This window comes from Lates calcarifer, linkage group LG6 (genome assembly GCF_001640805.2).
Source record: "Lates calcarifer isolate ASB-BC8 linkage group LG6, TLL_Latcal_v3, whole genome shotgun sequence".
Lineage (NCBI taxonomy): Eukaryota > Metazoa > Chordata > Actinopteri > Centropomidae > Lates > Lates calcarifer.
Window position 1 is genome coordinate 10669948 of NC_066838.1, and position 144179 is coordinate 10814126.

General features: G+C 39.6%; 2 protein-coding genes across 3 annotated transcripts; one reads left to right on the plus strand and one right to left on the minus strand.

Annotated features, from left to right (window-relative positions):
- Positions 1 to 5091: 5091 nt before the first annotated feature.
- si:dkey-178k16.1 (band 4.1-like protein 1) lies at positions 5092 to 45490 on the plus strand. Its single transcript, XM_018666105.2, is given in 24 exon segments — positions 5092 to 5360; positions 20850 to 20938; positions 21275 to 21424; positions 27009 to 27113; positions 27991 to 28033; positions 28135 to 28210; positions 28814 to 29032; positions 29152 to 29239; positions 29427 to 29579; positions 30749 to 30846; positions 31953 to 32128; positions 32503 to 32747; positions 33405 to 33443; positions 34610 to 34639; positions 35252 to 35407; positions 35687 to 36820; positions 37968 to 38023; positions 38449 to 38848; positions 39923 to 40144; positions 40272 to 40331; positions 40576 to 40665; positions 41121 to 41201; positions 41947 to 42063; positions 42178 to 45490. Coding segments are annotated over 23 exon segments (3816 nt in total). The 5' UTR covers positions 5092 to 5360; positions 20850 to 20866; the 3' UTR covers positions 42184 to 45490.
- Positions 45491 to 47040: 1550 nt separating this feature from the next.
- cntn3a.1 (contactin 3a, tandem duplicate 1) lies at positions 47041 to 120541 on the minus strand. Of its 2 annotated transcripts, none has more exons than XM_018666176.2 (23): positions 119997 to 120541; positions 112167 to 112310; positions 104397 to 104529; positions 101181 to 101356; positions 93310 to 93405; positions 84584 to 84787; positions 83648 to 83750; positions 83112 to 83296; positions 80307 to 80446; positions 75134 to 75263; positions 72035 to 72185; positions 63017 to 63144; positions 59694 to 59869; positions 56355 to 56472; positions 54720 to 54878; positions 54361 to 54510; positions 54125 to 54195; positions 53474 to 53708; positions 52163 to 52278; positions 51731 to 51917; positions 50610 to 50722; positions 49419 to 49587; positions 47041 to 48604 (listed from the first exon to the last, which is right to left on the minus strand). In XM_018666176.2, the coding sequence occupies exons 2-23, from the start codon at positions 112219 to 112221 to the stop codon at positions 48513 to 48515; spliced, it is 3087 nt and encodes a 1028-aa protein (XP_018521692.1). In that variant the 5' UTR covers positions 112222 to 112310; positions 119997 to 120541; the 3' UTR covers positions 47041 to 48512. The 2 variants fall into 2 exon arrangements, with proteins under 2 accessions (XP_018521692.1, XP_018521691.1); XM_018666175.2 differs by having other exon boundaries at positions 75134 to 75266.
- Positions 120542 to 144179: the final 23638 nt, after the last annotated feature.

The following is a 144179-nucleotide window of genomic DNA, read 5'->3' on the forward strand; positions in this document are numbered from 1 at the left end:
CTTTAAACCATTCCTTTCTTGCTGGTACCCTTCTGTTGCAAATCACTCTTGACACTCTACTCCACCCACTCCAACCTCCTTACATACTCTTCTTCACCTCTCTTCCACACTCCCTGTTGCTTTGAACATTTGACCCTAGTGTTTAAACTCATCCATCTTCACAACCTGTACTCCTTGCATCCACACCATCCCGCAAGCTTCCCTTTCATTCGCATGCATTCTGTCTTGCTCCTACTCTTCTCTCCAGTGCATACCTAAACCTCTACCCCCTACTCTTACTACAGATCAAAGTGTCATGCTTGAACATCATAGTCCATGGAGACTTCTGCCTGACCTTGTCCATCAACCTGCCCATCACTGCAAACAAGAAAGGGCCCAGAGGCGACCCTTGATGTAATCCTACCAACACCTTGAACCCATCTGTCGCACATACCTTACCATACATAATATATAACCATACATAATCACAGAGCACAACACCTCCTCTCTGCACCCTGTCATGTGCTTTCCCTAAATCCATAACATGCAGCACATCACATTTACTCTTTCCTGGCATGAAACAATACTGCTGCTCACTAATCATCACCTCTCCTTTTAACCTAGTTTCTAAACTGCTCAGTACCAGTATACTTCTTCTCTATTCCCAGGCATCCTCTCATTTTCCAACATTGTATTGTAAAATCTGGTTAAACTTAACATATTCATGCCTCCACAGGTATTTCATCTGGACCATCTGCCTTACCACTACATCTGGTCACCCCTCACCTCATCCTTGCTAATCCACCACACTCCTGATTCATTATCCCCACACCATCTGACCTTCTCTCTTTCTCTCTCATTTTATTTCAGTCATCAGCCCCTTAGAGTACTCCTTTCATCTCCTCAATACATTCTCCTCAGTACATTTCCATCTCCATCCTTCATGAGTAAGCAAGTACATTTTATTTGTAAAGCACCTTTCAAGAGCAGATGGCAGATGCCTCACAATATCCATCCATCATCCATACCACTTATCTGTTAGGGGATGGGAGGTCCAACCAGGGTGAACCAGGGCTTGAACCCGGAACCTTCTTGCTGCATGTCGACAGTGCTAACCACCGTGCCACCCTGCTTCACAACACGAATGAAAAAGTCTTGAACCAATATGCTGATCAAAGGACCATAGATTTCAGGGTGCATACCATGTGGGCTCATGTGCCCTGAGCAGCTGGTCCCCAGTTTGACTTCCATTTGAATGTGATGCAAAGTCTGTGTAAAAGGACTTGGTCAGAAACTTGGTCACAGTGTTTTGGGCCATTTTATTTAGTTACAATGGGTGGAAAGGTGACTATAGTAATCAAGTCTGGAGGAAATAAATACAAGTATAATCATCTCTGTCTCAGCTACAGACTCAGTGAGATTAAGTTTAGCAATGTTTCTCGGCTGGTAAAAGCAGGAGTGAGCCAAACAATTTACAAGCTGGTCAAGACTCAGAGCATGGCCCAGAGAAACACTTAGATTACAGAAAGTAGGTTTGACAGAGGTCAAGACTTTCCTCCAACCAAGTCTCTTTGTCTTACCTCCTCTGTTCAGATGTCTCACCAGGTATCTTCCTAGCAGTTTCCCTCACCTGTAATTTCCCAGCCATCGAGCAACTCTTCGCTACCACCCAGTGCATTTCTTAACTCGTCAATGAACTCTGCACAACAGTCTTCCTTCGTCAGCTTCTGCCATTTGATCCTTGGCTCTGTTTTCACTCCCTTCCTCTTCTTGTCCCCCAAAGTCAACCTACAGACCACCATCCAATGTTGTCTAGCTATCACCACCTTGCAGTTTCCAGTCTCTTTCAGATTGAACCTTCTGCATAAGATATACTCTTACACCTATGTGCTCCTTCCTCCACTCTCATATGTCACCTTGTGTTTCTCCCTCTTCCACATATTTCCACATATACACAGACAAAATTCATCATCATACCTTCAATTTCCAGCTTCATACTCATTACTCTGTCCGACACTCTCTTCCTTACTTTTCCTTCAGTATTATCCCTACTTATTTCTCTGCCCATCCACACCATTGTAGAATAGTTCCAACCCACCTCCAGTGCTTCTAGCCTCACTCCCGTTCCACCTGATCTCTTGTACACACAGTACACCTACCTTCCCTCTGCCCTCATATCAGCCAGCTCTCTCCCTTTCAATAGTCATAGTGCCAACAATTAAATTCCAACTCTCACCTCCACAGTCCTACCCATAGTCATCTCCCAGTGTCTCCGGACATGCCCCTCCCCTCTTTTTCTCCTTTGCCCAACAGTAGCATAGTTTCCACTGCCAGGTTTTTCACCGGATATCCTTCCTGACGCAGCCCTCCTCACTTATCCAGGCTTGGGACCAGCACTAAGAATGCACTGGCTTGTGCATTCCTGCTGGCTGGGTTTTAACTCCCAAACAACACATTCAGCTTTTCAACTTTTACATTTTATTGTCCCCCAAGGGGAAAGCCGTCCTGCAGCCAGCAAGCACAAAACACATAGTTGGAAATAAAACACAATAAATACATAACACATAGAACATAAATATGTAAAAACAGATGCTTACCTGTCTGAATCTCCATCCAGAGGTGAAGCTCAAACTCTCCACACAGAGGATGAGGATGGCTCTCTAAAATGACTTGAGTCTTTGAGTCTCTCTCTCTCTGAAGATGTTATACAGATCAGCCAGTTAGACGCCAATGATCTTACTGGCCACCTTAACTATGTGGTGCAGCCTGTTCTTGTCCCCCATCGAGACAGTGCCAAACCAAGTAATAACACGAAAGTTGATAACTTACTCCATTATGGAATTAAAGAAAAGTTTTCCACACACCAATTTAGCCTCTGAAGAAAGTACAGTCAATGCTGGGCTTGTTTACAGATTGTGGTGCTGTCACTGAATGTCAGCTGATTATCAGTTACAGTATCCAGATATTTGTACCACTGAACCCGTTCAATGAGCTGTCTCTTAGTGACTGAATGAGGGTGTTGGGCTTCCATCTAAAATCAATAAACATCTTCAGTTTTGATTACACACTGGGGAGTCTGGTAATATTAAATGAACACTCAGAAGAACATTAATTTAAACCATTATTTTAAGTGACCAACTGCAAATCAGAGGAACTTCTATTTATCACTAGAAATTGTCTGAAAAGGAAGAGCAGAAAATTTATGTTGAATGACTTCAGACTAGTAAAACTAATACATTTACATTAAATTTGGATAACATATCTATGTTCATGTATGCGGTTTTGCAGTGCCGCAGCTGAGATTTCTCACTTTTCAACAAAGCAGAGGTTTCGAATTATCTTTAAAAATGCAGCAAATATAAATCATGTGTAAGGGAACATGGTGATGCCATGACTTCATCTCCAGTTCCATTCTTTTCTTTTTTCAGAGAAATATTTAATGTCTGTGTCTGCAGCCAGGAAATACCATATGGCAATGTAAATTATGTACGGTGAGTCGTCTTAGTAGTAAAGAGATTAATGGCTGTATTCAGTCTCAGTGTGAAGAGGTATTTACTGCAAAGATGATAATGCTTCACGTATGACACAGAGCTTGAAGCAACATGATTCATGTATGGAAGTCTGGTGAGAGCTTCTTCTCATGAAAGTGCTAGCAGATATGTGCAATTACGTGTTCAAATGCAGGTGCAGAGCTGATAAAATGGTTTCATGAGGCTAACTGAAAATTGATATGCACTCGATCATATGGGTGAAGCATATACTGGCTTTACAATACATTGTATACTGTCCTTATAGTTGTGATGTGTTTGATGATGGTATATGATCGCCACCATGTGGATGATCATATACAACTACTTGTGACTTTAGTTTTGGCTTATGTTCACAATAAATGTTATTGATATTTGATAAATTATTTTAATATGGGTAGGCCTATGTGACCATATATTCAATACATGTAAAATCTTACTCCATTTATTACTGAGAAAATACTTGAAGACATATCCTACAGAATCATTTTACACTCCTAAAACCCTCCCCATATTGCAATGAAGTCATTCCACTGCTCATTTTGGCATATCCTGTAAGCAACTGAAGGAGACCCACTGAAGCGTGAAAGGAACTGATTTTCCTGTATGCATATTTGCATTTGAACAGAACACTTGTGCATGAAAGCCATAGAGGGCGTTCAGCACATAAGGTTCCGGTGAGTCATCAATGCAATACATCACCCACTTAGCCTTCATTCATTCAACACTCTTCATGCTATGCAGGGAACAGTGGGACATTTTTTTCTTATGCCTCTGAATGTAAAACATGTCTGGTGTTAAAGCTTGTTGGATAAGTGATCAAATAGAAATTGGCTAAGGGGCCTCTTTTCTAGGACAATAAAACTGAAAGCAGGAATTTGTCATAATACCATAACTGACCTTATACAGGTCCAATACAATATGCATCCCTTTAACAGTCCGTCTTTTTCTCAGTTATGATCAAAGCAAGACATTAACAACAATCAATAACTCTTTCCATTAGTCTTATGCAAAGTCAAGACCATTAATTAGCATTTAATGTACTGTCCAATGCACTTTGCATATGGGCATTTAGTAGCTGACAGGTGCATTTAAATAACATTTGAGGGCGCTCTGACACAGATAGGTTGCAGTATTGTTCCTTGGTAAGAGCTCTGGAGCAGCAGCTCAGCAGGTGTCCTCCCCTCTCTATGGATTTGGGGTACTTGAATCGTAATATAGATCTATGATTAGACATGAAAGTTACGATCAAGAATCAATAAGATTTAAGTAATTCGGATTTATTATTCATTATATATATCATATAGATATCATTATTAATGATTTAATACATTGTATTTATTCATTTTTAATCAAATTCTGTATCAGATAAATTACAATAAGCCTCATCACAAATTGGTTTGAATTTGCTCAGCTCACAGTGAAACTAGGCTATAAGACTGCATATGTGCTTGAGCATCTTTTTTTTTTTCTGGTCGCGATGGCAAAAGTCTTCAACATTGTGCTCAACGGTGGGGAAAGATGACCCGAAAATCAGTAAAGTGGGTAGGAGACGCTGCGTGTCATAAGCGGAGCGGTCCTCACATATCACGCACGACGTTAGGAGTTCCCTCGCTTACACCGTGAAAACGCCCCTCTACTCTCCTCCTAGCCCTTCCCCGACCGTAAGCCATCCTTGCCGGCTTGTGCCTGTCTGCTATCCCAGCCTGCAGGGTTACATTCTCCTGTGGTAGAGGCAAAAAAAAAAAAAAAAAAAGGCGCTCTGGGGCGGTGGCGGCGTCCGTCTACCAATTTCCTGCAATCTCAATGATCAGAATCTGGACTGAAGCTTGACACCCGGACTTGACAGGACAGGTATGCGTTTTATTTGTTTGGTCTGGTAGGGCGCTGATGACAGCGGAACAGGTGCATGCTGCATTTGCCGGTTGTTACGAAATGACATTGTAGGTGCGGGATGGGGGAAGAAGCATCTTCATACCGGTGACAAGCTTTGCACAATACCGCGCTCTGCATGCTCCGCAAAAGACACCGCTTTGTGCCTCAAGTGTCATGGACGGATGGAGAGGGTGTTGCCACAGAGCCTTAATCCGACCAATATGGTCGGCGGGCTGGTTTAATAAGCTGCACAGAATCAGGACATCCTTTATTTCATGGATATCAAGGCCCAGCATAGGCAGAAGGAGTCAGCAGGTGCACCTTTCTTATCATCTCACTGAATCACATATCTACTGTACACATCCAAACCACGTACAATTGTTAGACCTATTCTTGGACACGCCAGTGTGTGTGTGTGTGTGTGTAAAGATTGTGATTTCTCTATGTGGAGCTATAGGCTAACAGCTGATGCTCGAGATAATGAGCTAATTGAAGACGTAGTGTATTGTCGCGGGTGTGGCAGAGGGGGCAGGCGTGGGCGCCTCGACAATCGGAACGTTCGTAGATGTGTGTGAACTGCACTGAGAGAAAGTGGGCCATTAACTAATGTCCCAAAACTAACTGTACAAGAATTTATTTAAGACCTTATTTATTATCTCAATAGAAAAAGAGAGGGGCAAACTGGCTTCAGTCCAGTTTATCAGATTGCTTTATAATTGGAACATATTTTTTTTTCCAAGAAAATGAATAATTAGGCAATAGCTGGAGGAAATTGCCTGCATTACTTTGAACGTGCCTGCAATGACGAAATGTCAGTTTTAAAAGCTGCAGCCCAAAACTGTAGTCCAGCTGTGAACCAGTGATCAAAAATGATCACCAATTTAAGGATGTATTTCCTCAATGAATTCTACTGACATGCATTCCTCAAATGACAGTTAAGGTACCATTTAGATTGGCTTGTGAAAACTATAAAGAATAGAATACATTTTGACAGAACAGATACAGCAATCTGCAAGAAACATAAAAATATGAAGCTTACGTCCACATTTCTGGGGACTACTAGAGTGAAAGCTCTGCATAGAATGAGAGAGTTAACAAATAATGTGCAAAATATAAAAAATCTACATAATTGCACTATTCAGCAAGTTTTATTTCAACACCTCCAGACAAGTTAGGCTGTAGAGGTTACCATTATAAGTAATGCATCCTTCTGTTTGCCCTCTTCCTACTCACACAGATTGTCACTCCTTGTATATTTGGCTCCTATGCAACCGCGCCACAGGCTACAGTAACTCCCAGGCTCTGAATTTGTGGAGGCAGAGTCAGGGAGGGGGCAAATTAGATCTAAAATCCATCCATCTGTCTATCCATGCCTCTGTCCCTCCATGCATCCTCCAGTCTCATTTTCTTTTCTTTCACCTGCTCCACTTTCAGCCTCCCTGGTGTGCATTACAATGGTGCAACTATAAGCAGTGTGGTGGTCCTCTGTTATGCCCATTTGCTTGTTCATATTAAAGGGCAAGGGTCTTTGTGGGGATGCGTGTTGTGTTAAACAGGAAAAAAAAGACTGAATACCTGTTTTCAAGGCCATTGAAGGAGTTCAAGGAGTCTCACTGCAGGTAATACAATAATGGAATTACACGCTAAATTTCCCACTGAGCAGTTTCCTCTTATCTATGACAGGTAAGATGTAACAGATGCTCAAGCAAACTCCTCAGTTAAAACAGGGAGGTACTAGCAAGGGTGCATGGAGGGTGCACACAAGCAGTAATTGTGTAGTCTTCAATGCACACACCATAAGGGTAAAGGTCAGGTCTTGTGTTTGTGTATGTGTGTGTTTTGTGCATGTAAAATGCACGCTTGTTTAAGGTAGCACAGTTTGATACAATTTAGCCTTGAATCCCGTTTCAAGTCATTGTTTAATTGAATTGTAATACCTCACTGAAGCAGGGCTAGTGGTCTGTTCATGGCCAAATTGGAATTCTGCACAAGATAAAATCACGTCACTCAGAAGTGAGAGGAGCTTTCAAAGGGATATCAAAGATAACAGCATGTTCTTAACTGGCACTTTTTTCATTATCATCACAAATGATATGTTGTAGGATACAATGCCCAATCCAGTTTTTGGCAAATTCGTCTCTAACATCACATTAAAGATTTGACTGGTTACACAGGTATTAATCTTTAGGTATCATTAAATGCTAAACCAGCAATCAAACACAATCAAACAAAATAAAGTGATTTTTCTGAGGAAAATGTGTGATTGCTTAGAGTGGTAGTGTAGAACTTGAGAACACTGTAAATGTGTAAATGTATTTAGTTTGCCTAATATTGAAAAAAAAAAAAAAAGAAGTTTGAGATGTACTGTAGTTTGAATGTTCAGTTGTGTAAATACTGAGTATAAATAATTAAATCTCAAAGATGAGTGGGTTTGAATAATTGTAACAAATCTTATATAGTCTCCCATTGTACAAAAATGTGAGTGCTACACTAAAGTACAAGTAGAGTTGTGCAAGGTCGTATTCTCCTGCTCCTTTTCCACAAGACCAGTAAGGACAGACTCTTATTTTAAGCTATGAGCTGATAAGAAAGTGATAATATTGGGGAATTTTCTGACTTCAAGCTATACATTCGAAGATTTTTGGCTTAATCTCATGTTATGTGCCCAAATTGAGACTATATATTTGTGTAATCTTTTACAGTGTATTAAAGGTTGTAAGATTGATCTCTGTCATAAAAGAGAATCCCCCCAGCTAGTTTTACTTTGACAGCTGTATTGCATATTTGATTTGAATGGTCTGACCACATTTTTACGCAACAAATTATCCTGGCCAAAGTGTGTAAAACTAATATGCTTAAACCCTAATCTCCCATAGTGTATACTGTATGATCCTAGATATTCTTGTCCCTCCACAGTGACACATATACTGTACCATAGATATACATCTTGTTGTACTGACCTTTTGTGTTCATGGCAAACCATTTTAATGCAAACTAGAAGATGGCCTCCCTCTTGAAACCGTTGGTCATCCTCTCCCACCCACAGCCACTGTCTCCACAGTGTCACTTCAGCGTGCCTACCTCTACATGAGCTGTCACATTCTTCAGCACAGTGCCGTGCGATGGTTCACCTCTTCCTCCATCTCACAAATGTGTCAACCAGCAAAATAGTGCCCACAGGCTCTTTTTGTTCTTTTTCTTTATCTTATTTTGATATGCTTGACAGACGATGTTAGGCTAGGGTTCCCATGGTAACTGCATTTTAAACAGGCACGCCTGATGTCTCTGTGTTAACTATCGTTAGTGGCGACACTCTCCTCTGTGGTCAAATAGAAAAAGATTGCGCTGTAGGCACAGCATGGTGCCTGTCATTTTCCTGTCATTGTGGAGTGAAAATTTGTGTTGTTTTTTTCTACTTGACTCTGCACGTAAAGGTCTACAGGGAAGAAATCATCATCTTGTGCTCTGAGAGTGGAGATGTTTTTACTGTAGGAGTGGGAGAGAGGCAATTGTCTGCTGTTTACAGACCGTGGTTATAAAGTGGAATATAATCTTGGAATTTGTAGCACCATACAGTATGTTCATGAATAAATTGCACTTGATAGATTTCTTTTTCTAGGTAATTAATCATCACACAATTTACAAAACAACAATGAGAAACCTGGACAATGTAGATTTACTTTCCTCTTACTTTGTCAAGCTGAGGTCATGATGTTTACGAGGCTGCTTAAATAACACAGGAGGCGCACACAATAACAGCAATTGCTGTATGATGTAATTCAATCAGTTAAACAGCTCTGCAGGAAATATTAACTTTGAGAAGCTCATAATGTTCACTTTCTGTCAAGGCTGTGTTGAGGAGGGGGAGGAGAGAGTAAATAGTGATAAATTGCACTACTTCACATTCTGTAGTATGTCTACAGAATGTAAAAAGAAAGACATGTATAGTCTACAGTCTGCAGTCTACCTTGCTCTGTGTTGCTGTGTATGTGAAGTCCTGCACCTTGTCTGTCTGTCTGACAGTGTAGTGTATCAATATGTGTCAACATGTCTCACAATCAGTGTCATCCAGTATGATTTGTTCAATCCTTAAAATAATCACATTTTGTGATTGAAATACCTAAATAGATTATGCGGTCTGCAAATGCCAATCATGTCCCAGGAATTCAAATTGCTTTTGACCTTTAATGTAATATTCCCATGCCTTGTTACATATCCTGACATGACCCCCCTTCACTAAATGGATGTAAGATTACTTTGTGACGTAGAATAGGAAGAGTCTGGCTCTTCCACTCGTGTAAACTGATTAATATTTAAGATATTCATCTCATAAATCAAACGATGCATTTTGACAGCTCATTTTGAGAAATTTTACAGCCTGATATGTTTTAATCAGTGAGGATTAACTTTACAATGACCCAGCCCCCTGCTCTAATAATTTTGATATGCACATTTGCCACCTTCTTTGGCTCCAAGTGATAATGAAGCAGACACAGATAAGTTTGCAATCACACGATCTGTCTTTTCATATCAGTTCAAAAGGTGGAACTTAGTACTTCAGATGTTTAAGTGTAGAAACTGCACAAACCCTTGTAATTCCCACTGCTGTTGTGCAGACCCTTTCCGTGAGAGAGTGCTTATGCTACAGTATGTCGACATAGGTAGCACAGCTCTCTCTGGGCTTGCTTTCTCTTGAGGAGGATGAACTTGCAGCCTCATTGGTTCAGAAGCCGTATCATTTATCTCGGTTGTGGTGTGACATGATTTGCAGCAGACTTAACAGTCGTGCTACGCAATCTGCTTCCAAGATTGCTGAGTGCCAAAGGTTTGGGCAATGTGTGTATATGGCTTCCCCTGAACAAGGACATCTCGCCACTCCCTCTTCCCCAACCCCCACTGCCCTGTACCTGGTTTCCCAGAGCCAGCCTCTGCCCGGCCAGGATTGATGGACTGGCTGTGTATGCCATTAGAAGGGAAGCACTGATTATAAACCCAAGATGTGGGGGGGAGCTGCATGATGAAAAGGAATGTTCAGTGATTGGCTAATGCAGTGGGTGGCTTCTGTGGATGTTAGTGTAGATACAGTAACTTAGCATATACTATATAATGCAATTGCCTTTTAGCAACAACAGCCACTTTAGATATGTCAGGGTACACATTAATAACATGAAAATCATAGCTGTGTATTCCAGTTCTCCCGGTAATCGTTTGGCAAGTCTTGGAACAATGTGCTCATTATATTGTATATGTAGAGTGTTTCAAAATGTGGGTAATTTTAACAGTAACAACAGCACACAAAAAGTAAAAGATATTGAATTGTTAACATGACTAACAACCATCCTAGTCATTCCATGAGGTTGTATTTTTTTTCAGTGATTTTTGTGCTAACATCACCAAGCTAACATGCTTACAGTGACAATGCTAACATGCCAATATTTAGCAGGTTTAATGTTTACTATTTTCACCATCTTAGTCAAGTGTGTTAGCATGCTGGGAATGTCAGTTGTTTTGCAGGTAGTATGTCATAAAGTCAAAGTACTAGACAAATTAAAAGTCTAACCTGACAGTGGTTTAGGATAAAAACTCTGGGGATCATCAAAGTTATTAGGATTCATGCTCTGGACACCATGGGTGTATGTTCCAAATTTTATGACAATCCATCCAGATGTTTAGACATTTCACTAAAAGATAAAGATGTCAGCTTCATGGTGAGGTTAGAAGCAAGAAGAAACAGAGTATTTTGCCCTTAAATCACATTTAGCTATGCTAGCTTAAGTCTACCTTTTATGCAGACATTTTCTCCTTGCTAGTGGATACTATATTTCACTGAATGATGTTTTTCATTTACAAATGAAAAATAACACATCCTAATGTCTAGATGTCTGCTTTCTCATGACCAGACATTATAAGTTCCTGAAAAACAGACAGATTTGTTTTCAATATTAACTTGAAATAATACAATGGGCTATGTTTTCCCCCAAGTGTCCTCATGTTATTAGATATGGGTGTGTTGCCTAGTATCCCTCTGCACTGGTGACATCAAATGATAAACACTGAAATTGCTGTTTGTGCTAGTCAAAGGCACCATGGAGCAGGATTAACCTCCAAGAAGTGCCAAAAATCCATTAGGGCAGCCAACCTGTCCAGTTTACTCCCTGGAAAGCAACAAGAGTACATTTACAGTTTGGACAAAAAGAACTAGATCCATAATTATAGTCGATTAGAATTAAAACGTCCTGAAATAGACAGATGGTCTGCTTGGAGCAAACTGCCTTTGTTTCGGAGCAAAAGTAATATCCCCTTAAATCTCCAAATTAATGAATAGCCTAATTAACAGGAGTACAGTTTGGGGCATGCTTTGTTCATTTTTGTAAATGATGTAGTCACAAAAGACATTCTGGCAAAGGAAGAACACTGCCTGAAGATCACAGTAAGCATATTATCTACACTGGGTGCTCCTCTCTACAGCAAAATACTGTAGACACACATAACTGCTGCCACTACAACTACTATTGCTACTTCCACTACTGCTTTATTACCTTTGTAACACGATTAATTATGTATTGTATTTTACTGTGTGGTTGTTAAATCAGTTTTTATAAAAGCCTGTCTGTAAAAATAAGCATTAAAGTATTGACCTTATTATAACCCAAATCCTAACCTTGTGTGTGAGTTAGTGGCACCCTCATGTCAAAAGTTCTGATGGCCAGCTTCTTTGGTCAGAACAAAGAGCGAGAGAGCCATGGGATTTGTTGGGTCTCTCTCTGTAAATACCTATTTTAAAGAGTATGGTCTAGACCTGCTCTATATGAAAAGTGCCTTGAGATGGCTTTTGTTGTGATATGGCACTATATAAATAAAATTGAATTGAATTGAATTGCTGGATGATAATAACTTTAAATCGTACAAGCTGAACAAGCATCATTATAAAAGGTCAGTTGGTTAATCACAAAAAAAATAAATAAACAAAACATGACAAAAACCATGTCTTACATTTTTCTCATCTAAGCCATGCAGATAGGCCTTGAGCACCACAAATGAAATTCTGTTCACATCAAGATTCTGTGTAGCCAGTAAGCGTACCTCTAGGCTCTGAGCAGGGGAATTTTTTCCTTTCTTTCTTTCTTTCTTTTTTTTTTATGTGAACTGACCCTTTATGCACCTGGTTATTTTTATAAATAAATTATAAAAGCACTTTAACAATGGGAGATGCTGCCAGAATCACTGGTTTGTATGGAAGCACATATTGCTTTTGCAAATGAGGTGGACCAATTGGAAAAAAGTAATAATGAAATGAGGTATGTGGTCTAAATCTCCTGAGGGTGGGTGGGGTGGGTTGAGGGGGATGTTGTGAGAAATGCTTATGGGGATGATGCTTTTTCCTCCAACAACAGCAGCAGAGGATTTGTCAAAAATGATCAGTGCAAATATGCCTCTTCACTCGTTCAAGCTTCAGGTCTGATCTATGGAGTTAAATGCTGCACTTTGATCTAAAAGCTGTAATCAGACACATCCACAGTGAGGGGGAGGTAGCTCTGCTGTGCTGATGAGGGCTCTAAAACCTAAAACAATAAATGTTGAAAGATGTTTCTCAGTCTCGGGATTATTATAATGTGGTTTTTTTTTTTTTTTTTTTTTTTTTTTTAGAAATAACGTGTTATAGTGTTTTTTTTGTTGTTGTTTTTTGTACCTAAATGTAGTTGGGGTTAAAAGGAGGTTTTCTTATGATTTATTGTTTTGTAGCATAGCATCATTTCATCCAACAAGTCCTCCAACTTAAGCAACCATTTAGGTTGTTTGTCTCTAATCTCTAATATTTGTTGTCATGGTTACAATAATTAACACACACAATGTTCTGGCAATGTCATAGTGGACCTTTGTCATCATGGTTACAGTAATAAACGCATGGTTAGGTTTGTTTATTGGTTAGGAGTACAATAATAAACATTCAGTTAAGGTTGTGGAATGGTCAATCCATCCATCCAGCCCAACCTCCTCCAACACTGACTGGTCTCTCTCTATATATATATATATATCTACTAGAAACTAACTAGATGACCCTGGGCTTGTTTTTACAGGACAGTCTTGTGTCCTCAGTTAGCAGAATGATTTAGAAACCTGGAGCCTGAGACTTTCCTGACTTTCTTCTTCTTCCCAAAACTCCACACATTTTTCCCACAAAGCTTCAATATTTTGATCAGAAGAGGTGTTGATAGCACTCTCTCTTGCTTTCGTCACTGTTTTGCTCTCACACATACCAGACATCTTTTTTTTTTTCCTCCAACATACTCTGGAGGGAGGCAAACACTTGATGCAGTTAGCACATGCACAATTTCTTGACAGCATACTGTGTTTGAGGAGCTAGAGGAATCCGCAAGCTGTCGCCCGTGTGTTTCCCCTGCTCTGCTGTGACATATTTTTGAGATGCTATATTTGACAGACTTCTCCTGCCCACCTGCTGATGAAGGATGGGCCTGTGGGCAACTGAAGCGTGCCTGAAGACACATCAGTTTCCTGGGCCTCTAAATTGACAGAGTCTTTGTTTGAAAGACGGCATGAAGACAAATGGGCGCGGGTAGGCTGTGTTGAATGGTGCATCATGGACATCATTCTGCCTGAGATGATCACCCATTACATCCGTTACTATCTGGCAATTTATCTGAGCTGTCCCGCTGCAGACGGGGTGAGTGTTTTGTTTGGGGGTGGGAGTTGTTTGTTGCTTCTGTGTTGGAGAAGAGTTGTTGACATTCTACAGTTTGAGACTTCTTTCCACTTACGTGAGTTCAGTTTGAAGGTCTCTCAGTTTATCCGAGCTTACATCAGGGCCGCCGCAATGCTCAGTAATGATTACCATGTATCTGGACTGACTCAGAAATGTAGAGCGCGGAGGAGGTCATCTCCAGAGATAGACTGACATGGCAAAGCTGATAGAGTCTTGAATGAGAAGACTCAAAGATAAGGAAGTCTCTGTGCACATGTACGTGTGCTTAGAATGGTATGTGTGTGTGTGTGTGTGTGTGTGTCACTGAATTTTGCTTATCTATGTTGTGTCTTAAAAAGATTTTCAATAACTGTGACTGATCATCTAAAAAAACACAGCTTATCTTATTAATGCCTGCAGTGTTTTGTAACATACTTGAACAGGCATCACATCTTGTGGCAACAAAGCACATTAATTTGATTCGAAGATACGATCTGTTCCTTTTTGACAGTCAGAGATACCGTACATCACAGACGTTAGATTTATCATCTTTACTTTTTAGCCAAAGAGACAGCAAATATGTGAAACAAAGTGCAGCGTGATAAAAATGTTTAAAATGTGGAGGCAAGTACTTTTATACAGAAAAATTCAAGTTTACAGATGTCTCATATTTTAACACAGTGTTGGACCATCTGTACTTTTGGCTTGTGTTGTGACAGTCAGCCTGGGAGGTGTAAATGAATCATGGCTTCCTCCAGTCCTGAATGAATTATAGGATTTGCACTGGTAAATCTGCTGTTGTTGGTGCATGTTTTGTGCCACCAGCAGCTGAGACGATCTACATAGGCAGGCTGTTGCTACAACTGAGGTCATGTCTTCTGTATTCTTGAGGGAGTTCGAAGGCATTAAGGGATAGCATTCTACAACAGAACATTAAACATGGAGAGATTTTAACTATAATTCCAGTATTTGTGCAGCAAGTATCCTTAAGCCAGCAAAAATGAAAGCAAAATAATAAAATTAAGTTTTTCCTTTCCGCAAAATTATTATTGGCAGTGTGGGGGAAGGTTTCAAAAAGAATATAAGCCTTCATGAAGGGAACTCATATTTACAGAAAATATGATTGAACAGTGCACTGATAAAATAAATTGTGAAAACATCCAAATATTTAGAGAGAATTAGACATTTTTATGTTTGATCAAAATTCAGGAGGACTTTGTGTTTCTAAAATCTTGGCTACATCACTGTACGAACAGACTGAAACACTGCCAAAGCTTTCTGGATGGAATTCTCACTTTTTAATTTGAGCTGAGCACATGCATATGTAGACTCTAGTTAGACATTCTAAGATTAATAAGAAGAATTATGTAGATCACAGCGCATACTGAACTGAAACATCTTACATTCCAGAGGGAATATCTTAGACCTACTGGTTCTGAAAGAATACACTCCATTTTCATCCATCCATTATGTATCAAGTCATGGGGGCAATCCCAGCTGACATTGGGTGAGAGGCGGGGTACACCCTTGAGGTTGCTATCTATGACAGGGCTGACATATTATATAGTGATGTTTGTGGTGAAATACAGTATAACAGCACCAAAAACCTCCATCTAAAAAATAACCCTGAAGAAGCAACACCTGACAAAACCTTTGAGGCTTCACAAAAAGTATTCATTGCATGAGTATTGCACTTGATTGCATTACATTTTACAGGAACGGCATTAGATGTTGCTTTGTCCATCTCCTCTAAGCTTTAAATTAAGGTGTTAAGATTATCATGATATTTTTCTCATTTTTACAAGAGTCAAGGAGATGCTCACTAGTGCCCCTGTCGGTCTCAAACCAGCTCTTTAAGATAGCGTAGCACCCTAAAAACTAAAAGTGTCTACAGTCAATATTTTTAGAATAACAATAACTCAAGTGACTGTGAGTAATGTAAAGTGGGTCACTCATTGCGACGAACCAAAAGAGAATTATCATTTGACTCTGCAGTTCTCCTCAGCCTCACGGCGCCTCATAAGCAGCTCATTGTTTTATCTTTCTGGGCCCTCAGTTTTACTCACTTTCAGCGCCCTCGTAGTGTCATTTTTAGCTCACCTGGCAGTAGCTGAAGAGCCAGATGTTTTCTTCAGGATAGGGACTTTGATTCGTCAGGTGGCCAGAAACAGGACTTAAGAATAGAAAGAATACAAATGTTGCTCTATTTCGACTAGATGTGTATATAGGTAACTGCTTGCTAATAACTTTTCCATATCAACTTAAAATGTGATAATATGTCACTTGTTGCTTATTTCTGTTGCCCCCATATAGTCAAAAAAATGTTGACTGTTGGGTGTGGTTTTTATCAGGTTTGATTCATGGTGGCAACCCATTCTGATTCCGGGTCTTGAATTGCACATTCCTGATTGGTGTGCACAAATGCCTGACATCACCAACAGTGCACAGCCCACTTTCATACAGCAAGAAAGGTGCAGACAGAAAAACACAAAGATGGAAAAATATGCAGAATAACCAATTTTGTATTACATTAAAATGTAATAGGGCCTTTAAGGGAAATACCTCTCAGTGTTCATTCAGCAGTGTGGATTAACATTGAGAGTGACCTGCAAAGCTTCCCCAGATTTTCTGTTCCATATATCACATCTGTCACTTGATACAGTTACTAGCAGTTGTAGTTTTGTATTGTTGCAGCCTGTGTTAGTTGTAGATCAGTTTTCATCAAGACAGAAGCACATTTAGAACTTATATACACATACACACAGACACCCCAGTGCCCACACAGTTTGACATTAATAGACAAGAATGGAAGTGGAGTGGAAACTGTCTGGGATTATTTTGGTTGTCTATGACTCAAGCAAATGTTACAACCTGTGGTTTAGTATCACAGTGCTATCTGAGAGTAAAGGGAATTTAGTTAGATAACCATACCAATTTAAGCTCATTCCCATGCACTGTTTTAATTTGGTCCATAAACTTCTGAAGTATAAATAAAAATAAGTATTTCTGTCTTATTTAAGTAAATAAAAGCCAACTCACCAAATGCAACTATTTTTGGAGGACTTCAGTCCTGCACATTGTTTTCAGAGCATCACCTCCTCCGACGCAGTCATATTTCACAGAGACTTTCCTTGACGCTTGTTCTTTGAAGTTCAAGAACCAAAGAGAGACCTTTAATGGGAGTCTGTTTGAAGACAATGACTGTTACTGGGATTTTGAGTCTAAGCAGCCATAGCACCTCACACATCTCAGTCTCCATCATCTCCCTCGCACAGATGATTAGGTGTGCGGGGACCATAGCTGATGTGAAGCCAGAGTGATTGAATCACAAAGTGACCCAAATGAAAGAATTGATTGGCCTCGCGATCATGATGTGTGTGAAATGAGTGGCCTATGGTCTCTGACACTGATCTGTTAGGATTCTTCTCAAGTTTGCTTGTGATTCGCTGACACATTGTTCTGACAGCTGCTTCACGGAGTTGATATTCATGCTGAGTGGGAGTAATACAGTGGACAGATCTGCTCGGCTCATATGATTGGGTGTTCTGGAGAACTGATATTTATCAGATAAATGAGGTCTGATAAGAGATGGATGTCAAGGTAAAGAATGGAATTTGAATCATCTTTACTGTACTCCTCAGTATATAACAACAATTATATGAATTTCTAAGATGTTAAAACAGAAGGGCATTATTGTGGCCAATGCACAATGCCCCATTTGAGCAATGCACTAATTGTTGCATCCCAGTTAAAGTAAAGAAAATTAAAAAAGCTAAATGTTGTGCTCTGTGATGTGAATTAATATTATATTGATTAATAAAAATATATTTCTCTACCATCAATATACTGCAAATATATTCAAAATTACATATAAAATAATTAAACTGACTTTTTGATTGATATGATATACTGATTTATCTTTTTACATCACTACATAACAGAAAGAATGGAGCTAGGTGCTGTACTTAGGCACACTGGTGCTTATGCTGCGTATGCTGGCTAAATGCTAACATGCTAACCTTGTTTACTATTTTAGCTTAGTGTCCTGGCATGCTAACATTTGATAATTAGAGCTAAAGTATCAGAAAAAAATCAATATTTGGCCTGATGATGGGGCTTGTAAACGGATGACCAAAGTCAATTATTACAATCCATTGTATGTAAGTCAGTAAGATTTAAAATGTCTGTACAATACTTCATGGATATGGATCCAATAGTTGTTGAGCTGTCTATTCTGTGTGAGTGAATCAGAAAAAAACATTTCACACATGTAAAAACAAATACAACTGTGTTAATGTCTAATCATGAATCATTAATTAATTCTTTAATTAAAAACATATCATCATATCATTAGTAGCCTATTCCACCAAAATAAGAATCATTTCCAGACCTCAATGAGATGTACTTCATGAATACATTTTTATTGTTAGTGCTGAACTTGTGAATCTACTGCATGACTTTGAAATGCAGTATTTATAGACGAGCGGGCGGATGTTTTTGGAGAGACACTTGTATTGATAAAACTGCTTCACTAATCAGTAAGGTCCATGCAGTGCTAAAGTTTTGTTTGACAGCCATTCTGCTTCTGCACAGGGTACTGTATGCATTCATGTAAATGGGCTGCTGCCCTTGTCTGACTTTGACATCGTCTCATTGCATAAACATGAGTCGTATCAGGCAAATTTACACAAGAAAATCTTTTGGAAAATATATAAATCTCACTATGTTTTCACCACTTTAACCTGAAACACGACAAAATGTCATTAATGCATACAATATCCAGTTATAATGAGAGGATCTCTTTAATCAATTATATTATTACTCATTAATTAGAATAATTAAACAACTCACAGCCTCTTCAAAGTTGTGGAGGAACACTGTGTGGTGTGAGTGTGTGACATCTGCAGCCTTCCCAGAGCCAGACTGCACTCCTTTTTGATCTGGCTTCATTATGCAGAGGAAGGCCGACCTATCATGAAAGCTGAGACGTGCTGTGTTCCAGCCTCCCAAATTGTAAACACAGAGATGTCTTCAGACAAGTGGTTGAGGAAAAAGATGTTAATTAGGGCCTCTTCTTTGGGAGAAAATACTACCATATCTTTTCCTGGTTTACAAACACTTTCTTGGTCGTTATTAGACCAAATTAAGCTTCTGCTTTGCACCTCCCTAATGACAGTTTTCCCTGGAAGCTTTGTACTTTTTTTTTTTTTTTTTATCAGAGCTTCCCATGTCCCCTCCTTACTAATCCCTTCCTCTCATTAATCTCATGCCTTATTTTATGCTTTTTCACATACAGCCTCCAAGGTTTACATTACCAATGTCTTCACAAACGTGATAATTAGAGAAGCTGACAAATCGTTTTCTCATGTTGAAATCAACAACTAGTCTAGACTACTTCCTAATGACACTTTACTTTAAAGCAAAAAGCAAATTCTCTTTATGGCTTTATGGTTGTTAGACTTTAGGTAGTCATTAATGAAGTTCTCTCCAGTTCTAAAACAATCTTACACACGCCGCAGGCTCACACATTTCCTGGAGTTTCTTAAGAAGAAAGTGATACATTATACAGTAGAGTATGCTTTTCTTGCACACAACCTTTCTCCTGAGACTGAAAAATGGGAATATTTTAAGATAAACAATATATTCAAGGAAAGAGGGAAGCTAATAATTTAGCAGTTGCCACCTTGTATTATTTCCAGATTGGAAAAAGGGAAGCGCCTACTTAAAACTCCAATACTGCCCCATCACAATTCAATCTTTCTCAAAAATGGCTTAAGTACAGAATTTAAACAGCTTTTAATTCTGAGGAAAATTTCTCATGTTATCTTGGGAAATTTCAGCTGACATACAAGGAATGTTAAACTCATGACCCTGCGCTCACTTTTCATAATAAAGCCACAGATTGACTCTGGGTTTTATCTCGGTCAATTCGTTTCTCTCAGCTGTAACACCTAATCTGAATATCAGCTATTTTACTGTGCAAGAGTCCAGCTCGGTTATAGCAGTGGTCACCTTCAAATGACAAGCCTCATCTGTCTCCAGGTCACCTGAATATTGTATCAGAGTTGCTATATGTCTCACTCTCCAGCCCCTCTCTTTTCCTCTCCCTGGTGTCTCTCTCCTCCTCGTAACCTCTGCCTTTTATTCCGTGCTACTCTTTCCTCCCTCCTGTCTCATCCTCAGATTGTTGTCACGTTCCCGGTGCCCTCTCCTTTCTCGTCGTCTCCCTCCATCCCTCCCTCCCTCTCCCCCATTCTCTATCTCGGTGTGTCTGCTGTCTTGCGCGGTGCTGCAGGGCTCTTTGGCTGATGTAATTTATGCTATCTCCTTTGCTAGTGTGAGAGGAGAGCGTCCTGAAGCCAACACTCTTCATGCAGAGTGCTCCTGTGGGAGGCTGTGAGCCAGCACTGACTGAGCTATACTCTCTTTCTCCCTTTCACCATCCTCCTATGCACAATGACCATGCATGTGAAAAAGACACTCAATCTGCATGGTGGTAGAGGATAATTAAAATTACCATAGTGGCTTTCAGCTCCGCTGCAAAGGAAATTGGATCTGACGTCACCGCAGGTATCAGTTCTGCGGCCAGTCACTATACCACTGTGTGGAGATTCGGTGTGCTGTGTGTACAGATGGGAAAGTGTTTTGCTTACATCTCAGGAGTCAAATCCATCAGGAGTCCATAGGCGGATTTGCAGCCGTAAACACTGGTTTTTGGAACAGGAAAAGATTTGATGTTGACTGAATATGTTTATGTGTGGTTGCAGGACTGCAATCCATTTCTATGACAACAGAGAGGACTTCGGCTGGGGAAATGAAGAGCGCAATGGAGGGTGACGCCAGGAGGACCAATCAGGTGGGAGCGCTGTGGAACTTGCAGCAGCTGTAGATCATTTTGCTCAGGCCTTTCAATCACTCAGGGGCCTTCCGGCTTTCTGTTTGATATGCAAGGCAACTAGCTGCGTCTGCGTCTGCCAGCAACTTAACATCTTAACATCTTAGAGTGGCAGCTCACACTACATCATGCATTTGATGATTGCTTTACATGATCAAAGATTTTGAATTTAAATCACTTTGCAAGACAAATACATAATGGCCCCTTGAGACGCAGAATTCAGATGTTGACAAATGAAGGACAAAGTACAGTGATTTGAAGCTCACTTGCTTAAAGGAAGGATTTTCTCTCTCCCAGGTTCCCGAGGATCACGGGGACATGGATGATAGCTCAGAGAAGACCCCCAGCAAAGCCTCCAAATCCCCCCAGAAAAGCACCAAGAGGCCCAAGACCGTCCCTGTCAAAGTCACTCTCCTGGACGGCTCAGACTACGAGACTGCAGTTGAGGTACACTACTCACTTTCTGTCATCAAGCATTTATAGTTTTGGCTGTCAATTATATCAAAAATAATAATATTGTATTTGCCAGTATCTGGGACAGCACTAAAAAGAGGCCCAGCAACTTTGGCAACAGTTAAGCCAAGTGGCAGAAAAGTTGGTGAATTAGTCAAAACAAAATGGAGACTTAATAAAGGAAACAAAATGACTTGCACGAAGCATGTGACCTGCATGTCAGTCAGGTTTTTTCTTTACTGAGGAGATGAAAAACATCAGAACTGTGTTGATTGACTGTAACCTTCTTCAAACTGATAACCTGAAACAAACGTAAATGCCATATTACCATCATGTTTTCTGCATAGTGTTTGTTTGGTTGAGATTTCACTGGTGCTCTTAAATTATGTGATTGTCCCTCTTCCTCTGCAAAAATTAAATGCCACATGAATGGAGATTTAATGCAATCTTGATTGCATCTGTTTGTTCCAATGCATTCATCTTCTAATATTCAAATAACAGTAGTCGATATTTGCAGTTTTCCTAGTAATGCTCTATAAAAAAGGAAACCTGACTACTTTCAGTTTTACCTCCAAATAAAATAGTATTGCATATTTTGGTTAAACTGTTTGCTTGTTCACAGCTAGCCTTTCACAATCTGTCTGATTCAACAGGTTGTTTTTGCTCTGTCAGGCTTTGCTGTAGGGATAGTTCCCAGTGTTCCCAGATCTCAGTTTGGTGCTTACAGAGTTATCATAACTGATAAAAATGATGGCCGTAACTGAAAAAGTCAGAGCTTTCCTTTAAAGTTGCTTCCAGCTTCACAGCTTTCTTTGCAGAGAGTTATCCTTGGGTAATTGTTTCACCATTTGCAATTCTGCAAACACGCAGGAACATAATTAGAAAAAATGACTTCAAAAGGTTGTTTTTGTGTGGCTGTTTCGCTACGGTAAAGTGCCCACATGCTTAGAATTCCAATCTTGCTGCGCAGGTGACAAAAAATACAGCATTTTAAGAAGCTGGTGTACTTCTCCCCCGTTTGAATGGAGCCCTTGACTCAGCACAGTCCACCACAGTACACCTCAGTGGGATTTAGCCTCCCTCTGTAATACATGCTACTGAGTCAGGAAATGTAGCTCTGTTGCTATTCTCGCTGAGAGGGGGAGTGACGGGTAGAGGGAGGTGAGACAAGCTCTGCATTGTGGGGGATGGAAGGCTCAGATGAGCAATCCCCGGCTTCCATGAATCGTGACTCTGTAGCCTTTTGTGTTTGTAAACAGACGGGTGTAGCTCAGCGAATTCCCTCCGCTCTTTGGTTTATTTGAATTTCACAGTAACCTACACGCTCATCATGATCGAGTACTGCTGAAAATTAATTTGCTCCTGGACATTAAATGACTTCTGAGGATAGAGCAAGGGGTGTCGAATGAGGTCTTCCTGGGCAGGGCTTGCAGAGCTGCCGTGAAGCACATTAAAGACGCCGCCGGGAAAGCCCATTGGCTGCTGCCGCTGATGGAGTGTGATGGGAATGATCTTGTTGCCTGCTCGACCTTATTCGTGTCAACTATATTCCTTTTATGGCTTACCGCCTCCCACGTGACCTCACATATTTTACTTACAAGAGGCAGCGAGTGGAGAAATATGTCAGGAGTCCTGACTGAGGCGTCACACACACATTTTCTCCACCCAATCTCTCCTTCTGTTCTTGGTTACGTGCATGCACATACACACACACACGTACACATGCAAACGCATTTCTTCATGTCACCTGGGCAGCGACACAAGAAGTATTGGGGTTTGACAGGAAATCCATACAGCTGACAGATGAGTGCTCTTATGTTTGACCGGGGAGAAAATAGAATGGGAGAAGGAAAGAGGGGGAGGAAAAGATGAAAAGAGTGGGGGAGGAGATGAGAGAATAAGACAGAGAGGCAGTAGATACCAGGAGTGCTTGTTTGTGTACTGTAGTATACTCGAGAGTGTGTTTATCAATGTGTCTGGAAATGAAAAAGGCAAGTGGGGACACAATGATGAATGCAGTGAAATCATTAGTTTAATTACAGTCATGATGTCCATTGAACAAACAGGCTCTGATGATAAAAACACAAGGAAGCAGCCTGAGCCTCCTATCGATGTTTGGCTCACGACATTATAGATATTGATTGAGCGCAGTGCATTTACATGGTTTACTCCTTAACCTAAAGCCATACTATTAAACCAAGAATTCCATCACCTGCTGAAAACACTAACACAGAAAACTCTAGTTATTATTTCTTCTTCTTCTTTTTTTTTTTTTTATAGTGTTTTGAATGAAACATCTGGCTTTTTATATAAAATCCTGAGGAGGCCATTGTATTTGCAACTACTTAAACTTTGGCTGAACAGAATTTTCTCTGCAGGCCCAGCTCGTAAAATGCAACTGTTCATTTTCACGGTTTATTCATTTTTGCTGGTTAACCACAGGACCGTGCGAGTTTCGACTTCATTAAAGAGACAGAGCTGTTTGGGGTCTGCTTTCATGAATTCAGTGCATTCTGCACTAGTGATATTTCAGTGCTCAGCAGCTGATGTTAACCAATTACACTATTTAAGAGGTGCTTTATTCACATGGTAACAGAAATAATAACAAAGGAGTAGCTTTTGTGCATTCATCCTCTGCACTGGCACTTCTGAAATGTGTTTCTTTTCCACATTAATAGCCTGAATTGTGCTATAAAACTTATAATACCTCTGACCCAAACCAAATTATTTCTGTAACTTGTTTCTCTGTGGGAGATTAATGCAGCAGTAGCAGCAAGCATATAGGAAAACGTGGGACAGCAGATACATCCACGTATGAACAGGATTAAATCTACTGCCTAGAGTGCTGAACATTCTTACAGTCCTCAAAGAAAACCACCAGCTCCATTAATGAGAGGTGCATGTGATCATTGTTAATGAGTCAAAACCAAATAAAAGATTCATGACACTGTGACCAAGCTCGGCCTCCTTCGAAAAAGCTTAAAGGATGGTGAATCGGTTGTTGTCTTTCCTCTGTTACACAGCACCAATCTATGATGCATCCCTACACAACTCCTCTCTGCTTCCTCACCTCTCAGGAGGTCAGAGTGCACAGTCAGTGCACACAGTCAGGGTTCAGCATTTTGCTCCAGGGAACTTCAGAATGTATATTTGCCAACACTGTAGCTCAGCCTGTGATAAAGGGGTAATTTATCTATGTTCTACACTTCTCGACATCCTATACTGTGCTTCAAGCTGCCACAGGGACATTTTACACATTGAAAATCTGGGGTTTCTTCCACTTAAATCCAAGATAATTTTATCATCAGTAGAATTGTTTAGGAACTTGAGCAAATTTAAGATATTTTTGAAGCTTTTGGGGCAGCTGTGGCTCAGGAGGTAAAGCAGATCATCCACCAGTCACAGGGCTGGTGGTTCAATCCCCAGCTTCTCCCATATGTTGATGTGTCCTTGGGCAAGACACTGGACCCCACACTGTTCCTCATGTCAGACCAGCACCTTGCATGGTAGCTTACTGCACTAGGTGTGTGTGTGTGTGTAAATTTGTGAATTAGAGGCAAATTGTTACATGATTTGGTTAAAGCCACTATTATATAACAGCCATTTACTTTTATCCCCCTCAAGTGGCCATGAGTTAAAGTTTGTAAACTACAGCTATTAATGAAATGACTCTGGAACTCAAGGACTTTTGGTCTATCTACATTCAAGTATTACAATTTAAATGATTACTACATTCATATTTCCTGCCACTTTCCCTTGCTGAACCTGCTGCCACCATGATCCAACAATAAGTGGTAGAAAATGGATGGATGTCAAGTCAACTCAATTTTATTATAATTTTATCATTATATAGTGCCGAATCACAACAAAAGTTATCTCAAGAAAGCTCTAGTGACATTAAGCGGAGGGAGTTGGATGGATGTCATTCTTTCATTTAATTTATTTCAGATGAACTAAAAAACAAGTGTCACGACTATCTGAGTGGCTCTGTGGTGAGCCTTCTAACGTCTTTCTGAAGAAAAAATTCCCTGGTGAATCAATGGGCATTTATTTGCATTTATTGCAAATATCATGTAAGATTTTTAGGTTCACCCATAATAGAGACTAAAATCTGTCTCTTGACACTAAAGATTGAACACTGTAGCTATGAAGAAAGCCATGCTAATACATTGCATAACAGAGGCTACACTGCATTATGGCACGTTCTCCTTCTCCTATCCTCTCCTCTCCCTTCCTTTCCCTTCCCATTGATTTGACAGTGCTGTCTTTCCACTTGGGTTAGTTAAAGTGACTAAGTTTAATAGATTTACTTTCTCCTTGGCAAACCATTAACCAATTCACTTACACACACTGTCTCTCCTCATCTTGTTTGCATGGTTGAGGCTATCAGCAAAATGGATTTCTAGGATTACACCAAATGGCTGCTAACACAATCAGCCCACAGAACTAGTTACAGAAATGTGATTGGAGCCAATTGGAGCGACAACAAAATCTCATCAGCAGCCCCTGAATTGGTTGCCATGCTTGGGGGGCCACCTGAGATGTGTGTTGCAAATTCATTTTGTTGGAAAATGGAATATATGCGCCTCTCCCCAAAAAAATCTCTGACTGCAGCCTCAGCTTGTTAATCAGCAATATTCTCTCAATACTTTGCCAATGGCAGCCTCAGTGCAGCAGGATATAAATTATTATTTATTTGATTGAGAGGCAGATTGCTTTGTAATGGTTAATTAATTAGCCTTTCTTAAATTTTTAAAAGGTATGCTGACTGTACTGCCAGCTTTTCTTACAAGGGCTGAACAAAGCTGTGTGATGGCCTCGTAGTAACCAGAGATAGAGAAAGTGAGGTGGCACACGCACACACAGAAGGGACCTATTACTTCTGTTTCCATGGTAACAGTTGCTTGGTTGCCTTGTCGCCATAGGAGCCAGGTTTCCCTTGGAGATGAAGCTGGCGTGTGTGTGTGTGCCTGTGTGTGTCTGTGCATGTGAGTGTGTGTGTGTGTGGAAACAGCATTTTGCCAAGGCTGTCTGTGCAACCCACAGAGGTCCTGTTTTCAGCCCTGAAGGGCTGGATAGAAAATAGGTGTGGTCTGCTGAAACGCCACTGATGCAAAAAGCAATTCCTCCCCTTATATAGGCATTGAGAGTGAAGCTCCTCCCACTCAGCAGGGGAGAGGACAGACTGGAAGCATCTCTCAGACCACAGTTTGGGTGGATTTTTGTGTTACTGATATTATTGGTCAACCAACCACTGACATTGTGTTCATGCCAGCTAATAGTGTAGATATAGACAGAACATATGATTAGAGAAAAGTGTATAACATGTAACAAAGGGTCCTGACTGGAATCGAACCAGGGACATTGCAGTTATATGGTATCCTAAACATTAGACTAGCTGATGACAGCCTCACACATCTTTATTAAAGTGCATTATTACACTTACGTGTATTGTCATCTACTGTTTTGCTACAATACACTTTACAACCTGAACCTGCAACGTGTCATCTGCCCACTTGCTGTGTGTTCTTATGCTGTATGTTTTGTATGCATGTGTGTGTGTGTGTGTGTGTAACAGAAATTTGCCAAGGGCCAGACCTTGCTGGACATGGTGTGTGGCCATCTGAACCTGCTGGAGAGGGACTACTTTGGCCTGACTTTCCAGGACACAGACAACTCCAAGGTCAGACACACAAAAACACAAACACACACACATTAGGATGGCTTACTTGGGGATGCTAAATTTACTTTTACTCATTCTTAGATCTGTAACTGACTAATCTGCAGCAAATGCACTGACAAAATGCAGTCACAGTTAAAGCTAACAGAGGACACCAATTTTGTCCCCTGGTAGAAACTATCCTGATTCAGCTGGTATGAAGTCCAAAATGTATCTCCACATCAGAGATGTCTCACATACACACAGGTTCATGTGTGCGCTGGGTTTGTTTCTCATCTTGATTTGCATTATTTGAAAAACAGTCAAGTAATTTTCCATAAAACAAATTAAAGGCCAAATATATGTGTGTGATGAATTTAGCGCAAAAAAAGGCTAATTACTGTTTTGATTGGATTATGTCACTGATTTCAGAGAAAATGCCACCCAGTAGCCAACCAGCCCATTTAACCAACTTGTTTTTCCAGGTGTTATAAAGCAGCAAGCCCTTTGTTGCCCTTTAAACTGTGCTTAACTACTCACAGCTTGAGAGTGGCACACATGGCCTTTAACCTTTTAAAATGTGATTAGACAGTATGGCCTTTTAAAAATGGTGCACGGGGTCCACAGTGCACCATGAAAGCTGGAGTGACATTAAGTGGAGGAAGTTGGATTCAACCGGCATTTATAGCCCCAATATTGATGCTGTCAGTGTTCATATTAGCTTTCATCCATTTTCTTGTAGCATGAATGTATTTGGCTCTCAAATTGAGAATAGATTTTAGAAAGGGAAGAGCAGTCAGCGAGCTACAGTAGTTAAAAGGGTCTTCTTAAAACGTGAATATGGATGATTTTGCTGAGGTCAAATTTCTCAAAAGGGATTGTCTCTGCCTTTCTTTATCAGAACTGGTTGGATCCCTCCAAAGAGATTAAGAAGCAAATTCGAGGTAAGTGCAGCAGACACACATACACAGACCAACAAATCACACAGTATTTTAATGAACAGGCAGCTCTTCACAAAACAACCTTGCTGGTTGTTTGTCCACAGTTGGTTCCTGGATTTTTGGATTTTCTGTCAAGTTCTACCCTCCAGACCCATCTGTTCTCATCGAAGACATCACTAGGTAAGTCTGAATACAACAACGAGGGGCTTTTTAACTTACAGTTAAATAACACTGACTTGTTTTGGTTGTCTAAAGCTAATGTACTGAGTTGTCCAGAGGATGTTTTCATTTTGGCAGGATTTATAGAGAGAACATAATAAGATCAGTACAAAGTACCCAGGCTAACTGAATACACTTCCAATAAAGGTTGAAGACAAGGAATTACCTTTAGTAGTTTTTGGAGTAGGGCAAACAGGCTAGCATCTAGAGTGTCTAGCATGTTTGTACCATATATACTCCATGCAGACATGGGGGATATGCTATATGGGGGGGGCGGGTGTATTAAGATTTGTGTATTAAGATTTGTCCTCTGAGCACTACAAATGTCTGTAGAAAATTTCATAACAATCCATCCGGTAATGGTGGAGATATTTCAGATTGGTGGACTGGCTCACAGACATGTGAACAGATCAATGCTGCTAGCATGATGCAAAACTTGAGTCAGCACCAAATAAGCATTGAGACTGAGAACAATTCCAACAGTGGTTCTTCCAGGTGTTTCCTGATAATGTAGACTCATAACTCTTGAAGACAAGTGTTAGCAGAATTTCTGTGTCTCTTCAGGTACTACCTGTGCCTGCAGCTGAGGGACGACATCCTGTCTGGTCGTCTACCCTGCTCGTTTGTCACCCATGCTCTCCTGGGCTCCTACACCGTCCAGGCCGAACTAGGAGACTACGAGCCCGAAGACCACGGCCCTGACTATGTTAGCGATTTCCGCTTTGCCCCCAACCAAACACGAGAGCTGGAGGAGAGAGTGATGGAGCTCCACCGTAACTACAGGTCAGAGAAAATACAGCTTCATTAATTAAATTGAATCCCATGAGGATAATTGAAGATGCTGGTCCTTTTGATTTGAAAATGAAAGAAGTGATGAATTATGTGTGACATTTGCGTCGTAGGGGAATGAGTCCGGCAGAGGCTGAGGTGAACTTTCTAGAAAATGCCAAGAAGCTCTCGATGTATGGTGTGGACTTGCATCATGCTAAGGTATAGAATTAATACTGCTAGACCTTTCAACTGTCAAAGTTTTGTGAGGGTTTTTTGTCTCTCTATACCTGTTTTTTTATGTTTTATGCCCATTTTTAATCTGTTTTTAATCTATTGTTTGTTGTGTAGCACTTTGGGATTTGCTTTATAAATAAAATGAATTATTATTATTATTATTGTTTATCAGGATTCAGAGGGAATTGACATAATGCTTGGGGTGAGCGCCAACGGCCTTCTCATCTACCGAGACCGCCTCAGGATCAACCGGTTCGCCTGGCCAAAAATTCTCAAGATCTCCTATAAAAGAAGCAACTTCTACATCAAGATCCGCCCCGGAGAGGTAAATAAAAACTGATAATTATCTTGTCTTTTGCATCTTGCTTGACGCAGTAGGAGTTCACTGCGCAATTACTGCATGCACAGCCACACTGGAACAGCTCATGACAGTCGCTCCGGCAAAGCCGAGGCAAGTGGAATGAAGGATCATTTGGTAAAGAGCCAACTCCACATTTCTATTTCATGGTTTCACAGTTGTTAAAATTACATCATTGTCTCTCTTGACTTGTCCCAAGCAGCATAAATAGTCATTTCATGGTTTGATAAAAGAGTTATTTCTGAGATTTATCTGCTGCAAACCATGTGACAACTGACGAGGAGTATTTTTTCCATCATTATTTATAGACCTCAGAGTTACTGTTCTTAAATATTATGATGATAGGTCATGTTTTTGTTCTTCTCCTCTTCCTCTGAGCCTCTGTGGTGACTTTAAAGCCTGATTAGCCAGTCTTGAGGATTTGCACTTTCATCAAGGATTTTACTTTGCAAGTGTTAGAGCCACATTATGCTCGCTCTGGTTTTCAACTCCCTAAAATTATTATGATTTTGCTGTTTTTTTTTTTCCTTCATTCTTTGGCCTTCAGGGTATGTGGAATGTGTTTTATATCCACTGTTAAACTGGCATTGACATCTTCATAGTGAATACCAAGGCCATTCTGTGCATATACTTTGTTCTGCATATCTATCCTCTTAAGTCAGCTGTCACTTCAAATTTGCCTGCAGGATCGTCATTGTGTTTTAAAGCCCTTTTATTCTAAACTGTCCCCACAGAATTTTTGCGTGGAACAAAAGTTGGCTTCTTCTTGTGAACAGACTAGTCCTAATATTTAAAGGCCTGTTATATTGCTAATAACCTATTGATTTGAAAGCGTCTTCTTCTGCTCGCAACGCTGAACATCTGACGGAGTGAGTGCACGAACTGGCTAATTTGTAGGTCGGTTAGAGATGGAAAATCTACCTGACATGGCAGACGCAAGAATATATTTCTACAAGTAAACAGAAAAACTGCTTCGATTTTTCCATTGCTGCGGAGTAAACACAATTCACCTTGCCACCACCCCTCCGTCTTTACCCACACTCACTCCCTTCACTCTCCTTTTCTTCTTCACCGCCCTCCCTCTTCCTCCCCCTCCTCCTCCGCCACCACCGCCACTCCTTCCCCTCACCACTCAGTATGAACAGTTTGAGAGCACCATAGGCTTCAAGCTGCCCAACCACCGGGCCTCAAAACGATTGTGGAAGGTCTGCATTGAGCACCATACCTTCTTCAGGTAGGACTTACACAGACAGACACACCTTTCCTGCACTGTAGTTGTTGAACCCTGCATGTACTGTCGGCACAGTAGAGCTATCCTGCTATCTTTATGAGAAACTCATTATACAGATGTGTCAATTCCCAACTTCTCACGATAACACTTTTTTACAGGCCCCATAGTTCTATTTTAATTTCCTTGAGAGGAACTGACATGTAACTGTAAATTTATGGGAAGGTTGCTGAAGAGGACAAGGTAATTTGTTACTAATTACAGGGAAAATGGAGGAAGTAATCAGTTGGTACACTTCTAATTAAATAATTAATTCTAATTAATTAGAGAGCCTTTTAGTCAGGACGCAGCTGGTTAGCTGAACTTGCACAAATATGAAATTTGTCTACAGGCAAACATATAATTCAACATCTGTGTAATATAAAATTTGCAATAATAAGTTGGGTTCAAATGAGGTTTGTCATTCTGCCAACAACCTCATATCTTTGTACAAAAGTGTTAAACTGACATACTGTGGTTTTACAAGGCCAGACTATTTCTTGGCTGGGCACAGTGAATTCCTTTGGTTTCCGCTGGCTGCCATGGCAACCTCACAGTGACAAAAATCGCATGACATGACTTGAGGTGCTAGCTGGTAGGGTTTGTTACCTTTGGAGAGAGGTAACTCTTTCCAGTCTTTGTGCTAAGATAAGCTAATCAGCTCCTGGTACTGGCAATGTCATATTTGGCGTACAGACATGAGAGTGGTGTCATTCTCATCGAATTCTCTGCAAGAAAGCAAATAAGCAAAATGTCAAAGAATAATATTTCAGCTGTTCTTTCAAGGAAATTCCTCTGGAAATCAGCTCATAAAGTAAACACAACTAACTAAATGGAAATAGCTGTCTTATTGTGTTGTGCTGTTTACTTTCCCTATAATTAGCGCCAAATCATCAATGTAATTCTTTTCATTAAACCTCACATGGAATTATTAAGAAATTAGGGTCCAGGAAAATAAAGCAGCACCCCTTTCTCTCTTTACCAAATTTAAACTGTGTAATTAAGTAAACGATATCAACAAGGTGCAGAATCTAAGTATTTGTGGCTTTTACACAACCTGAACCTTCTTGCAGGCTAGTTTCTCCAGAGCCACCTCCTAAGGGTTTCCTGGTGATTGGTTCCAAGTTCCGCTACAGCGGGCGAACCCAAGCCCAGACCAGACAGGCCAGCGCTCTGATTGACAGGCCTGCCCCACAGTTTGATCGGTCCGTAAGCAAGAGGTACATGCTGCCTCGAAGCATTGATGGAGGTGAGTACCCTGACTTTGTCTACCCCGAGATTCACTCATGTTTCCTGGATTATGTTATGTGGAGCAATAACCAGGCTCCAGCCCCACAGGTTGGATTGATGGATGGGTAGCAATATAGGCATGAAAACATTGTCCTCCCCTCTCACACAGTGTAAATATTTCAGCAACAGGACTTATTGATTTTGTGTTATGGCCTTCAAAATGAAGAGAGTTCCTATCAAATCCCCAGGAACTGAAATTAAGGAAGTTTTTGACTTGCTGTCTCCTATACACAGCTTATTGAGAACTGTGGCCTTATTAAATACTTCATAGTATAACATCCGATGTAGAAGTCCATGCTGTTGATTGTCACCCTCCCCTTATCACTTCACCAGCCTCGGCTCTTGGCGATAGCATGGACCAGCTCTCTCAGCGGAGCTCCAGCGAACGCACGCAGTTCATGTCCAGGGAAGACCTAGACCAAGAGGGTAGCCTGGATCTGGACCATGATCAGTACCACTATCAGGACCAAGACCAGGACCAGTACACAGATCAAGAGCTGGAGCAGCATGAAGGTCAAGATCAGAAGCAGACACGGGGCGCCAACATCTCAACGCCCACCAAGACTTTAGAGCTCAAGGTACAGGATGAAAGGATACAACGCTGTTCATATATACAGAAACCTGCTTTCAGTGCAGCTCTTGTTGCCTTGGTTGGTTTACAACTGAAACATTTTAGTGCACACAGTATGCACTAATTACATGTCATTAGTTTTAATTGAGCCACAGCCTTGTCAGTCAATAATGTAAATGAAATCAATGTAAAAATTTGGCAAGTGTGAAAACCAAACCGCAGTTTTGAGGAAAGCATGGAGAAACACTCAAGAGCAGTTCCTTTGGATCATTTGAAAAACTACATAGCACTTGCTGTGCCCCAAGTAAGAAAAATCCCTCATTGAACCTTTTACTAACACTCTTCATCCTTCTCTCTCACATTCCTTTTCATTTAAGACTGTAATCAACATCCTGATTTTTTCTCTCCGTGGCCTAATTTCCCCTTTTTTCTGCTCCTCTTCCTAGTCTTATAAGACCTCTTAGTATGAGTCCTCTCCTCTCACTATTTCTTAAATCAACTTGCAAAATCTGATTTGACCTTTTTGCTACATATATTATTTCTTTAACCCAGCATCCTGCCTCTAACAGTTATTCTCTCCTCACTGCTGTAACGTTAACCCTCTTTGCTAACCTCTGCTCTGTTTCTCTGACCTCTCTTTTCTCTGCCACGTCCTCTCCTGCAGAGCGAGGAGGCAGGCTCGCCTGTAGACTCAAAGCCAGAGGTATTTTGGCCTTGGACATTAGTGTCTGTCTTTGTGGTTTTGGTTGACGTAGGTCATGCACCCATAGTCTGTGTATGTTAAGCATGACCTGTCCTTTTTGATTGTTTGTCCCTGGAGGGGATGTTATTTCTTTCCATGTCATGATTTCCAGGATTCCTCTGAGAATAATCCATGGAAACTGCATGAATCGATCTTCAGATGAATAGACATAAAATGTTTAATATACATTTATTCAGGCTCGTCCTTTTCTTTTTCTCTGTCTGCCCACTGGGAAATAGTTTCAGAGGAAATTCATATTAGATTTTCTTCATAGGCACTTAGCTCGCATCCAGAGTGGCTTAAACAGTTCAACCCCAGTGGGAAAAGCTTCTTTTTTTTTTCAATTGTCAACACATGCTCACGAGCGTGCATCTTAAACAGTGTCCCTGTGTGAAATTAGAGGGATTGATTGATATTAGTAAACAGATGGCCATTAAGCGCTGTGCATGATTCAGTGAATCAGTGTTGTAAAAAAAAACTCCTAGTACTCCCGCTGAGATGTGTAAGAATCTCATTATTTTATCATTATTTGATTTAATTAATAATTATTTTTGAATTATTCCTTTGTTGTGTTCGTTGTAATGATACACAAATTCATTTTATTTTTTATTTATACTGTGAAGATTATTCCAGTGTATTTAGTCCATATTTTTCCTATGCAGGCGTGTGCAGTAGTATTATAAAGTACTGCAGGAAATATTGGTGCTGCATTTGTCACAAGAGGATCTGTTCATTTGTGGTTTTGTAATGTGTTCTCACCAAATCTTTAAATGAAGAAGTATGGGAATAATCCCCCTTGCCAAGCACTTAAGTTCAGTCAATACATGACTGCATTAATTATCAGTTGGCTGATGCCGAAATGGATTGTCCCTGCCTTCTTGGCAGAACATTAAATGGCTTAACAGTCTTAGTCCGAAGCCCCAATGGTGTCAACTGTTTCTGTTTGTTTGTCCATCTGGCTGCCTGCCTTTTTGACTCACATGCAGCACTTTACCTCTTTGTCTCTGCACGCATCTGTTCTCCCACCCCAACCCTCCACCCCCCAATTCTTCAAACTCCTGCTTTGCTCGAAACCCTTCCCTTCATCTCACTTGCCCCACCTCGGGCTCCCTCATCTGTTGGACAAGGATCTGGCTACCCCTCGGCCCAAACAGGAGGTACTGCTTGTCCTCTCTTTTTGGCATGTGCTGTGAGTGACCCCCACCAGGTGTGCTGTGTTTCTTATTCATACCTGTGCCCATCACTTACTGTTAGAGCGCAGTAAGCAGCAACAGTAATATAGGTCATGTTAAAGCATTCTGCTTATTTTCTACAGCACACATAATCATTTGGTGCACCGGTTTGGGGCTTAAGCTCCATCTTCCAAAGATTGGTGCCCATTAAGGCAGAGTGCAAATGGTTATTTATGATGATGTTTAAGGTGTATTTTTGGAAACAAAATAGGGCAGCAGTTAAGTACTTTGGGGAAATATACTGTTGAATAGCTTGCCCCTGTAATTTATAAGGTAAAAGAAAAATGTTGATAATACTTACAGTCTGATTGAACTACATTGGGGTCATCATTGGGACCTTTATTGTCCAACCATGTGGTGCAGCATAGTAACAAAACAGAAAACAAGCAATCATGGACCATTCCCTCATCAGATTTATAAGAAAGAGTTTTTTTTTGTTTGTTTGTTTTTTGTAGAAATGACCATAACTGTATAATAGATTTAGAACTAATATTTTAACCAATGTTAATTAGTGTCTCTGATGTACTTTTTGAGCAGCAGTTCCTGGATAAGCCAGAAGATGTTATACAAAAGCACCAGGCCAGCATCAATGAGCTGAAGAGGGCTTTGAGGCAGCCTAACAGCAAAATGGCCCAGAGGGAGAAACGCCTCTCCTCAGCTACTCCTCCCGGAGGAACCCCTGAGCGGAAATCAGTAAGACTAAAATCCTGTTCCCAAGTCATTGTGCACACTGAACTGACTACCGTAAGTTAGCATTTAAAAAAAAAAAAAAAAAGTTATATTGGTCAGCATTTTCCCATCCTGTCTACTTTTAACATTCTCTATCAAAATTGTGATCCCACTGAGCCAAAACACAGAAAATTAGGAAATGGCACTCATTACAGTATTCATATGGGGTAACTATGATTTCACAAATGGAAGAGCAGTGTACCTAGCTAGGCTAATGCAACTGTCTACTCTATGTCAACATAGGCGACCGGTGATGGCAAATTGATTGACAAGCAGGATGCTTATGAAGGAGCACTGGATACTTACTCTAAAGTGGAAAAGAGTAAGACCTCCTCTATGGTTAGAAACACATTTGCGTCTTGGACTGAAGCGAATATGAACGATTGTCAAACACCCTGGGACTCTTTGAGGACTAGACCCGGAGCATCTCCGAAACAGGAAACAGACTTTACAACAACAGGACTAACAGATTCAAGCCCCATGGATGACACCATAGCAACTAACAGGCATCAGGATTCCGTATTAGCAAGGAATGCCATTCAAGAAAATGGATATGGATCTCCACCGGACAAACAGAGGAGTGCAACAAACTATACAGATGTGAGGCATCGTCAGTATGAGCACGAAATTCGCCGAGAGAGACCAAAGAACTTTGAAAGTCCGGTCGCTGTGGATTCTCTCCCACAGGACAACAGAGCCAGAATTGAGAGTGACGCGAGGCACTGTGAGACTTGGAAAATAAAAGACCGGAGCCCCATGGGAACGAAGGATTGGAACAAAACTGGCAACTCACACTCAGAAGTCACCAAAATAGTCCCTCTCAAGCCACAGCGATCAAAGAAGTCTTTGAATAAAGAGAACAAAGGTGTTGTAAACCCTCAAACTCAAAGCCAGTCTGACAGAGGCATCTCTGCTGCAGCCGGGGATGTACAGATGACAAAATCAAAAGACGGATCCTGTGAGGCAGGAAGGAGACTGGATGATGATAATACTGTACTGCAGTCTACCACAGATGTTTTCAAGGAAAACACAACAGTCACCAAATACCACAGTGAGGCCGCAATGTCGTATCAGCAGCAAACTCAGCTACATCAACAGATAAAGAATGAGTTGTTTGGACAACAGGAGCTAAGAGACTGCAGAGATGCAACAGGGCAAAGTCAGTGGACAAGAGGAGGAGGCATGCTATATGAAGATAATTTTCAAAACAACTCTGAGTTTAAAGAGAATGTCTTTTCAGGATCCAAATTTCCAACAGCTCCCCCCCGAAGTCTCCCTCTGAAAACGCAGTGGTCCCGAGACAGACAGAGCAACATGGACAACAGCCACATCCACTACAGGACGCCCAGTCAAGAAACAGCAAAAAGGAAGCAAGCGGTAAAACCATCTGCCCCCCCCCAACCTGTTTGTCAATCATCGGAAAATAAAACATTGCATGAGCTTCAGGCGATGTCGTGCAAATCTTGTTTTTAACCATCTAAAAACAAAACAAAAAAAATCACACACATAACTTCAGAACTCATGTGGCTGTGTATGAGAAAGCAAAAGTCCACGTTCCTTCGCATCGCATCATTGATCGACTCAATTCACGTCCATGGCTCAGGGAGCTCTTTTGCTTTCCCTGGTTCCCCTCAGCAAAGCTTGACATCTGCTTGGCCATTTCAGAACCCTGCGGGCCTTTAAGCAAAGTTCCCATTGCTTAAGCTTCAGGCGTCCCCTTTTTATCCCACCTTTAACTTGTCACGTTAATACCAGGTCTCTCCTTCCAACATCCTCACAGAATAAAGGTGGCTGCTGTTGCAAGGAGTGCAAGACCTTTCCACCATCTTTTTTTCTTTTTTAATTTAAATCCTCTTTATAAATGGCTGAGAAGGGCATTTGAACCAAATGTTCTGCCTTGGCACCTCTGTAGCAATAGCAGAAAATGAAAAAGGCGATTAGATGCAATCATAGGCTGCAGAGCTGCCAAACCTCTTCAGGGCTTAGGCATTCATATGCCACATTTACAAATATGAATACCTTTTTCCTGAAAGGGATTTTGAAAAAGCTAACCTTCCAGTGCATGGCATTACCATTGCACTTGCAGTCATTTTTAATGATGTCAGCCTGTAAAATATACCCTGTGTGCATGCTCCTGACAGTAGCCTTAAGCTTTAGACTCTAGGAATTCTCAAATGTGTTTATTGTGCAAGTATGTAACCTTTAAAGTTGATGGATGAATGAAGTGTTTACTTTGTGTTAATAACAATGCAGTGAAAGCCAGAACATAGCAACTTATATGTATTTTCTAAATACAACAGTCAATGCTTTAATCAGCTGTGTGTTGCTGATGCAAACTAAACATGTCAATCCAGTGACAGAGAAAACCTCTTAACAAATCTGGTTCTGCTCCTCTCTGATACAATTACATGCATTAGCTATGCTATAGACTACACTACCATTTGTGGCTGTCATGTCTATGAACTGACACATGATTTATTAGTTTCCCATTTACCTTTTCTTGTCATTTGTTTCTCCTCTATAGGAGACACCCCCTACACCTGCTATTCACGAAGAGCCTCTCAACTGAAGCCTCAGTGAGTCATCGCTCAGTCTCTTATTCTGTTTTTCTCCTCCTCTTCTATTTTGAAAATGAGTAAACAAGGAGCACGTAGTTATTTATCATTCGTTTTCGTTTTCGTTTTTTATGTGCACAATGTATCTAGCCTGGTTTCCTTAAAGGTCTGTAAATGAATAGCTAATCAAAGAGAGACCCTACGACCAAAGCTCCAAATGCAGGATTTTAAACTATTAACATTAAACAATTACTAAATCTGATTTAAAATGTTTTGTTTATATCAGTATTTACTGGAAAGCAGGCCTAAATTTATAATTCTGATTAGTAGAGAAACACTAAAATAAATGAAAAACTGTAGCTTACACTTTGATTATGTAAGTAAATGTCCCTGTAGTATGAAATTCTGGTTGGGTGTAAAATTGCATTGTTATCTGTCTTTTCTGCAGAGGGAACCATGGGAGAGACGTCTGGGTTCTGTATCAGAGGACGATCAGGACCATGAGATCCTGTACTTAAAGGAAACCCACCTAGGCATTGAACGCAAATGCTCCAGCATCACTGTCAGCTCTACATCCAGCCTGGAGGCCGAAGTCGATTTCACCGTCCTCACAGACCTGCACACGGGCATGGAGGAGTTCTCCAGGGGCATGTCGGAGCTGGGAGAAAGGGATCTGTCACCAGATGGGGGTCTGTGCCTGGGCATCGACTTAGTTCAGCAGCAGGGCCCCTCCGAGCCGTCTCCTCCATTAGTGTCGGCTCCTCTGTCCAGAGGAGCCAGCAGCAGCCCTCCTGCCAAGCATATCCAGACTGAAGAAGTCAGAGCAGAGGTCAAACGGCCCGATGTTCAGGTAGACCAAAGTTTTAATATCAATATCAAGTGTGTTTGTAGCACTTAGAGGCTTCTGCTCCCTTCATTTGATTTGTTCTGGCATGTGAGAAGAACTATGCTATCTTTAGGCGACCTAAAAATAAGCACCTTGGTCCTTTCTCAATCAAAGTGCAGTGCAGGTTAACATGGGTGTGAACAGAATCTGAATGTACCACAAAATGGCTAGAATTCATGTGTCATGTTGTATACCCTATCTCGCTTTTCTAAAATTAGGAGCACATGGGAAATAAATAAGAAGTGAAGACAAATCTTTACTAAAAACAACACAAAGTGGGACTAAATTTCCATCCTCCTCAGGGCCCCCTCCTGTAACACCACCATATCACCCTCTTAGTGTTACCCAAGTTTCCAGCAAAGTATGATAACGGGCTACCCAAAGTCAGCTGTTGATGAGTTCAAGTTTTGTTTACAAGCTCTAGTTTCTTGTGCTGTTGTTGGTCAATGTGAATGTTAATGAAACACAAAAATAGAGCAGTGACAATAATCCCACTGTGGGGAAATAAAAATGCTGTTAAATTTTCTTCTTTCTGTCTGTTGCTGGTTAATTGTCCAAAAGTTGCACAATGTAAAAGTCTAGATCTAAAAGATATGCATTGAATATACAGAATATTGATGCTTCTGATGCACTGAAATGATCAAAATATGGTTCACCGTAATGAAATATGCAGACAGGCAACATGTTTCCAGTTTAATACTCTTTATTAAGCAGCTCTGAAGGGTAATGAAGAAAGAACCCTCCATCTTTTCTCTTTCCTGTTTTTGTTTCTTTATCTTGCATCAAAGATAAAAACATCTCTCTTGAGCACAAAGCTTGAAACACAGTGCCAATCTGTATGTCACATTACAGGCACTTATGTTTGTCTTTCTCTTTGTGCGCTCCCTTGATTACATCTATGCATTAGAAGCATCAGTGAATATCCTCATTTTTGCCAGCAAAGTGCTTCCAACTCTTTCATTTTGAAGCCCTGTTTTCCCACTGAATTTAAGTAAAAGCCAAAGCATGTTTTAAAACTAACTTTTTTTCTCTCTCTAGCCTGTAGTTCCCAAAAAACCAAAGAGGTCGGTGCCAGTGTCGTCAGCGGTGGACAGAGAGCAGACGCACAGAGAAGCCGGTCGTGCTCCTGCCGTCACACCGCTGAGCAGGGAGGCCAGCGATGTCATGCCAACGCCGGCAGTGAGGAAGACGGACGTCAGGACGGAGACCCAGCCCAATGGGTCAGAGGTCACCACAACAATCGTGGAATTCGCAGATCAGGTTAAATACATATTCAGTTAGAAGAAGAATATCTGTAGAGCACTGGAACTGAACGCAGTTATCGTGTTATTTTATTATCCCGCTATCCTGTTCACATTAAGTCACATTATGAATTTGTCTGTTTTAGGATCACGGCATTGCTGGCCTGAGCGAAGTTTCATATTCTACGAGACAGAGTGTTTCCCCTGTGAGTACAAAACAGAAGGACCTTTCCAATTTTAACTAAACCTGCAGCACGCTCAGTCCTGCTCTCCAGGGTTTAAACCTACTTACAAAGACCAAAGACATAAATTTGTGAATACGTGCCTGACTGGATGTTATAAAATATCAAATAAGCATTACTGTTACTATGCATGTGTGTGTGTGTGTGTGTGTGTGTGTGTGTGTGTGTGTGCAGAATTGCCTAATGCTACTGGCTGTTGCTTTCTCAGGTGCACATGGGCAGTCTTGGAAGAGAGGCATCAGGATCACCTATTCTGGTCACTGAAAATGTTACCTCGGCAACCACTCATGTCACCAAGGTAGAGAAGCCTAAATAAAACTTAAAATATACAATTCCAGAGGAGATGCAGCTCATCTCCTCTGTCTGAATAAATGTAGGCTATTTACCTTGTAAAATACTTGGTAGTGCTGCATCAGGTGTGTTTTGGGCTGTACTAACCTTCTACCATATTTGTGCCTCTCTAACTTTGGTTCAGTGACTTTTTGTCTCATTCTAACTTTTTGGTTATAAAATTTAAAGAGTTAAATCTCAAAGACCAGGGATATGACTGTAAAAAAAGGGTTCAAGAACTGCAACCTTTTTGTTTTTGGTACATTATTCTCAGGCTTGTGCACTTGGTAACAGGTTACCTAACAGGTTACTTTACTATCACTGTTCTTTAGCACCGATATACCAAGACAGATTCCTTTTATGTGCAAACTTAAAGTCTGATTTTGATTCTGATTCTGAAAGAAAGGCCACTGTGTGTTGCAGACGGTGAAAGGAGGATATTCAGAGACCAGGATTGAGAAGAGGATCATAATCACTGGAGATGATGATGTAGACCAAGAACAGGTGAGCTGAATGCACAAATGAAATATGGATGGAACAGTGAAGTCAAAAGAACCATGTGCACAGTTGTTTACAGTTGTTGATGTGGTATGTTGTATTTTTGGAACATTTTCAATTGTTGGATCGTTGTAGATAAGAAATATGTTTCTAAGAATGATTGTGTGTTCTGATTATTTATTATTTTGGGACTGGAAGTATATATATATATATATATATATATATATATATATATAACAGTTATTTCAGACATTGAGCAACTGTGCTTTGCAAGCAGCCCTCCAGCTAGTCATTATTTTCATTATCAGTTAATCTTAATTTTTACTTTTTTGATTAATTGTTACATTTTGTTACATTTTGCATGTCAGTAGTGGAAAAAATGTCCATTGCAACTTCCAAGAGTCCAAGGTAACTATAACCAACAGAGCAAAACTCAAAGATAATTAATTCAGAATAATATCTGACAAAGAAGAAAAAAATTGAGAGGCTAGAACTAGAGAGTATTTGGTATTTATTCACTATTTCTCTTTGAAAAATGATTGAAATGGCTAATTGATTATCAAAATGGTTGCTGATTATTTTTCTGCCAGTAGACTAATCATTTTAGCTCTCTTTACAAACATGTCTCAAATTTTGACTGGAATTCAGTCTGGAGCTGTAAAACAATCTAGAAAAGAAGGAGAAAGAAGAAAAGAAGAAAAGTTGTTTTAATATTCAAGGTTTAAACACACAGTTCACTCTTTCTTTTCAGGCTTTGGCTATTGCAATACAGGAGGCCAAGCAGCAGCATCCAGACATGCAGGTGACCAAGGCAGTTGTTGTCAGGGAAACTGAATCATCCACTGAGGATCGACACGGTGCATCAGAGGTACAGGTGCCATCTTGACTCCAAAAGATAATATCTGGCCAAGATTTAGCCTCACAACCTCCTTTGAGGTTCAGGGAATTAAGGTCATCTATCTCCCTTTTCTTTAATCTGCAGTCCTGATTTCCTGAGACGAGAGTGCCCCCCTTTGGACCAGAAGTGTCAGTGCCCGACCTGAAATTGCCACCCACCATCCCTACTGATAGACTACTACTGCCAGTGGTGCTCAAATGGAGCCTCTTGTACATGTTCACTGAACCAGGACTCCTTTCAGATCCTTATTTTTACTCAAGCATTTCACTGTTGAAATTGATTACATTCAGGAGTGGTTTGGTGGCCATGCTGCAAACAAACATCATTCATGGTTTATGATTGGTCGAACAGTATGCCACCAGAATCCTAAACATCTGGAACAATTAAAGAGAAAATCCAACTAAATTCCCTGCAAAGCTCTCAGGGCCTCTACATTCAGAACACTTGCTTCAGTAGGCTTCTCCTCAAAGGTCAAAGGGAATTAGCAAAGAAGGGGTTTGTTTAGATAATCTGCGCACTCATTCACACTGTGGAGTAATCCAAAGTAACGAGTTATGTTGGTACCCATCCTATGTGGACAGTATCACTTGGAAAATTAGGAAATATGTGAAAAAAAATGGCCATTAACAGAGAAGTGTCTTTTACATGTCTGTCCTGCTGTTCTCAATAACAAGAAATCATCTGACTTCTGCTGTGTGTGTTGAAGAAACCTACTGTGTGTGCGTAAACTTTGTTAAGAAATAAGAAAGAATCCATTACATGTAGCTCACATACTGTTAAAGTATCCAGTGAAGCAGGGTTTAGTGAGAGAAGAAATTCAATGTTTAGTTCCCACTCCTGCTCAGCCAGTCAAATGAACAAATGAGCGCTGGCCCACCCCCCATCACACTGACTGATGAGGATGCACTGATTAGAAAGGATTGTGCTGTGAGTTTGTTAAGAACCAAAGTCGGAGTTAGTCTGATCTCCATACTTCCCTCCATCTATCTCACTTTGAAGATTTGACTTCTGTAAAATGTATTTCACCATGATGTGTGGGTGGCAAGTGTGGAAGGACGAGAATCAAGCCGCTGCATCATGATGGACTCTGATTGGACTTTTCGAGTATTTCTGCATATGTTTCTGGACATTAGGAGCTGTGAATACACACAGTGTACCTGTTGTATTTATTCAGATGGTGGCAATGTAGTTTCTGAGCATGCTGATGTTTCAGAGTGAGCCCAGTTTCCTCTCCTTTCCCAGCCTTTTAGACGTGCTTTCAGAATTCAGCTGGATATAATACCACTATGGCCATTTTGTGTAGTAAATACATAGAGTAGGCTCACACCCTTGTTCAAGTCGCAGAACGGGCTGCTGCATCAGTAAAACTAGTATTTGAGATAATATTTGCATGATAATTTCTTGCATTATTGGATTGATATGGACGTGAGCTGATAAGAAGGATGGATCGCGATATTCAGGATCATCACGAAGGAAATGGCATGAAAAATTACAAAGATGTAAAGGCAGAATTATTCACAATCTGACATTAAATCTGAGCTCTGACATGTAAAAAAAGGAAATTAAGCTTCCTGACAGGAAATGAAGAATATTCATCAGAAAAAGTGGGAAATATCAAGCACACAATGCGTCAGGTTGTTTGTTAATCCCCACATCCAATGACCTTTTTAACAATTTCATCTCATTTCCAGCCTCTGGTGCTGTTTAATATATCTTTACATATCAGTTTGCTTTTAATTAAATGTCCCCATAAAGGAACACAGAGTAGGTCTGTTGTGCCTATATTCAGTTGTGGTGACTGATGTTTTTCATAGCTGTTTATTCTACAACAAATTGTCCTCATTTTTTTAAGATTCTCTGCTGAAATAGTATTATGCATCAGAGCCCTTCCAATACTCTTTCAGACAAACTACAGTGTTATGAATACATAAAATATACAGTAGGGGCAGCATCTTTGAACTTTTAGTTGTGTGTGATTTGGTATATGAATGTTAGAAGGATTGCCATAGACATGTAGTGTGCCAATTAAGGTAGCAGTCAAATTGTACAAACTCTGATTTTGTATGAAATAACTTTATATGAACAAGCTACTTTTAATTACACAAGTGCCAGAAAGTCAAAAGCATAAACACGACATGGCAAAGTTTTCCTTTAATTATGGTATCCTTAATATTACCTGCAAAATTTCTGTCTCCTTGCAAAAGTCTTTTTTTAAACGCACAAGTCATGTATTTAAATCAAATACAGGCAGCAGCTAAATCATTCAATTGAGAAAACACAACATTAAAAAACTGTCATGTCAGGTTTATGAAAATATTACCGAGGTGTAACTTTGGCTTTCAGACACTAAACTTTACACTTTTCACATGCGTAGTGTAACTCCTGTTGTGTTTCATATTTTGGTTATCTCATGGACTTGGGTGTCAAACTGGAAGGTGCGAAAAAAAAATAATGCAGCCATGCATACCTCGTACTGTATATTTCGGTGGCGTTTGGTGGATTGTGAAGATGTCAAGTAGTTAATGGCCATGGGTTTCATGTACACTAGGGGGCATCAGTTACCTATAAGAAGAGAGCTTTGCAACAACATCAAGCATACACAACTGAAATCTTCCTCACTATCGCTCGCTAGAGGCAAAATTATCCAAATCATCCTCGGATCAACCTGAAAGGTTAAACTTACCTCCCTCTGTCCAGAAAAGGCCTGCTCATGGAAGTCTGACAAGTAATAACCAGACCGCAATTAATGGCAGACACCTGGTGCCGAAGTCTGATTGGACGACCTCTGGCTGACCCTTAAACTCTAGCCCACTCCTCTTTGTACAGAGCCCTCCTGCTCCTCCTCCTCCTCCTCCACAGCAGCTTCATCTCCTCTGCTCTGCTGCTCTCCATTGCTTGGTGCTGTGTCTTTGCTGTACATTGTACTTGCGTTCCTTCGAAATGAATAAAAGGAGAGAGAGGGAAAAAAAAGAAGATGAGAGGGGAATCTCTCTGTTTGATCTCTACCACGAATCTATGTTTGTCTTATTACAGCTGGTATGTGCATATTTGTCCTCTAGACCCAATAATGAAGTACGGCTACTGTATTTTTCAATATTGAAAAAGCAACAATGTAGTATAAAGTGAGGTTTTAGGTTACTCACTTCATAGTAGTTGTGTGTTTTGTATCGTGTGCAGATGGTTTTAGGGAAGAAAAATAATTTATCAATAGATTTTAGATGACTGCCAAAAGTTGATTAATAAATAAGCAAATAAAAGGTTGATTGTAGTGTTGTAAAATATGGTGCTTGTTTAAGTACTACTTATTCCAAGTAAGCAGTAGTTCAGATGCTGTAAATGCATCCTACAGCCGATATAAAGCGTGTAACCCAATTTGCAATAAAACTAACACAAGCAAGGTCGTTCATTGGTATTTGAACCGCTAGGAAAACAGTTTCTGCAAACCTGGGTAAGTCATGTAATCTATTTAGTGGAGATATTCAGATGTGGGTCATTGATATCCTGCCCTATCATGTTTCTGCTCTTCACAGCAGATACTTTTTAAGTTCAGTGCGACCCAATTCCCTCTGAGGTACGATTGCTAATCGTTATAGCTCACAGTCATGCAGACACAGCATCTAGTATGGAACAAACTGATACTCTCCTCAGTGTGAGGGCAGTGAGTGTAAAGATCACTGCAAGAGCACCAAACAAATCTCAAGCAGGTGACAAACTCACCATTACCAGTTATAGATCTGCAGATATTGATTGCACTTATGAGTATCTGTTTTCAGACTGTTGATGAGGCGCCTGCAAGGAGGGATAAAAGAAAAAAACAAAACAATGCTCTTTCTCAAAGTCAAGTCAATTGTGATTTGAAAGGGGCGATGGGCGCTACACAGTGTGACAATGACCCTAAGTACATAAAATTTACAATCTGCAACAGAAGGGCTTAAATAAATCAAAATTTACATTCTGAAATGATCAACTCAAGCCCTGATAGTTAATTGAGTGTAGTTCTGGTGCAGCATGATCTGAAGTGAGTGCTTCAGGCAAGATACTCTAAACTTAACAATGAATTTAAAGTGTTCTTGTAAAGAGAAATGAGCTGGAAGGCTTTTGACACACAGCTACAGGATACGTGTAGTTAAACTGCAACCTGTGGTGCAGAGTTTCCAACAGTTCATAAAGTATCTCCAACCAAAACAATTGATTCTTTAACAATTTTCAATGTCTTACACAAAGGCATGGAAACATTATCTACTTGTTCACACTGTACTTAACTATTATCATGCTGACTTAAATAAAAAAAAAAAGCATAAAATAATTGACTTACAACCGTGAGTCAGGTTAGTAGTAGTGGTTCAGGTTCATGTAAGTTAATAGAAAATGGTAGTTCATGTTCTTTTCAGCTGAACTCTATGTACCCCCACCAAAGAGGTTATGTTATCACCTGTGTTGGTTTGTTAGTTTGTTAGTTTGTCTATGTATCAGTGGGATTACATAGAAGCTACTGAATGATTTGTACCAAGCTTAGTTGAGGGACGGGGCATGAGTCAAGGAAGAACCCAAATGAAATTTGATGTGGATTTAGTTGAAAGGCCTGATCAAGGAATCACTTTCCTTCACATTATGAGAAACAGTATAAGAGCTAGACAGATATGTATAACACTGCACCCCTAGTGCAGAGGTATTTATACAGAGTTCCATTCTAGTTTTGACCTTGATGTCAAGTTGATAAAAATGTAAAAGTTTATTCATGTCCTTGGAAACAGCAGGTATACAAAAAAAAAAACAACAAAAAAACAAACAAACAAACCATAACTTACCTCTAGTTCTACTTACAAGCTTTTTCCAGAGCAAACTTTTCCAGACCACACAGAGAGTGATTTACTTCAAAGGGCATGGCCTGATGAGGAAGTCTGAAACACATAACCTTTTGGCCTCTTCTGATGTCAAGGAAGGAAATGAGGAAAATGGCATTACGTTTATTAAAAGCAGGTTGATCCATTCAGACATCCTAAGCAACATAGGTACGTACACTGACCTATCTCATGCCAAACAGCAGCTGACAGTAAAATACCATCCCCATAGCTATGTTAGAAAAGTTAGTAATCACTGCACTTGTACTGTATTACAGTGCTCATCATGAAAGACATAGGAGAAAGGCATGTTGTTTCTGAGCCCAAAAACGCCCAAAAAATATGATCTACAAAATAACAAAATTGAAAAATCTCAATGTAGCAGTAAGATCAGCTATTCATAAATTATATCAAGGGTGAGCCGAAACACAATACGGATAAACAGAGGAGGAAAATAAATAAAACGTCTCTCGAATAAAAACAACATGGATAATAATCATAAGACTTAAGGCTCATTTGGGACCTGAGGATTTCATACATACAGTGCACAACAATGCGTCTCACACTGCTCAGTGTGCCTTTTTTACACGCTTATCATGGATGGGGGAGGAAGGTAAGACATCGATTAATCAACACAAGTCTGCTGTTTACGATGGTAGCAATACTGGGGTGTACACGCTGCATTTACTCACAATGATACAAGAGGTGGAACTGAACCTTGTTGGCTCAATACCTTTGGTTCCAGTCAGTTTCATGGCAACTCTGAGGTTCTGATGTAACATGGTACAACGTAAAAGCATGAGTAAAATCCAGGCAAAGTTACAAAGATCCCAAATTCTGGTTTGTCATTAAGCAATGAGGCTTAGGTCCCTGTTTTTTTTTTTATCTATTATGTTTTTTTTTTGTTTTTTTGTTTTTGTTTTTGTTTTGTTTTTTTGGGCAGGGATTAGTAACAGTTTCCTTCTGAGAAGAAGGTAGTTCAGGTACTTTCTCAAAGACAGTCCACATAGAGGAGAAGGAAATTGAGGAGGAAAATGTCATAACCCATTTTTTGTGTGTCTTAAACCAGGCTTAAATATAACTCTCAGAATGAGCTATGCACTATAAGTGCTTTATATCTCCTCCATCCCCAGTTAACATACAATCCCATCATCCGTGAAAAGTCCAGTACATACATATCTGCTTAACAAAGCCTTCACAGAGAGAACATATAGACATCCAATTGTGCATCACACAACAGTGGGCCTCCAAGGTGAAAGCTGTATGAGAATATCCATTGGTTAGAAGGGAGCAGAGAAGAAAAAAAAACATCTTCAAAGAGACTGCAGTCAAGTCACGGTGTCCTTTCAGTTCCATAAACACAACTTCTGAAAGAGCCAGGTCCTTTCAGTAAATCCTTTAGAAAGGTAGAGAAAAAGAATCTTCCACACAAAGAGATCTTTGTAGAAAGAAGAGGAAAGAAAAAGTAGGGTAAGGTAGGGAGCAGGTGGAAATGCGGCTGTCAGCCTCTTGTTGTCTTTGACCTGCTGTTTCTCCTCTTAATAAGCAGCTGTGGTGCCTGGTTCCTGCAGATGTTTGTCATAGCACAGTCCTTGCTGTGAGGATTAGGGATGCAAGGTTAACCAAGGGAAATGCAGAGGCCTGTGGCGCTGCTCCCGTGGCTATGGAGCCTGAAATGCACAAACAAATCAAAATCCAACTGGTCTTGTAACCTTTATGGCTGGTGTGATCTAACACATCTTTAAACATGCCTAAAGTATGAACCCTGACATGAGCGTTTCATACATATCATCACAGTATGAAAACTGCATTCAGTACAAGGTCTGTGGTGTGAGTACATCCCTACATCAATAGGTGGCACTAGTATGCTGCACTTAATTTTGGGACAACCCGACTTTCAAAGAGCTAGAATATTGAGGCCGGCACAGCAACAGCCACATTTTGATTAAAAGGAAAAAAAAATCCACTTTTAAACAACCAGCTACTGGCAATATTCTTTGTGTGTCTGTTTTGTGATATATACTCCTCAGTCTGCGGATAAGAGACTGTATTTAACCGCTAAAGATAAAAAAGAGAAATGGATTATTTGAAGACTCACTATTTTGCACCAACATTTAATGGGATAAAAATACCTCAGAAATACCTGAGATACCAATTTATACACAGACAGCGGCCTCAAAAGACCATAATACAAGGCAGCTGCAGTATGTGTTATGTTAAGAGTACTAGAGAACACTTTTACATTTGCACATTTGTCTTAGATGAATACCAAAAATGCCACAGCCTTTCTCTGGGAGTTCTTGGAAATCTTCTCGGAAGTCTTGGACAGAAGAAATCTAAAAATAACTCCTTATATGCTGTTACCACCAGTGTATTGGTATTTTTTAAGACTAAATGCTACTTCAGCTGAATTCATATGTTTTTGCAGTCTTACAAATGGAGACAGGCAATATTTTCATGCTTTACGTGTCAGGATTGTCCCACCTGCTATCTTGGGGATAGTTATCTGGCCGCTGCTGCTGCCTTCCCCTCCCTCACTGAAGGGTTTAATCTGGATGACGTAGTCCTGGTTGACTGGCAGTGACAACTCCAGAGAGGTGGTGTTGGTCTCTACCACACTGGGACGGCTGTGTTTGTCTTGACTGTACATCACCTACAGGAAATCAGAGAGAGAGATATTGACAATATGAGGCACGGCATGAAGACACTCCAAACACAATAGACCATACAAGTGGTTTCACAGTGTCCTTGTTGATACACTGAGAAGAAAGACTGAGTTCTAGCTTTTTTCTTTCAGACAGCTCTATGAGATGTAATGTGCTGCCGCTGAAACTAACAAGGATGAATCTAAGTAAGTATGACTGCATTAGATCACCAGGGGAGCAGGTGCAGGAGAGATAAGGTTGGAGTAGAGATGCATGTGGATGCACTAAGGCCCAATTTCAGATAAACCCCCTCATTGTGAATGTGAATAATATGCAGTGACTGCAGGTGAGTACCCAGACCCACAGTTTCACATTCTAGATGTACGAAGCTGCAAATTGATCTTTTCTTTTCTTTTCTTTTGATTGATAAGCCAATTGGCACAGCAAAATTCATAACAACCTGAAATACAATCCCAGTAATTATCAAGACATTTTTTGTAAATGATGCTTCTATGACAAGTCAAATGTCACAATGTGGGAAGATCAGCCAACTGTTAATATGAGTAAAAACTCTGCTTCCTGTGATGACTTCACCTTGAGCAACAATTTAAAAAGTTATCAGTTTTGAGTATGGTTGAAATGATGTGGCTAATAATAAAAAGGATGTAGGCAGTGGGGTTAGTAATGGGTTGTTATTCTAAGGGAAGGAGGTAATTTGTGGAGGACTTTGAAAATTAAATCAATATACAGCTAAATATTACATCAGAACAACTTCACTGTGAAATAGGGCTGGGGTGTACTTCTAAATTAACTGCAATTAACAATACTGTGAGAAGAGTGCAGTCAAACTGGCCAAAAAAAGAAAGAAAAAAACCAGTGTGCTCATATGGAGTAAATACACCAAGTGACAGTCTGTCAGTCTCTGTTATGTTGCAATCTATAAAACCATTCACTTGTCAGAGCTGCAGCCGGTTCATTTCAAGCACTCTCTTACTGGAGAAGTGTAAAACTGCCCACTTTAGTTTTTTACCTTATATCCTGTGACTTCTGACTCGTTTTCCAGAGCATGTACTTGGTCCCACCTCAGGATGACCTTGGAGTTGGAAGTGTTCCACATTATTTTGACCGGGGCTTGACTGGGCGCTGGAGAAAAGATGATGGGGAAAGGTGGAGGAGAGAGAAGAGGATGGAGAAAAACAACAAGCCACCCAGTCAATAATATATAGTAACAGTAAAGTGCAGAACCAACTCAGCATGAAGGAGATTTCTCATTATCAGTTTACCATCCCACTGTCAGGAATGAGCAGTGACTCTAGGAATATACAGTGTGTGGGAGAGAGTACAGTCTTATGTGTAGCTGTTTGTGAGGGGGATGGCTAGGGACACAAGAAGAGACAGCTGTTCTGACAATTTATTAATTAATTATTTTCCAATATAAACATAAGAGGCTACACATCGATGTATAAGTTAAAGGCACCCTGTGAAGTTTTTAACCACTAGTGACTCCACAGAGTACTGTCCTGGTTAGTGAGCCCCTGTTTTGTTTGCATCTCATTTTACTGAAGTGGGTGAAGTGCATACAAGCCACAAAATCACAAGAAGACGAACAGCTGAACCGAGATGCAGGGGAGAGTTGGCTGATGTTTTAAGGGAATTGTTCCTCAGCTGGAAACATCTCATCATTTGCCAGCTTGGCCTGCATGTCAAATCACCTATTGTTACCCTGTTCACATTGGTGCAGTGCCAAGAGACAAAGCAGTGTACCCGCAGAAAGGAAAGGAGGTAAGAAGACGACTGCTAACCCATGCAAATTAAAACAAAATATTTTTAAAAAATGTCTCTCTGAATGATTTTTGAGAGAGTAAATGCCTTTAACACCCTTTTTAGGCCTCAGCTGTACACAGTGTATTTTGGTGTGAAACACTGAATGTAAATATTAGCAGTTGGTTCAGATGAAAATGCCACATGGTATCCTTAAGGTGGTCTTCTTCAGTGAATATTTCCTTCCTTCACTCTAATTTGTGAAACATTAATGGTGAAATTATATATACCCAATGGACTATTAACCTATAATCAGAGATTTAAAAACGAGTGAAAATGATGCACAAAACCACACACAGTCAGTCCCAGCAATATCCTGCGAGTCCTTACGTGGTTTCTTGGTTGTGACATTGACTATGATGCTCTGCGGACCCACTCCAGCGCTGTTATAGGCCCGGAGGGACATGTAATAGGTACTGCTACCCTCCAGATCCTTGATGAGTACTGAAGTTTTATTCCCCACTGTCCTGATCACACTGGCTGTGTCCTGCTTTTCCTTCTTACCCCAGTATCGCAACTAAAAAAAAAGATGTAAAAAGAAATACACAGGTTATTCTATATAAGCCTGTGCCCAATGTATAATTTAATAATCCTTCTGCAACTGTACAACTGTGGGCATGAATTCTGGAGGGCTTTATCATGCTCATATACTGTAGTTTACTTCATGAATGAATAAGCATATAGACACTAATACAAAAAGGCTGTTGGCACAATCCACTACTATTGTGCAAGTCCTATTGTGTGGGCATGTGTTGGTTTGACCTCATAGCCCAGGATGCGTCTGCGGTTGTTACTCCAGGCCAGCGGCTTCCACGTGACCTCTACCTCGGACGCTGATACACTCCTCGCCCGCACCCTCCCTGGAGCTCTGCTGGGCTCTGACAGGCACACAGGAAGACATGGATTCAGTACACCCACATCCGCAATATGATTTATTGAATGTACTGTTTCTCTGCGAAATGTATCCATACTAGTGTGTAAAGAGGAGTGAGTGCTCCACCATTAAGCATAAAAATGTTAAAAATGTTTCGCTCAGAAGTGTGTATACATATATATATACATATACACACACACACACACACACACACATATATATATATACACACACACATACACACATGTATGGTTGTTGTCTAGTAAATACCTGAAGGAGCTTTAAACTCTTCTAAATTATCTCACAGCCCCAAAAACTCCTTAAATTAAACAGCCAGAAACAAGACTTTCTTGTACATGTAAATGTTTACAAGACACTTAAGGGTTAGATAAGTATATTTGGAGAACATCTCTCAGGTTTGGTGGCCATTGTTTTTTAATAGTAAACAAACCTTGGGCAGAAAAGAAATAATTACCTTTCAGTTTTTGTGGCCAGCTTTTCCTGATAAGTAGACTTGTTTATGTGTAAGTGACAAACCAAAACCTGCCAACACCACCGCTGCCTGCAAGTGACTGCAAAGCTTTAGTCTATCTACTGAACACAACATCACAGCTCCTGAAAGCTTGTATTCATGTAAGTCCTCTACTGCCTTGAATATTAATAATGATTAAATGAACCATCAAAGAAACATAACTCAGCTGACCTGGTTCATCAGGACTGTGTAGATCTAGTTTGATCTAATGAGATTGACAGTAGTCTTTCAACATGAGCAGACCACTCACCAGCTGTCACCATTGATTCATATATTGTTAAAACAAACTTGGTTCGCCACAGAGTGTGTGACACCACCTTTTCCTGACTGAGACCAAACAAAATGGTGAGACAAGAACAGACAAATAAACACACATACAGAAATCTCTCATGAGAAACAGTCAAAACTGTTCTAACTCTGGCAGTAGTTTTGTTTTCCTGTAGGACAACATCAGTCTTAGTGAGAAGCTGAGGAAATATGTTTCCATGGCCTTAAAGGTAACTGGAATCATGATTTTAGATCCAATTAATGCAACATAGAACATTTTGATCATCAAATCAAAAATAAAAACTGACAGAAATAAGACTGAGACTAATTGGATGCTGCATTGTTACAGTGTTAGAGTTATTGTACATATAGTTGTACATATAGTTGTAATAGTACCCACCTTCCTCCGCTGAGTGGATGGTGGTCACTGGGCTGAAAGGGCCCTCTCCTTTATTGTTGTAAACCCCGACTTTGACTTGGTACGGGGAGAAGGGAGGGATGCTCTCATTCTTGAAGACATATCTAGAGGCATCTGGGGACGTAACAGCAGCCTGCATCCAGCCTTGTGCCCCAAGTGGGCGGAAAGCCACCACATAGCCAAAGCCTGGGCCGCTCTGCAGCTCCTCAGGAACAGGCTAAGGAGGTATGAGATGACTCAGAGGGATGACTCAAGATGACTGATATTAAAGATATTAATACCTAAAAGAAATGCAGCTATGCATGGATCAGGGCACTCAGGGGAACAATGCTGAGAATGATATTGTATTTGCAAGCCTTTCAAGAACTTCCTGTTCTTTCTGTCTGGTTAAGTGGCTTTATACTGAAGAGAAATATGATAAAACCAGACAAACAAAACTGGAGAGTTCTTCTTTGTATATTCTAGTTTCACTTTAAAATAACCATGACTTATATAATATATAGGCATACATATTTATATATTTAAGTATAGAACATGAATAAAAACACATTCACATGTGCACAACCAAATATGCTAAAAACACAGACACATACACGCACATGGACACACACACAGACGTGCATGCATGTTTACCTCCCAAGTGATGACCAGCTCTGAACGCCCACCACCACCACCGTTCACCCTGGCTGGAGTCACCCTGGGGACTAACAGATGAGTCTTTATTAAAACCATAAAGTAGCGAGACATCAACGTTTAAACGTATGTGTATTTTACACACACAATCACACACACACTAGTGGAGATGGCTGATTGAAGCTGCTTGGCACCAATACATTTGTTGTCAGCAGACAAAATGTAAGGATACATACGCATTTCTTTGGTACGGGCCTTTTTGGAGGGTTTGCTGGGCTCTCCTGTTCCTATGCTGTTAGTTGCCAGGACTCTGAACTCATACTCCACCCAGGGACTCAAGTCAGTGACAGTGGCTGACAGCTGCTTCCCCCCGAGCAGCTCAGGAACTGAGAGACATCACAGAAATAACCTTTCATCAAAGCCCTGCAAGATCTGCCACTGAAAGTAAGCCAAGCTGGTGATGTGTTATTTACTGTCATTTCTTGTGTGGCATTTGAAAAGGATACCAGTTACGCCCCCCACACTCTTTTTTATCTGCTCAGTTAACTTAACATTCGCATAACCCACACCAGACTATCAGTTGAAACTAGCCTACCGGTGGTAACTGCTTGCCACCCAAGGGAGAAAGGCGTTCTGGCCTGGATGGTGTAGCTGAGAATGGGGCTGTGGTTATCCATGCCGGGTCCCCAGGACAGTGAGGCAGTGGTCTCTGTCATCTCAGTCACCTGACAGTCCACAGGAGGTCCAGGGGGACCTGGAAGGATAATTTGTCACCGTTCACTCACAAAGGATGATATGTACTGTCAATATTAATGAAGACAAGAGGCAGCAGAACAGAGCCACAGAGTGGGTGGTAGTTGCTAAGACTTGCTGAAGTTCGAGTGCAACGCTGAACTACAACCAGTCCAAACTCAATGTTTGTTATATTAACGGTGACGTAGCAAAAAATCTAAATTGGGGACAAAATCTGCAGCTTGAGCTGTACAAACAAATGTTATGTTTCTAATCTCATATTCTGTATTTCTTAAGTGCAGTACATGAACATGTTTTTTTTTTTTTTAAATGTTAAAGGTTCACAAGCCAAAATGTTGGGAACTACTGCCATACAGGGGTTTATGTGGAAAGGTAAATGTGGAATTAATTGTCTGCAACATGCGCCTCCCACATAGATATTACATAGATGTGGTGAACACTGTCAGGCCATCTTTCTTTTAATTATTCACCCCACAAAAATTTGTTCACATGCTTTCATTCTCATTGTGACATAGAGTGGAAATGAGAAGGCACTATTGAATAGCAGAGTGTTGTGCAATCAGCTATAATGCTCATATGGTACTGTATCAATATTCATTGACTGTGACTATTCATTGAGAGAGTGTATGAATGGCTCGCAGAATGTTTGTTTTAGAAACAGCTTAATGTGTTACTGCAAAAGCTGAAAGGCAGTGGATAATTGCACTTTTCTCTGGTATTTCCATAGCTGCCATAGCCCTGAGGTATAGTTAGTATAGGTGCATGTCAGGTATGGCATAGTAACAGCAGCAATATGTGTGCACACTGTTGCTACGCCATAACCTCTTAACTACAGATTTAATACAAAGCTTCTGCATATCTGTCTTCATATCTATATATGGCTTTCTTACTGGAGCTGGCTGTGATGAATAGAGGAAGTTGTTAGAAATTACTTTGTCTGCTTCATTTTCTACAATAAACTGATTCCCACCACCATGTATACTCATATACATACTGTGCAAGTTAAGCAGCCAACAGAATAACATATTTTAATCATGTACCTGAACTAATCAAATAACAAAACATGATCTATATTTGAAACCCTAAGTCTAACGTGAGTCTAAAAAAGCTGTGTAACTATATGGTCCAGGTGGCAATTAATAGTGGCAATAGAATAAAATATAAGTCAAAATGGCAATGCATACTGCCTGATTTTCACTATAAGCTGGCGGTTGCTTAAATAATGGGAGAAAGCCCAGGTGAAAACACATTTGGTTTAACATGTCTGAAAAAATAAGAAAGGTACTGACAAAAAACTGGCCATAACAGCTCCAATGGCTATTCTGCATTTTTTTTTTTTTTTTTTAAAGGACATTGTGCAATGGGAGAAGGTCCAGATGAAAATCATGCAGGGTCAGTTCATGAAACAGAAATATTACTGCAAAAATTCAGACATTGAAGTCTTTTTTACTTTTATATGTGGTGTGAAGGTACTTACCTCTGACTACCACATCTGTGGCAATAGACACACTGTCCACCTTGGTCTGAACGGCACACGTATATTTCCCAGCATGCCTTAGCTGAATGTTCCGAATCATGATGTCACCGGCCGAACGCTGTCGTTGAAGAGAACAGCAAAATAAGTGAAAATGCAAAAATTTTAAATTGCAAAATAAACTGAAAGGACTGCAGAAACAAGTGCAGTGTCAGAGTGATTCCTTATGGCATTGAGTTTATTATATTATGGAAGAAAAAGGTACAACACAAACCCAGGGACACACCAAATGACTGAGTGCAGGTTTTCATAAGCATTTATGAGGACGGTTCTTTGTGGGGAATTAAAAAGCTTCTTTCAGCTCTATCCATTTTATTCACTCTGATTCCATTTACTCTGCAGACATCCATTCAAAGCCAAAAGCATTATTAGCTTTGAACTTTAAAGTTAGCACTAATGTTAAGTTGATGTCTTATCTATGAAAGTAAGGGACTGTGAAACAGGATGAGACTCATTAATTACTTTGATGTATAATCAGGGACATTTTATTGAGATAAAAATTCAGTTGCTTTGAGTCAGTCACTCTTTGAAACTCCCCACCATCATTAAAATTATATAACTGAGAATGGAATAGGTCACAGATCTTTCACTTTTGCAAATTTTATGTACAGCACAAAAAAAAGTACTTTCTTGCTTTTTTATTAAATCAAGCGTAACCGTAAGAGGTCCTAAAAAATACAGAAATCACGTGTTATGTGCCTTTTAGACATAGAATAAAAGGCAAATGACATTCTCTGTCCACTGCACATAACATCTGTATGTACAGGGGATTGCAATTACTTTATGTTAAGGCTGACTTGCCATGACTTACTGGGTGATGAGTTATGTGAAAAAACTGAGCAATATACTAACTGATAATATAATACCAAGATGCACAGTCTTATTATGGTATTTGACATTTTCTATTCATTCCACTGAAAACGCTGACTGTATTTTACTGAGGTTTGGCAATGCATCCTTCACTCTGCCTTTTCATCTCTCCTTTCATCTTAAGCAATATATAGTAAGCATACTGTATATTAGACCTATTCAGCATCTTATTTTCGATAGAAAGTTAATTTTAGTTTGTTCTATATTGAGATGTTTTTTGTTTTTTTCCAAGATAGACATCACAGTTTTATCAGTCACAGTCCTTACAGTAGTACTGTAACAATTAGACCTGTAAAATGAGCATTCCCCTACTTAGAGCTGTACAGGAGAGAAGTGTTGTAGCCAATAGTGAGGCTGGTGCAAATCATGTTGGAGGCACACAGTTTTCATATTGTTCAACATTTGCAGGAAACTTTATATTCTCTACCAGCCAACTTCAAAGATGCTGCCGCTGCAGGGTTTTTCGCCATTACTACCCTGTGACATCATTTCCATATTAAATGTGAAAATAAACACAGCTCTCAGTTTATAATTGAACCAAATCAGTCTGTTATTTCCTCCCATTTCTATGCTGTAACACAGTGCTCAAGGGGCTTGCTGCTTCATGTTTACTCAAAGTGTAATATTACAACCTTAAGGTATTACAGTCCTTACAATTTTCACATGGCTCACTCAGCTACTTCAACATTAATATTCTTCAGTTTACTTTGGGTATTGGATTGAGGAGACATACTTCATCTCTATCTGTAACAAAGATCTTAACATTTAGGGAATATCACTGAATGTGTAAAAAGTAGAAATCAAATACAGGGATTCAGGGGAGTAGCTACATTGATAATGTCTACATCTTACATTCAAACCATGTCAATGAGTTCACAGCAGACCATCAATAGTGAAAAGCATGTCATAGTCTGCTCTTACAGAAAAAAATACTCTTTGCACATAAATCAGGAAAGTTTAAGAAATGTGACCATCCACCATTTTCATGATTTTGAGATTCAGCATTTTCATTTATCCTTTCATTCATTCAGTCCAGTTGTTTGTTTGTGTACATGTTCTAATTCTGCTGTCATTTTGGACCCTGCCACTACAACCTGCCTGCTTTACCCACCAGTGGAATCACCTGATCCACTCCTCCTCTCCGCTCGCCTGTTCACCTGCGCCGTATTCCCTCATTAGCTGCCCAGGATACATACTGGTCTGTTTGCTCTTACTCTCTGCCAGATTGTCTTTGTGCCATGTGCTTTAGCTTTCAAGCACTCTGTTCCTTGCCTGTCTGTGTTGCTCCTGTTGCCCCTTTGTACTTTGTTTGCTTGCTTGGATTTTTGTTCCCATGTTTTCGGGGTTTTTTTTTATATGTGCAGACTTTACTTCAACATCTGCCTCCTGAGTTGGGTCCCTTTTCTGAGAATTGTGACACCATTAATGTGACACTAGTCTCTCTGCCACAACATGCATGGGTGTGGGAGGTATAGGAGTCAAGTTTATAGGGAACTGCAGGGCTACATACAATTGTTATTGTTCATGATCATGTTGAATAAAAAAAACAACAACAAAAAATAAAGAATAAAAGAATAAAGAATAAAGGAGCCAAAACCTGATAATTGCTTTTCTTAATTAAAAGACAAATATATTTGGTGTTAGATGATCAAATGTAATGCATGGTTGAGCACTGCATAATGAACTCCTTAGTTGATGTTCTTGTCAATGGAGGAGGTGTTATTAACAAGCAGAGCAGGCAAACATAGAGCCCTCTTGTTCAGTCTAAAAAAAACAAAAAATCCCATCTGTGTGATTCATCATGACCAAGCATACTTTGCTCCTTAAAAGATGAAGTTGAAATTAAGCTTTCAAGAAATGAGACGTAAATGTGTTAATGATCATTTTAATGGAGTTCAAATAACTCTCTTCCTTATGAGTCACTTTAAACTACTGCACAGGTATATAATGTCATCTAGAGTATACCAAAAAGTGAGAATGTACAGAAAGACATTCTGAGTATTATGTATTATGGCGAGTGGAACTATTCACATCTGGCTTTTCTTTAAGCCTATCTTCAGATCCAGCAAGCTCTTCAAAGTGGTAAAGTCATGAGTACACAGTCACCACGTTCAAGTGGGAACATAAAGGATGTCAATATATAAAGGCTCCTGGTTTTCATCTAAGGATATGTCACATGGCCAACACAAGAATTCAGTGCTTCATATATATGCCGTAGTTCCGCCATAATGAAGAAAGTTCAAAGGTCATTCAAAGAATCTAACTCAGACATTCTCCAACATTCTGAAGCACACAGTGGCAATGGTGACCTCAAGGGGATGTTCATGTGCAGCTTCTGGGCCACAACATATCCTATTCCCTTAACCTGTAGAAATACAAATATGGATGATCTAAATATGCAGATGCACTTACCCCACCAACTTTTTCAAAATAAGCACCATGGCTTCCAAAGTGGATGAGTTGCTCATTGAAGAACCAGGTAAACTTGAGGTCCAGCGTGGGGTCATGAGATACCTGGCAGGGCAGCACAATGCTCTCACCTACGGTAACATCAAGATGGCCAGCTGGACTGGTGATCACAGTTTGCTCTGGAAACAGGAAGCACCAAGTTTGAAAGGGCAGGTGTGTTAACATAGTGGTGTTACTCTGTAAGAGTAGATGTACCATTTTCCATACTGTCCAGATTGTCTGCTATATAGGTAGTTATACACTTCATTCAGCTCTATTTGTTTAGATTCTTTGTGTATTGCAAAAATATGCCATGCTCAAAAACAAATCCTATCCTTTAAATCCTGTCCCAGATTTCACCAAACAAGATAAATTACTTTTGAGTCTCTTTCTTTGGGTTTCATAAATCAGAGCATGGTCTTCCATACCACTAAACAAGAGCAGAGAGAAAGAAAAATAAACAAACAAAAGGAAAACCTCAGCCATTACTGCAGGTCAGATCTGACTCTATAATTTGGCTCTGTTTGTGCAGAGACAAAAAGCCATCCTATTTCATCCTCAGCGTGGTGTGCATCAACATAATCTTTGGTCTGTCTCAGCTGGGTGTCTCATTCAACAGCAATGCAGTGCAGAGAATATAGCACAGGCTGAGAGGCCCATACACCAGTCCACTGTGAATTATGCATGCATGTCATAAGCGCCTAATGGACAGGCAAGCCAATGCAGCATGTCAGGGGGAGTAAAGGTCTATATTCAGCTCTGTCAAAACAAGCCAACTTGTTTATCTCACACCCCCTAAGGAGAACCGACTGGTCATGGCAGTGCATTCCAGGTGAGACTTAGGAAAGTTTGGCACCAGATGCACAAGCAAAACTTTCTGCTTCCGATTGCAAAGCTGTCATGCTTGATGCTGATTTCCTGTTATGGACTGGAAGGAAAATCTCAAATTGGCTCCCTCATTCCCTACAGTTTGCAGTGTATGGTAATTGTCATTCTGTAAACCTATGAAATGACAACATATTTCAAACAACCACAATGAACAGTTTTTATTGTATAGATCTGGAACAGAATAGACTGGATTTTAATGTTTCCATCTGAATTAGCATAGGAATTGCTGAGATGTGTTGTTCTATCCACAGTATGCTACAGGTTTGATCGAAAAACTTGAAATAATATGTCTGGGATGAAGCAGTAGCTGACATCAACTCCTGGGAAAATCTTAGGAAAGACTTATACCTGAGAAGCCAGGTGTAATGTAATTAACTGAAATTAACTAGGAGGATGGAAAGCAAAATGTGTTCAGAATCTTGAGGAGCAGTACACTCCTGGGGCCTGTTTCAGAAAGCAACAACAATTTTTTTTGGCCACTTAGGGTCACTACCTATTAGTTCATATACAAACCTGTTGGAAAAGACTTTTTTTTTTAGCTTGGTAGCAGTATGTTCACTAGCTAGTTGCTAACTGTATTTGTCTTTCACAACAGTAACAGTAAAGTTACTGGCTAGACAGCTAAAAAATGAACTATGTGAAGCAGTGGACAGCTGAGGATTTGGGGAAAAATTCTCTGTAGGTTCATCACCATTACGTGACCCCTTTAGAGGGGCTATTTGATTTCTCTGCTGCTGAGCATGATTTCTTGTCAGAACTGGATGGTGCTGATGGTGGCTTGTCAAGAGCGTCAGCCATCATTTGTAATTTGCAATACAAGAAGTCCTATGAGCAGCACTACTTCTTCAGGACAGTGAGATCGCTACAGTGAGTTGTTATAAGAAAGTGATGAGACAGGCTGGCCAGGCTGAGGCTAGCTGGTTAGCATGCTAACTTCAGTAGAAGAAAAGAAGTGATAGAACTACAAGCAAAACAGAACAAGAAGCCAAACATTGCTGTTGCTTCCAGTAAAGGTATGACGTTCAATGCTGAACTCACAGCGTTTCTTGACATGTAAGTAAACAGCTGTTAATGCTAACATTTGCTATGCAAAGACAGCAAAACTTACAGTTTTTACAGTGTAATTCCATGCATCATTATAATAAAAAATATTTTTAAATACTGTTTAAAAGAGTTTTTACTAATCGTCAACAATTTTGCAAATCAACATTAAGCATTCATAGTTTCCCTACCTTACAAATGTGATGATTTGGAGCTTCTTCTGTCTTATATCATTACCAATTGAATACTTTAAAGATACAGACCGTTGGAGAAATCACTTTAGACTCTGTGAAACTGTGATGAGCTTTTTTCAATATTTTCTTAAATTTTATAGACTATCATAGATCAGGTGAAAAAAACTTGCAGATTATGATGATGAATGATGACAGAACATACTTAAATAAATCCTTCCACCTCTGACCAATATTCTAAACACATACATACATGTATAGTATATACTGACAGTCACATTTCGTGAAAGAGGCTGTGGCAGAAAAAAGAAAGTAAATTGGGCTTCTGTGCAAGCCAATTTGCAATTCATAAAACTTGTGAAGAGGAATCACCAAAAGGCATTTTAATAGAGCACTGTTGTTGACTCTGCTCTTTAAAAAGACCCAGAAAATTCATTGCACTGCAGAAGTGTGTGATTTAAATGGATTGAAATCTTAAATAAACCGAGCATGGCTATGAGCCACTGTGCAAAAAAGTATGAATTAAACATTGAGCGCATGAATGCAATGAGCCTCGTGTCTCACTTCCTCCAGCCACTGCCACTCAACCAACTGGACTACATATCTGACAAGTTAGTCTTAATAGTAACTCTGCCTCAGTGTTTGTTCATCAACTGTGCAGTGAGGGTCAATGTTGGTTAATTTTAAAAGCAACACTGGCCAGTCGTGTCTCAGAACCCTTGTGCAGACTGCCAGATAATTTTTTGCATTCCTCCAAAAATACTGACAGCTCTAAAAGATATGTTACTTTAGTACAAAAGCGTGATAAAAAAAAAAAAAAACCCTGTTCGAATGGGTAACATAAAAGGATTTTAACAAAGAACTACTGTAGAAATCCTATTCCTAAAATTCATGACAAAAAGCAAACATGTTGTGCATGTATGTATGTATATATGTTTGGTGTTGGTGCAATTGTACTCTTTGCTATAATAGTGATATTGTTTTAAGAAATGGAGATGATTGCTGCTCTGTATTATGCACTGTATGGTATAAAACCACTTGTTGCCGAGGCAACAACTAATAGGGATACAAAAAAAAGAATAAACAAGCAAACAATTTCCAGCTGCCATTTACAGTACATCAACAAGGGCTGGTGTTTCAAGCCATGTCAAGAAAATGATACCTTACCTTTAACCAAAAGGCTGCCAGCACTGCTTGCCACTCCAAACTGGTTTCTGGCTACACAGGTGTAGAGACCAGCATCCATTTTAGTAACATTGGAAATCCGAAGGCTCCCATTATCCAACACGGTAACTCTGTAGGGGTAAAAAGAGTACACATGCAACCATATTAGGCCAGTTGACAGCACATTAGTACTGGGGTAATAAAGCACAGTACAGCCATACTTATGGAAGCCTGCGTGGTCATTTTATATTCAAAGTGCATAGAAATCTATTCTAAATGAGCAAGTCCAGTGTCCTGCAGCCTTTTAACTTTAGCCTGGAGTTTATCTCAGTGAATTTTAATTGGCTTCCTGTGCTTTGGCGTGACAGAAGGAGAAGCTCAGTGTGAAGAGTTACAGTTTGATTTCTCAGCACTGACTTGATAAGAACAGTGCAAGATCACTTCATGGGAAGAAAGTCTCATTTTCAGTGCAGGAGGATATCAGGAGGAATTCTAAATTACAGATCTGCTCGTGCTGTATAAGCACATCATAGGTGTTATTTTAGAAATATCACTTCAGCAGACATAAACATACTTAACTTTAACATTTTCTATATGACTGGCCTGTTGCCTAAGAAATTCTGATTGTAGCATATGTTATACTACATGCATCTAAGGCATTCATTTTAAAACACTTAATTCAGCACTGCTTCATACTGTGCCACATGATGTTAAGACACCTCATCCTAATACACTGTTAAGAGAGGCAGAAATGCAGCAGGAAAACTGTGCCTTAAACAACATTTAATAGAATCGCAGCCCAAAGTAAGTCAATTAAACCCTAATTAGAAGCACAGAGATTTGGTTCATAATATTGTTCATACATAATGGCATGCAGTGACTGCTAAGAAGCTCTTAAATTCTAACCTGGATAAATGCTTTAATAAATATAACATATAACAGTAAAAGCACAAACAGCTACAACAGCAACAACTACGGAGATCTAAATCCAAGAACTGGTTGGGTTGTATATTTCAGCAAAATTTCACTAGCAGAGAGCAAATTCTGCCTGCATGGTAGTGTGGTGGTGGAACAAAGTTGAACCTATACGACATGTTCCATATTATAAAGATTCTCATTTCATCTGCTGGAATGATCAGTCAAGGCTGACAGATTATCTCTGACAGAGAGAGTGTACTGCTGCAACTTCACCAGTCAACATGGTGCTGGAGTGACATCAAGCTGGACTTGAAAGATAAGTCTGCAACAAGACATTGCCTGTGTATAGTGCTCAAGCTCCAGTTCGCCCTGCATGTTCTCCCTGTGCCAGCGTGTGTTCTCTCCAGGTACTCCGGCTTCCTCTGAAGACATGCAACTTAGGTTAATTGGTGACTCTAAATTGCCCGTAGATGTGAATTTGAGTGTGTTTGTCTATATACTGGCGATCTGTCCACCCAAAGTCAGCTGGGATAGACTCCAGGCCCCCACGACCCTTAAGGAGAAGCAGCATAGATAATGGATGGATGGAAGTACTGTTTCATTTCACTGCAACAATTCACTTCATCCATGAATCTATTTTTTTTTTCATTTTACTTTCTTGCTCAGATTTATCAACAATTACAGCATTCTATCACTTGTGCTTTTAACTATAAACCATAACTATAACTCATAAACTACTGAACTGTGAACCACAGCATTACTAAACTTTCTTATGGTTATGTTTAGGTACTCACAGCACTCACAGGAAAGATGGTCTGTTTTAATACTTAATACACAACATGTTGGTGACTTTGCTGCTGTTCATAAATGTAGCACTTTCATAAAAAAAAAAAAAAAAAAAAAAAAAAAACATACAATACTGTGAACATACAGTGGTGGAAAAAAGTTTTTGGACACCCTTAAAATCTCAAATATTATCATGAAATATTTGGGGAAAAATCTTTTTTGTGTTTCAAAAGGTGTGGCTGCAGTAGACAGACACAAACAAATACAAATGATATTTTTTTTGTTTATTGTTTACAAGAAAAACTAACAAAACTAAATTCTTGACAGTTTCAATATGTCAGTTCTCAACATTGTCCGTATCAAAGACAACAAATAACAGAGAATGTGTTCAAAACTGAACAAAACATAAATAAACCATCACATCATCAAATTAACATTTAGTAGTCCTGCCATTAGTAGAACTCTAATCCTGGCTGGCAGGTTCCCCGCGAGCCTTTCACACTGTTGAGGGGTAATCTTGTCCCATTCTTCTTGAATTACTGCTTTTAATTCTTCTAAATTCTTTGGTTTATGCTTTGAAACAGACCTTTTGATAATCCACCACAGATTTTCAATGGAGCTCATGTCCGGGGATTGAGCTGGCCACTCTAAGACCTGGATACAGTCCTCCTGCAGCAAAGTTCTACTGGCCCTGGATGTGTGGCAAGGGGCATTATCTTGTTGAAACATCCAGTTTTGACCTTGACGGAACAGTGCACATGCAGAAGGGAGCATGTGGGTTTCGAGAATGGCACAATACTTGGCAGAGTTCAATGTGCCATCACAGACAGTGAGATGACCAATACCAGCAGCACTCATGCATCCCCAAACCATGATACTGCCTCCACCATGCTTGAGTAAAAAGTTACTGTACATGCTGGAGATAATGCTTGGCCTGGCCTTCTGCGTACCCTCACATTATCAGGAGGAGGATAAAGCTGGAAACTGGACTCTTCTTCCAATTCCTGGCTGTCCAGTTCTTGTGTGCTTGGGCCCAACGATGCCAAGCTAACCTCAGTCTCTCATTGATCAGGGGCTTCTTGACAGCCTTGTAGGACCTTAAGCCATGATCTAAAAGTGGGCCACATACAGTGCAGGTGGAACACTGGACATCAGTTTGGTTTGACCACTGCTGCTGAAGCTCCTGTGATGTAATTTGGCAGTTTTCCCTGCACATGTGGATCAGGATGCGGTCATTTCTTGCTGAAGAAACCCTTGGATGCCCAGATCTTGGTTTGTCTTCCAAGCTGTTGCTTTGTCTGTATTTCTGCAGTGTATCCAACTGCTGAAGGACTGCATCTGCACTCCCTGGCTATCTGACGGCAGCTGTACCCTTCCTGAGAATCTGTATCTTCAGGTGAGTTTCCTGCGTTAGGTTCCTTGTTTTAGCCATTTTTGTCTCTGAAGAACTTTCAAATGTGCTGGCTTTATATAGACATGAAGCACAGCAACAAAAATGGTGTCTTTTAATAAAAAGCACAACTTTCATTACTGGATCACTGGTACCAAAATGACCCAATATTCAAAATTTCTTATGTATTTTTATGGAACCAGTCAATTTTAAGTTTTCAATGGCTTTTTTAGGATTTGTTTAGTATTTTGGTTGTGACTGTACTAAAAGAAATTGCACTTGAAGACCTAAGAGTGATTCTTAATGCATTACATTACATTTCCTAAAAAACTTATTTGTTGCAGTTAAATTACATATAAATGTAATTTCTAAAAGACAGAGTTATTTGTCTGTTATCTTGAGTGTGGGCAGAATAACACAAGGGCACAAATTTGCAAGCCGAAAAATGAAACCTTAGAAATGCTGATGCCCTAATGAAAAGATTTGTGGAAGTCCTTAAAAGCACGTCTGTGTCAACAAGGCCTTGAATACAGTGTGTACAAAAACATGCACAACGGAGACAAGCAAAATGGCATTCATTTTGTCCCATTTTGAGCAGAGTCAAGGATAGAGGATAAAAGAAGGAAAACATTTAAGTGGCAAACTTGTTTGGCGAGATCCACACACGCCAGGGACACCCTAATTCTTAATAAAATTTAAATGAATGACAGGGCCACAGGTGATTGAGTCACAATAAAAACACATCACTGGTTTGATTAATTCTATTTACCGTCATGTCAAAAAAGCATTCCTTTGCTTTAGTGAAAAACTGGCCACATGCTGTACAGAATGCTCTGATTAAAAGCTAAAAGGATTTTATTTATGTGTTCAGCATGTAGCTAATGCAACAGAACCATTCATTTTAAACCATTATTTCATCAAAACGCTGTCAGATATCACTAATACCAGCTTGGTAAAAATGCATCACTAAATTATTCATTTTTAATGCCTACTGTTCTTGTTTCACCCTTTTGTCTTTCCTGTCATCGAGGCATTCCAGCTGATTCAGAAAAAATCATTTTCTTGTTCTCTCTTCTTTGATCTCTGTAATTACTGGAGGTAATCTATCACATCCCTTAAAAGACAGTGTGACTTACATTTTTGCTTACTTCCTGGATTCTCCTTCTGTTTCCCATCACTGAAAAATGTTTCCCAGCACTTCTTTCTTGCATTGAGGGTACAGTAGTCACTGCCTTTCCCTTATTGTGTATCTCAAAGTAAATGATCTTATATAACCACAGATTAAATATGTTAGTCCTAATAAAGCGTAAAGTGTAATTTTGTGTAGCCTGGTTGTATTTTCTGTGTTAATTTCATTAAATATAGCTTAGGTGGATGTCGTGATTTGGCTTCTCTGTCAGCCTGAATATTTTGTAATCTACATAGTCTTGTTATCTATTTGTTAAAAACCTTTTTATTTTGGAAGGAAATGGCAGAATCAGACAAGAATAAATTAGAGACCCCCTCCCATGTAATGCCACTTCTTGTGGTGACAATTGGACCTCTTGCAGAGTGTAATGGTTTAATACGTTCTAATCGTTCTGTGATTATACAACAAGTAGTTCCGACCAAGCAATCCGATTGGTCAACAAGACATTTAGAATGTGCTCAAATCAACTCATCACTAAAAATATTACTCCGCCATATACATTTTACATTGTTGGTAATAGTGATGCTTGCAGACCCCATCACTGTTGTTCTCAAATTACATTAAAGCACACCCTCTCGTTTAATATTGCTTTATTATGCAAATGTGAGAAACTTGTTGAAAGTCTTCTCAAGTGCTGCTCAATTAATTCACTGGCTATGCACATTCTGTTTTGTCAACACAGCCAAAAAGACCTCACTGTTTCAGTAGAAAATGAGGCAAAGTAGACCATTTAAGGCAGAACATCTCAAAACCTGTTAACATTAAACAGATGAAAAATAGGTAATAACTTATAGTGGCTTCAGAAATTATTCAGACGCCTTCATTATTGCACACCTTGAGTTCTAGATTTAATTTTAAATGGATAAAATTGCCATTTTTGCCCGTGAGTCTACACTCAATAACCCATGACAAAAATCAGAAAGGGAAATCTGTCATTTGTGTCTGTCAGATCAATTAAAGGTCCATCACCCTTGCTGATCATCACTGAATATCTGTTGTATATCTCCAGTGAATAAGCATAATAATAGAGGAAAGACAGGTGAGGTGTTACAAGGTCCATCCTTCAGTTATCACAATGAAGTAAAGAATCTGCGCTGCTGAGATGTCCTTCAGCAACACAGAGTCTCAACCAGCTCTGATCTCTCCAGAGGATGCATGCGTGAAGAAAAAAAATCCCTACAGGGATCAATAAAATATCACACTGTTAAAAATAAATTCCCTTGAGCTAACAAGCCAGCCACTGCTTGCTGAACTAATAATTAATTTGGTCTGGTGTTATCAAAGTTATTACAAACCATTAAGCCTCATGAGCACAGATTAATATTTCATGATGTGAAACAGTTGTTAGACTTAGATTCTGATGCCAGGGCTTAACTGAATCAAGGAGGACATGTGTGATAATTCCCACGTGTTAGGGATTTCTTTCTTGAAGAGTAATTTGTCCAAGAAAGGACCTACAACACTCATGTAAAACATGTAAAGCTTGTGGGATAAATATGTTATTGGCATTTGATGGATGCAAAGTAGATAATGCTACAGCTTTACCTTTTTTACAAAGTCGAACTGCTGTGGGAAATCTATCTGCAGTAAAGTTCTTCAGTCAGAAAGGTCATGTCAATTTGATCAAATTATATTCTGCAAATTTTTTGATACTGCCTTTCAACCATGGTTGAAAAGACAATTTCCTGACCACATTTGAAATTAATTACCCCGCTGATAGATGCCATGCCCTGCAAATCCTGACTAAAAGCTCAATTTTTTTTTCTTTTGAACTGCATGTAATGGTGGAACAGGGTTGAGCCAGTGTTTCAAGCATAACTGGTTTGAAAGAAGATCTTGAATACTCCTTTCTAAAAAGATCCCTTAAAGGCAGCCTAGATCTCCCAAAATGATCAAATATGACCTGTATCGCCTTAAAGGCTGGTGGAATTAAAATACATTAGCCTCTTTGACTGAGTCCACTCCCTGTGGAGCCGGGGGTATATTCTCCTAACTGAACTGAGGGCTTCCTTTGTAATGGACTATAACAAAGAGTTATGGATATGAGATGTCACAGGGATAAGGCTTGCCATTAAACTGTGCAGTAGCCTATGTCAGGCTTCCTCCTCACCAAAGCTACAAAGGAACTGTTCAGGGTAAAGATGTAAGGAGCATTATCTGTCTGAGGTGCCTTCACTTTGTTCCCTTTTCTCTAAAACGTTGCCCTGGAGCGATTAAGGTATTGGGGAAAGTTGTGGGATATATAAAATCTTGAGCAGTGAGATATAGTAAACAGGCAGCACTTTAGCTCAACCTTATTGGTTGGTGTTAAAGTGACCTACTGGCTGTAATCTAAAAGGCTGTGCCTCTCTGTGTTGTAACAAAAAACAAGAGACTATAAATGAAAAACATTATTTTAACCACTACAACCACAAGGATTGCGTAATTAACTCAGTATATTAGTAGGAACTTGCAGTCTTTTCGAGCACTGCTTAATTAATTCACTAGTGGTGCACATTCTGTTTTGGCAACACATTCAGAAGTATCTTGCTATTTTAGTAGCAGGTTCATAAATGGATGTATGTATATGTATATGTATATGTGTATATGTGTGTATGTATATATATATATATATATATATATATATATATATATATATATATATATATATATATATATATATAGCATAACAATCTTAAACACAGTGATTCAATCTAAAGGTAATATTCCTGAGAGCTATTTCCTATATCCATTTTACAGTTGCTGGTAGTGGTCACCAGTGAAATTAAATTAGGGTAAGCCTTTTATCGTTAACCTCATAGCTCCCTTTGTAAGTGCACTGCAACCCTGTTATGAGGCTATCTTGTTATACATGCCTGGGATATGAGCTGATGTAGGTATCACCACTGCATGATTTCATTAACTAATCAGATCCCGCCTTGTTCTTAGTTGATTTGTTCTCCCCCTGCTCCAGATCCTTGAAAACATTATCCCTGGAAGATTAGAAGGAATTATGGGTATTTTAGTTGAGCCAGTGGGATGGATTAGTGTTGTGCCACTGCTGTAATAGCATTGGTAGCAGCCCCATTTCGATATGGAGGAAAGTAAATGCTAACGAGCCAGGACCAGGGGAATAGGTTTGCGAGAGATGCTGCAATAATGTCAAAGCCTAACATCTTGTATGCAGCTCACCCACTTCAGGGCAAGGCTGTAACGTTAAATCTCAAATGGGAAATCTTGCCTTTATGGGCGCGACTGATATTGCACATTGCAGTATGGATGCATTTTCCTTTCAATACTTAAGAGGATGATAAATCTGCAAGCTGGGTCTAACATTTAGCAAGGCCTTTGCAACACATAATCTTGGTGCTGATTCTGCTTCTCTCCCTCAAATAAAACATCTCTCTCCAGTAACCCAGATGTCTCAGCCAGGTATTATTAACTTCCTTAACAATCAGATTGCACCTTCAGTTTCCTCCAGCATACTGTCTGACATGGGGGAGGTGAGACATGACTAAATGTGCTGCACTCCCACAGTGGTGACGATGAATCTTCCAGGGGTTGGGGGTGTTAAAAGCTGCTGAGCCAGTTGAACAATTAATCCCATATCAAATGAGAAATCTGGACCCCCACTATGTCACTGCATGTGCTGGCAGGTGTGCTTTTCATCCTGCTGGTACATTCCCGCAAAAAATAAAGATGTTATCAAACAGAAAGTGGAAAGTAATTTGTGTAGACGTGGTTTTACACAATGAGAGATTATGAAAGCACACCTGAAAGTTAACGCTTTCAAAAAAAAAGAGAGAGAGAAAGCAAAAAAAAAAAAAAACTTCACAGTTTTTTTGTTTTTTTTGTACCTTTCTTGTCAGATCGCCAATTAAAAGTGCCACAACAAAGTGTTTTTGGTTCTTCTCTGTGTAATCTTGTTGAATCTTTCAAGGTTGTGAGATCTGCAATGCTGTATATATGTCAATTGAGCAAGTTGTTTAAAGCTGCCTTCTAACATATCTGCGTGTCTTCCTGTTTCCTGCTACATGAGAAAAAAACAGTATGAATCCTGATCAGTCACTGACCATACAACCTGCTGCTACCTTGACCAGCGTTATATCATCAGGGGCAGAAGTGTTTTTTGTTGTCTCATTATCATTTGTTTTCTTTTTTCCTCTCTTCTCTGGCACACAGAAGTATTGCATTGATCTGTACTTAACCCGATTTCTAATAAAACAAGGTGTCCAGCTAGTTCCCCTGGTGTCACCACCACTATCACAGAAGAATGTATGTTGTTCAGCAGCTCTCCATTGATCACTCCTTTTGGGGATTTCATCTGCTTCTTCCGTGTCTCAGCGGTAGTCTGGATCATCTTCTGCCTTGTGCTCTAATGACCCTCCAGGCCTTACATGCTGCTAATGAGCTGATGGATCAGTGCATCGATCCAAATGCTGCAGTCTAGGAACGACCAGTTACCTTAAGTAAACAGTGCAGAGACCAGCTCTGAGCACAGCCAGCAGAGGAAAATACAATGGAGTTCAGTAAAGAAATGCAGATAGCAGGGGGGAAAGCGCTGGAGTGCAGAACGTCTTATGCAGTTCAAATTGTATTGTGTCACACTATGGTTCTTTTCTCTGCAATTTGTCACCATGAATATCAAGTAGGAAAAAATAAAATAACAAGTCGATGAAATACTATTCTGCAGACAAACTAAACAATCTGTGGTCCCACACACAATGAGTTTGCAGCTCTATACAAAGAAACCTGGTACCTGTGGCTCTCTCTCAGGGCTTCCTTCCCTTTTCTCCACGAAATCACGCCGCGAGGAGACATCCTGGGCTTGCATTCGATCAGAATGTCGCCACCCTGTCGCGCCAGAGTTTGCGCCTTCAACAAGTTCTGGGAGAAGTCTGGAGCGATGGCTAATGGGGAGAGTGGAAAGAGAGGAATCTGAGTACTTTGAGTGAGACAGGAGAGGAAGAAAAAAAAGGAAAAGATGTTTAATTTACTGTCAGAGAAAGGGAGAGAGAGAGAGGAGCAAAGGGGGTAGGAGCTATTGAGGAAATGACAGTGGAGGAGCATCCTAAAAACATGCAGGTCACTCCATCCATTAGGTAGGTCGTCAGCTCTTACATCCTTTCCTTTCCTCACACATATACACGTGTTTGCACACATGCAGGCGGGGCTCACAGACAGACATGGTACATTCTTTTTAAGAAGACATTTTATTTGAAAGAAAGTGGGTTTTCCAATTCCATGAATTTTCCTTAGAAGGACATTATGCATTACGAATTAAGCCTTGGGGCTCTGAGGCAAAAATGAGAGAATGTAAAACGAGAGGGAGGCTTTGTTGCTCCTCCTTTAGGCCTTAATTACTAAGGCGCCGACGTCTGGAGCTGTTTTGTATGCGCACCGACTCAGCAGAAAGCTCTTCAAAGTGAACACGCAGCCTGGCGCCAGTGACATGGCTGAGCACCTGCCAACGCATGCCGGTACGCGTGTATACACAGCAATACACACCACAATACGCATGCATTTATACACAGATAGCACCTCACAATTATTTCTTGACACTAAGTGCGAAATGTCTGCGTTTCCTTGAACAACAGAATAGATATTTGTCATATTTGTCTTCTCATAACACACGGGTGGAATTTATATGAATTCTTATCTTAAAACAGGAGTCGGAGGAGTTACAGTTTTAATAAAATCTGTTTATCCACATGTATATTAAATAAATGTAGAAAGGTACTACAAAATTTAAACAGATCCCCTACTCTGTAAGAGGGCCATGTTAAGTAAGTGACAAACATTCATTTTTTTTGTGCTTGAGTTAAGTGTTTGATGAACAAATATTATGATGGTGGCAGACAGAAGGATGAAAAATACAACAACTTAGCAATCATTACACTGTCACTAAGAAACTATCCCTCCATCAACTGTTTGAAATTGAATTGAATTTGAACTTTTCAGATTAATCGATGATGAAAATAACTGATAGTTGATATAGCATGTAAAGATTTATCAGGAATGGCTAACCAAGTATGAAATTGTTTCCTTCCTCTGCACTAATTTCAGTGTTTGTAAGACTGTATTCTAATGTCAAAATGAGCCTTTTTTAGAATAAACCTTGTTGCAAATTATTCTGTAATAAGGAGGTGCAGAATGCACTGACTGCATAGCTTTTTGTGGTCTCAATCATGAGTAGGGAAATTGTCAGACAGGCTCATTGTAAATCAGTCCACATTAGGACATAAATAGTGCAATAGTGGCCAATGTGGTCTCATTCTACTTTGTGGTGTGACATGAGAATTGTTTGTGATGTACAAGATTTTCACTACCATACATGGTGGACGTGTACATATACAGTATAGTTATTCAAACCTGCTCTGAGTTCTGCAGCTGCAACCCTGCCTGCATAGAAGCAGTTACTTTGTGTCGGGCTGCCAATCAGAGTTATGTATTTTTCTAAACACAAGCATCTAAAGCCGCTGTGTCAGGAAGTGAAGTGGCTCTGACAGACTACTAATACTTTGTTTCACTAATGTCAAACAGCCACAGCAAAGTGCTGTGAGTGCTTATATAAAACAGTTTTATTTTCAATACCTGCTTATATTAAATACCTAAAATACAGTTTGAGGAAAGGAAATCAAGTATGCACTTAATTTCTACAAGCCAGATATGCAGAGGCTAATGGAAGAATGTGTTGAGGCACAAATAGAATCAATTCACAACTTCTCTCGCCCAGATAGCTATAGCATCTCAGCCCCTCATGTAACTTGCACCTGTTTGTCTGACTAACTGTTGCCAAGTACCTGTCAGCCTTTTAAGCCTGAAGGACCTTGAACCCATTAAACTGCCTCTTACTGTACTCCTTTATGCTGTGTATTGATGTTTGCTTTAGAGTCCAATGTCTTGTGTCGGTTACATAAACTGTGTCATGAAGTTCATCTTCCATGATTAGATTGCTACTACTATTTAAAAAAAACAAACATTTACAGTGGACATAGGAACTGGAGCTGCATCTAGATCAAGGTAAAATCTATTATAGTTAGTAGTAAATTTTGACCATGGACAAGTGAATTTGAATGATTACTACAAGAAACAGTGAGTAAATAATAAACATAATTCCCTTCCATCACTGTCAATACAGTCAGCTAGACTCACTGAACAGGAACAACACACTAATACTGAGTGTCTAATAAAATGTCTTATAAAATGTAAATATTGCAACCAAGCAAGGTTTTGCTCTCATCTCCCTGCTATAATCAGTGTACACAGTTGATCATCCCCTAGCAAACCCGTAACTTCAACATTCCCACCTGAGGGCATACCAGCATCTCATGTGGTCACTTGATTACAGGAGAAAGACTAGTGTGCACTTTTGGACAAAATTCTGGCAAATAAAGAGGCAAGAAATAAAAACAGCTTTTTATGTGCTCAGCTTTAATTTAAATGGACAGAAGAGGATGAGTTTACCCTTCAGACCAACTTCACTGCCTTCTTGGAAAATATATTTTCCATACGAGAAAAAGAGCAGTGAAAAAGAGCATTAGGGGAAAATAAGTTTTGTAAAATTATCTTAGTGATTTAGCTGGCAAAAGATAAGTGCTACACATGTTGCAAACATGTGTACTTAATGTTCTGCCAATATGACTGTGAATGTGGGAGCTATGGCCTCAAATGTACACCTTTAATTATAGCACTCCCATCAAGATGACTGGTGTCCTATTTATTTTGGCAGCCTTTGCACATTAATCTTCTTGCCAAAACAAAAAAGAGGCCCGTCATGATCCATCTGAAAGTGATTAGGGAGATGGCATGAGCACAACTCAATCAAATCAACAAAGTCTTGTGTGTTTGGTCTTACCTACGACTCGTAGCTCAGCGTTGGTGAAAATTCGGCCGTGCTTGTTCTCTGCCACACACTGGTACATGCCGATGTCAGCCAGATTCAAGCTACCGATCGTCAGCACTCCATTATTCGCCTGAACTCTGTCCTGCTAGAGACAAACACACACACAAACACACACATGCGTGCATTTAACAACACATAACTCAAAGTAGAAGCTGCCTCGCTAACCTGACAACAAACACTAAACAGTTCTAGACAAGGTGAACAGTCAGCAGAAGGTGCTTGAGTGGTTGCCTCTGGCATAAAAATAAGCCCCAATACAACTCAGGGTTTACATCCAATTATGACCTCCTTTGTGCTCATGCTGTTGCTCCTTCAAGTGCTTAAGCCCTTTGTTAATGAATATGTGATGAAAGCACTGTTATCCAAATCATACTGTGTCTCTGCTTTGTTCCATTGTCCATGTTTCAGGACTCCTTCATCCAATATTCAACATTTTTTTAGCTCTTTGCTCTCCAACAACTCTCAAAAATCTGGGTCTCCAGTTTGTCACTAATTGTGCCTGTCTGCTGTTGCTGGGAGATATAGTGGTGTACAGTGTGTGCTGATTCTTTGTGGTTTTGTCACCACAGTAACCCCCATTTCACATTACACATGCAGTCATTTGATCCATCGTTAATATTTAAAATTGATTAGTAGGGCTAAGAGATGAGTCTGATCAGAATCTGTTGAGAGAGGAAGATAAAATTTGTTAATTTGTTATAGTATCTGGTCTCACATGAGCCATTCTGGTTTTAGAAATGCTATCTGAGAGACCTCACTGAATGATCCTTCAGCAAATCTGACATTAATCCCTCAGAAGTACTGACACCTGTTTACATAACAATACCTTTATATAAACAGTACTAGGCTAAACGTACTAGACTCAAGGTTGTCTGATACATATGGGCACTTCAAGTTCAACCTCAAGTTTATTTGTATAGCACAATATGATGCAAAAGCAATTCAAAGTGCTCTCCAGGGAAATACAACAGACAATAGCTTATAACATGCAGAAAATAAAGACAGGCTGCATGTAAACCTCAATTCGGCAGGTAAGATGTTCCATACTTCAGGTACATAAACACTGAAAGCTCTGTGGCCATATTTTGATTGCACTTTTCGAATTGGGAGGAAACGGCTATCCTGCAGCCTGGTTGATAAACTGGTAGCATGTTGGATATATAGTCTTGAGTCAGGCAATTCACTGCTTGGTAGACAAGGAGCAAAACCCTTAAGTCAATCCTGGAATGAACAGACAGCCAGAGGTCACTGTTTGAGAATTAGGGTGACAATGGTCACATTTTCTTGGTCCTGGTCAGAATACAGGCAGCTGCATTTTGAATGAGCTAAAGCTGTTGGATGGCTTTTACAGGAAAAAATAGATAGAGGGGCATTACAACACCCAATTCTTCTGGTGACAAAAGCGAGGACAATTCCACAAGTCAGTTATCTCAAATCTTGTGTCTATTTTAAGCCTGGAAGTTTTACACACATGTAAGTATAATGATCAAACTATCTAGCATTTAAGCTGTTGTAAGTGCTCACTTCCATACTTCAAGGATATTGATAGTTACAGGCAATTATATAGCAATTACAGAGGTGACAAAAAGATCTTATGCTTGCATGTTGTGGAAAAAGTTCTCAGCAAACCAGCAATATTAAGACCATTACATTTTTTTTTTTTTTTTGTTTCTTAACTTGGCACAACAGAATGCCAATGCATGATTTACTGTATTTTAATAGATTCTAACACTATTTTTGTAATTGGGTTACATAAAGTCATAAACATTTGATACTGTAAATTTCATTGCTTTTCGGTTAATACGGGAGCTTCTTGTCTTGGTCTAGTTTGGAACAGCATCTGAAGTATTTACCTTAATTTAGACTAACCTTTCATCCACGGCTCATATAGTAATTTGAAGTCGAAAAACATTAGACTTAGCAACAACATCGCTTTTTGTTGAACGCAAACTCTGTGGCCAACAATGTGGAGGATATTTTTTTAATATTTTCTGCTTCAAAACTGACCTTTCACTTTATATAATAAATGTGTGAGATCTTTTTGAGGAAATCTTGTAAACAGTTCAATTAGTGCCATAACAAATATCACATACTAGGTGTTAATATGAGTATTCTGGACTAAAACCGCTTCGAGCTGGGTAATTAGGGCTATATATGGACATTTTAAGTACTACGGTGCCAACTGTGTTCATTCTGAAGAATGTCCTGATCTAATTCAAGCTTTAGCCACACTTTTTCTCTCCTTGGGGGGGTTGATAATTGAAACACTGCTAATTTTCTGCGGTCTTAATAGTCCCGCAGTGACTAGATGTAACCCCTCGCTGCTTAACATAGCACTGAGACATCATCAAACGGTGGCTGAAATCAAACCTCTGAGGAATTAGTCAGGAATAAGCTGTTTTGTACTCCACCAAGTAACATAGAGTTTAAGGTGACAGAGAAAAAAAAAATGCTCAGCAGGTGATGCTGTTTGTTCAAAAATAAATACATGCAATTTAAAAAATGCCCACAGAGAGCATAGTGAGTAGTAACAACACCTGAAGAAAGTTCTCTTCCCACTGCTCCTTCTGACCTTTACAGGGTTTGGCGCTGCTTTCTGCTCTCTTTTTATAGTTGTGTCAATTTATGTGTGGCAGCACTCATTGTTCTTGCCCTTGATCTTTCCCATTGAGTGTAGCTGGACCTTTTAATGTCACTGACAAAGTAGTCCAGAGGGTCCTGCCGCCAGTCTGTCTGTCGTCTGGAATCATTACAGCACTGCCACTTGAAAAGACAAGGACTGTCCCTTAACATTAGTCAATGACACTGCTGAGGATCTTCAAATAGGGCTCTTTCTGAGGCCCAGTCACACGATGGACACACGGCTGACCTGGCGCTAAAACCACTGCCAGAGGGGGTCCTGGCTGAGGATGGATGCGGCAGCTTCGAAGTGGAGCGCAAGTCCCAGAGTTTTTGGCCAGAACTGGATGCTTACATGTGTGTTCAAGGGAAAACGGATGATAAAGAGAGAGAGGAACAGAAAGGGAGAGAAAGAAAGAAAAAGAGAGAGAGGGAGAGAGCCATAGCAACTCTGAATAGATGATAGATGGTTCTTTTTAGGTTACACAGTGCAAGGGCCCAGGGGGATGAGAGAGATGAAAGAGATCTGTGTAAGTGCATGGGTCGGTGCCACACTATGCTGTACCCATTGCCCTGTTAAAAAACCCTCAGAGACTCAGTGGTGGCTCTATCACAATCTCTTTAGCACCTGAGACAAATGGCGGCATTCGTCCGCTTTATGGCCATCATTAATTATGCTCGACTCTTCTCTGATACCAGCACTGTTTCAAGTTGAGCTGTGAAAAGGCAAATCGTGGACACAGTAGCTCCTTGAAAGGCAGGCCCCTTACTTTGGAGGTCAAAGGGGGGAAAATCCCCAAAACACACACTGGCATATGTAACTAAAGGGGGAGCTGGGTGTTGGAGTGGAAAAATACAAGCGTGAGTAGGTCCTTGTTTCACCGGGGTGACATTTTGAAGTGACAGCCCTCCTCTGTGCCATTTAATTCCCTTGGAGGGGGACCAAAATGAGATGGAGAGAGAGACAGGAAAAAGTGGGAGGAAAAAAGCAGAAAAAAGAGATCTTAAGAAAGAGCGCACCGGAGATAAAGAGAGGGAGAGGGGGAGAGGAGGACTGATCCATTCTAATGAGGAATAACAAATGGCCCCTTTGGCCTTCCTCTCCTTCTACCTCTCTCTCTACATCGCTGACCTTTGGGTTTGGAAATTGATTTACTGTTGCCGCTGTTGATGGTGGCATTTTGAAAATGGTAACACCCCACCTCATTAATATAGCCACATGTACAGAGAATAAGTTACCTTGGCCACCCGCCAAATTTTATTTTTTTCAATGTTATTTACAAATCAATAGTAGAGATGCACAGGTGGAGTGATAAGGGTTTCCTGTGGTTAAGGATGTGTGGCAAATAGAGGAAGTGACCTTTGTCTGTCTTTCAAAATGAACAAAATAAAGATTTCATTTTATTTGCTCCAACATGCAGAATTTGAAGATACCTATTTCTGTCTCATAATGGCAACCCTTTTGGAGTGCAAAACTCAGACTTTCTTCAGTATATGTGCCTTGACATTCAGCCCTCTAATTTAAGTGCTGAGCTCTGAATCCAAGTAACAGAAGATGAAACCTACCTGCCCCCCTTAAAGGACATTTCCACCTAAACAACAACAGGCCATTCTTGGGCTCATTATCCAATCCAAACACTGACACCATCAGTGACTGTGATTCACTGGAGATGTTCCTTTTAGGCAGAAAGCACACTCACTCCAGCAGCACCATAACACAAAATAAGGCAAATTGCCTAAATGTGAAATGTATTTTGGATGATAAGGCATTTTTCACCCTCCCCAGAGAGAAGAGACTTAATGACAAAATTGAGAGTAGCAGATAGGAGAGATTGAGCGCTAAATTGTTGAGTCCCTGGTTGATGACAGGCAGAAAATGGCATCACTTTGGCTTCTTTGCAAAACACATACAAACACCCTCCCCTAACACATACACACACACTTTTGATGCCAAATTTAGTCCCAAGCAAATACAGCCATTTCAAAGTGACATGTGCTTGCCAAGTACAAGCCTATGAGTTGGAACCATTATGTGCTTCTGAGCAAAATGAATCCAGCAAACAGCGCGATAACACACAGTGCATCTTTTAAGTAAGATGATTCTGAATACTGTAATCTTATCAGCTTTCATCTTCCACATTATGCTTATCTGCGCTCACTGAACTGCTTAAAGGCTGTTGTAATGATAAATAATATTGACACAATACCATTTAAATACAAGCCTGTTAAATTGAGCCTTGCAGCTTTCAGCAGTCATAATATATTTTGTTGTCAAGAGTGTTACATACCTTATAAGACTGGGTGTTGATTAAAGCTGGAGAGCATAAATTAGCATTGATCATCTAATGTTCCCCGTTACAAACTGATTGTGTGGCCACACTTTTTTTTTTTCCATTTATTAAAGTTTGAGGCAGGGGTGGGAAGTCCATCTGTCTGTAGTGCAGGGAAGTGCCTAAAGTTCATGTTTTTAAAAGCAATGCAAAAAATAATAATAATCATTTCTTACTTCCATGGGATCCAGAGGCTCTCCGTTCTTCAGCCAGCGGTACGAAGGTTTGGGCTTTGCACTGGCCTTGCATTCCCACACCAGAGTGTCATCAATGGTCTTCTGCACATCCTGAGGCTTCTCGGTCAAGTGAGGTGCAGCTGAGAGGTCACAAACCACATGCTGTAAATTAACATTTTAATGCCACACAAATGCCTGAGTATTTCCAGTACACAGCACTTTTACAATAAATCAATGAACCAACCAAGCCGGCAATTAGTTCATTAAAGAAGCATCCAAGGGCACAAATCATAAATCCACTTCCAATTAACCCAAAGCTGACCTCTACTTGAAAAAAAATATAAATAACAACAACTGTATAAGCTTAAAGGGTAAAAGATAAGCTGTTAGATTTGTACAGCCAGCATGAATTGGTGCAGATCTTTTACATGAATCACTTATACTGACCGTATTGTCTTTTTTGTGATGCTTGAAATGAATAGGTTGTAATTCTTTCTTAGCAATGCAGTTAAAAAGACGGACTGCATTCCTTTTTGTCTTTTGAAGCATCAGAAATCCATAGAGAAAATGCCTCTATATTTAAGATAGTGCTCATGCTGTCACATAAATGACTAACACCTTATCTCTGGCGACAGTGTAAGAAGATTTATGGCCCTTGTGAATCACCCACATAAATACAGGGCGCCCTGCCAGGGTCAAGAGGAACGAGGTAGTTAAGTCAGTCTATCTGCTTTCCTAGCTGTGTTACTTTGATAATGTAGTAATCTTAATAATAATGCAATTAATTTTTCCTGATTGAAACAGTCTTTTATCTTCTCTCCAACATGAGAGCTCGAACAGTATCGGCGGTACAATCAGTGTTAGGACTTTTTAGCAGGGCAAATATTCACCCATACACGGCGACTTAAACCAAGGGTTTTCCATATGAAATGCAATCTTTCCTATCACCAGGTCATAATGTGTTATGTGTGAATCTGTTTAAATCCGCCATAATGTGCTGTGTGGACATCAGAGGGTTTGTTTTGGGGAAACCGCCTGGAACAGTGGGTATTCTGAAACAATGCGCCTTACAACTTAAAGGGTAAAATCATTAAAACCATTAGATGACAGAAAAATATCTGGTAATGTAAAGACAACAGCAATATGTTTCAAAATGAATGAAGAATGTGTTTCTTGCTGATAATTTCTCTTCGTATTTCCTATCTATGGTAACAGTGCTGCATGCATTGCCTGAAGTGAATTATACTGGGTGAGAACAAATTTTCATTTAAGTAATATTTTAAAAGCTTACAGAGAGGAAGTGAGCAGCCCCATATGAGAAGTGAGATAATATTTTGTTATCAAAAAACATGCTCTCTTTATGCTCTTTTCACAAAAACAAATTGTATAATAAATATTTGGAAATGAGCAAGCAGTACTGAATTGAAAATGCATCACTATACAGGAACAAATAGTACATGACACCCTGTTAACAATATTACAAATGAGACCGTCAGAGATAACATAATGGAAGTGAAGACATGATGCAAGCAGTTTCTATACAAAGTCAATCCAATCGTGTGTGAGCCCATTCAAATGCAGTCAACTGCTAAACCATGATCTAATTTCATAAATCCCCTGGAACTACAGAAGGACAATTAAGTGGGAAATCGAAAGAGAAGTCACCCCTTATTGTTCCTGTGCCGGCACTGGTTGGGTGTCGCAAACACCACATCCCAATATTGATTCTCCTATTCTTCCATAGAGTTGATGGATGTCCCACAAGCGCCTGTCTATGGGAGTTTAAAATGAGATTACAGATTTTTATCACCTGGCGGCCGGCCAGTCTGCGAGGCTTTGTGATAAGACAAGACTTAAATCTTACAAGGAGAAACATGACTTCCACACAGATACAGCGTGGGGAAAAGGTACTGAGGCTATGCAAGATGGTACCAAGAACGTAATGGCTACAAGTTGTTGAAATATCATGATTTTGTTTACAAAATGACCATAACACGTTCGCACCATTTTCACCCAGTCTTTTACTCATCAAGATCCAGTCTCTACACTGCACTATGAATACGCACTTAACTTTAAAGTGAAGCATGTTTAATCCCCAGCCTACCTACAGGTACTGTGAGCATCTCATCTTACCCACAGGTGCTGAAAAAAACCTGTATTATCATATCAAAGGCATCCTTCTTCACAGGAAAGAAAAATCTGGATTTGATGATTTCAGTCAAGCACATCCCTACAGGGCCTTGTGGGCAGACATCATCAATGCATAAACTGCAAAATAATGGAGAGAGAAACCATAAAAATCCTTCATCAAGGGCCATTAAAAGCTTTCTCAGAATATGGGCCATAAGTCCAGTGTTGGTGAGGGAAAAATCACCTCTCCCTGAAAGGTGGTATAAATCTGTGCGCGCCCTGGCCCATGTTAGCCCCTGGCACAATAAAGAGCTTGTCAGAAATGAACTACTGGTAATAGGTTAATTTACTACCACATTCCACTATATGATGCAGTTATATATGAGCTCTAATAAAAGCTACAGATTGCATGACAACAAATAAAACTTTTTGGTTAGACTCACAGCAAAGCTGCCCTTTGATTCTGCAAGATTTTCAATCAGGCTCAGGAGTAGTGAATCTCTGAGGCTATGAATCAATGGGTAGAAGATTTGGTAAAAGTCTATAAATGTACATGATATGTTAGGAAGACGACTGACAGGTTGAAGGCACAAGATATTTTCTTGTTCCCCAGAAAAGAAGTGTGAAGTAAGGTAAGTTCTAGATCAAAGAAAGCGAAACCGTCCTCCTACTCACCATAGAAAGACAGCTTTCCTTTAACCGAGTTTCTTCCTCGGCTGTTTTCAGCTACACATTCATATATCCCCGCATCCTCCTGCTGGAAGTAAGGGATCTCTAAAACTCCGCTGGCTTTATTTATGTCCACCTTCCTGCCAAAAGAGGCTCCATCCACTCTTCTCCAGCTGATGGTTGGCACTGGGCTAAAGGCATGAAAATATAACACACAGCAAGGCCAGGAAATGAAAAATACTCCTGCAGATAGTTTTATCTGGGGATTTAGCTTAACTGAAAACACATACAGTACAAGATACCAGTGAGTACTAGAAAACACTGATAAAGCAAGTCGATGTTAAATTAATCTGAAACTGGTGAGTGTGTCTTCTCTGTATATTCTGGGTGTACAGAACAAGGAGTCATTAAAATATGAAATCTGCTGCTCTCAAAATCTGTTCACAAGGGTCTCCACGCATTACCATGCAGCTTAGACTGGTACAGTAAACAACTAATGGCATAGTTATGACTGTGATATAATAACACTCAGTGGGACGTACTTTCCAAGCGCAAAACATTCCAGTTTGACAGTTGAGCTCTTAGCGACGGGGACAACTTCAGGGAACTGAACTTCGATCTTTGGCTCGTATTCACCCATCACACCTGGAGTAACACAGAGAAACACAGAATTGATGCTGCACAAGTCTGAAGGGAAATGTTTTCAATTTAAGGCTTGAAAAGGTCACAAAGAAACAAAATCAAAACAAAGTTTAGGCCGTGACTGTGCTAGTAAAAAGATTTTATTTTATTTTTTTTTGAAATCTTGGTTTTCTTTGTACTGCGACTGAGGGCTCAGGAGGAAATGTCTACATTTGACTTTTCTTACCACTCTGGCTTATGATTTAAACACAATCTCTAAAATACGTGAAAAGCCTATATTGTTGGTCTACATAGCATCAAACATCTCCCAGGCGTAAAAACTGTCTTGTTTCAACATGGAAGAAAATGATGAAATTATGCAAATGCCTGTTGCCTCATGAGGTTTACATCTGCACTCCCAGGTTTCTTTTTTCCAAATCAGTCAGCCAGATTAACATCAACTTCAAAGAAAAAACTCTGACAATGTGATCAGTCAGACTGTTTAACCAAGAGACTCACTGCTTTTTCGGGCATATTGAGGAGCAAGACCATGCAGTCTACTTCTATATCAACACAGAACAGTGAGCAACAGTTTCATTTTGTAAGTCAAGTCACAGACATAAATGAGTAACAGATGACTCAGTTCGCTGGCAACAGTTCACCAGCAGCTGGCAAAATTGCTGTTCTCTTTAACTTTTTAAAACTTGTTATTTTGCCAGGCTATAGCTAATTAAAGTCACTTCACTTGCAATTTGAAAGTTGCACGGTCTCAACATTTTTATTGCAAAACAGGAATTCACAACTCTGCCTCTGTTTTGCACTCTCTGTATAGTTCAGTAAGGGTGGTACTTTCTTACCATCAACCCGCAGCACTAGGGGAGTCGGCGGTCCTTGCACGCTGTTTTTGGTGACGGTGTTGGTGACCACACAGGTGTAGTTGCCCACATCCGAGGGTTCCACCTTGGCGATGTAGAGATTGCCCGTCTTTTGGGACACAAATCGTCTTGTGTCCTGGATGACAAATGACGGGTACTCGTTGAAGATCCATGTGAAGGTAAGCTCTGTGAACAAAGTCAGGGATAATATGAGGCTTGCAGGGAGCAAGTAAAAAAACACACTGTATTTAAACATAATCTATACCCATGTACAGATGATGTGTGCTTCGTCAGCAGTCTCAGCACTTCAGTTTGAGTAGATGCCTTCAGGGATAAAGCAATTAGTGGATTGGACTGGTTACCTTCAATGATTAGAAATACAATTTATAAGAATAATTAAATGCCCTTTATATGGGAAAAGTTTCATACATTCACTGTGATCATGCTGAGAGATTGAATGACTGGCTTTTCTCCACAGTAGTTTAAAATACTATGAGTTAGGATTTTAAAACTGGAAAAGACTCATAATAACTCTTAATGATCATCAGAGTTCACATTACTAAATTGTCTACCAGGAATGTGAAAAGCTTATGTTTTTCTTGCCAGAGTTCTCTGCCTTAAAATAATATAAATGTGTAATTGTATTACCATTGTATCATTAAATTATGCCTTATTTTATTTCAGCTCATATTCTTTCTTTCATCTACCTTCTTTTTTCATACCTCTTCTCGGGATTTATTATTTAATAAGAATTTATTTAAGAATACAGTGGGGGAAAAAACAAAACAACAGCAACAAGCACCTCCCTTTGTGGCTGTCATGTAGCAGCAGAGGACTTTAAATCACCCCTGAAGCTATACCTCCTGCATAAAAAAGTGTATAATGTCCAATAAAACCAATGTACTACAGGATCATGTTATTCAATATTGTACCACCTATCCTACTATTCATCATCCATGATAACAAGTTTCTGTGAAAGACTCCCAGTACTATCAACCAAATGGAGTGCAGTCAGAGCAGCTTTGCACTAACAATCAGCAACATTATAAAAAGGAATGATGGTGTTTTGACATATTGACACAAGGATAGATTGCTCTGGACCATATTGCATCCCTGTCCCAAAAGCAATCTTGGCCGTTGGTAAAAACTTGTCTAAGCGATGACTCTGCACTACAGTACAGGGAATAATTGAGACGTGAGTTGGACACTCATCTACTGACTCAGTATTCTTCACTTCTGCTCTTTAGGGGGCAAGAGGATGTGTGGGCCTTGACATATTACTGCAAACCTTGCGAATCATGACGTGACATTGAATCTTGAGAATGTGTGATGTCCATGTGACGATGCTCCTTTTTACCAAGTACAGAGTAGGTGTTTTTATGTGGGTTGGACCTAAAGAGGACAAACTGACCTTGTGATTATCCCAAGAACACAAAATTGAAACTTGGACCACACAGTGGAATCCCACCTGTCTCTCTGTTTTGGGCCAAAGATGCTTTCCAGAGAGCCACATTTAAAATTTAATAAAGTGTAGAAACCTTGCAATATTTGAAATCTTTTACAAACACTGTGGAACAGTTTGACATTTTGAAAAAATATTCAATCTATTTTTAAGAGTTAGATTAGAAAACCAATACCAACCTATCTGTGCATAAGAGAGACATGAAGCTAGAGCGAGGAGACCATTAGCTTAGCTTAACTCAAAGACTGGAAACAGAGGGATATAGCTTACTCAAGTCCCTCTGGAGTTTAAAAAAAAAAAAAAACTCACTACTAACACCTCTGAAGTGCACTAATTATTTATCTGTTATCTTCTGTTTGTTTACATAAAATACTTGTTTATTGCATTGAATGCATGTTTAATTCATGGTTTTACAGAGGATTATATGTCAGACTATTTCATAACTGGTCGCAGTCACATCATGGAGTCTTGTACTCAGCCTTGTTTGTATTTTTTCACTTCAGTTTTTGTAGAAACTAGGCAAATGAGATAAAACACATTAACTAGTGAGCTTTAGAGGTGCTGGTAGGTGGATTGTTTTTTGTTTGTTTTTTGTTTGTTGTTGTAGTTTGTTACCAGTCTTTACCCTGTGATAAACTAACCATCTCCTGGCACTAGTTTCATATTCAAGGAACAAATATGAGAATGAATCAGTCTTTGAGTTTTCAACGTGTATCTCTTGTGGTTTCTCCTACCATGAACTGTGATTTGTATCAACCCATAACTTTTTGGCTTGATCCATCCGACACACGCAGGGAACAGCTGTAACATCCTCCTCTTGCCTAAATAATATATCCCAGCTCTCATCCTGACAAGGTTATTTATAATTAATGTGTGTTTTTGAAACAATACCTTCCAATGGTGCAGGGCGCGACAAACTAGAACAACAGCAAATAAGAGGTTACTAATTGGTTAGTTAAAGATTCATGGTGAGAAACAGGAAGCAGGAAATAGGAAGTGGAAAGCACCATTGGTTGTGCTTGATGATTTGACTTGAGAGCCTTCTGCGGATGGGCGGTAATGGAATAATGCAATCATGAGTGACAGTGAGTGGCAGATTTTCATTGTGGTTCCATTTAGCCCTTGTATAATGAACAGGCAACATCAATTCCCCCTTAATGATCTGAGAGAGGGAAAGAGAAATGGAACATGACAGGCCAAGGACATACTGAATCCAGAGAGGGTTTTTGCACGAGTGTGTATTGTACCAAAGAAAAGTATATGCACAACTTGTGTCAAAGTTTATGCTCGCAAGTCTGTTCCCTGGACAGTAACAGCCATTAACCAGGGCTACCTATCTGTATTCATAACACACAACAAGTTCCTGCAAATGGCTTAGGCCACGCACATGGGAAAAATCCCTGCAAGCTATGTGTGTTGTTACCAGCCAGCGAGCAGCCTCTGTTTTGGGGCAGATGCACTGGATAGGGAGAACAAGTGATTTCAGCCTTGAGTAAATCTAAAAGGCCCTTTTCCATTAGCAAAAGGAGGTCAGATGCATTAGATCCTGGACGAACCACAGTCATTCAGACGCTCTCAAAGCAAAAGACAACGCATGAAGACATCTAATGCAAATACAGTACAGCACAAGCGAAAGAACGCTGCTGGAGCTCCTCTCGGATACTTGACAATATTTTGGTCATTCTTTAAGTGCAACTTCAAACTGCCTCACAGTTTTAGAGCATCCTGGCCACACCAACTTCCTGAAGCTGTCTTGAGGGTTTTGAGGCATCGTTAAGATTAAATAATGGCTTCCTGAATCATGCATGGGATATTGAAATCCTTTAAAGGGGAGGTGAGGCAGATCCTTGTCTAAGGCAGCATTGTGCTGATCATGAATTATGTCCTGTCACCCTTTATGGGAGTGTGTTTCTCACTTTTCTAACACTGTCAGAGTTGAATGCCAGTCAGGATTTTCTTTGTTTCAAATGTGCAACAATGCAGTCACAGTGCTGTAAATATAGCACTGCATGCCATTATTTGTCTGAGCATATTCATGTATTTGTCACACATTCCTAACATATCCATATAATTCCCATGAATGTATGTCACATATGCCAGGATCTTTTCAGTGTTTTTTATTCTTATTTGTCAGTCTTATAGTCTCTTTGTTCAAGTGGGAAAATATTCAGTAACATGTCTCTGCTAAACATAATTCAACTCAAGCTACATTTCTGATAATACAATTTTTAAATTTAGACTCATACTTGTATTTGCAATACAGTATTAATACTGCCTGATACTTGAACTTCAAGATATGACACTGGTAATCCAGTGAATTAAGTGATCAAGTACAGTATATCCATTCATATTTGTAGTCAAAATCAGGGTCTGAATGAGGACAAGAGAATGTGAATGTAAAGTGTGTGGGTGATGTGTGAGCATGTAACTAAATCTAGACGGATACATCATTACCATAGCAGATATGGTCAGGCTAGCCTTTCAGCAAAAATGTTTGAAAATTGGATATGATTCATCCTAAAGCACATCTCAACATCCTCAACATCTCCATCAATAGGCATAATCTACACTGACAGCTGCTGAAAATATTGTGAGAAAATGGATCATTCCAAACACTGTGCTAGTCCAGAGAACAGATATGATCTATCACAACAAGGAGGGATGAAGGGGCTGTTGGCGTAAATAAAAGCAGTCTGTACATTACTGGTCAGCTGGACAAAAGCAGGCTCTGGCTGTGCGTTTTTGATGTGAGGGAAAACAGCAGGGAAGCGAACTGACCCAGTTGGAATGGTTTTGAACATGATTAGCAATTACTCACCATTCACCCAATTATTGTTGACAGAGTGAATTAATAATGGATACTGGACTTTCCTTGCATTTTATGTTATTATATCAGTGTGTGTTTCCTTCATTAATCAGTTCTGAACAAAATTTGTGTCTGTCTCCATAAAATACTGCACCTCAGTTGTACTTCTTTGTGTCTTAGTCTATAGCATCATTCTTAAATTATTATGTATGTTAACAGTTTTTTACCAAGGCAGCTGTGGGTTGATGGTGCACTGTTAAAGATTGTACCTGGGAAAAGACAGATGTGTGTTTTTGACAGGCTCATAAAGCTGCCACTTAAATTGGCTAATGTTGTACAAAATCAGCTTTGGCTATGTGACATGTAATATTAATAACTTAATCATGCACACAGTCTACATGTAATTTTATTTCCAGTGGTGTTTTGAGGATCATTTGACAAAGTGGGGGAGACGACACCGTTTGTCACATTTACACTTATGTAAAAGTTCTAAACATGCTTGTTATTTGTATTAGCAGGAGCTCCATCTTTAATCTGAACTATAAACACTTATTATCCATGTTTGTGTATGTTCAGCATTGTATTTTGTAAGTTACACATTCAGGTTTTATTCAATGATTATAGTGAGTTTTCTTGCCAAAATGGCGAGGAATGTTTGAGTCTTGTTTGTACTGATAATGTTTATTGACAGAAGTAATGGTGACATATTGAGACAACCGTGAGAGATGTATGGTTTTGCCTAAGGTTATCAGTTAAGCCAAGTTTGTTACTTAGTTTACTGTTACTTATTTGTTGTTTTTTCTTTATACTTGCAACAGTACACATGTACTTTGGTTTCACTGTGTAAATAGAATTTTGTTTTTCTTAACCCTGCCTCCTACTACCTTCCTAGACCCTCTGGCCAGGCTGCCTCAGACTGTCCTTTAATGCATGGGCCAACATTTATATACTTGACCTTCTAGCACAGAGAAGTCAGAGGAGTTTTGTAGATAATCAAATAATGGAGCAGGCAGAAAACACAATTGCTGCCCATCATGCATAAACATAAATCTGCAGTTATCAAATCTGAAATCATAATACAATATTTTCATGTAATGAGAGATAGCATTTACTCCAGTGTGAGTACAACGTGAGTTTATGTGGCTCAGTTGTGTTAAAAGTATTAGATTTGTGTTTTCTCTGCACCTTGAATAATGAAATAATGATGGGCCTACAGATTTTATGTTACTGTGGATGTAGTTATCATTCCTCCTTAAGAGCAGGTAAAGACCTTGTTTCAGATTGGATGTGACAGATATGGGCCAGGTGCAGTGTAACAGTGTGGGTTACTGACAACAACCCCTCCAGGTCTCTAGTCCCAAATGATCAGTGTCATCTTGGAGGGTAGTCCAAAGGGAGTTTGGAGTCTAAATAAAAAGAACTAAGTTTCGGTAACAAATGACAGACAAGATGAACATGAATTATTGAATAGAACTGCTGAATAAATCTATCTACATTTCCCCAAAGACGAGAACATCAAGACTCAGATATGATATTTCCAGTGATTTAGTCAAATTTTTACTCAAACACACTGTGGCATACATCTTGGTAAACATTTGTGAAGTGTGATTTTGTCAAATATGCAAGATCTCAGTCGCAACAAAGCAGCTGAAGTTCTTGGACAAAGTCCAACATCAGAGGCTGGGGGAATCTCCTCAATGTTATGAAAATTAGTTTCTTAAGCGAGAGGTTACTTTTTTATCCTAATTTAAATGAAATAGTGTCCTCAAATCCCCTTATTGCGCAAGAGTACAACACAAACAGAGGACACAGAATGTAGAAACCCTGCTGGTTTAACCATCTGTTAGTTGAAAGGGAACACAACACATTTTATCACCCATAAAAGAAAAAAAAAAAAATCTGTGCAACTGAAAAAATAACACACCACATGTGGGAGAATGAAATAACAGAGATCATTCACATGATTAGGAGGTGAGTTCCAAAGGTTTTTAAATGTCACACACACTGTCAAGTATCTCACAGGGGTGAAGCTCCCACCTGCTGTTAATGTAAATAAAAAGGGATTCATCATCAGACATGTCTCTATGCTTTAAAATGCAGGTATGATGTTCACTTTATAAGCCTTATGACTTCTGGACAAGGTCACTCAACATTTCGAGTCCTTTCCTGAGCCATGCAGCAGCACTCCTGAATAATACTTGAGGTCTGAAAATGTGAGTATAAGTAGTTGCCTAAAGTCAAAACCCCCCGTGACCTTGTTCTTCTATGTAATACAAAAATCTCTCAAATTGAGGGAGAAAAAAAAAAACTTTTGGATTTTCTTTCATACTTGTCATTTAACACCCTGTCATACCCATGCCATACTGTATATATATAAATATAGCACACATAACTGCCGCCAGGAAAAAAAAATTGCTTTTGGCAAAGATGTTAATTCTGACTGAAATTGTCTGTTTGGCAACCTGTACTTGGCACACTCTGGTAACATTAAATTTTAATCAAGACTGAATCACTTTTTAATTTATATGTTCTGGCTTCAGTTTGCCAAAAATACAAGGATTGTTCTCACACAAAAGAGATAGGAAATTAGCAAATGAATCACTTGCTCTCAAACAGTTACCACCTGTAGATATTGAAATTCATGCTTTGTACACGTGTGCTGCCACTATGCATGACGAACTAATTAAATAATACTGCAACTACAATATTGCATACAATGTACAGTATATAGTACAGTATTCATTAAACATGTATATAATACAAATTATTTTCTTGACTCTAATGTGATTTAAACGTGAACGTTTCCAAGTGAATAAATGATTACTGTATGTTCCCTCCTCCTCTTTTCAATGTCAACTCATTTCTGTGCCCATCACTAAAAAGATGGCTACCCTAAAAGGTTGTCCAGGGAGTGCTACAGCGCCTTGTCAACACTCTTACATCAAGGAAGCAATCTTCTTCTTCCAAACTGTAAACATTAGCCTGGTGCATGCAGGATTGCCTTCAAAACAGACAAGGCATCATGCTTCTAGAAAGAAACCAGTCAGAATTTTTGAACATGGGACATCATCCTGACTAAACTGGTGATGTTTTCTTATGAATGATGAATAAACTATTGAATTTAAATTGCTGTGCCCAGATTTTTCAAAATATTTTTGGACACTGTCATGACACTGCTACTATAGCTCCAACACTCCTGACAATGCTGCTGTTTTGTTTTTAGCTGGCTGAAATGTGTGTTGGCATTTGGGCACCTTGTACCGGGAAAAGTGTCTTTAAAAAAGCCTTTACACTATGAGGCTGCCAAATGTAAGCATATGGCTCATTGTTCCAGCATTTCTTGTCAACACAAGGTGAGATGTCTCATATTAACATATAAAGAATAAAGCACTACAAATGTACAAATGTAGGCCTACTGTTGGTTTAGTGACTGTGATAAAAACACCTCATACTATTCTCATTGCAGCAGTTAGCAGCAGGTTTACTCAAAGAGAAGCTAAATGTAGTTTGTGCTAAGTATGTCCATACAGTATAACATCCAGCAGCCAAAACTTTGGCTAAGTACACAGGTTTTTCAGTTTGTTCACTGATTCTCAGTAGCACACTGTGTAACAATTTAACAGTGAGCTTGTTTCATTTGTTTTTACATAATCATAACATTACATTGTTTTCAGCAGAATGGCATATTTTTGGTTTTAGGTGTGCCATTATTGAGACTGGGAAAAGTGTCCAAAATCTGAATCACAACCCTAATGTGAACATTTCTGTTGTCATTATATACTAAATTCATGCAATCTTTGACACCCCAAACTTCATATTATTGAGTGAGTCTACGTTCAGAGTCAACTGAAATGAATACGTACAGTGCAAAAATATCACTATACTCTTTAAAACTGATCTTTAAAAATAATGGCAGTATATTACAGAAGAGAATTAGATTCAGCCTTGCTGGCTGGAAGAGCAAAAAGCCAATCTTCAGACCCCTGTGTAGAAGTTAATAGCACTGGATGCTAAACTCCCATTGATAATGTCATGGAAGCAAAGGGCTGATGTGAGGCAAACAAAGCACCTTCAGAGAGAGGCTCCATTACTCAGCCTGGCAGGGCCCCAGCCACAGACAGCCTCTCCATTCTGCATGCCAAAGTTTTTCCTCGCCCCCACTGAAAATCAGGCTCAGAGGCCAGAGTGTCCCAAAGTAAAAATGACTCACTCCACTGACCTCAACAATACAAACAAACAGCCAGGAGATCTGAGGGGGAGAGCACAAACATGACTTCCACTTTGTCCAGATAAACAGCAGATGAAGAATCAGAGAAGTCCATACTTCTGTGTAAAACTGATAGTGACTCTTCACTGATGTTGAGTGTTTGTTGATCTACGGCACCAACGACTGGTTGGTAGAGATTAAAATATATATCTTCATATGAGGCAAAAACTTACCTCCAGAGTGGGGTGGTGGGCCACACAGTAAGACCACTCCTTGACCTTCACGAACCCTCACTGGATTTCTTCTCTGTGTCTTGAAGTTCTCCAAGTCTGTTTACCACAACACAAACACAATAAAGCAAAAATAATCAATTCATTCTTCTCATAAGCACACAGGCAGCAAACAGGACATGCCTAGCTGTTTACAGAGATAAAAATGCACTGCAAGTCATATCTGTGGTTGCTCAATAATTTCATATCTAGAAAGAGCACAGCTACTGACCAGAGTTTAACGGTGAGATATGATGCAGAACTTTTGCATATTTTCATGAAACACTCATGCTATGTTTGCATAAATGCAGACATGGTGCTGTAAAGTCCTGAACACTTCTGACTGGAGCAGAAAGCAATTCCTCAAGTATAAGTCACACATGAGTGAATTTAATTGGAAGTGCGTATTGTTATCACTTTCTGTGTTTCATCCACTGCACACAGACCAGCAACAATTAAATGACTAAGACTGAAACATCATTTGTATGGAGACCGATTACTTGTTGACAACCTGCTGAGAGAAAGCAAATACAGACAGCAATCCTTGAACACTTTGCCTTTTCTTGCCTGCTGTGGCTCTTGGCGATATCGCAGGCAGCGCAGCCAAATATGCGGCTGCTGTATAATGACATAATCAAGACTGAATTCAGAAACAGAGAGGAAGAATGCAAGACTGACACATCCTGTGTACAAGCACAGCAGGATGACCCTCTGCATAATAAATAAAGGACGTGATCTTTGTAGATCCTGTGAGTAATGGAAAGATTGCATCCAGCAGAACAGCAATACATTATCACAACTGAAAGCAGCTTTTTTCCCTTTGGTTCACAAATTATTATGTGTGAAGCCCCTGTATGACTTCACAAATTAATTAGTGGATCATTAAGTTCTTTTCATATTTGGTGCAGACAGATTGAGTGGATGCTTCAGTGGCCAAGTCTTAATCTATGGCTGATCCATGGGTAATGCAAAAATAACATACAGCCTCTCTGTGCATCAACAGATTCAGCACAGTGATAGTCCCCCTGGACCAGCAAGACATCTATAGATCCATCTAGATCTGATAAAGCTCCTAAGCAAATATGAGAAATCTGCTAATTTACTGCCATCTCTTTTTATGCTGTGCATTCCAGAAAGGCTTGTGGAAGCAATCATTATCAGTATAACTTCACATGTCATCACATCTTAATGCTGTTTATCACTGGATACATTTAAAAAAATCACAGCAATAAAAATGTTAGTTACTTGTTTGAATGAGCTCTCTTTCCAAGCTAAAATTCCAACTGCGCTCAAACTATGGCTTTGGCACTGTTGCAATACCCAATGCTTAGTAAACACCATAGTTCTCAGATATTAATAAACCAGTATTGGAAACCCAGAGAGACAGAGATAAAATTATCTTTCCCCTGGCTGATCCAAATTTCTAAGTTTTATCTTATTTTATCTGATTTATTTAAATATATTGAGAATTGCCAACTGATTAAATACAACTGAGGTGTCCCAATAAGCCATGAGAGTGTGACAGCGAGCCAGCAGGAACAAAGCCAGAACCCTGAAACTGAAGTGGTTAAATGGAATTCAGCCATCATCTTTTTTATCATTTAGACAGGTGCCTTTCCCACTGTGACATATCAAAAAAAAGCTACAACTGTTTTTCATTCAAAACCACAAATGTCAAACTGCTGGTGGTGCTATGCAGGAAAAGTTGGTTAATCACCAAAGTCATTGGGATTCATCGTCTGTAGACCATAAATATCTGTACCAAATTTCATGGCAATCCAACTGTATGTAACTACATTCTCCATGACCATGTAAAAATGTTTTAAAGGGCACCTTCATCTGACTTCACCTATGGGTTCAGACTCTTTATTCATTAAGGTAAACAAAGGGAGGGTTTTTCCTTACACCATCTCTAGGCCATCGCTATGCCACCACGGCTAAAATGAGTCTTTTTTTCTTCTTTCTTTTTTTTAAGTAGCTTCATTTTTCCACCTGCCTCAACATACAGTATTGGCTTAGTGAGCAGGATAACCAGCTATCTGATAACATTTTAAACTATGGCTGCTCTGGCAGGGCCACTACCTGCTGAGTCAGACAGTATATCCCAGTAGCTGCAGCAGCAAGGATTCTGAACGGTTTGATGTTGTGAATTGTTTGGTTTCAGTTAATATTCTGCACACACTTGTCATCTGAATGCTGCTAAGAAATAAAATATTCTCTACAGATGGCCATCCATGATTTCAGCCTTGCTGCAAAAAACATTTGGCCTACTATTAGATGACCAAACATTTTGTGTGTACAGTATAAATGAATGACTGCATCTTGAAGTAAATCTGTATCTTAAAAAATGGGCAGAATATGTTGGATGTTGGAAAAAAAAAAAGTGAAAAAAGCTGCTTCTTTTTTTTAAATTTCTGACTAAAAGAAGGATTGTGCTCCAAATGTGTCATGTGTCAATGGAATCTTTGTTTTTTATTTTAATTCTTTTCATCATAAGATTTAAGTTCATATGCTTTTTTGATTGTAAAGTATGCACAGAATATGTTTTGAACTGCAAAACAGCTTCCTGTTACATGTACATTAGCGTGTTATATTTGCTTTGAAATCACCTAAACTGAACATAACATTAGAGTTATTTAAATAACAGTTTACCAACTACACAGGTGAACAAGCTTCCCAGCTTTGAATCACTATGGAACAACTCTTCTTATCCAGTCTTTACTACTGAGTGAAGACGCTTATATGAGGCTTCTGCCCTAAACAGGCATCTGTGTGTGGGGCTGCTGTAGGCTATAGCAAATCAAATATTTTACCATAATGAGAAAGAGATATAGGACGAGACATCCATTCCTCAGATTTAACTCTTTTCTACAAAACCAGACTCATAGATTAGAAAATATCAGAGTTGCTCAACTCACACTGAGAGTGAAGCTCTCCTGATCAATATTCCTTTGGAGTATGGTAGGGCATAAATGAGCTAGACACACTAAAAGCCAACAATGCCTGACAACCCAAGCTGTTCTGCACCCTGTGGATCATCTTATCAAGCCTATCATGGCTCTGCACCTCCATGTGCTTTGCCATGGCCGGGTTCAAGCTATTTTGAGTGTTTTCAGATCCATGAAATTGGATGTGAATTTGCATTTTTGGGCTAGCTACTCCAATGTGACCCATTGTAATGAATGAGAGGCGATTGTAGAAAGTGAAGCCATTCTGTTAGGAGTCTGAGCTTGAGGACAATTTGTGATATGGTTGGATTTGTCACCTAGCCAATGGACAAAAGGAATACAGACTTTAAAAGATTTCCTTGAAGTCCTCAAGCTATGGTTCTTAAATGGGTTATTCTGTATTTTTGATGTAAACTGACCAGTTGCAGAAAAAAAATATCTAGGATTTTATGATAACAATAACAATGATAATGATGTTAAAAATAAATAATAATAGAAAATATTAGAAAGGAAATAGAACACTGGCATAAATTGTAATCACATCTGTTAAATGATATCTACATCACTACCTTTGATTCCACACAGTGTAAAATCAGCATAAGCTCTGCTGAGGCTGGCAGGAAATTGATCATTAGTTTGGGATTTCTGATTAACTTAAGTGTTAAGTATAACTTTTAACCAGCTGTTGGCTGAAGATGAAATGCCTGGATATTATGTAGAGTTAGAGCTAGAGCTGTAGAGCTATTTTTCACTGAACCAAAGTGTTGGACTGGCAGGCTGACTAAAAATGTCATCCCTTGAGAAATAAATGAAAAGAAACTATTACAAAAACATAGCCTGAGAGGCCATAAACATGTTGGTGGAGGTTTGAAAAGAGCCTCTTCTCTTTCCTTATCATACCAAAGTCATATCTTTTTTTAGAGCTGCAAAGCTGAAATGGCCGAGGCTGTTGAAGTTGTTGATGAGTTAGTCACCTCCCACCCAGCTGTAGTCAAACCGCAAATGGGAAGAGCCTTGGAATCAGATTTAATGGTATGGCATTCACTGATTTTTTATACCTCCCACTAATGTCATCATTCTATAAGGCCTTTTCACCTAACCATTTACTTTTTCTGAATTACCTAAAAAGCTGTGGAAGTGCATTTTAATCCCTCTAAAATTCAGGAGTCTAAATAACAGAATGATGGAGACATGGTGCAAAGGCAAGAGGTAGTTCTTTAGATTCAGAATCTCTCTTTACAAAGTTGTGTTATCTTAACACTATCTTAACACTGAATTAACTTACAATATACTTGCACTCAAGACCAACTCCATTTCTCAGACTAACTAACCTTCTTGCCCAAGCTCTAGACTAATTACTAATCACCAAAAAGCTGCAGTAAGTTGACATATGTTGCAGGTAAAGCTATAAATAAATACTGGCAATTGCTGATAGATGATGAAAACACATTATCTCCTCTCATCTCATCTGTTTCTAATCTTCCCTTCTCTCTCCTCTCTTCTCTTCTGTTCTCAGAGAAGCATCATGAAGTGAACCCCTAACAGTGAGTGACACATGACATTTGAGGAGTGATAAATATCAAAGGGGCCTAATTCTTACAGAGCGCTACTGCTAGTGTCTCCTGACAATTACAACACTTTTGTGAAATGCAGCATTCAGAAAATGCCCGTTGCCCTCCTCCCTAAGAGATTATTTGAAACCGAGATTGAGCACTTAGCATCACAGTGCTGATGAGAAATGTTATTGTACCTTCCTCAGATGCTCTCTACCTCAAAACAGACTTAATTTTCACCTGAGGCAACGGCAATGAATAAAGAGTACAGAGCTAATGGAAATGAGAGAAGAAGAAAAAAAATACAAACGATAGAAATCTTGCAAAGTAATTATACAGATAAGGCAGTTGGGTTAGACTGGAGCCAGTGAGAAAAAAAATGCAAATGATGTGCAATTACAGGTCTGAATTTGATAGGAGATACAAGGGAGTCGCATCCTGCACTTCTTTCATAAATCTAGTGATTTCACCCTTCATTACACACTGTGTTACCCTTGTGGCTCTATAAGGAGCACAGCATCTATGCTGTAACATGTTCCTTCTCCAGGATAGGCAGCCGATACACTTTGCTTTTATTGCAGGCCTTGCAATCTGTTGTACAATGTTGCATCTCGCGTCAGTGAAAATCCTTTCACTTACACCAAAAATATCCCTAGGAGATTAGGAAACTCAGTCTGGCTTGATGACCAACTAGATTATTCCTTCCAGCACTCCCAGCAGGCAAGCAGAACCTTTTAAACATCTAAGTCTGTATTGTCAACAGGATCAGAACCCTTTATACTTTTAGAGGTTTAAGCCCCTACCAGATGGTAACAGAAACTGTTATATCATCCATCTTTCAGAGGATTAAAAATGTAGGCTAACTTAACTCCTATGTATGCACTACATATTCATGCAATACAAATTTGATGTTATGGGACATCATCAGTTGGTGCAAATCTAAGACATTGATCTTCAGTCCTTCATCAGCAAGGATTTTCAGGAATAAATCACAAAATACATTGTTAAAAAAGGGTATAATAATGTTTTTAGTAATGAGAATGCTATAATCACTAGTTTACATTTATTTTCTGCAGTGGTGCCTTAAGATGTTGCTTTTAGGTCTCCTGACTTGATAAGATTTTGAGTTGAATATTATTTTAGATCCTTGTATTCTCTTCATTAATGGCCTTCACCTTGGTTTTTATCTCACAGTGTTATTGCAAGACAAAGAGAGGTGCAAGCCCCTTGGTGTTTGAAAGAGCATATTGAACTACTCTGAGTTAGAGTCTGTTACAAATGACAGGATACTGACTCATAACAGGCTGCTCCTCCATGAATTATTCCCTTGACCCGAGACCCGCTCAATCACACAGCACACTTAATTAAGTTAAACCAAGAGCAATAAATAAGATGTATGACACATCAGCACTGATGCTTGTCCTCATCTGCTGACAAAAGCAGCAGGTTCCAGGTCAGGCCCAGGCGATGGATGAGACCAATCACAGTGACATACAGTTCTGGTCAGGACTCGAAAACTGATAGGAAACGTGAATAAGATCAACAGCCGGCTGGCAACTCAGGACGCCGATTTGTCCTCTATGCTGAAGATTTAATGCTGCCCTGTGACAAAGAAGCACCAAACAGTTGCGAGATGGATACCTTCAGTGCTCTCCCTGCCAAGGATCATCTCTGCGTCTGCTATGGCAGAGAAACAGACATCAGAATTCAATCTAGCTGCACCATCTGTTCACAGATATAAGGGCTGTCATTTGATATGTGCTGCCCATCAAGAGTGGAGGCCTCAAGTTCACCTTGCCATCAGAGATGCCTTAGACTCTGGTCTTATAAAATGTGATGGATGAAGGCTGTAAAGCATCAACTACACGGAGGTCTGTCAAGGCCCACCACACAATCACACAGTCTTCATCACAGGGTTGTGAGAAGTTTAGCATCACCGGGCAGAGTAAACACCATCAGTGGAGCTTTAATCAGGGTTAAAGGATGAAAAGATACCATGACATTAAAATGGCTGGTTAATTTGTGATTTCTCATTAATAAACTTAACTGTATCAGCCTGGTTGGTTTTTTTGTTAGAGAGGATCAGGTCTGACAACAGACAATTTCCAGAGAATTCTACTGGGTCATTATACTTTCAGTGAACCAGAACGTCTGATGTTTGATGAAACTTTTAGTTTCTATGGCAAAGAAAGACTGAACTGCACTCAAAAGAACTGAACTTGAATTGAGGAGAACTTAACTCAACTGGGGTGAACACAAATTGTTTAAGACAATAACACTGTATTTCTGAAATGGGGTTATTACCAATAAAAAATATTTTAAAACAACATTAAATCTATTGTAGTTTCCTCTCCTATAACATCTCATACTCATGATGGAATGTTAAAAAGGATCAAAGTCAATGCAGCTGAACCAAAAAGATAACTTTTTTAAAATTCTCCACATTCTTCTTCAAAACCTGGCAGCTACATTACCCACAATGCAACTTGACCGCTGACTTGCAGTGGCCAACGTAGCCTCAAGCCTCTAGCTTCAAGCTAGATGAAGAGTGGGCAAGGCCGCATTAAAACACTATGGGCCCTGGAGCTACAGCTCTTATAAAAAGCTAAAACCTAAGATCTAACCTGCTGACCTGTGGAAGCAGGTGTCCTCATCACAATCATTGTTTCACTTGCCAGCTCTACCACTTACTGCTTGAGGGTTTACAGTTGTTGCAACCTCAGCATTGAAATATCAATGCTTGCATTGAAATATCCTGTTACCTTGGGAATTTCTCTTATTATCTGTGATTTTTGATTATTGCATTTTTGAGCTTGACTTTCGCATTGTTTCCCAGAAAGCGTGCCTGCAGCTGAAGTAAATTTCCACTCGAACCAGGAATTGCAAAACAGCACCTAGTTCATTGGAAGATAAAGACTGGCATATCATACATACTTGTGATTGACATGAAGTGACATTTAGCCTGTCTATCACAGTGGCTTTTTTTCTTCATGTGAATTTTATCTTATTTTTTTTTCCCATTTTTTTAAGTCCTCTGGTCCTGAAGCTTAACCACCAGTACGCCCATGCAATAAAACGGCAGTGGGAGTTGGGTACAGAGGTCTGGTAAGCTTGCTTCTTTCTAAATCCAGTCCCTCAGATTTTTTTTTTTTTTCAAACATGTAGTCTTCATACCCTGGTGATGCTTACTCAAGTAACATCACTTGAGGTATTTTAGCACAAGGCTTTATAGAGCTTTTTTCATCTATGCAGTAGTGCTCCTCAAGACCTGTAAATAGACTTTGAGGAAAGTGTAAAATCAGTAGAGTTCTACTTCAAACATAGTTAGACTTACATGCAATGTGCAGACTGGCCTCTCTGCTGACGATTGTGCCAAAAGAGTTTGATGCCAGGCACTGATAGATGCCAACATCTTCCTCTTTATTCAGATGGCTGATGTGTAAGTTTCCTCCCATGAGAGTGTAACGTGACCCTGGTCTGGGCAGGATAAAAGAATCATTTAGCTTCCACCTGTGAATGCAAGCACATGACACACAACAAAAAGTCCTTAATGGAAGAAACTGAGGTTCCCTGTGTTTTGTCATACCTCTGTGCCCAATGTCTGTTAATCGGTTCTTATTAATTGTATTAGAGAGACGGATGCTGATAAAAATAAACTCAGCTACATGGCATTGAGTCTGAATAATATAAAATAAGAGACTGTCCAGTAGCCTAAACTATGACTTACCAGACCTTATTCTGGCTGAAGCAGGCATTAACAGAGATGACACAGTCTGATGTGTACTGCAGCAAAAACCAAAATGAATGCAACTGAAAAGGGAGGCAATCAGCAACAGTCATTTCAAAAACACTGCTCATTTCTATTCAGGCTTTTATTCACTTCAACCGTAAGTCTTACTCACAAATCAAATTCTGTACATTCCTCTGACATTTCCTCTCCTTTTTTCAGTCTTTTTGTCCATCAACCACAACCCCATGAGCCTTTTACCAAGAATAAAAATCCTCCCTTCCAATTATAGTGATTATCACATGGGAGGACCAACAACCAGGTCTGCTCAAACAAAACTGCTACATACAAAAGCACAAGATAATGTTGTTTCTGATTAAACCTCTTGTTTAGCGTAATACAGCAGTCCTGCAAATGTGTGCGTGTGTGTGTGCGTGTGTGCATGCGTGTGTGCCACTGTGTGCGTGTGTGTGAGAGAGAGGATGGACTTGCCAGCAATCAACTTTTAACTGCACAAGATGTCTGTGTGTCTTGATTTGGGAGGCTTATTGTTGTTCATTTTGCATAATTAAGGCTCATGTTCCAAGAAAACCTGCTGAGTTGATGATGTCGGTTCAGCCAAATTCAGCATGTGACCATAACCTAAATAATTACATAGACCACAAGTTTCAGTTTCTATTAACTGTGAACAGTAAAGAGTTTACAACAATACATGAAAAGGATTAAATTTTTCCATTTTGTTTAGCAGAAAACTTTCTAAGTATTCAGATACATTTAATCAATTCAGTGTGTTCCTGAAATTGTCTGCATTATACTCAGGCAGAGTTAGTGTGTAAATAACACTTTCATTCTCAAACCAAATCACAGTCAAAGGGAAAGAAAATGAGAAAAAAAGAAGAGCATAAACACAGACTAACAAGAAAAGTGACACTTGCAAAAGGGGACTCTCAAGAAAGAGCTTTTCATAGAAGAAATAAGGCACAATTAGGTTGAATGCTTGCTCCTCAGTCTTAATAGGATTTTCACAGCTCTCTGCAAAAAAGGAAGAGTGAGGTTTCTATTTCACATTTCTTCCTCTTTCTTTCATGGGAAAGATTTGGACAAAGAGAGAGGGAGGCAGGGTTGGGGTTGAAGAAGGAGGCGAATGGGGGGGACATATGCAGCGAAGTGGTGCTCAACAGCAGATTGGCTGATTAGATTGATTTAGTGATTTGGTGTTACAGCTGGAACTGGTCCAAGAGCTCCAGATGAAACAAATCAAGGGTCCATGGTGACAATTTGGAGAGCAAACTCTGTATGGCAGCGGTCGTTGGGTAGTCTTGGACAAATTAATTTGTCCTTGGCGACCCTGAAATAGACTTGCCTACATTCACAGCAGTGAAGAGCCACTTGGCACATGGTGTCTTGCTGCTGAACTGCACAAGGACCCTAAACCATTTCGAAACTCATTTCCAAAGCTGGCACAAGTGACCTTTGTTAAAAAAAGAAAACTGTCAAGGCGATGACAGCACTATGATGTGTGCAGACTAAACTGACAACATAGCAATATGCCCATCTGAGTAACAGTCCCATCATTGAAAGGGATAAAAGTATGATATCATAACAGCTTGTGATCAATCTGAAAATCACTTCTTAATGTGGTATATAAACTGCCACAGTTGGTGGCACTTGCTGTAATTAAAGAGCTAATTAAAGAGAAATTTGATTTGATACGAAGCCTGGCACGCTCTCAGAATTTGAACTCAGAGCTGCAAAAAAAACTTGCATGATCTGAATTGGGTTTCATTTAAAAAAGTATGACTATCCAGAGAGTGAAATAGCAACTGATTGCTTAATAAGTATTCGAGCCGATCCAGATGATAAGATCTTGTACATTCATTTAAATTTGTGCCCATTAGGCATAACACCAAGGAGCTTCAAGCTACATTAACGGCCACATATGCTGATGTTATGAAGGATCATTTCAACCTATTACACATTAAATGCTTGGCTTTGCAATTTGAATTTAATTACACTGACAGGAGTACAATAGCTATGTGGCCCATTTTGATAGATCATGAATAAATAGAGTATGTGCTTAATGCACTTTAAAGCAAATCATCGTTTGTCATTTGTTTTCATTTGTCATCATTTTAGCAGCTGAAAAACTGGGCAACAATTTGTTTCTAACACCATCCCCGTGGGACTGCTCAACCACACAGGGTCAGTGTACTGAACAAGGACAACCAACAGCTACTGTTTTTCTGCACCTCGGTCCATCAGATGATTTGTATCATGTTTATCATGTAGTGATAACCTCCAAATCAGATGCCCTGTGGCACTGTCTGTGCAGCTTCTGGACAGTGATTCTGTACATAAAACATTAACTGTGGAAGGTCTGAGGCAGAGATATGGAAAGACATCCTGTGCCACATCATTTCTGGTACGTGAAATATACTCCACTAGTGTTTTTCTTCCTCTCTCAATCTCTGTCATGATAGAAGATGAGTTTTGGTGTGTGATTCTCTTGAGTCACTTGATCTTTTCGATGGTCACTGAAACTGATGACAGGAAGCTCTCAAATTCTACAGCAGATCAATGTCCATCTGACAATGCAAATATACAAGAGACCAGCAACTAAGGCCAATTAATTCATCATTCTCAAATTAACTAAGACTGACAGTAAAACTAAGTGCCGCAGGCAGTGAGCAGCATTGAGTCCTAAGGTCCACGAATCCCGACTTTTCCCAGGGCAATGAATCCAGTCTCACTTGGTTTTTATTACAAATGTTGCACTTGAAGGCTCTAAAACTATGTGCATAAAGCTATGCTTGCAAGTGTTACCTGTAGAAGGGCTGCGGGTGTCCCTGGGCCTCACAGCTAAACACCACCTCTCTGCGATTCTCGCCAGGTTGAAGGGGAAACACCACACTGCCAGGTTGTTTGGTGAACACAGGCCTCAGCAGGACTCCACTTCCTGTGTAGGAGATCAACAAAACTACATCAGCTTTGATGTCCTGGTGAGCCTGAAAACCACTTTCAACATTTACAGGAAGCAAATAGAAAACAGTGCTGCACAAGAGGAGGTTGAATCTCTGTTTGGCATGGATCTGGATTTCTCATATTAGTCATAAAAAACTTGCTGGATCCCTGAGGTGCTGCATAATCAGCCGGTAACCTTCATAAAACTTTAATGCAAACATCTGAATGTACGGATTTGTCAGAGGCACACTGTACCGCTACCATGCTTCAGCAAAATTTCATCTAAACCCTTCAAACTTATCACCATCCTCCCAAGGGATGTCATCCCATAAGAAATCTGAAATAAAATGCCACAACAAATATTGAGAGTAATGTGGTCTCACTTTAAATCGGCCCCTCATTTGAACCATCAAAATGGTGCCCTTTGCGAATCAGACAAAGAAAAAGGCCTATAATTTCAAAGTATTTTTCAGGATACTTGAGAGAGAGGTTGTTTTGTATTTTTGTGTTCTGTGCTCTTTCAACACAGTTTGGTTTTTGTTCTGAGGAAGTGGAACAAAAATTGCATTTATTTCAAATTTCATCCAAGCTACCTACTATTACTTATAATGCGATCTTGCCATGATACAACAAATCACCAGTACTTGCAAATTGCTTTCAATTCCACTTTTACAGTGTAACTCACTGTGCACATAATGTATGCAGTGTAGAAGCTGGCTATTATTATTGTTATTACTATTATTATCATAATTATTCATCTTGTGGTGTTCTGAACGGAAGAAAAACTTTCAAGTATACAATATATAGACCACAGTACATACATTTGTACAATAACTCTAAATTCCCTGAGTGATATTACAGCATTGTTGATTCATGTCTTTGTAAGAACAAACACAGACAGCAGAATGTTGTGCAGGCAAAGCCCACAGTGACCCATGGGGTAGTCAACACTTCATTGGAATAAACATTTCTTTCTGTGATGGAAAGGGAATTCATTTGGATTTGTCAGAATACATTTGCATTTCTGTAATGATACAGAAGTGGGAAGATTCTGTAGGTAGGATAACTAATTTGTATGAGAGGCAGGTAGCCTTTTCAAGTCCCTGAAGCCCAGGGAGTACAGGTTTATCCTCAAGACTCAAAATAACTCTCTGAGAGGGTGGGGATGTTTGACAAGGGACCTTGTACACTGATTGTTCCTCTCCACAAGGATAAACCTCTCAGAAAGTTACACAGAATAAAAGGGCGCCTAATTATAATCTTTGTTAGATGAAGCGTGTCCTTCGAAGCGGAGTTGAGGGATGATTGATTACCAGAAGACTCTTCTTGTATAGTACATATTCAAACACAAATCCTCACTTGTTGTACACAAACTTGCCAGAATGATAAATCCTGCGGTAAACATGAGATGAATCATGTTGCCTTATTAAATTGATAAATGATTTAAGTTATCGAGTCACAAACATTTACATTCAGCATATTTTTGAAAAATGCTTAAATTGGGGCTATTCAGCCGGCAGTCCTGAAACCTAATCTACTTTAATACTTAGCAGAAACAAAAGACTTTTATCAATATATACAGTAGCAGCATATATAGCGATGTTTTGCTTGATGTTTTGCTATCCTTATAGTATAGGTAAATATCCTTTTAATAATAATAATGATTTAATTATTTAGCGTCACTAAATACAGCAGTTCTGTAGGTTAATGACTCAGTGAATGTAGAGAAATTAGAATAAGAAAATCCACTGCTCTGGCATATGCTTAATTTATTTTCATGACCTCCTGATTAAGATTATGAAAAAATATTGCCTGTGAGCATAACGAGTGATTCACAGTGCTTATTTAATGCGATAGACCGCTCACTTATCGTGCTGTTGCTACGCTTAAAGCACAAACAACCCCAACAGTGCAACTTGCATTACCACGACTGCAACCGCAAGCAAACACCCTAAACTCACTGAGCCATGTCAGTACAGTTCTGCATAGCCTTGGTGTGTATTGCATTCTCTGTCATTCCCTAAGTGGACTGCAGTACACAAACCTAACTCAGTGTTCAATTAATAGGGAATTAATCAACATAGATATTTGGTTGCAGCCTGTACTCTCAGTTATACCAGTGCTGGACTGACCTGATCTTTGGCAGCACCATGGCAACTGTTATGATAATGGTGAGTAAGCGTCAGAATATTGAGAAGGGATTGAGCTCCGGGGGCTGTGCCCGGGGGCTCAGTTCAAACTGATGCAAACTCTCTGAAACTCTTTCGTTGCCCTAACGGGAATGAATGTAAGATGCGGTAGGGAAATTTTCTGGCTTGCTCTCTGGTAATCAAACACAGAGGTGCTACACACTACACCAGCACTGCTCAAACTGAGATCCACAGGCCAAAGAGGGATTTATTATTTTTTCCCCAGCAAGATCTCATTGTGGTGGCATACTTTCTGGCTTGACCAGACCATGGGTGCATACTGGAAAATATATCTGGCCAAGTGATGAAAGTTTAATCAATACTTACAACAACAGATGACAGACTGTTACCCTGTTTAAGTCAAGAAGTCATGTTAAAACCCAAATTTCAAAACCTGGTTGCAGGTACAACCCTGAGCACCCCAGAGCACAGAAAGTAAAATAATGAAATAGTGCTCTATCAGAGAAGTGCACTGATCCAGAATCCTAACAGGAAGTTGACTGCACAATGCCTCAGGACAGAGATGGAGGTCATTATGAAGGGATCTTTAAAAAAAATAAGCCGCCTCCACTCATATCTGTCACCTGCTGCCAGATGGTGATATGTGCAACCATTTTCGAAGGCTCCTCAGACAACACAAGACTCAGCATCGAGGCACAAGTGGAAGGCAGAGGGAGCTGTTTTGGAGGCTGAAATAAAAACTAATCTCAAATTCAATACTAGCTGACAGCAAATGAATTCCTCCAGCTTACCTCAGCATGAATAAACAGGCACATGGGGAGTCGGCTGTGGGGGAGGTATCGGTCGTTTGTGAGGTCCCAAATCCATTCGTTTCAGCTCAGGGTTTTATGCATCAAATAAAAAAAAAAGCCAATCTTGCTTTTTAAAGCATCTTTCCCCTCTGTTCAGGCCGATAAGGTGCACCTTTAAGGTCTCTTATTCAGGGACAGCAAATGTAACTCCGGGGTGGGGTGGGGGAGTAATGTTTTGAGTAATGTATAGATTCAATCACACCTCATCTAAATATTTGAAATATCTGTGCTGTGAAACTTGTCTCTCAGGTTCCTTGAAAAACAGAGACGTTTAACTCTGAATAATGAAACAATGAAAAATCTAACATTATAACAGAATAGTAGTGGTGAGAAGCAATGAGAAGACATACTAGAAACCTGTATAAAGAAATAGAGTCAAACACAAACAAACACAATTCTTCACTGCTGTGACTTGAGCCAAGGTGTACTGTACTATACAGCAGATTCTCATTAATTAAGCTAATTACAGTTCTAGCGACACAGTCCGTAAGGAGAGGAATGTGACCAACAAATTCCCAACCAATATCCAACTATGTCACACCATTCTCCAGCTAATCAAAGCTAGTGCAACTGAAATTCAATAACAACCCTTGTATCGAGGGTATCCAATGCCATGTTCACTGGGGGAACACAGAAATTGATTAGGTCCGACTCCATATGTGGGAAAGGCAAATTAAAGCTATTTTTTGTTGTTGCTCTCTCTATATTGAATGTCTACATAAACCCAGGAACATGCTGCTTTTGAGAATGCCATTTGTCATCTAATTGTAGTAATATCCCTTCCCTTTCCTCCTCAGTATCGGTTAGAAGGTTATTTGTCACTTACCAGCTGCTGTGGTACACACTAATGGAAACATTCATCATGGTATAAAACTGTACCATAATGTTTCCAAACATAGCAACTTACAGAGCGTCTAATTTGACCATTAGTGGTTTGCATTTTCTGACAAAGTAGCATAAAGAGTGGATTCTTGTATATTGTAAATATTTCTTACAAACTGTAACTCAGAAATACTGTTAATAAAATGTAGAAAAGAATCCAAAATGTCATGTTTATTTTGTATGGAAGTAAATGTTTCATTCTTTCTGATAAATATAAATCTGATGGTAATTGTTGAGAGCATAATTACCGTCATGTCTTTGCTACTATATAAAATAATATAGGTAAAAACTTCAGATTAATGTAGTGCAACATTAATAGACTGATAACTCAAGCTTCAGGCAACAGTGACATTGAAATATGCCAGCAACAGGAGCTAACACCAGTGCTCCAGGCTACCGGGTGTATCCTGTCAAAATACATATTGCTGTTTAATTGATAGTGATGTGTTTACAAGGAATAATACACAGTACAGATCAATTATTATAGGTCTATAATTAACCCAACACGCACATTTCATTCCGGGATGAAATGAATATACAGCCAGCTATGGGAGGTGGAATCACTGGGGAATATTCCACATCTTCACATATACAGAACTTCAAAGATGCAATAAAATCCTTGCTTAAGGATTCCTAAAAGGCTTTGCCATGTTCTGATGAATCAATGAGGTAAGTCAATATTTGAAACTCCAGTCATCCCTGGAATGAACACATGGGGATATAGAGCAAAGTAAAAGTAGTTTGAAGAGATTTTAATGCTGGCCAGAAGCAGCCCTTCATTTTCACTCACTATCATCACTGTGAAACCTGCTTTAAATGAGCAGGGGTAAGTACAAGACTGTAAGTTTTGTCTTGCAAGTATTTATTTGGGGTGACAGCTGTCTGTTGTCATATTAAAGGATAGGGTCACATTCTTTAAGTTTGTCTTATACAATACTTACATGTCTATAAATACATTTAACCAGTTTTGGTCACTGTAATCATTCCTCCTGTTCATACTAGTACTATCTCCAACTACTATTTCAATATGAGTGATGTGGAACAGAATGCACAATAGTCTCTCTGCGTAACAAGTCTCTTGCAAAGTACAAAATGTACTCCTCGTGTCTGTCCAAAGAAAAAAAAAAAAGGGAACTTTGCTCTGCAGGACCAGATGTCTTCACAACCAGCATGGATACAAGGAACAATTACAGTGATCAATTACACTTGTAATCTAATATATGACCATATCAGTATTGTATTAAGACAGACTTCTTAAAATGTGAACTCATCCTTTAATGGCTTACAGATTTCTAGTAGCACAACCACAACCTCTACTGTTATTTAACGAAACAGTCCCACAAGCATTATTTGGATTTTCCTCCATGGTTGCACAACTGCTGAGCCAAGCCACTTCAGTGGCTAAATGAAAACTCATTACAGCTTTGTTGAATGCTTAGTTCTGATTGGCCAATAAACACAGTCTGAGACGAGTTATTTTTGAACACTCGTCATTTAATCACATCACTTCACTTTCAACAAGTCCTGGAGATTTTGTTGATTTTTCATCAAATCAAAACCTTTTGCCAAAAATGCATTACCTCTCTAAAACTGCAGACACCCACTCACCTAACCATGGAAGGTTTTCCTGATGTTAATTCTGAATTATCCACAAAGCACAAAACATTCGATTGCTGGTTAGAGCCTTAGCAGCAATCTCAGTGGATGTGTTTACATTTCTGTTTTCAGTGCTGCTAAATTGTACCACATCAATGCCAACTACAGATGTTTTTATGACCGTACTGCTGCCAATTACTTTTGAGCTTGTAGTGAAATGTTTGGAAATTAATATTTTGCATCAAATGATTTATGTTTTTGGCAAGTGGTTGCAAAGTGAGATAGAATATGTACAGCAAGCTTCACAGCTGGGCCTTTACTTACCTTCCTGATGCTTATTTTTTCCTAATTACCAGAACACCTTGCATTATCTCTTTGATATATTTGAGTGAGTTACTTTATTAGAAAAAACTGGACATGGTCTTGGTAATACATCTTTGTGAACGTGCTCTACTGCTCTAAAACCCATTCTGTCAGATGAAGACTGGTCTGGAAGTGCCATGCAGTGTGAAGGTCAGCTGCATCTGTGTGGGGCGAACCACATCCAGCCCTACCTCAACGCTTCTTCCGTGCTCCCTTGCTCTTTCCCATTCATTCACACAAACTCACACATACTGTACAATACATGCCCCTGCCTCGGGCCATTCAGACCCTCAGGGAGGAAGGCGGGTGGGGGGAGCTGTTTAACTCCTGGTGAACTCGCTGTGGGAATGACTTCCCCTTGGCCGCATTGCTCTCCCACACAGCCGATTCCTACTGTTTTAAGAAACAGCTCCAAGTCTGGATAAATAACCTACCTAGCAGCACCTATCTAACACCCTCACACTGTGCTTTTTCTTCCCAGTATTGCAGGTCTGCATACTAAAATGCTTATCATGTCTTTCTCAGAACACAGAGGCTTTGGAGGTCTATCGTTATATTGCACCATACTTGTCTGGCAAGCAGAGCATATGTAATGTAAGCCCATACTGAATATTAATGCTCAGTTACTCTGTGTTACCAACTGTGAGTGTGAGCCTCAAGAGTGAGGCAAGGGCTGTGCAACACAATGCTTTTCAGAAACGATTTGCCCTCTGCTCCTTTGTTAAGCACTAATTCGCTTTGAATAGAAAACTCTGAATGTGGTTTCTGCACCCCATGATTGCAGGAGTAAATTCTGTGGCTGGGATCTAGTGTGCAGCACAAACCACAGAATTGAATTGTCTCCCTGAAGCTGAGATCAGGTTATATGGCAGGATTTTCACCAATGGCAAAGGCATTCACTCGACTGTATATTTAACAGAATGCCTAAATAGGACATAATATGTGATCCAGACTTGTGATGTTGATCCTAATCCTATAGTGAGTCACAGATCCCTGAGGAAAGCCTCATTAGATATCTACTAATGTGTATTGGATTTAACGATAAGTGGTGCTGATTGCCATGTAGGCAAATTTAGGTGCCGATGTGCCGTTATGCCTTTGAAACAAGATGCACATGCACACACACGGTGACAGTCACAAGCGCACACGCATGCACACTAATTATTTTAGGTCCCAGCTGCGAGGAGGGGCTGCTGATTTGAAGCAAGGCAACATGAAAGATTACTCATTCCTCAAGATACTGTGCTCATGCAACAAAGCCCTTATTCATCTTATTCGCAGCTCCAGACTCTGACATTCTGAAGAGAACTAGCATTTGACCCTGAACATTTTGAACAAGAGAGGACAATTAGGTCTCTCATTAAAGGCAAGATCAATCACAAGATTTCTGTACTACTACCAGTACAATCTCAATTAGGGTAACAATTGAGGTGCTCTTTAAAATGAATGACTGCACATTCAATTGCTAGATAGGGCCTATCTTTCAGAGATAGAAACCTGGCTTATTCTTCTCCAACAGGATTCACTGCCTGAAAAAGAAGAGATAGCTGCTATGCGCAACTCAAAGAATGTTGATTTCCTGCCCTCAGCTGCCAATGCAAACACAACAATGTGAATCTTTCCTACCATTTGTAAAATTGGTGGAAAGCTTTGGGTGCTCTTTGCCACAAAACCTTTTCCATTTTACTTTTAAGTGCCATTGGCTGGCACCATCACAAAAAAAAATCTATAAATAACAATTCATAGCCCCTATGCTAACAACTTAAAAAGTGCATGTTTGGGAGGCTTACCTGTCAGACACCCCACCAATGACAGCAGCAGTATAAGTTTCCATAGCAACTCCATCTTAATGGTCTCAGGTCAATACAAGCTCACATCCAATCACAGGTGTGTAGAATCCTGGCTTTGTCCTTTCCAGCACTTTCACTGTTCTCCTGTCAGATGAAAAGAGACAGAGGGAGAATGCCATTAAACATTCACATAGCGTAATTGTTCATGTTTCCTGTGCAGTGACTTTTATGACATGAAACACAAGAGCATTGTAAAAAAAAATATCAATCATCCTGAAAACCCCCAAAATCTTAGCTAATAACATTTAATCTCTGTAAATACCTTTCAGGTCTTGGTGACATTTAATAGCAGCTCCATTTTGAATTTCTGATACTGTGATCGCCTGGATATAATGTATCCGTGAGAGTAATCAAGAAACCGCTCTGTCTTGTGCAAACACAGAAAATGATTTGTCCGACCAAAGCACTTACAAAACACTTGTGTGGTACAGTTTGCTTCAGTGTTCTTAACATTGCATAATAGGGATCATGTCTGCAAGAGAAACATAAGGGGTTGCTTGCTTGTACTCAAACCTGCTGAGACAAAACAAAAAAGCAAGCTGGTTGTCAGACACATCCCTAGCATGTAATAAAGCACTGTCCTGGCTCCTCGAATTCGTCTGAGCTGGGGGGATTATGTATTTCTGACATAAAGAGCTGACTGTACGCAGCGCAAAACCATTTTCGGTCTCCCGGGAGACTCACACAATTGATTTTCTCAAGGACTGAACCGTAATTTATCCCTGCTTAGACTCAAATGAAGTCTCAAAAAAAGTTGTGACATCATAATGAGACCTATTCCTCCTGTCACTGATGAACAGTGATGTATTTATTTGTCTAAATACTCTTAACACCCTCGACGTGTTGATAGCTATGATATTTTCTGATAAAGCAGCAGATAAATGTTTGCGTATGATTGGCTGGTTATGGAGTGAGAAAGGAGAGGAAATTAGCCGTTGTCTTTACTCAAACTGACTTCACCCTGGTACATTTAACTGACTGATGGCATGGTTTCCTCTGACTACACACCAATGGCATGCTGAAATAAATGAGAGGAGAAATTAACAAGAAACGTACAGTATAGTCTATCAAGAGGCAAGTGCCAAAGAAGCTGAGACTACTGAATGATTACAGTTTCATAGTTTCTCAGTTATCTGTATTCCTCTTATCTTTGCACCACTGAAAGCCATGACCGGAGCATACTGATGCTTATGTGAATATATCAACTGCGTCTCTGACACATTCGCCTACACTACTCTTCCTTCTGCGTGTACTAAACCATTAAAGGCAACACTTTTCCCCTATAAATCTCATTATGGAGATTGGGTTTAGAGTGTCATCTTAGCTCTAACTTATCTTGCAGTTATTAGGATGCAAATGTCATGAGTAAATGTTGGCTTTTAATAATAAAACAGAGAGACTTCAAATCCCTTCTTGTGCTCCTGGATATTTTTGGATTGCTCCTCCTTTGAGGGAATAATTGTGAGAGATGCGCTGAATAAATTACACACACACAATGTCTTTAAAAGACAAAAGAGGAGCCTAGAAATTCAGCAGAACTTTATATTCTAACTTATGCCATGTTATTTAAATATTTGGACAAAATCTAACATGCATAGACTATTTTAGACAATTTGTCAAGTTTTATTTTGACTACCAAAGTAAATACATACAGTATGTCACCTCAGGCTGCAGACTCAACTGTCGCTGTAATTTAACACTCATACACTTGTATGCACAATGCTTCGTGTTTTCAAAAATTGTTCAACTAATTGTTCTGTCAGCCATGTAAATGTCTGGTACACTGGTCATCTAAAATGAATTTCTGCTCACTTTACAGCACCACAACACGACCAGAACGTGTGAACTACTGAGACACCCCATTCATAAAAACAGGTATCTGTTGGCCTTTAACAGCAATCTCTTGATCTCTATTACTCACAAGCCCTGAGATGGGAGACATCAGACAGCGGGGTTAGTGGCAGGGGGGAGTGGGGGAAAAGACACCCTTTTGATCCAGAGAAGCTCAGCACCCAACACTAAGATGATGGCTAGGGGAGTCTGGAGTGTCCGTGGCAGTATTTGACTTCCTCCTCGGTACAAATTAATTACCCTTGTGACCTTAAGTGGTAGTGACAAGGCCAATGACTTACTTTCATCCCAAATTGATTCCCTCATTTGTTTGCTGTATGAGATGAAAGTTAATGATAAGGAAGGCTTTCAAACTTTTCTTTTCAAGTTCCACCCTCTTTCATGTCTCTGGAAAAAGCCAACGGTTGAAAAATGGAATATGATCAAGGCTGGAATGACGGTCCTTGCCTAAACATTTCCCGGACCAATTTGATTAAATTGCACTGCATTTAAATGTAATACAGTGGTGCTGAACTCTCATTTCATGAATGAAGATGACATAAATGGAGGACAACACACAAAGATTCGATGCAATAAATGACACAGTTTTACATACTTTGTTTATGTCTGGGTAATGATTTTCCCACTGCTGACCTTGTGATTGGCACACTGCATACAGCATCTCTGTGCCTCATATTCCAATTAGAACTCACATTTCAGCTCAAGCTTACACAAACTAGAGTAAATAAATGGTATCTGCCAAATTCAAATGCTTTGACATCAGTTTACTAAAAGTATGCCAAAATCCGGTGATTGATGTTGGGAGATCAAAACATTTTAATTAGAAGCAAGTCATGATTATGAAGGGAGATCTGCAAAATGTCAGGTGCAGCTCAGAGATGTTGTCTCTGACTTCATGATTTGTGGGTAAAATGTTCCATAAATATTTACAGTTTGAAGGAATCGTGTAAAATGCCCAAATGTCATGTTATCATCATAACCATCATTTCACATGATGTCTACTCATAAGTGAAGACGTCAATGTTACAGCACATTTTTTTTTCCTTTTGACAAAAAATGTACAGATATTTTCATAATAAATTAAAGTTACATATACAGCAGCTGAAATGCCAAGCATTTGCTCATTTAAGCTTTGCTACTTTTCTCTGCTAGTCAATTATAAATTGAATAGCATTGGGTTGTGGACTGTTGATCAGACAAAATGAGCAAGGCTACCTGGACTTCGGGAAACTGTGATGTGCGCTTTTTCATTATTTCCTAACATTTTATCCTTGGTTCCTTGTGGTGTGCAACGTATGTAAGAGATGCAGAGTATGTTACTCGAAGGCTGCAACTTCGTATATGATTAAATTGATGATTATTTTTTTGATTAATCGCTTGGTCTGTAACACTGTCATCAAATGTCTTGTCTGAACAATGACCCAAAAACCAACAATATTTAATTCACTTGTCTTGTAAGACAAGACAAATCAGCAAATTGTCACATTTGAGAAGCTGGAACCATCAAATGTTGCAGATTAATTTTTTATCAACCAGCAAATTGATTAATCAAGTAATCATTGCAGCTTTAATTCCATTCCCCAGTGCAGTAACACATGAATTTCATCTAATCACATGGAATCAGTGCCATGTACTGCAGCAGCAGAGCTGAGCACTTCCCTTCATTGGACTTTTGAGGAAATGCAGCTGCTTTGAGGGAGGTTTCAGATTTGTGGAGACAAAGCACTCCTCCAAATTTCAGTGTTGTCAAAGTGACACCTCTGTTCCTCTTCTTCTCTGACAGCGCCAGCTGGAGTTGATAAACCACAGATTGTAGTTCAGTCAGCCACAGAAGCTGACAGTGATGGCAGTTGATTGAACCCTCTCCGCTACACCCGATCTCTCCACTGCCATCAATTTTTCAGGGCTCAAAAATGTATTAATAGAAGGGTACTCCTGCTCCCTTTGGTTGAGGAGTCCAGATGAAGATAAAATTCACACTAAAATGCATGAGCAGCCCACACACACTCACACCCCCCACAACCATCACCACCAGGCTCTGAATCATGAATGAGACCAGACTCCCACACTCTGCAGGAACGAGACAAGACCAGGAAAAATGGCATACAATGCTGCATCTTTAATCACCTGAGTTGTGACTTCACTTGATCTGCAGACACCAGCTCAATCAGTGTTTTCCTGCATATGTGGCTCATCTCACGGCTCTGAGTGCCTCCAGTCATCTAAAATTCATTCTGGAGGAGGTCCTTCAGTTGAGACTAGTAGTAGCGAACGAGACATTTCCTCCTAATCCTGCATAATCTGAATCACCACACTCATGAATCAAAGATTTACATAGGAGCCCTGTGGAAAAGTGGCAGTGATAATGATATCGCCCTAATCAGATGATGGTATTTTACACTGTACACAGCTGTAAGACAGCAATTAAGATTTTCTGTTTTTTTTGTGGTCCTTAGTTATACAGCCACCAAGAACTATACTGTTGTTCTTTGAAGGTTAACAAATGTTTCTTTTTCGTCCTAGAACTGACATGGCTGTTGCTATGTGTTAAGTAGGTGCAACATCTGTTCAGATTCATAAAATATGTTTGTAGCCTCCTCTACAATTTTAACATGAAAATATTGACCGTACATCCAAAGGTATCTTGAAGGTACTTGCTGTTGCTTGTACAAACATTGAACTCAAGGGTACTTTTCAAGTTCCATAGAGATTAAAAAGTAAAAAAAAAAAAAAACAACTACCTCAACTACCCCCTGCCAGTCTTGCTCTCCAAGAATCTGTGTAGCTATAACCAATAAGCTCAAAACTTGAGCTGCTATATGTGCTAGCCCATTTCTTTTTTTTTCTCCTTCCTCACAAATGGCACACCATGGGAGTCATGGGAAGTGCCAACGTATTCCCCAGCCAAGATTCTACCTCAAATAGTGGCACAAGACAAAGAGACTAATGGTGTTTTGATCTAAGCACACAAGCCGCAGGCATGACATAACACATGCCAGCTTCTTCATTTCTCCAGACCGCACCAGGGGCGCTCCACGAAACGCTCATCCCATTCTCCCCCTGGGACAACACCAACTGAGTGTGTTGAAAGGTTCTTCCTGCTTTGCACGCATGCTCCGTGCCCAAGTTGCAATGTAATGAGTGTGGTATATGGTAATAATTTACACACCATTATAGATCTCTGCATCAAAAATTCAGCTAGTGGGTTTCTGAACATCCGTTATCAAAGCATCATTGATTGAATGGTTAAACCTCAAGCAATGCACTCATTATACATACCCTAAGATAACCAACAGATGTAAGTGAGCTGATATTTTTATTACCATTAGAGATAACCTAAATGTGGTGAGAGTGGCCTAGATTTTAATCACTCTAATTGGGCACCTGCAGCAAACATACTGTGTACTTGTCTTATAACTGATGCTAGCTCTGACTAATTCTTTCTTTTTTTAGGCACAAGTGGTTGACAGTGCCAGTGCACCTGTCTTTACTAAGGCAGTAATTAAGGATCCCATTAGGATTTAAGAGCCTGCCAGTTAATAGTTCCTTAAATACACAGATTTAGGTCTTTGGTGGAACATTGGTTGAACTCAGCAGTTATCATGGGATGTAATTTTAAGTCCATGGTGGAGAAATGCAAGCTGTTATTACTTATAGGCGGATCCTCTTAAAGACTAAAAACCTCAAGTGACTGTGAGTACCGTAGCTTAAGGCATCCATACAAACTGTGGTCATGCTGGTTACAAAAAAGTCTGGAAGACTATACTGTTTCTAAACATGTATAACTTGTGGACCAATTCAAAACTATATTGTATATACAGTAAATAGTGTAGTGTTACACTACAATATTTTGACAGTTACTATACAAGACCTTGATGTATTTTCCCTTTTTATACAAAATTATGCAGTGATTCTTTATTATTAAGTTTTCTGGGCTGCCGCCGAATCCATCCAGCTGTCATCTCTATCAACACCTCATTCCAACATACCTCATTTTTCCACTGTAAACACACTCAATACACACTCAATACTCACTGAGAATTAGAAAAAAATGTGCAATTTCAAAAGAGCTATATAAGCAGTTATATGATATTTTATTATTGAAAATTTGAACATTTGACAAAAATGGAAAATAATTTGCACGATAGCATAGAACAAATATGCACTACAGACAGTCTGTGAGACGAGGGACTCATTTTACGTGATGCTTCTCTGCAGGCAGAAAATTTTGTTTATGGGTGGACGTGTCTCTGAGGATGCCACTGACTCAAAAAGAGGAGGAGGTTGGAACATGAACTTTATAGTTCCCCACTGAGCTGTGCCTGGTGTGCATGACAAAATGCAAAAACAACACATGTAGCAAAACACTAAAGTATTTTGATGGAAGGAAAATTATCTGCATTCTGATTAGTACAACTCAGCATTGTCGATAAGACATATGATCCAAAGGGCTTCAGTCTTGCACTGCTGCTGTTCAGCTAACATACATAGACAGATAAATTGTGAAATTTGGTAGGTTCACTTAAATTGTAACTTACTGTCCAGGCTGTACTTAATTGTGAATAAAGATAGAGATTATATAGCTTAACTGTGCAGGTTAAATGTTGGTGGTCAGCTGCATACCTTTTTTTGTGTCTTTGCTGTTCATAAAGAGAGGGATGAACAGCAACAACACAAAACTGAAACAGGTTTTCAAAGGAATTTTTATTGCCAATGCTTATCTGTTGAGTTAAAAATGAAACACCAAAAATCAAAAAGCACATACTGTATCAACCTTCATTAGTGCATGTGCTGTTTTTCCACATCTCATGCAGACCAGGCTCCGCTCAGTGGGATACTATGAACTTCATGTGCCATCCTCCTCCTCTTTCTGAGCCAGTGACATCATCAGAAACGTGTCCAGACCTAAACACACTTCCCCAAGGAGATGTGTAGTAGCTCCACTATTCAATCCAGCCACTTGAATAAAAAAGTAAGAAGAGTAACTGCACTCCAGAATAGTGTTTAGTGGAGGGAATTAAACCTTAGCTTTTGGTACTAACACTTATGCCCAAAGAGCATTTATCTGGCACGTTGTCAACATGAAAATAAAGAAAGTGCTCAGATTTCCCTGTGTGTGTGTGTGTGTGTGTGTGTGTGTGTGTGTTGGGGCGGGGGGGATTAGGGAAGAGATAGTTGTCAAAGGAACCCTATCCTGAGCCACATCTAATTGACTTAATAGCAGAATCATAATGTAGCGAGGCAGCTCCCTCTCAGACATATGGACACTTGATTTCATGAGGATAACTAGTCGCACGCTAAAGGACTTTAGACAATCTGAACGGCAATCAAACACGGAGCTCGGTGCAATCACAGACCGGGAGAGATGATGAGACTGGACTGAGTCCAATCCCCTGTTGATCACTGACGACAAATGAGTTCTGCCATGAGGTTTTAAATGAACAAGAATTGTTCGGTGGATTGTGTCCTCTCGCAGAAAGGATGCATGGAATAAGTGATGGCCTCAGCGATTAGAGGATGTTGTTATCTCTAATGTTGAAATTGTACAACTCAAGTGGGAACTGGAATTTCAAACCTGCGAGTTTTTCTAATAGATGTATGGCCATAAAGGCACGGGGAGAAAATATGTGCCTTGATTTTGAAATATGTGCCTACTATTGCCTGTGGGAGAACATAAATGCCTAAAAGCCCAGAGCACGACGTCCTGCATGCTGATATTTTTCGGTGAAGGTGTAAAATATAAGGTTTTGTGCTATTTTACTGTAATTATCTTCGATGCCATTAGTGGAAGTTTGTGTTGACTGACAGCCTGATGATTGCACTGACAGAAAATAAGCAATAATGGCTTAGGAATGTTGAAAATGAGAAATTACACAAAATTACAAAATATACAGAAAGCAAATACTTATAATTATTTACCTGAGTGCGTCTCCTGCGGTGTTCACTGATGTTTATCCCTTCTCGGATATCCATGTTACACCGCGCATCTCCTCACTCCTTCAGCCCACTAGCTCCCAGCATCGACTCGGCGGCGACAGTTAAGTTCGGTTTCTCCCCCCCCCCCCCGCCTCCCCCCAAAGTGCGGATGTGGTTCCCGTAGAAACGAACCAAAAACTCTGCCCTCGCCTCTTTGCACTCTTACAGACAGGCTAGCCTAAATTCTGGCGTTCACTCCTTCCCCCCATCAGTCCCTTTAGCTGTTTTCAAGAGTCGGGGTACAGTTGCTAGCAGCCCCGGTCCTCCGCTCTCCACTCACTCCGCTCTCCGGTACTAATCGTTTAGGGTATCCTAGCACCCGGGCTGATAACAAACCAAACCCGCAGCGACGGTGTCTTCTAACATGGAGTTGTGTCGAGTGAAGGTTTTTAAATTCAACTGTATAAATTCATTTAGGGAGACGAAAAGTGTGGTCTGGTCGGCGTCGGCGTTCAGTCTGAGCGTCCTGCTCGTCCACAGGATGAGGACTGTAGTTGCCTGCGCGCGCGCGGCGGCGGCAGTGGCACATGGGACATCAGATATACAGTAGGCTTGTTTATTTATTTATTTAGTTAGTTAAGTTTTTCACGCTGCAAGTTCACACCAGTTTCTCCTCATCGCCATGTCCTTAAACTAACATGGGGACATACGACTCTTTATTTAATTGTTTGTTTATTAATTTATTAAGTTATCTATTATTAGTGTGCGTCTGTTTATGGGTATTACGGCATTAAAACAATGAAAAAATGAAAAAAACGTTTGCCATTATCAGAAAGATGCACGTAAACTATCAAACGTATTCATTATACAGAGTGGACCTTGTGTATTTTTATATACTATTGACTTATTACTACTAATGCATTAAAGTGCTGCATTTTAATATTGTGGTTGGTTATGGCAGACCAAATTCCAACTACTTATAATGTTTGGTAGTTTAGTCATTAGCTAATGATGCATCATATTTTATAAATGATCAGATGTCTACTATGTAAAATCTTAAAACCCTCTCCACACCCACAGTCCACAAACACAGGTGTTTTCACTTATGTTGCTTAATGAGAGCTCTTCTCTGTGTAGGACTGTGTAGGCGTGTACAAACTGTGCTTGACTGACATCTCCCTCACTCGTCTGTTGATTTTGTTGCTTTGTTGTACCTGTTAGGATGGGAACCCTTTGTGCACTGCCATTCTTATTAGTTATCATTCATATTATTAATAGGTAGAGTTTGGTGACATCACATATTATCATATAGTGTCACCCAACATATATCTGATAGGAGGTCTAATCAGATTAACTGGCAACAGTAAAGCATCTAGATACTGTAGCTGTCAGATAATGTAGTGGATTTTTTTTAAAAGTACAATTATTCCCTCTGAAATGTAGTAAAGTAGCATAACATGGATATACATTAGTACAAGCACCTAAAACTGTACTCAAGTACAGTACTTGAATAAATTACTCTCCACCATGTTCAAACATGAATAAAACTTGTGAGGGGAGAGTGTGACTTGCAAGAATGAGAACTTACTGAAAAAGAGGTAAAACTCTAAAGCAGCTAAATCTTTGTTACAGAGGTAGCAATAGCCTGTATGTAATGTCAATCCTATATACTGTGTACAGCATGTTCATTACAGTGATGGAAAGTAACTAAGTACATTTACATTTACATTTAAGTCCTACTGTATCTATAAGTGTATTGAGGTACTTGTACTAGCATTTCAGTCATTTAGGCTACATGTTAGCTACATGCTAATGTAGCAATAATCATAATATATATAACATGATAATAATAATATATATAATCCAATATATTTAATACATATACAATATAAACCTCAAAACTGAAAGGAAGAATTCTGCATAATGACTTAATGGCACACTAGCATTTGTTTTTGATACTTAAATTATATTTATATATACAGTACAGTTCCCCACTACACACACACACACACACACACACACACACATATATATATATATATATATATATATATATATACACATACACACACACACACACACACATATATATATATATATAGCAGCTGGGCTGTGCATGTTTGGCATTTCTTGTCACAGTGTTTTACTGTCTTTGTATAAGTGACATTAATTTTTCCCCCACACACAGTTGGAGTTTAGTAATAAATGATGTTGCCTCTTTAGAGCTCTGTTGCTTCCCTCCTGTTGGTTTAAAAAGTCACACACAAAAAACTGATGATTAAGGCATTCCACCTTAAATATCCTACCATTGTGGCAGTGGTTGTAAGTGTGATAAAATTATTCACAGTTTTTCATAAATATTCATAATTTTTAATCATGAGGTGTTAACGTTATGTGTCCACCCCCTGTATGTGGTATTGCAAATTAACACACAATTTAAAGAAGAAACAGAAAAAACAAATCTGTGTCAGCTGATAGGAGATATGAGTGTGTGATCATGCACTTGCTTCTCATCACTGCTTCTACACAAAACGGCAGAGATGGCAAGTTCATGAAGTTTAAACAGTCAGACCTTGTTACATGCACTGTGCCTCTGGCTCATAATCCACTCGTAATGTTGAGTAGGATTTAAGAGAATCTACTTCTGTTTGAGCCAATGGGAGAGCGATAATTACAGAAGAAATTAATGAATGCCCCGCTGAGCCTTTGGAAAGGCGAAAAGAAAAAAAAGAATATTTGGATTAACCTACTGAATGAACATTTAGTATTCCTTAGCCACCCATGCACACAGCTAATAATGGCACATCAAAGCTCCAAGGAACACTTAATAGTATAGCTACCCTAAACATGAATATCTGCAACTAGGACTGAATATTTGATGAATTCTTTGATTTCTCAAGACCAGATGGAAATTTTCATATCTGTTTTGCCACAATGACTTCTTCCAAAGAAAAACCAACTGATACATTGTGCAGTTTTACTAATTTCTCTCTGCTCTCCATGGGGATAAATGTTGCATGCATCCAGGCCCATGAGACATCAAGCTTTTCATTGTTTTTTGGAAGATTTCATATAAATAGATGAATTACATTTGACCAGAGCCAGTAATGAAATGCTGAAATGAGCAACCTGGAGCTGAAAAGGAAGACAAGGATTTTCACAGCCGTGTGTGTGAGAGCAAGAAAAGGTAGATTAATTCTCTGCAGAGGTCCCACACTGCCACAGACACCACAGTCAAATGATGATCTTGAATAAAATCTTGTCTGTAATTAGAAACATTTTCACTGACTTCTATTTGTCAAACTGTTATATGTCAAGCTCATCTTATATTTGCCTCTGATTGTCAACTTTACCTATACATCAATTCTAAACCTTTTTCCCAGTGTTCAACTTGGTGAGATGTACAAACTGGCTCTGTTTAATTTTAGGAAAATAGATCTGATATGCTGTGCTGAAAAATATACTCAAACAACAGAATCACCACACTATGAAAGCAGCAAATTGCCTGTACTCTTGCTGCCATTAATAGGTAGCTACTGCAGAAACTAATAATTAACCAAAAAGCTCTCTACAAAAAAATGTGAAAATGTAATTGCCCAGTTCTTGACTCATTAGGTTGTTGCAGCTAAATCAACAGTGTATTTCACTCTGTGTTCTCACAACCTTGTTTTTTACTTCAGAAATGTACTTTTAGGAATTTTACTTTTTTCTGTCTTTTTTTTTTTTAATCACCTCATTTTGCATTTTAGGCAAACTGGTTTAACTGGTGCTTAAGAGAAGTGGCTAAGTTGAAGGGGGATTTCATACTGGACCTCTACTCTCTGTTAAAGCAAAGTTTCTGGCAGAGTTTCTGGTGGATTGGGTGTGCATTGACTGAGTTAGGGCAGTCCTCACTGCCCTTGTCTCTGCATGATGTCATTCAGTTCTAATCAAATCAAGCACAGTCAGCAGCTCAGTCACCTGCTCAGTATTGCAGATAACACACTGGAGTTTATCCTTAGGACAGAAGGATGGATGGAGCTAAACGCAAGGCTGATGCCTGATGTGAGGACACTTTCTGTTACTGACCTGTAACACTGGACCAGGAAAGACTGTGATATTACATTTTTTTCAGCTGAAAGGGCAAGAACAGCCACTATTCAATCTTTTACTGTGGCCTTTGAGTGGACATATATTTTCATATATAAAAACCCTCTGCAATACCAGAAAATCCTATTATTCATCATTAATAGAAGGAAATAATACCAACCTGAGGTCTCTTTGGTTTCTCAGCACTATAGCCAGGCTGAAGGAGACTCATAGCTATATAGAACCACCATGAACTCCTTTAACTCTCAGTGGTAATGACTACAAGAGCAGTAAAGTAGCCTTGGAATCAACTGTAACACCTGATTTGTATTTTCTCTCTTATAGATCTCTCTGAGCTAATTTCTTTCTTCTAACTAACAAACTTTCTTCTTCTAAACCACCAACTTGTCATTTAGATCCTATTCCAACCAGGCTGGGATGCTTTATTTTTAATTAACACTTACATATTAGATCTGATAAATTCATCTTTTGTAACAGGCTACATACTGCAGGCTTTTAAGGGTGCAGTAATTAAAGCTCTGCTTAGAAATCCTACTCTTGATTTCAGATGCTTTAGCCACTACATCCAGCCTCCCCTTTATTTCTAAAATCCTTGATAAAGCTGGTTGCAAACCAATTATGTGATTATTTGCATAGGAATGGTAGAAACACCATGGGTGAAAATTACCAAAGATCTTCTCATGGCCTCAGGCGGTGGGCTGGAGCATATTATTAGGATTAAAGGAACTGCATTAACTGGCTTAAGTCATATCTGTCAAATAGATTCCAGTTTTGACTTTTCCATGCAGGCAAAATTTACTCATGGAGTTCCGCAGGGTTCTGTGCTAGGGCCAATATTTTTCACATTATATATGCTTCCTTTAGTCAGTATTACCAGGAAGCACCACATACATTTCCATTACTACACAGACAATGCCAAGTTATGTTTATCTCTGAAGCCAGATGAAACTAATCAAGTAGTTAAACCTTGGGCATGTCTTAAAGATGTAAAGACCTGAGTGACCTGTCATTTTTTCCCTCTAAATTCAAACAAAACTGAAGTTATTGTACTGAACATCTCAGAAAAAAACACTATCTAAGTGAGTCAGAACAGTTAAGTTGCAGGCTGTGAGACTAAAACAATTAGCTGAAAGTCACTGTTAACCTGCACAGAGCTGAGAGAAAACGTAGAGCCGGGTGATAATTATCAGCAAACTCTTTCAGTTGTGTACTGTTAGTAACACCACACAAGAAATATCAACATATGTCATCTGAGGCTACCCCATAAGTAAATTAATCAAACAATGAAATTAGTCATTAGTTGCAACCTTAGTTCCTTATATGTGAATTCACATCTCCTCACTTTCGTCTCATGGTTATTGGTTGGACAGTATAATGCAAGAATGTCCCCATGTCCCCCTCTCCTCTCAGCTCAAACTTACCTTTAGAGTTGAAGCCCACCAAGACAAGTGTTGTTCATAAACTGAAAAAGCTTGATGGACAAGTATGGACATACATTCAGTAGAGTGAGAGTAGGAGAAGAAAAAAGCATGCATCCCTGCGGTACACCTGTGTTTGCAGCCTGAGGTTTGACAGGTAGCTGTCATCGATTTGTCAGGAAGTCTGATATCTGCCCACTCATGGAGGGAGCAATGTATAGCTGCAATACATAGGTTTGGGATAATAGTGTTGAAAGCACAAATGAAGTCAACAAACAGGATCCAGAAGGAGAAAGACAGAACAAAAACTATAGGGCTTGTGTTGACTGTTTATATTTCACAAGCTAATGTAGGCAAGGGAGAATTTGAAAGAGCAGGTCTGGCTCAGGCTTCATTCTGATGAGGGTGAAAAAAAATGAAGAACATGAAGCAATTAGAAATAGTATTTTGAAGAAAGCACAATAGCTCTCTGACTCATATTCACTGGCTACATTTTTTTCAATATGGATGTTTAAAGTAGGACAATGGGGTCACAAGACTTTGACCCCAATTTTCCAATGACACACTTTGAGTTTTGAGTTCGCTTTGAGTAGGCTAAAGATAAGAGGAGTGGGTACAAAACAAGTTAAATATGTTGACAGTGAACATTTTCCAGATGTGTTTTGGTGTGAACATTTCCTCATGATGTTTATTTCCTGATACATTTTTTTCTATCTGAATATAATTTTCAGGAGACAGAGTTGGAAATATGGGTCAGCATACTTTCTCAGATTTCTTGGTTTGAAAAAAATCTTACCTTACCCAAGAGGAAGCAACATCATTAAACAGCTGATGAAAAGAGAGGCATATAAGAGAGTCTATATCTATCTTGTATCTACTTGTAATTTTCCTTCATATAAGAGCTGAGACACAGCATATCCCTATTGTCCACGCTCCCAATGTGTTTTCACTGTTTAATTTAATAGAGCTTATGCTGTCATGTTGTTTGTCTGTAATGTTTGGTTAAGATTTTTCATATTGCTTCTGTTTTTGAACTTATCATCTACCCAACTTGTTATACATAAAACTGCTATTTTTATATGCACAATTTGTGCTTTCCATTATAAACTTCTTGGAACTATGTGCCATGTATCATCTGTTGCTGATCATGAAATGAGCAAACTTGAAGATGTTTGCAAGTTTGTTTACAACTCTATCAGAGCATTAAGTTGATACACACACACACACACACACACACACACACACACACACATATATATGTATGTATATATGTATTAGTGTATATATTCTTGTCGCGTGTTATCATGATATTGTGTGTATGTAGTGTAAGATAATAGTTCCTGTCAGTTTCTCTGTCAGAAAAACACTCCAGGGATCAGTGGCAATCTTCATGAATGCAGCATTACTAACAGAGGTGCTCATTATCTAATGATATATGTCTAACACCAGACAAGCGCTCAGAAATATTTCCATGAGAAAACTTGACTATTTTTTTGCTAATTAGTCATGTACGTTTGAAATGATGCAACACAAGGGCTTTGACATTGATTTGTGACTTCTGGCTCCATGGGCCAAATTTTCTGGGTGGGAGATATCTCACAGAAAATCAAGAGGTTGAGGTTTTCTCTCTTACCACCAGCCTTCACTTGCTGCACACTAATGACTGTCTTGCCAAAGCATTTAACCTTGAGCCAATCTGTCTTCTCACTTAGAAAAGCTGAGTTCTTGAACCATGAAATGGAGGTAGTTGTCCCTCTGAAAAGAGGCTACAACCCAGAGTACTTCAAGATTAATCTATTATTGGCATTTCAAATGTCACAAAGTCGTAGATTGGAGTTATTATTAGAACCTTGTTATTTCAGTCTGATTTTTGTGAGTTTTACTCTCGCAAGCTTTTCCTTATGAATAGGAAATTCAAGTGCCTATGTACGCAGCTGTCTCAATGCAGCCAGGGAGCAATGTGAAATGGGATGAAGGGATGTGGCATCCACTGGATGTAACACAATCAAAGCAAAACCTGTATGCCGATATTCCCCCTGACTTTTCATTTGTGTGTGTGAGAGAGCGTGTGTGTGCACCTGTGCAAATTAAATATATTTTGAAGCATATCACACTTCTGAAAGAGAATCTGAAATGTACCAACAAAGATTTATATGATGCCCATCCCCTTGAGCTTTTAGTCTCTATGGTAGTTAGGAAATATTCTTGATTTGAAGTGACAGCTCTTCGAAGTACAAACTGACAGTGACAAAATGACAACTTCAACCTCTGCTGAGCATAAAATCAGAAAAGTTGCATTCTGTACGTGTGCAGTTGCGGGGTGGCTGTGCAAATGCATATGTAAATCCACGCCCTTGAGGTGTTTTCACTAATTTGTATGTCAGAGGTATAGCAGACTTATGGGTTTACTGTTCTATTTTTTTTTCCACACATTTGCGTGTGTGTCAAGCTGTTGGAGCGCACAAGGGCCACCCACTTTTAGGAACATTTTGTGTGGGAGTGGTATGATTAGTATGTTCACATATTAATTCTGAATTTAATGAGCTGAGATAAATTTTCCAAATGTTTTTCCAAATGTAAATGCACCAAAGACACTTTGAAGATGCGTTGTGATGCGATTGGCCAAACCACCTCCAAAGGTGGTCAGGGACGCATTGTGATCGCATTGAACCCAAGTGTAAATGCAATTGCCTTGTCAATCCACATACAACAACTTAACAACTCACCAGTGAGGTAGCAGCTTGATAGCCAGTAAGCTATCAATGTTATTCAAGGTACCTGTGGATGAAGTGAAGATGAAACCAAGTGTCTGCTTTCAAATGGTCAGAAGAAGCGAAACTTGGTAATTCATATTGCAACTGAGCAAGTTATGAAGCAATGGCTAAAAAAATGGTGGAGAACAGCTACACAAAAAATAAAACACAGCAAGCATGGCTGAACCCCTCGAAAAATAAGAAGAGGATGTGACATAAGCTGGATAGGATCTCAATGAGATCTGAATGTGGACACTGGAGACACATTTTAACACCAGGTGTAAATGTAATCAGGTTAAAATCAGATCTAGATACAATATACTATACAAATATACATATACACATACACATAAATATACAAATATACTTCTGATTCTTATTTTTATTTTATTTATTTTTTCCACCTCCCATGCAAATCATTAAGTCCATCAGGTAACATTAACATCTAAAGAAATGATTTGCCACCCAAGGTCTTCTTCCCATGAGCATCAATTGTGTGTTTGTCTCTCTCGCTAAAATTATGTGTACAGTGATTATAATTACACAGTATGCATAAGCTTTATCCTTACCAGAAGATAAAGCCAGAAAACCCTCCGGCCCCCAGAAAAGGCCTTGCCCTTGATTCCATTTCAAACAGCAACATCGTCAGAATCTGTGTTGTACTTGCCCCGGACACAGAGGGAGCGAGAGAAACCTACTCACCAGGAATTTTAGTACTACTGCTCTGAGATTTAGGGAGTGATATGGTTTAGCTTTCATATTCTTTGTCTCCAGTACACCTCTGCAGTGGCAGCAATTGTGACTGTGTCTCTCCTGTCTAATGAATAATGCACACTAAGACACCCTGAGTTATCCAAAACCAAGTCCCTCTTATCCCTGTTTGAGCACATTGATTTCCTAGCTCTCACCAGCATCTGCAGAGGCTCAAAGGCCGCTCCTGTGTGTGGGATAGAGGGATAAAAGAACAACAACAAGGCAAGCATCATGCTTGTAGTGCACTCGTGGATACTCTGGAGTTCGCTGCCTGGAGCTCAGATGAAAGCAGAGGCCACATCATCACAGTCCTTATGATATCTGTAATTAGAAAACCAGTTGAACTGATCTGTGGTAACTGTGCATCAACTTTGCAGCGATTATGTTCAAAACAGGTAACTGACATTTGGCCCTGATGGATGCTTACGGTATTTCAAGGTGATGGAGCCTGAAGTAAATCCTTTGTAATTATCTACTGGCACAAGGAGAGAGCTTTTAATGAGCTGCAGACAAGGATGCTGAAACACCCTCTGTTCTACTGTTAAAACCAATTCTCATTTTTCACAATCAGTACCATCAGTCACCCAAGAGAAATGATTATATGCAACATTTATTGCAATCATAGCATATAGAGAGGATGAGAGCTGCAATTTCTTATCAATGTGTAAAACATTAGAGCTGGGAAAACAATGTCTATTTACCCAGTCATTCATTTGAGATAATTCAGTTGTACACCTTTTCTCCCTGAGTGCTATCAAATGGATCCCAAATATTTTCAAAAGTTTCAATGTTGCATGAGAAGTTATTGATCTTACAACGTAAAGAGGCCACAGAAGTGCACAACTATGGCTATTTCTCACTAAAATGTTGCTGGAGAACACTAATAGTCTTCAGATGCCTCGTCTCTAAAAGAGGAAAGGCACCAAGAGAACAGAGTGTATTATAGGCAACGGTTTCAGAATTCAAGGTCTTTCTACTGTCACCATCTGTCCCATATTTAACAATTTCAGATTAAATCAATATTAATCTTCTGCTGACCAAAAGGGACTTTGCTCCCATTCAAATAAACCAATCCAATTTGATAAGGAGCCAGACTATTTGGATAAGCGTTGTGAGCAAATCAGCATGAGATACTCTCTTGGAGATTGTCTATTTTCTCCTCATCCTTGATTGCTTTAAGGACTTAGTGCACTGGAAAGTAAGTTTAGCGGAGTTTGATCACTACTAGGGACAAGTCGTTTGAGGAAGGCTTGCTGAATACTCAAATAGCTCACATATCGAAAGGCCACAAGAGCAAAGTATATGGTATAATCTCACTTCTTGAGTCAAATCGTAGGAATCAGAAAAATGATGAGTGGCCTCCAGTAACGCCCCATATAATCTAACTCAAGGGAACATTTTTCACTGTGTTCCAAAATGTATAGAAATCAATATTTAATCTGCACCAAATATTGGACAATGCACAAAAGAGCCTGAGATACAAAATGCTAGACAGTTACAGCAGTTTGCTGTCAATGGAATGACTAAGCTTTTAGAAAGGATTAGAAATAAACTTTGTTGTCTGGAAAAGCATCATTGTTGCATTAAGTGGATTTTAGAATACCACCACCTTGTGTGTGCAGGGGCTCAGATCCCAGCAGTCTCTGCAGGTGGCAGAGCAATAAGTTCACCCTCGACAGTCACTGGATTCCTCGCTGTCATTTGATGAATAAGCATTTGTGGGGGATAAGAAATACATTTTGTGGCTGGAACGGAGCATCACAGCCGCAGACAGCAGAACGCCATGCCTGGACTTGTTGTCTTGTTGAAGGTGACCTCAGCATTAGACAGAACAATAAGTTTGCATGACATCGCGGCTGCTGTGGGTATGATCAAGATGGTAATTCATGCCTGTTCTGTACAATGCCTTGTCTGCCTGAAATGTGTGTGTCTGTGTCTGTGTGTGTGTCTGTGTGTGTGTGTGCGTGTGTGTGTGTGTGTGTGTGTGTGTGTGTGTGCTTTAGTGTGTGTTCAAAGTTCACAGACTGAGGGATATGTCTTATGCTTGTTCTGATAGGCTTTGCTCCAGTGAGTGCAGGGCTTACAGGTGTACTACCTCCCTATATGTACACACACAGATGTACACACCAGAGACACACACACCTACTGAGTCACATTAGATTTCAGGAGCCATCTCACCTTTCTACTTTGCATGCCATTTAGTTTGTCCCTGCCTCTCAACAGAAGCTGTTTTCACATTACTTATCAGGGTGTACAGTATTTTGAAATGCAGATACTTTTCAGGAACTACGGAAACATATGCCACATTGTTTGCCGTCTCACTGAAGTGATGTCAGAGTATTAACGATTTTGGAGGAAAATCAGCGAACAAAATGTAATGAAAGCAAAAATGAGCACACACACATTGTGCTGAGGGGCCCTGAAAACATATACCGTATCTGAAAACAGACAAGTGAAAAAAAGCATAGCTTGAGTATTTGATACACATGGAGCTGCATTGGTTACCACTTCCCTATACGGCCCATTCAGATCTGAATAGACAGTATCACTGGAGTACTCTCTTGAAAACAAAGTATGGCCTGAGCACATGAAAGCCTGGCCACCAAGTGGGACACCTGGCATTCCACCTGCCACAAACATGTCATGCACCTCTTGGACTCGGTAACAGGGTTGACACATGATCCCAGTGCACATAGCTAGCAACGCCCTACAGGGGCCACCATCTCTGACAACAGGTACATCTGTTCCTCATGATTTGTTCCATGAAGAACCAGCAGAAGCACATTCAGCAGCATAAGCAAGGTGTAGGGTACATACAGGAAGCAACTTCAGCACAAACGATTAAAATATAATGTTTCCACCCAGGATTTTGATGTATTTAATTTGACAACAAAGATGTTGCCATAATGACACAGTGACTGCATTTTCCATTATATATACTCATAATAGATACTTTTAGATATTCTTTAATGGAAATATGAATGTGTTGGCAACATTTCCAGGCCTGTCACTTAAAGAAAAGGGCCCAGTGAGAGACGGACAGCCGGCCTCACAGTTGGTCACTGCATCATCTTGCCAAGGTTAGGAAAGGTCAAAGTCACCACATGCTTCCTAACCAGAGCCATATAACTGATGTACCTCCAAAAACCCACATTATGCATGACCAAAAAAAGAAGCAGGATCTTATGATCTTATGTGTTGTTTGTTGTTGAGACCCAGTTTGAATTTTCTGTCCTGGATTTTTAGCAACATTAATGGTGCTGTCAAAATGGTTAGAAGAAAATTTACATGTTTAGTTCATATGTTATAAATCATCAATGAAATATTAGTTTTAGTATATAAAACAGCCATCCCAGGGACATGCCTGACTCTTTTTGGGAGTGGAGTATTATGGCAAATGCACAGAGGACCCAAGGCGTTAATACTTGAAACAGTCTGCAGCAGACTGTCTCCAAACACAGCCCTGTCATAATGAACACTTAAGCCCCCAACAGACTCTGTGACAGTGTGTCTCTAATAGTCCATGGATTAATACTTCATGCTTATTAGGGTCCTTAAATTATAAAGTAACTGTAATTTACATTTAGAGAACATCAATTGATGGGAAAACATTCTGAATTTTTATATGACTAGGGTCACAATAGTCCTAATAGCACACTCTAGACCAAAGTCAGTATATGGTTCTTCCTTCTGCATTAAAAAAAAATCACAATATGTTTAACATTTTTCATTTTATTTGAATAATGGAAAGGCAGTTGTTCATTCAGAAGTTAATCATATTCCAAAAATGCTGAGACCAGAATGGTACAAGAAGAGATTGCAGCAGCTCCACTGCTATAAATCATCTATATTTACAGCTTTGATTCTACATACTGTGGCACTTACTAAATCTCTTTTCCTGCCACCATTAACGCCGCAACACATAGTTTAACAAAACATGCCAATAAATGTATCAAACATTCTAATCTGTGATTTTACTTCATATTATACTGTGTATATAATACATCATATTTAGCCTGGTTTGTATGATCAGATTAAACTGTTTCTCATTTGGGGAACTTTACTTAGTGTTGAAAATTGAAAGTTTTTATTGCTTTAATTGCTTTTTGGAAAGTGCCTTTCCAAAAATATAAAACAAAAGAAACTATAATCTGGTGCTTTATTAACTTTTTTTCTCATTTGTATTTTCAGGCAATTTTTTAATACAAATGTTATTTAGTGAGTCATGTAGATAGTCACATTTATCCTCTAATGAAAAGGCTACATGATGTCAGTCTTCTTCCCCCAAACTCCTCTAGCTAATGCATAATACTCTGGAACCAAAGAGGACAAGGGAGAGACTTGGGTGTGTGATTCACTGGAGTGGACAGTCAAACTGCAAGCATGCAAACATGGGTCAGCACAGAGATCCCACTCAGGAGAAGAGCCCCCCGCAGGCTACAAGATGCAGCTAAAGGTGGAGCACTCACTAAGGAACATTATAATGATGTTTGTCACTGCCAATAATTCTGCTTGAGTAGAGAACAAGAGGGGTGCGAGTGGCTTTGTACTCAATGGAGCAGAAGAATGGCTGAGAGAGATGGCAGTGGTGGTGAGGGTGGGGTGGGGGGGAGCTGACTGGGGTTGATTACATAGGTTGGTTCACTGAGCCAGCCATCACTGGCTGAGGAGACAGTGTGTGCTGGGAAAAGGTGTGTATTGGGCATTAATATCCCTGCTGATGACCTCATTATATGAGCGTCAGCTGATGATTTAATGGCATGTCATTAAACAGATGTTGTTTGTGACTGTATCGTGCTTTCGCTAGCACATAGATGAAGCCGTGGTGATGTTGTGGCATACCGGTGGTTACTGGCATAGATTTGTGTTATCCCTGTCTGGCCATGGGAAATGTCAAAAGCATCCTTTTATGTTTCCTGTTCAGCTGTTCAGTCATAAAGTAGCCATGGGCCACACTACAGCACGGAGATAAGACCGTAGCTTGAATTTGATTTGGTGTTTATCTCTGTAACCTCACTATTTGACCCCATTCAGTCCTATCAAGTGTCAGCTAACCCAGACTTGGGGATGGATAGCCCCAAGGCACTGTTGTGTGATCAGTGGATTGACCTTACAACATCATAGTGAACAATGCTTTTTCTGAGCCACTATAATTCCTCCGACTGCACGTTAGACTTAAAACTCTAACCTAACTCTAACTTTTTTGGGGGCCATTTTTTGGGGAAGCAGAAACAAGCTGTGAACACAACACTGACATATCATCAACTAATAAGTTGATATGGCAACCTTGTTAACAAAATATTGAGTTAATAGGGAAACATTAACATTCATTTGGAGTTGAGTTTCTGACCACCTGATGAGTGTAAGTCAAATATTCAGTCTTTTTTAGCTATATTTTTGTTATCTACCCTAGACCTGCATTATATATCCGACTATTTAGCTGCTAAAGCCAATACCATGTTCACAAGCTAGTCCCTCACCTTTTCCTGTCCGCAATTTGGTGCTGAGCAGGTACAGTGTTGTTTTTAGAAGTTTTTCTGCTAGGAACAGCTACCTGGTGCAGCCGACAACAATACTATGAGAGCTGAAAGAGTGAACCAAAACAATTAAGTTGCAACTGGACAGTTAAACAATGAGCTGATACTCACTATAGAGCTCTATAAAGCCAAGGGGAGCTCCAGATTCTGGTAATAATCCTCCATTTCTTCATTACTGTGAACCCCTTTCACATTGTCATTTGACACAATATTTTAAAAAGTATAATTTAGCGTGACTTTAAATCTATAAAAATTTCTTCATCAACTTCAAATTATTCACTAGCATAGTACTGTGAGTATACCAACTGTGTAAACAGTGTTTGTACAGTGGATTTATTGAAATCGTCCTCATCTGACATTTCAAGCAATAGTTCAGCGAAGTATGTTTGAATAAAGAAGCAAAAGGAATTGGTTTCTTACATGTCAGTGTGGCTGCTGTAGCTGGTCACAATATCTCAAAGAAGAAAAATTGGCTGGCAGATTTGATGTTTTCAGTCCTGGAGTGTGAAAAAGCAGAATAATTTGTTGCATGTGATTGTGGTGCTGGTGAGAACACAGTGACTAGAGGGCTGTTGTGTTAGGTGCTCTGAAGAGGCTGCACCTGGCTACTTGAATTGGCCGGGCTTGAGGGTAGGCACACAGAGTAGAAAAGTAGGATCAAACACTGAATGATAAAAACATCAGAGAAGGTTGTGGAGGTGCTCCCTTGAGAGGACAGAGGGTTACACAAATGTGTGTGCGAGCATATGTGAAAGCGAGTATGTGTGTGTTGTCATCTGGTTCTTGTTTTATATAACCCACGGTGCAGAAGCTAATCATCGTCACACCTCACCAGCTGTTTTGGTGTCATTTAGGTTTACTTGTTTGAAACAACCTCGACCCAGCAGCTCCATTAGTTTCCAAATGGAAAGCTGTTGGACACATGTTGTTTTGCTGTTCAGCAAAGATTGACCACCATTTCTCTGGAAAATGACTTTGCAGCAGTTGCAGAGGTGCAATTCAATGTGGCCGCCACTTTCCGTATGTTCCTCTGAGTAGTTAGAATCAGTGAAGCATGGCTAATGCAGAATTTGATTGTAATTTACATTTGTTCTCTTGCCAGCAATAATTGTGGGTGTTAACACTGTCTAAATGAGGTGAAGCTCACTTGTTAAGGTGAAATTAGTTATTCCAGGGCTTTACCTTTGTCTGTCTCCACCATCAGCTTAATCATGAATAATTTCGCAGAACAGTCCTCCTTGGTAAAACTGATGGATACAGTGAATATATTTCACTGTGTTCTTATGTAGATAAAGGAAATTGCTTCTTTTCAACAACAGACTGGGATCAAGTGGTTACAAAAGGAAATTTATTTGACTCATCTTGACCAGAGTGCTCTTCACACTGGAACACAATGTAGGACTGAAGGAGGAAACAAAATGTATTAGACTTTCTTGTTGTGTCTTGTTGTGTCCTTGTTATATTTCAGAGAGAGACATCACTTTGATTTATCCAGTTCCACTATCCTACAACATTAAAGCCATATTATCAAAATGTATGTCTTTTCTCTGGGCCTTGGAAACTTATACCTTATACCTAAACCTTATACTGTAGTTAACTGCAACCAACATTTTTTCATTTCAGACAATATTTGTTATGTAAAGTATAGTTAAGGCATGAATAATGTTAGACAGTTCATATAGATTAGGGATAGATAATGGTCATGGGTAAATAATAAAAATAAATAATAAAATATCATCACTGATTGTTTTTATGAGATGAAACACAAAAGTGTGATGCCAGGCAAATGCTTACAGGCATTTGCTAACAAACATAGGTGTTTTATAGGCACCAACATGACCTTCACACCCCACTGCACTATGAATATCACACCACTTCCTATGTAATGCTTCCTCTCTGATGCTCCCTATAACTGGGTGCTGATACCTCTGGTAGCAGTAAAGACCCATTTACAGGGCCAGAGTTGTTCTAACCTTAATGGTGTTGGCTCTAAAAAGCACCATTCAGTAAAACAAAAAACTACCATGGTGACACAGTACACATGGCTTTGTGATTTGGCCAGCACCATCATGAGCCAAGTTTCTACCCAAATGGAATGCAAATTTTAACCGAATTTCCAGAAAATAAATAAACAAAAAAGCATTTTAATCCACCACTGTTATGTGGATATTAGGAGTTTGGCATATTGACATAAACAGCTGGTCAAGCTTTTTCTCCAGTCAGGTGCCATTAAAGAATTGAAGAAGAGGGCAGAACTATTATTACTATTATACCATTGAAGATAGTGAGAAATGACACAACGTTGCCTTAGAAAAAAAAAATATCTGAACTTATTTCGCCTCTTTAGTCCTTCTTTATTGCAAAACCTCTGCCATTATGACTTCATCTTCCTTGTAAGCCAGTTTTCTAGCAACCTGGGAAAAGAGCAAATTAAGAAATGAAAGAAATATAGAATGTGAACATGTAACAGGTTGCAAACAGGCACCCGTACAATATGGTGATTAAATCATCAAGACTGTGTATGCAGCCACAATCTGCTACTGTCCACACAACTGAACTATAGCATGATGACAGAGCATTTCCTGTGCACTGAGTTAATACCATGAACCAGAAAGCGCGGTTGGATAAACAGAGGGTTGGTATAAATGTTGTATGCAGTGCACTATATGTGTTTAAAATAGAATTTCTAGTCCCAATATCAAGTTCGGGAATGTTTATATGTTTCTAAGGCGATGAAATACTAACAAAATACCAACTTCTGTTTTGTTTTTTCAATAAAAACAGACAATAGACACCAATCAGTTGTTTGGACCCTCACATTTATATGCTCACATGTATCATATAACTGTTTATGTTACAGAGGGCTCTTATCCCTCAGATGATTCACCAGAGCCTGCTTCACATAGACTTCAGGGTACTCCCAGCACAATGTTGGCAGCGTTGGAGAAAGGCTTGTGATGTGTGTCAGGTTTCTGACGTGTTGCTTTGATACTGATAGACCCTCATGGGTGGCACTGAAGGAGTCCTCCTACAAACCAAAATAAACAAACCGGCAAAAGCATCGCAAATGTAAGAAGTGACATAATGAGGGCAATGAGAGTACTTCTCCTACAACCAAACTGCTGAATGCTGCGGCCATGAGACATGGTTGGAGTGTTGAACTTTCATCCCCTGACCTTTCCTACTTTGTGGGAAAGGGAATGAATGAAAATATCTGTAGTGATACAATCCTGCCTCAACTCTATCTGCGATATCACATCAACATAAGTAGAACTTGACCAGGACTTGACTAGAGTTTAGGTGTAGCCTGAACCTGCTTCAGTGCCAGCTGAATGACCATTTGTGTAGACAATGTCTTCATTAAGGTGCTAGCTCAGAGCCTCTGTCTGCTGTTGTGACATTTAATGCTCAAAACATTACACAAGTCAGTGAGTCATTGTCCGGGGAGAAGCTCTAATTTCTAGTAGTCACCAAACATCTGTCCTGTTTGATTCGAGCATCTGAGAAATGTCTTCATGTTTGCAAGTTTAAATTAAACTGTCTGAAATAATGAGAAAAACATTTCTCAAGTGAGATTTCTTTGGTATGTAGATTTGTGAAATCCCCATACCCATATTTTGTGCCACCTGTGAAAGAAACAATAACAACAAACAAAGGAACCTGCCAGCAGCTCTTATTTAAGTAAATTGCCTCATGTTTCAAAGTTTGTTTTTTCATTTTACGTTATAGACATATTCAGAGGTTAATAATCATGCACTAAATCATTACAGAGCAAATCAAACCCCGCCTTTATTAAGTTATATTCAAAGCAATGCTTGCAAGTGGATTTCAGTTCCATTTCTTACAGAATATTTCAGGTTGTGTGACAAAATAAAATATAGTCTCTGCACATAGCTTTCAGATGTACTTCCCCCACAGACTCACAGATGAATCAAGCAACTGAGCCTTTATTAAGATGTATGCTGTAATAATGACCCTCAGTAACAACAAGTTGGAATCTGGTTGTAACAGAAACAATTGTTCAGCGGAAAGAGAGACTTCTCCCACGCAGGCACCAGAGTACCATCACGATTCACTCACCAGCTCACACACCCATGCTTATCTCCAGCCAGACTGCCTCGATATCATATTAGACTGTGCCAGGAAGCAGCAAAGATCTGCACTTTCACTCTTTTGTATTTAATAAAACGGGTAACTTGTGTCTTCATTAAAGGATCATTGTAGTTAGGAACAAATGGGATTTTAATTTTGTAGGTTTGGCTATCATTTCAGTTGGTTATGATAACACTGTACTCACCTAAAATACCACTAAGTATCACTAAGGTAATATTGCTAAATTTAAGTCTGATGAGGCAAGTAGCACAAGATGTTAGACAATCAGGTTGAAAAGAAACCAGCAGATTTTCTAAAGCACTTCATTTTGAGATAAATAATAATAAACCCTCATTGCCCAGGCCACTTATGTATGATAGATGTCTACAACAGTCAATATGAGCAATGCCACTGAGTTTGGTTGGACTGAAACTTTTTTAAAAATCTTAGTATCTGACTCCTGCTATGTTTAACTTGCAATATTGCCGCATTCTGACTGGGTCATTCCTTGGCCAGTACAGTGGTATCATAGCCGGCAGAAACAATGAGCACACCTACGTTCCAAGTTGTAATTAACTGAAATTCTCCCTTAACAAGTAACAAGCTGAAAATCTCATTTTTGTCCGCCTCCAGTGGTTTAACTTCTCACCTCGCTGTTTTTATGAAGTGTATCCCAGTGTGTGTTTGCAGGGTATCACTGTTGGATGTGCATACATTTCAAATCTAAAAACAGACTTAGGACTTAAAAGCAGACAGACAAGAAATTAAGTTCAATAAGTTCAAGGCCATATGGTCAAACTACATACAGGAAGAAAAAACTGAAGAAAGGGAAGTATGTATGTAGGAGATGAAGATAAGATTCCTGTGAGAAAATCTTGCTCAGTTTCTACACTGTAATAAAAATATCATGTCATAATGAAAAAATGTATTCCTCATCAGAGTTTTTTAGTTCTTTTAGAATTAATAAAGTTTTATTTATCTGATTTATTTGTGCCGCCTCACATCAAAAAGCAGCTTGAAACTTTCTACAAAACTTCTTTTCATGACTCTGGTGAGCCAATGAATGCCTGTAATGTCCTGAAATAAGTCAGGACAATTGCAAGAAAGATGAGGCAGGATGTGGCAGTGGCGCACATAAATAGAAAAATAAAACCAACTCATTCAACCATGACTAGTTCCTTCCAAACTTACAGCCTTGCCCTCAGCATTGAATGTTCATGAGCTTTTGAATTGAGTGGATTTTACAAGGCAGAGTGAGAGAATGCACTCTGTTTTAGTGTTTAAGCTCGATAAGGCAGCATTTCGTGTGGGGGTTACGGGCGGGAGGTGGGGGCGCACGGGTGTGAAAGTTATGTTGTCAGGGAGGAGAACAATTGGAAAGGACAGGGGAGGCACAGAAGATAAGAAGCACAACAAAAAGCATCATCTGTTTGTCAGGATGCTTTGCTGTAACGCTTCCTCTAAAATGTATTGGTTTTTCCTCATGTTTCATTTCTTGCGAGCAGAGGAGAGAGGCAGGAGAGAGTGAGGGAAAAACAGAGCGAGTGACATCTACAAAGAACTTTTTCTTTCTGTCTTGACGTCTGTGTTTTTTTATCATCAAACACTCCCAGGAGTGCAAAAAAATCAATTAATGAAACAATAAATAAATAAATGTTATTTATGCTGCCAATTATTACATTCTCATTGTATTGAAAATGTGTCTGCACATGTGCATATACTGTATTTGATTTAGTACCCAACTCAACCTAACCTTTATCCACAACCACCGTCATTAAAACCTTCGACCAAGCCCACATGAGACCACTTGACTGGACTGAAGTGGTGATGTCAGTTTTGGTTTCAAGGGAGGATGTCTTGACTTTGTGTAGGGCAAATTGATGTCAGGGATGGTAGAAGCGGGGTATGGCAGTGGGTGGGGGATGGGGGTGGGGTGGGGGGTCTCCTGATGCATGCTAAAGTGCCAGTGAGTGGCCTGGCATCTATTATTTATCTCCCCTACCCACCATTAAGCCTGTAATGAGCTGGTTTAATTCACTGGGCAAACAGGCTTACAGCAGTCATGTATCAATAAATGTTAATTATCCTGGCTCCTGGTTGCGTCTCAGAGTGCCCCTGTGCTGCAGTCCTGGCTTGATTGCTCCAGCATGGAATCCAATATGTTAGATGTCAATGCCGCATCAAATGAGGAATGTGGTGTGTGTTGTTTAGACAATTAGGGCTGCCCTCTCTAGTCTTGGGTTTGACATAATGGAGCAAGCCCACTAACCAATGCTGGCTCATCTAGATTCTGTGTCAACAAGGCTATTGATCTGCCAATGGATCAGTGTCAAATCATTGTCTTATTGCACTGAATTATGGATCGGGTATTCAGCATCCCATACTATTAATCCAGATAAAATCACTGAGAGAATGATAGAAAATTGACTAAATAAAAGTTTGATATGAGTTTTCTAAAATAAGTAAATTATTTATTGACACTGAACCTTGTAAGGTTTTTCATCATGATGCCAAAAGATCCTTCTCTTCTACAGTATTTGAAACACAATAGAGAGCAGATCTCAGTAAACCACTGCTTTTGATGAATACTTAACATTCTCATAAGGGGTTTTCATACAAAAGAATGGAACTGAACTGACTGTACTGAATCAACCATTGTTACTGACCAAATCAATAGCTTTTAGCAGTGAAGCCTGAGACCACCCTTCATCTCAGCCTTGATTCACAGTACATTACTTCCTCCTCAACAGCTTACTCAGAGACAGCAAAAGTCATCAAAACAATCATATTGTGATAACTGCCATAAAGAAGTGCCTCCTAAGCTGTTAACCTCATGTGCAGTGCTTGTATGGAGCTTGTTTTGTGCTGAATTGAACATGCTTGTACAGCTTGAACAGGCAACAGACAGAGCATACTGCATACTGCTGAAAAATAGACAGAACCAGCACTTAGATACTTATACACATAATCAAGTGGTTTGCATGTTCTCCCTGTGCCTGCGTGGGTTCTCTCCAGGTACTCCGGCTTCCTCCCACAGTCAAAAGACATGCATTAGGTTAACTGGTGACTCTAAATTGCCTGTAGGTGTGAATGTGAGTGTGGATGGTTAACAAACTACACTCGGTGAACAATCTGAATGAGGAAAGTGATCCACAGTTTACACCTCTAATTCTCACTGCAATGCTAAGCTAGGTAAGCTATAAGGAATTATCAGACTGGGCCACTTTTCTACCAAGAGCTGGATGAGAAGATTGATATCGCTTCCATGTCTGTCTGCTAAACATAAAGCTACAGTCATCAGCTAATTGGCTTAGCTTAGTATAGAGACTGGAAACAGAGGGGAGACAGCTAGAGTGGCTCTGTGCAAAACGTAACATGATCCACTCTATAAAACCACAAATTTACATTTTTTAAATTTTTGTACAGATGAAACACACGCGATTTAACATGTCAATTAGTGAGATTTTGCTGCTGGCAATCAGTTTAGTTTCTGTTGCTGTTGCTGTTGCTGTCTAGCGTGATTTTTTTGCCGGAAGCAGGTGGTGGTGATGGTCACTTCCTTCAGTCATTGTTGCGTTTACAGTACATGAGGATAGAATATGCCCTCTGAGCATCAGTACTTCTTCAGGGCAGGCTGGACTCTATAATGAGTTGATATCGGAAAGTGACAAGACGGGCCAACTGGGCTGGGGTTAGCTGGTTAGCATTTTAGCTACAGTAGAAGAAACTAGAATCAGAACTAAGTAGAACTACAGAAGAAAAACACTGGTTTTGCTTTCCAACATTTCTTCTAGATTGGTAGGTAAACAACTGTTAATGCAAGCATAGCAGAAATCACAAATAGCTCCTAATTCATGTGTCTCATTAAGAGCTAGGCCTCACCATGATATCTGTATCTGAAACACATCAAGTAGCCAAGACGAGAATTCCTCATTGGCTCCCATCCATAAAACAACAGTACAGAGTGACAAAACAATAACCTCGCGTGTGAAAACCAATATACTTGCCGCAGTCTGGTGAGAGGACCCGGCTTTAGAGTCATTTAAGATTTACAGCTTAGACTCCCACAGATCACATACCTCCGATTCATTCAGCTGCATGTAACTCAGTTTAAAAAGAACAATGTCTTCTGCAATTTTTCTCACTTTTTGGGCGAAGACTAGCAAACCGTCACTGAAACAGAATGTGATATATCTGCGCCCACCTTGCCTTTGTCAAGTTGAATCAGTGAGGGTGGCTGTGAAGAAGAAAGAAAGAAAAAAAACAACGTTTGGGATTAAGAATACAGTTCAGAAGGAATGACATTACTCAAAGACAAGCATCCTTTTGGACAGTATTGCCAGTGAGCCAGCAGCCCAGCACAGAGCAGCACTTTACTCTAATCACTCTCTCTCTCTCTCTCTCTCTCTCTCTCTCTCTCTTGCTTTCACACACACACACACACACACACACACACACACGATTTTCTTAAGACATGATTTGGTTCAGCTGCTGTAGCTGCTCTGGTGCATTTTTTCCAGTTCAAGTGCAGTTCAGTCCTCTGATCCCCTCAGCACTCCCTGGGGTTTGTCCAGTGAAAGATGCATGACGTGATTAATGGGCAACAGAGGTGGCTGATGGGAGAAAAGAAGGGAGAAAAGCCACAAACATCACATTAGGAGAAATTATTAATGAGGGTGTGAACAGGTAGAAAGTCAGGGCAGGTGAAGTGCAGTCACCTCGATGAAACATTCAGTTAAACATTTGTGTAGGATACATTTATTGAATATTGTTGAATACATGCATTTATTAATTTACTCACAGGTAGTGGAAAGAGGAGTGTGAGGGAAAATCTCTTACCTCTTATTTACCATACTGAAAAAAGAGTCAGAATCCAAAGATGAATTCAGGTGAAGACGCTCTTTAATATCTTTTTACATCATCACAGAGAATATAGTTACACATAACCTTTCAGGTCAATGTGAAAGTGGCACGCTGACTCTAATACAAATGATCTCATCTCTCATAACATTTCAGTCAACACCTTTTGGCTGAGATACAGAACACCAAAACAATTATACTGTAAGGTAAACTGGGGTAAACTTCCCAGGAACACACTGTTCCGCCTCATTAATGACCATACAAGCCAGGACATCTTGACTCAGTCAAGGACAAAGTACCGGCCAGAGCTTTCCATGTTTCTGAATATTAGATTACATTACTCTTTAAGTGTCTTGCTTGACAGATGGAACATTCCCAAAAGTAACATCAAATTAGGCAATACACACACACACACACACACACACACACACACACAAAGGCGAAAACACTTCTCAACACTTCTGTTCAATTGCAAATAATAATAAAACCTCAGCATTTACTGTGTTTGGATCAACTATATAATTGGACAAGAACATTAATAACAAACATTTCTGAAAAACCCTCAAATATATGCAGGGCTAATATATGTGCATGGAAACTATGGGATGGATAAGGTTGGTGAAATATGGTTGAAGGTGATTTTACATATCAAAGTCAGGGCTTGGGGAGTGCTGCTGCATATGT

Excerpts from the sequence above, each read along its gene's own strand:
- cntn3a.1 (XM_018666175.2), bottom strand. The coding sequence starts at position 112,221 with ATGGAGTTGCTATGGAAACTTATACTGCTGCTGTCATTGGTGGGGTGT. Across the intron at positions 83,751-84,583 it reads CCTAGTGCTGCGGGTTGATG|GTGTGATGGGTGAATACGAG; the intron begins GTAAGAAAGTAC and ends GTGTTACTCCAG. Across the intron at positions 63,145-72,034 it reads GCCCTGAGAGAGAGCCACAG|AGTTACCGTGTTGGATAATG; the intron begins GTACCAGGTTTC and ends TTACCCCTACAG.